The following is a 116,899-nucleotide window of genomic DNA, read 5'->3' as shown; positions in this document are numbered from 1 at the left end:
GCAATGACTGAGACATTTCTGCTTTGAGAAATTAAATTTAGTTTGCGTTAGTTCTTGCCCAAGAACCAGCATTGCCATCGTACAATGCCAACCTCCTAAGAAGTTCAAAAATATTTTGTGTTTACTTAATTAATCCTGAGACCATTTTTCTAGTTTCACACATTAACAGTGCAACACATTAATTCAGATGAATTGTTATGATTGGCTGTGACCTGCTGTATCTTTGGAAGTAATCTTATATATACTAATAAACCAACAATGGCTGTCTGTCTGTGCGCTTCAAGAAGGATCTTATAGAGAGATGATTTATACATCATCACACGGGTCTTGAACATGGGAGTGACATGGGCATATTTGTTTTTGGGTATCTCCTATCATTTATGAGTTATGAACTAAAATGTATTTCAGTTTTGCGTTTTTCGCTGCAGTTACACCTGGCGATCGCCGAATCTAAGTGGTGCCATGGCATTTTGCAGTTACACCTGGTGGCTGCGCCAGCTGACCGTGGCGCTGTGGCATCCTGTGTCACAGAACACGCACGTAGCCAAGAGGCAGGAACAAAATAAAGAACGAAGCTAAGCCGCGGCAACAACAACAACATTAAATTTTTAAAGCGCCTTTCACATCTGGAGGACATCCCAGTGATTATAAGTTATACATTTAGATGTATCATTATAAAGATGCCTAAATGAAAATCAAACCTTTGAAGAATAAGTGAAAATGCTAAACAAAAGAGAAGGCCAATTAAATGAAACTGAAGAACAACAGCACGGCTGTACTTCAACGCTGAAACGACTGCACAGCACGCCAAAATGAGTTGCCCACTCAAAGAACAGCATGGCCAAAATGAGTCCTCCCAGATGAGTATAGATAAAGATGAAATGTCTGTTTGTGTCTGCGTGTCAATCTGCATTCCACATTGGATTTTTGGTTGCAAACATAGCTTGTAGATGATAAACAAGTAGACTGCATTCTCTGCGTGCTATGGTAGCAAAGGCATACATCAATCAAAGTGGCAGGTTTTCAGCTCTTATGCTTTCACACAGCTATAATAGGACATATCAAAGCTGTTTATCAAATGTAAATATGCAAAATATATGTGCATGGTAGAGTCAATTAAACCATTTCAGTTTCATTCACCCTAAAAACCTACCTCTACTATATTTATTGTTGCCTTCCACTTCTCCCTGTCCTTTCTCCATTGCTCAGTTTCTGGTCTGTCTTAAACGAGACTCAGACATTATCCGACACAAAGGACACCATGTATAAAAATGCAAGTTGTCTCAGTTCACAGTCAAATGACACGAGTCCTCCATATATTTTTGTTGAACAGCTTTGATTGTCCCCTTCCCCATTGTCAAAATAAAATCCTGCTTCATTAATTGTACGTGCAACAATACTTTGTAACAGATAATTGCAGCAGGCTCAAATCTTTTGAATTTGTAGAGAAGCATTCAGAGGTGAGTGTTGCTTAATTCAGGAAATAAATTGTGGACATTAGATAAAGGTTATCAATTGGAAAAAATATTTCTTAAGAAAACATGATTGAAATGTGAAACAACGTGTCATTTTAAAAATAAACATCTGATTTTTGTAAAAAAAATATTGGGAATGGTGAAACAAAAAAAAATCAGAATGCAAGATTTTCTCTAAACTGATGAGGCTGAGACCATAACATTCTAAAGCAAAATTAGACAAACATTGAAGCTGAATTCAAAAACCTGCAGGGAGAACATAGAGAATTGGGATTGGAGTAGTTGCCTAATACCCTTTTGGGTTTATTTAGCCGAAACGCCTTCTCATGTTAGTTTCATTATTTTCTGCATTTTACAAAATTCTATCAACGTCTCAAGGGCTTATTATTGTTATGAAAGCCTTTCTTCAATACCTCCTGGTCTAACAATTTGACCATTACAGTATGATATAGTGTCGGCTATCAATAGCTCCATCTCTTTCGGAAAATGGTATTGTATTAGTGATGGGCAAAAGCAATGAAAATGGATCTAGATTTATATAACATAGATGAAAGTAAATTAAAAAAAAATACAATATGTGAGAATTGGTGTAAATTGCCACGACTGATAGCAAAAGGCTTTTTGAAACAACATGTTTAGAACGTTTTGAAATATTCAATTCCAGAATTGCAGTTTGAAATTGATGATGTTCCTACAAATTATCCAAAGTGGCTCTGCTTCCAACTGTGTTCTGAGTGCACTGCTGTCTGGATTTTCTCAGAGAAATAGAAAGACAAAATAAATCTATTATAATACTGTAGAAGAAGACCGGGCTCTAAGCAGCAGCAATTTCTATCTGAATTTGTTGGTTAAGGAAGCTGGCTTTTCATTATCACATTATTTGTTGCTCTGTTCTCCTAGAGTAGAAGTATGAGAACATTAGCAAATGAGCAGTTTGTGTTTGAGGCTGACTCTCTGATACAATATTGGGGAGCACTGCATTGTCAGAATTGCCATCCTTCAGATGAGACATTAAACTGAGGTCCTGTCTGCCTGTATGGGTGGACAATAAAGGACCATGGCATTATTCAAAAAGAGAGAAGGGAGTCTCTCCTGATGTCCTGGCCAACAATTCCCCAGATAAATTGGCCACTTACTTAATTACTGATTACAGTCTCCAAATTAGATGCTGTGTTTGCTCCACAATGACCTCTGCCTTGAGACATTGTGATATTATAGGTGCTATATCAAATGCAAGCATTATTATTCACTTTCAGAGAAAGAATTTCAGCGTTAATGACTGGCTGATTTAGAAAAACTGCAAATGAATTTTACACTGGCAAATGAAATCCAGCAACAGGCTGAAGAACAGGCTATTGTACTAAAAGACCCTGGACTCATTTAAGAAACCACTCAATGCTGCAATGGAAGGACGATACGTGGGTATTCTGAAGAAGGATGAGATCAAATGGGACCTGGGCTTCATTTGATTCCTGTGATGTGTAACTAGGGAGACTGAATTTAGGAAGCACATTACATCAAGACTTATTGATCTTCCCACGCCACACTACCTAGGATAGCATATCATACTTCCCTAAAGTCTTTCAGATGGCTAAATACAGTATCAACCGATAAACACCTTCCTGAGCACCATTAATTGATGCTCACATTGGGGCATCACCAGTCAGCAAATTCTAGCAATAGATTCTTAATATCCGAACTAGTTTGTTCTTGACATAAAACCTGCTTTTGCTTTAGTCATTTTTGTTTTTATTTTAACGTTTTAAAATAAAACGTTAGCCCAGTCTCATCTGCACAAGATTTCTTTCCACTTAAGGTTTCTGGATGTTTCGAATAACTGAGCATTTTGTAGGTCAATTCTCCAGTGTTGGTATTCTGTGGGAGAAAGAGTTTGCCCTTGAAATTGTCAGTACATGATGTATTGCTTTAGATTTCTAGCTCCTTCTGTTGTGATGCAGCCAATAGAAAAAGGACTTTTATATCATGTGGTCTATGTTATTAAGTCTCTCTCTTTGGTGATGCTTAGTTTACGTAATAATAATAAAAAAATCTTGCATTTGATATAGGGCCTTATCATTTCATTAAGACATCTCAAAGTGCTTCACAGAATATACTGTAAAGTGTATTGACTGCATATTTTATGGGCAAAACGCGGCAGCCAATTAACTACCTTAAATATATAGCAATTAACTACAAGGAAATGTAATGCCAATCTCTACTTTCAGGGACATTGCAAATCTAGGCAATATTTTGCTTACTGAAAATTGACATGTGCACTAAGATTTTTCTCCTCCTCCCAACCCACCCCCCCCAACCCCGCCGCCCCTTGCAATTATCCCATTGAGTCATGTATCCAAAAGAAAGTCCAGCTTTGCTATTCAGATGAAAAACTGAAAAAATTACAAAAGACAGTGCAATTACCTCTAGGAATTGAACATTAATTGACGCAGTACATATCGATAATTGGAGACTATTTCATCAAATAGAGGAAAGCATATGTAAATATCAGAAAAAGTGATTTAGTAAATGAACGAAAGCTTTGTTGGGTTTGCGACCTGTTGTGACTAAAATTAGAACTGCAACTGAAGTTCCCAGTAACTACCTTTATATTGCATTATACAACATGTAGAACCGATAACAGTTCTAAGTGCTAACTGAGGAAAGCTGTATGGTGCTCTTATAGAATCCATAGAGATTTAATAATAATAATCCTTGCACTTGATATAGCACTTTATCACGCCTTTGAGATGCCTCAAAGCGCTTCACAGAATATACTGTAAAATGAATGTACTGTATATTTTGTGGGTGAAATGCCACAGCCAATGTCCCATAAACAGTTGTGGATTGAGTGACCAAATTATTATTATTTATTTTAAGTGATCCGCTAGTCGATTTAACAACCGAGTCCTGTAGCTCAGTGGTTAGAGCACTCGCTTTGCAAGTGAGAGACCTGAGTTCAATTCCAGGCAGAGGGCGAAACCTTGGGCAAGTTTCCTTACTCCACACAGAGCCTAATAATAATCCCTCCAAAACCCCAAAACAATAATAAATTGGTCATTTTCAATCGACGACTATTTGTGGGACATTGCTGTGCGCAATTGGCTGCCGCGTTCGCCCACAAATACAGTCAATTCACTTTACAGTGTGTTCTGTGAAGCGCTTTGGGACGTCCTCCCGACGTGGAAAAGCCCTATATCAAATGCAAGGATTATTATTATTATTATTAACCGGGTTCCTACTTACCGCTAGGTACACAGAGGTGTGTGGAATAAGGAAACTTGCCCAAGGTTTCACCCTGCTGGGAATCGAACCCAGGTCTCTCGCTTGTGAGGCAAGTGCTCTAACCACTGAGCTACAGGACTTCATAATATGGAGGATATGAAATTATGAAATGTCAGAATGTAACTCCATGTTTCATCTTTATGCATGAAAGTAAGGGATATCAGTACTGAGGAATAAACACTATTTATGTACAGTCATGTACAATCTGATATGTTTGTGGTCCACTAAGGTAAGGTAGTAATTCTTGGATTTGGTACAGTGCTTTATCATGTCAAAACTTCTCAAAGTGTATCACAGAGTTTTATCTGTAGTGTTTAGGGACTGTCTATCTGCAGACAGATGCAGACTTCAATTTGCACCTCCTAAGGCTTGTCAGCTCTCTGTAAATGGGGTCATATTTAAGGGTGTTTATGAACAAGTTATTTTATTCCCACAAGGACTTAATTTTCCCCTTTTTATCAAGAATGTAATATTGGAAAATGCATTCATACAGTTTGCATTAATTTTAAAATTGAGGTTTCTTAAAAACATTTTGTCCTGCTGGGAATCAAACTCAGCTCCTCTCGCTTGAGGACCACTGAGCTACAGAACTCCATGGAAGTCAGTCATTTGGCCCATCGTGTCTGTGCTCGCCCTTTTAAGAGCAATCATTTCAGTTCCATTTACCTGCCCTTTCCCCTCTCATACCCTTACTCCTTTTGGGTATCTATCTCGCCCCCTTTGAAAGCTAAAATGGATTCTGTCTGTTAACTTTTCTGTGCATGAAAAAAAACCTCCTAATCTCCCGATTCGTTGATTTGCTAACTCTTAAATTGAATCCTTTCAGTCACTAACTCACTGATCAGTGGAAATAATTTCTCCTTATTGACTCAATCAAAACTCTGTGATGTCTATCCTTTTATGAGTTGCGCATTCTGAAGTTCATTATATAATCTAGCAATATAGTAAATGACGAAAGCTGATACACTGATGTGAGACTACTGTAGAATGTCCCGAAAATAGATTGTAGATACTGTGTTATCAACCTGAGTACCTGTTTGCAAACCACTGACTGCAAATTCTGAATCTCAAGGTATCTGCCAGTCAAATCTGCCACCTGGTGTTCAGTTTTATCATTCTCAGCCAGGTTCCTGTAACTGGATCTGTGTATAATAAAATAATTATAAATGCAATTGATCCAGTAGTTTCTTACATTAAAAATGTCAGAGCAAAAATACTGGTCTACTTTGAAGGGTAGTAAGCACTGGGACTGCTAATCTACCAATAATGGATGCTATAAATTTAGCACATTCCACAGAATGAACAGCCACAACAACCACAAAATTACATTTATAGAGCGCCTTTCACATCAAGAGGACATTCCAAAGCGCTGGACAGTTAGGTGTCGGGGCCCGAGCATGGGGGAGGGGTGGTGTAGGGGTGAGGGAAGGCAGAGAGGTGGGAGGGAGACCAAAGGCACGGTCGAAGAGAAGGGTCTTGAGACCGAACTTGAAGGATGCGAGGGAGGAAGCGAGGTGAAGGGGCCATGGGATGGAGTTCGAGTGTGGGGGCAGAGAGGCTGAAGCCCGGCCACCAATGGTAGGGCAGGTCGGGCGGATATTGCAGCTCTTAGGACATTGCAGAGCCTATTCCAAAGTACCTCTGTAATCAACACTATTGATATACATTTATATTCAGTTTATGTATGTCATAAATAAGATTCATTTTATACCTGCTTTCATTAATCTTTGACACTCCAGTTTTATATATTTTAAATCAATTCCTTCAAACCATAAGATTCATTTGTTCCTCCAAGCTATTCCTCGATGTGTGTTTCAGCATCATTTTTATAACAAAAATGTTAAAGGCCACTGTTAATTCATATTTTAAAGGTGGTTCTGATAGACTCCCTCTTTAAATTAGTAAATATCTGAAGGTGATTAGTTTGTGGCACAGAAGGCTATTTCAGCACAACAGACAGCAATACAATTTAAACTTATACTGTGCATTTCACTTTGGGAATTTGTCTTAAAGTCTCTGACATTGCTGGCTGGACATCCAAGCTGATGGAAGCTGAAAGGTCTGTGAGGGGAATGATAAGCAAAAGCGGAGTCAACAAGGTTAAGTGGTGGGATAGGCCTTGAATTAGAGGGAGAGAATGAGCGGGTTTCGATTTGCCTACATGCAATTGTATTATACGGCAGTTGCAGTATCGGGCCATACAATGGTTTTGCAAATCCATTGCGTTATGTGAACAATCCTGGAATATCACTTGAGCTTTTGAACTCATTCCCACACTTCCTCAGGTTCTCATTAACTATAACTGGACTGCACATTATTATTCATTTTGCTGTAGACGGAGCTCTGAACTACGATTAAAATCACTAACTGTCAGGGATTTGTTATTCAGACTTTCCCTGGGCATTCTGTTAAAAAAAATGTTCGATTTGCACTCCCCCAACTGTTTGTCGGTAGCTATAATAAAATAATAATAATCCTTGCATTTGATATAGCGCTTTTCACCTCTTCTCGACGTCTCAAAGCGCTTCACAGAATAGACTGTAAAGTGAATTGACCGTATATTTGTGGGCGAAACACGGCAGCCAGTTGCGCACAGCAGTGTCCCACAAACAGTAGTGGATTGAAAATGACCAATTTATTATTGTTTCATTTTTGGAGGGATTATTATTAGGCGTGTGGAGTATACCTATATCAATTTGGAATCAGGACTTAAAACATTACCATATTCTACTTATGTATTACGGTATGTAAACATACATATATAAAATGTTGCTTTAATATAACCAATCTTACTGCTGAAAATCTTGAGACTCATTCCCACACTTGCTTTGAATCTTTAAAGATAATCTTAGCTGCATGTTATTTATGGGTTACAGCTCCCTTTATAAAGTAATTGTGGTGCGTTACTGAGTGTGCCCAAATGTCATACAGTGGCATATTAGTATTATATTTGAGAATCCCTTTATGGATTGTAAGTATATTATTGGTGAAAACACCACTTTAAAACAACTAAGTGATTGAGCTCAATTGTGTCAATATATCCAGAAATGAAAAGGGATTTATTAGAAGCTGGCAATAGATGAGAATAGAATCTGCCACTGCCAACTTCCAACACAGTGGACAATGTTTATAAACACCTCTACAATGGACTTCCTCCTTGTCTATTACAATTTCAAAGAATATTTGAGAAAAGAAAGCCTCTGAAAAATCAATTCAGCTCTCTAAATTCAAAACGTTAAATGCATGAACAAATGTGCTGCAGCAAACTGGAAGCCATTTCATCTCCCAAGATCTTGGTTCAGAATGTAACCAAGAGAATTGAATATCAAAGTACTGCAGAGGATCCCAAGCTAAATTACATTTGAGCAGTTTAAACCTGGGTGCAATAGACACAAGTCCCTTCTGTACTTACATGACATGAATTACAACACTAATATACCAATCATAGTTCATCAGCCTGACTCAGTTGGTAGCACTCTCACCTCCAAGTCAGAAGGTTGTGGGCCCCATAAGGAGCTTGAACTGACATAGTCTAAACTGACATTCCAATGAGGTGCTGGGGGTAAGTTATATTGACTGAGGTGCATCCTTCAGATGAGATGTTAAACCGAGGTACAATCTGCCTGTTCAGGTGGACACATTAAAGATCCCATGGCACTATTCAAAAAGAGAAGGGAGTTTCTCCCTGTGTCCAACCCAAACAAAATTGGTCACTCACTCCATGGCTGATTGCTGTGAACAAATTGGCAGCGAGTTCATCTACAAAATACAACCTTCCAATGTGACAGGTGCTACTTCAAATTACAGAATTATTTTTATATAATTATCAAACGAGGTTTGGATGAAGAATTCTTAGACAATCTTATCCTTTGAGAATCCCCAACCTGCGTGGCAATCTTTTTGCACACAAAGTCGCAAGCAGCTATGAGGTGAATGACTGGTTAATTTGGTCATAAAACTAGCGTTCCATTTCTTGCCAAATTGGTTGCATCCAGTCTATAGCAGTTCTTTGTTGTCCAGTATAAAGAAGATTGAAACAATTTAATTTTTGATGTTTATTGAATTTAGAGAAATGCTTCAGAGAGGGTTCAGTTCTTCCACTTATCAAGGAAACCAGAGCCAGATAAGGACTCTACAGATAAATAGTTTACAGTTGGCAATGCTGTCTCCCCGTTTCCTTCCACCTGTACTGGTGTGAGTCTTCATGTCGGATTTTCACGGGGTCGAGTGACAATGTTCCACCACAATGGGGGCAGATCCTCTTCCCTCCGAGCTGGGGGTAGGGCCTCACTCTTTGGGTTATCGGCTATCTCTTTTTGGAGCTGCAACACCTATACAACAGAGGAAATTAATCAAAAGTTCCAGATATCCAATAACCAGACCCCATAAAAAGACATTCTACTTTAGACCACAAACACAAATATACATGCACACAAACACAGATTTTACCCCAATCAAAATAGCCTCTGAAATGAGAGACATTCATAGATGTATTGTGCCATATACCAGAGTAACACAGTCTAATCCCTCACACTGTGCACACCAGGGAGAACATTTCTGAATGGGGAGAACTCGATTCTTCGACTCCAGTGCACCTTCTAGCAGCTCGCTAAGAAGGCACTGGTGACAGTCCGGAAATAAGGTGGACACAGGTCTCTGACCTGGTGGAGAAAACAGCAGTCCTGAAAACACTCTTATCAGATTTCAGTAGCAATGCCCAAGTATTTGAGAGACAGCAAAAATTGGATGTTGCTTTACTGTGATCAAATAGCTCACACTGCAGTGTGATCAGAATGTACTACCACAACAACAACAACAAGATTCCATTTATAGAGCGCCTTTCACGTCGGGAGGATGTCCCAAAGCGCTGGACGGTTGGGTCAGGACCCGAGCAGGGGGGAAATGGTCAGGGTGAAGGGAGGGAAGGGAGGGGTCGAGGAGGGGTTAGAGAGTTGAGAGGGGAGCTGAAGGTTCGGTCAAAGAGAAAGGTCTTGAGACCGGCCTTGAAGGAGGAGAGGGAGGAAGCGGCGAAGGCACTGGGGGATAGAGTTCCAGAGCCTCGGGGCTAAGAGGCTGAAGGCCCGGCCGCCGATGGTAGGGCGGTTGGGGCGGGGGATGTGCAGCAGACCGGAGCCAGAGGAACAGAGGGTACGGGCAGGTAGGTAGGGGGATAGTAGATCAGAGAGGTAGGAGGGAGCAAGGCCGTGAATGGCCTTGTAGGTGAGGATGAGGATCTTGAATTCGATCCTCTGGGGATGGGGAGCCAGTGGAGGCGAGCGAGGGTGGGAGTGATGTGGTCCCGAAGCCTGGTGCGGGACAGTACACGAGCTGCAGAGTTCTGAATGACCTGCAGCTTGTGGAGGGAGGTGGCGGGAAGGCCGGCGAGGAGAGAGTTCCCATAGTCCAGCCTTGAGGTGATAAAAGCGTGGACCAGAGTTTCAGCAGCGTGAGGGGTGAGGTAGTGCCGTAGTCTGGCGATGTTCCGGAGGTGATGGAAGGCGGTGCCAGTTGTGGTGCGGATGTGAGGGAGAAAGGACAGCTCAGGGTCGAACAAAACGCCGAGGTTCCTGACTGGCTTTGAGAGGTGGAGAGTGCAGCCTTGGATGCTGATGCTGTCAGCGCCTGAGGTGCGGAGGTGCTGACGAGAGCCAATCAGGAGGGCCTCAGTTTTACGCACATTGAGCTGAAGAAAGTTGTCTTTCGTCCAGGACTCGATGTCGGACAGGCAGCTGTCAGGACATCGGTGGTCGTGGAGTTGAGAGTAGAAGAGGAAAGGTAGAGTTGGGTATCATCCGCATACATGTGGAAGTTAACTCCATGTCTGCGGATGATGTCACCAAGGGGGAGCATATAGAGGGTGAAGAGGAGGGGATCGAGGACAGAGCCCTGAGGGACACTGCATCACATCAAAATCAGGCAATCAAAGAAACAGAAATTTTGCTGTTGGTAAAGGTACATCAGGTACGAAAGCATCGTCAAAAATGTTTATTTAAAAGGGGCAGGATATGTGGCAAGTATTAGCTTAAGTGAAACAAAAAAGTCACAAAGCAGATTTTAAAAGCTATCCCTGAATAACATGTATAAGTTGTGGATGTTTATTTACATGAACTTAAGTGCTGGTAGAATTACATGAAACTACTGCAGTCTTTGAGGTTAGCAATGCATTGGATTTTGGTGCTCAATGTGCCAACATGTAATGTCTGAAGACCATTTTTTAATAAATTCTGCAAATTAATAGAAAAGTACTTCATGTAACTAGGTCAATCACTTTGTGACACCGTAACATAGAAGTCATACATAGAACAATGCAATAAGTGCGTCTGTACCTCTCTGTCCCAGCTCTGGAGACGCAACTGTTTCCACTGCTCTCGCTTGGCAAAGTAATCGGGATACATCGCCTTCTCAGATGGATGCCAGTAATCCAGATATGCCTCAGGAACCTATCCACAATTGAAAATATTAATTAAACTTTTTTTAAAAAAAGACAGAAACATAAGTCTATTATACATTGAGCCATATTCAATGTTTTGGCACACATTAATTAGATACATCTGGCATGTTAAATGCAATGCAATGTACACATTGATTGGAAATCAAACCCTACAGGTAGGAATTGTAACAGGTAGGAATTTATCTCTCAGATGTACTAATATATTTCTGGATCACAGGCTGAGATTTCTCCTAACAAAAACAGAAGTCACTGGGAACACTACACAAAATACTGTAGATGCTGGAAATCTGAAAAGGTTTTTCTGTTTCTGTTTTCAGATTTCCAGCATCCGCAGTATTTTGTGTTTTGAGATTTCTCCTACCTTCATTGTATTTACTCATAAAACTAAAATAGAGAAAAAATATTCAAAGCATAATGATCATTTTCATTAATGAATAACCTCAATACTGTATACTGTATTACTTGCCCATGCAATTATGGCATTCCAGTATAAGAACAGTTTTTTATATACATGTTTTGGAAAAACTGTTCACAAAATAAAAAAGGCGGATTACTTTTAAAAATGTTAAAAACAGAGGCATATTGCATAAACCACAAAATGAATGTTAATTACATAATCACACCTCCTTCAAAATCCATACACCTTCATACATTAAATTTGAAATATTAATTCTCGCTAGCAATGAATTTCACTGGTCACCTTATAGCATTCATATCTCTCATAGGATGTGCCTCCAGGGGCCTCAGGAAAAATGTAGGGCTGAGGATGTTGGTTAGTCCAGAATTCCTCCTCACCAGCTTTTAACAGCTTGGTGGCCTTCACCATGTTCTTTTCATCTTTGTTTTCGTCAAACCTTGATCGCAGCAGGCAGGCGTAAAAACGGTATTTGTCTCTAATTAGGAGAAAATGTTCCAATTATCATAAAATGTAAAAGAATGTAAAAGTCATAACTTTAATAAAAAAATTACTTATTCACAGTTCGCATCAACTACATAAGCAGCATTATCAGAACCTTAAATTGAAAAAGGCAGTGGGAAAACATAATCTATCTATCTTCTTCTATCTATCTTCTTCTATTGATATATGCATATGTTATATATAATTATAATAATAAAATGACAATGTCTCTGTGCTTCAAGAAGGATCTCAATAACCGATTGACGTAGAAACAAGATTTATACCTCATCAGAAAGATCTTGCACCTGGGAGTGACACGAGCATATTTGTTTTCAGGTACCTTCTATTGTTCAGGAGTTATTTTCAGTTTTGCGTTTTTCGCTGCAGTTACACCTGGTGGTCGCCGAGTCAAAGTGGCACAGGTGTATTGTGCATCACAGAGCAACTATGTATGTATGCATATACTGCAGTTACACCTGGTGTGGCATCCTGTGTCACAGAGCACGTACGTAGCCAAGCGACAGGAACAAAATAAACACAGACGAAGCTAAGCTGCGGCAACACAAACTTACATTTTTAAAGCGCCAAATCCTCAATGAGTCCCCTCCCAGATGAATATAAAGATGAATTTTCTGTCTGTGTGGTCAATCTACATTCCATATTGGATCCTTTGGTTGCAAACGTAGCTGCACAGGTACAGCTCGTTGAATATATTGGAGAGATTGAATAGACGTGTTCAAAATTATGAGGGGTTTTGATAGAGTAGATAGGCAGAAACTGTTTCCACTGGCAGGTGGATCGGTAACCAGGGGACATAGATTCAAGATAATTGGCAAAAGAACCAAAGGGGAGACGAGGAGAATTTTTAAAATATATTCACAGAGAGTTGTTACCCATTGGAATGCACTGCCTGAAAGGGATGGTGGAAACAGATTCAATAACAACTTTCAAAAGAGAATTGAATAGTGGAAAAATTTGCAAGCACATGTGGAAAGAGAGGGGGAGTGGGACTGATTGGGTAGCTCTTCCAAAGAGCCAGCACAGGCATGATGGTCTGGTGAAGCTGATTTTCCACAGTTGGTCTAGTAGTTCTCCAAATAAAGTACCGTTAATATCATCAAATATTTCCCCACCTAAAGAATCCAGACTAGGAACTCTTACTGAACCAGTCATGACAGACACTATTTCCTTAATATCTGACAAAAAGTAAAAGAGCAACTGTAGGAACAGCATCTTCAGAACTTTAAATTGAACCAGAAAAAGGTACGGGCATTTTCATGTAAAATATGACACATGCCTGAATCCACAAAATTGACTGTGAAGTGGTATCCGAGGTCTCTAAAGCAAGCATAATAGAATTTGAAAGGGAATTGGCCAAATATTTGAGGAAATTAGCATGGGAAATGGATCAGCCGGCAAATCTGGTGGAGGAGGCGTCACTAACAACAACAAATGGTGAGCCAAATGATCTCTTTCTGTGCTGTGATTTCCATAATAGCTGCCAACAAGAAAACTGCCTGGACCAATTTCATTTGGGGAACAGTTGGCCAGAATACCAGGAGAAACTCTTCCCTTTTTGAACAATGCCATGGGATCTTTAATGTGCGTAGGAAGAGAGAATCGTATCCCTAGGACGGCACCTCCAACAATGCAGTGCTCCTCCCAGCACTGCACTGGAGTGTCAACCTCGATGGAGTTTGAACCCACACAATCTTCTGAACCAACTGAGCAAAGCTGACATCTGAGGCTTGAAATTCCACATAGTCTTTTTGACTTAAAATTTAAGCTAGCTCAGATATGAGGAAAATTCTTCAATTCAATCTTCACTTGGAAACCAGTTACTTTTAACCAATGCAGAAAAGCTGCTTCCTATTCAAGAATGTGCCACAATTCTGCAGTATTACAGGACTCTCCAGCTCTTCCCTATACAGGATGCAGACTATCCAGAACTCTGAACCTTATGTCCTCTCCATGAGCCTGACACCCCCATGCTCACTTGGCTGTTTGTGGGATATGGTGTGTGCGCAATTAGCTGCTGCTTTTCGCCCACAAAATATACAGTCAATTCACTTTACAGTATATTCTGTGAAGTGCTTTGAGACGTCTTGAAATGCGATAAGGCATTTTATTAAATGCAAGGATTATTATTATTATTAACATCCACCTGAACAGGCAGATGGGACCTCCGTTTAATGTCTCATCCATAGGGCGATACTTCAGATAAAGCAGCGCTCTCCCAGCACTGCACTGGAGCGTCAGAGGTGGGCTGGACCTGTGGTGTGCTGTAGCTCTGTGGTTACAGCACTCACCTTGCAAGCGGGAGACCTGGGTTTGATTCCCGGGAGGGCAAAATGTTGGGCAAGTTTCCTTACTCCGCATACCTGTTTACCAGCAGTAAGTAGGAACCCGATTGTTAGTCGATTGGCTGATCGCGTTTCCGAGGGATAATTGCTTCAAAAGTAATAATAATAATAATAAATTGGTCACTCAATTAAGTTGGGAACACACCCCAAGGCACTGGACAGTAAAGGGTTTGCACCAGAGCGGGGGCGGGGGACAAGAGGGCTGTGGGGGGGGAGAGGTGCCCAGTGGCACAAGTATCAGACATAGAAAGATGCCGAGACGGTTACTTGAGAAATGTTGTTGGTGAAGGCAGTTTGAGATCCCCAGTGCCTGAGCTCAGCTGATTCTCTCTGTATTCTGTGACCCCCTGAGCCAGGCTGACACCTGGGGGGTTACACACATGTACAACTATCAATGACATCCAATAACATTCAATAACATTCAAAGACATTTAAAACACAAAATGACAGCAGCACATTCCCCCCCTCCCCAACAACCCCCTCCCCCCGACACGGCCACAGAGAGCGGAAGGTCACCTGTAAATGCACCAGGACTCCAGGTGCCGCAGCGCCCTCTTGTAAAGGCGGAGGACTTTCTGCTGGTGAGTCAGGTACGCCGCCATGGCCTGATCCCCTGTCCGCCCGCTTCACCTTCCCACTGAACCACGGGAAGCCGGAGGACCGCGGCTGCGAACAGCATGATGGGTAGTCGGGAGGACCAGCGGCTCCGAGTCCTCCTCCCCGCACAACCTTACCCAGACCCGCCACAGGGGGCGCTGTGACACACAAAACGCTCGCGCTGCCAACAGCGCCACCTGCGGCGGGACGCGGAAGCACACTTTAGTAAAGAAAATCCTTACGTTTGGTCATAGCGCCTTTCACGTCTGGAGGACGTCCCAAAGCGCTTCACAGCATTTATTATGAAGTGTAGTGACTGTGTGTTTGTAAACGAATGTGGCAGCCATGTGCGCACACCAATGTCCCATAAACCACCGTGAAACAAGTTTGATCGGGGGAATGTCGGCCACACCTGTAGAAGCTGCCTTCTCTTTCCAAAAAGTTTCACATCCACCTGAACAAACAGATGGAGCCACAGGTTAACATTGTGTCCAAAGGACAACACCTTCACCCCAGCACCGCAGTGCTCGTCTAGACTGTCGCCTCAAAGTCAGGCTTGAACCCACAATTTTCTAATTCAGAGGTGAGAATGCTACCACCGATACCTCTTTCTGTCCCTGCTTTCCTAAAGATGCTCATTCATTTTAGGCTTGAGTTATAAGTTTACAGTATGCTTACAATAAGCGCTCTGATATGCCACCAATGTAAAGGGCATTATATAAACGCAAGTAGTTATAATAATTGTTGCATTTTGATAATACTGCCTTATCATGCCTTCGTGATTTGTCAGTGAGCTTCACAGGATTTTATTATGAAGTGTAGCGTAGGTAAACACGGCAGCCATAGCTATTAATGAGGCAAGTGGATGAAAAAGCTAACAATAAAATTATTTGATTGTATTGTATTTCCAATTTAATGGCTTTAGAGGAATTAATTGAGCTTGTGGTGAAGTATTCAAGCTTTACTGATCGACAATTCAATTTCAAGAAAAAAAATGAATTGAATTTTTTTAAAACCCAACAAAGAGAAATAAATAGAGGCAACTATTCATCTATGTTGTGATTGTCTTAACATTTAATACAGTATATTACAATAGTGAATTCATAGCAACATTATTTATGTGGAAAAAAATTCTGTTCAAAGGGGATACTGCATTGTATTGGCAAATACAAAAATACAATGGCAAATCTTAATTTTATTTATGAAAAGAGATCTAGAATGATGCAGCACATGTACAAAGCAGATTAAGTATAATTCAACAGTCACCAGTAAATATCTTTAGTCTAGCAAACATCAGTTAACTATGATTGAATCACAACTATGATCACAAACTATGATTGAAATATAATTGTAATAACTCTCACAGTCACTTGTATTATGGACATCTAATATAAAATTATCATCAAAAAGTTGAGTTTATTTTAAATGCAATAAAGGTTTAAATAAATTGTAATTACATTTATGCTTAACTACAGTTGAAATAATAAAGATCTCACATACTTACTGAAGATTTCATAATTGAGTTAACTATACAATTCTTTAATTACTTATTTAGTATTTGTTCTTTAACAATAGTCTTCACACCAACAAAAAATAGTGAACCTGTTATTAGAAAAATAAACTGACATTCTGAATTATTTACCCATATGACCCTTTCTTCAAATATCCCAATTTTCGGATCCTGTATAGTGTGTGCTATAGCTTGAATGTAATGCTTGTTTGAGAAATGGAAGGCGAACTCTAGATTGAATTATATAGTTCTCTTTTGAAGCCAAAAATGTGCATCACAATAAGGCCTTTCATGTTGGAAAGAAGTTTCAAAGCACTTCACATAACTGAAGGAAAAAATGCAGGGTGGGGTGAGGGTGAATGGTGGCCAAAAGTGTAATTGAAGAGAGGAAATTAGGGGATGATAAACTGAGGGAAAGGCAATGTAGAGGGACTTTGGGAAGAAGTTCCAGAGAGTGGGGGAGAATGGCTGAAAGCCTGCTCAGAACTACCGGAATACAGCAGTGGATTACATGAAAAGGCTGGAAGGAGAGGCAGCTGAACAATTCCAGTTGATTTTGGGGAATTCCATCACCTCCTCACATATAGAGTTTGAGGTGAGGATGAAGGGTGGACAGGGGATGTGGTTAGTGGTAGCAAAGAAAAGCCTTGGGATGTCTTTGGCTTCCCGGATAATTTTGGAGCAGAAGGTTGATTTCGCTAATGTGAAGATGCAATGGTAGACTTTGACTTGGTGCAGCTAGATCTGGCGATGGACTGTGAGGCCAGATTTGAGCCACGTGCATTCAGTAACTTTGAATTCAGGGAGCAGAGGTGGTTGTTGTACCAGGGGACCTGCAGGGATAAGATTCAATTCGAAATGCGAGTGGAGCAAAAATATTGAGTTTGGCAACATGGGTGTTGTGCAATGGGTTGACAGAAGAGGTAAGATCAAGGCAGGCAGAGGGCCAGGAGTTCGGAGGACTCGCCATTTATAATAATAATAATAATAATAATAATAATCCTTGCATTTGATATAGCGCTTTTCACGTCGGGAGGACGTCCCAAAGCGCTTCACAGAACACACTGTAAAGTGAATTGACTGTATATTTTTTGTGGGCGAACGCGGCAGCCAATTGCGCACAGCAATGTCCTACAAACAGTCATAGATTGAAAATGACCAATTTATTATTGTTTTTTGGAGGGATTATTATTAGGCGTGTGGAGTAAGGAAACTTGCCCAAGGTTTCGCTCTGCCTGGAATTGAACTCAGGTCTCTCACTTGCAAAGCGAGTGCTCTAACCACTGAGCTACAGGACTCTAATTTATAAGGGAGTAGCGCGTATCTTTTTTGCATTAAACTTCCTCGCTCAAGTGCAAGAAGCAGACCAGAGCTGCCAAGCAGAGAATTACCAAATGGTTACTCCCAATAGTTGTGGAATTGTTGACATTACAAAGATCTGTGGAACAGCAGTATGTTAACATCCGCGTTAATCCAAAGTTTGTTTTGGAGTTTTCACACATTCCTGTACATGACTTGCTTATACTTGTGAAGATATGGATCAATCCTAACCATGAGAAAGAAGAAATTGATTAATTAGTGCATTATCACAGGTATGGATTTCATAGGGATATAATATACAATGAAATATTGAAAGTATTTCTTCGACACATTGCTGGCCTCCGTCCATATCTCACAACCAACACAGCTGAAACGCTCGTCCACACCTTTGTCAGTTCCCGGCTGGACTATTCCAATGCCCTCCTCGCTCATCTCCCCAGCTCAACCATACACAAAATCCAATTAATTTAAGGTTAATAGAACATGCATCAGGCTGTGAGAAATCTGTAGGTACCGTAATACAATTTCTCCATGCTTGCAGAACATTTAGGATCTCATCTATGAGACTCATAAAATTATAGAAAAATGAGGCAATTCAGCCCTCAAGCTTATTCCACTTGTTTAATTAAATCATAGCAGAACTTTCCCATGTTTCCCAGATTTCTTAATACCTTTACTTCCCAAGTATCTATTATTCTCCCTTGTAAGCATTCCAATTAATTCTACATCTGTGATCTTTTGGGGATAGTGTAGTACACAATTTCACAAGGTGTATGTGTGAAGAAAGGTTTCTTGATCGCACCTCTAACCAATTTAATCTAATTCTAGGATCATGCCTATTTAGTTTGCATCCCGCTACCAGATGGAAGAGTCATGCACTATCTAGCTTGTCAGCTTCCTTCATTATTTGAAACTAGCTGTATCCATTCCAGCTACGCTCGCAACCAAAAGATCCAATATTGAATGTAGATTTCAGTGATACCACTCACAAACCTTTTAACAAGCCATAAACACTATCTGTACACTTTAAGCAAAACTGCCATACATGTGCAATGAGCTTGTTCGGGTCACAGCTCATGAAAGATAGAAGATCCTATCAAAGGGTCATAGCTCATGAACGATACAAGATTTTATCAAAGTTATGCTAACTGAAGGAGTTTAGTGTGTGATCTGGCAGGTCCTCAAGTTATTGCAATCCAGCTGGGCTACTCCTTGTTCTTTAGTTTCATTTAATCGTCCTTCTTTCTTTTGTCTGGTATTTTTTATTTGTACTTGAAAGGCTTGATGTTCGCTTAGGCATCTTTATCTTATTCCTGCCGCTTAGCTTAGTTTAAGTGCATGCATGTTGTGTGCACGTTCGTGCTCTGTGATGCACGATGCCACAGCACCACTGGGAGTCGGTGCCGCCACCAGGTGTAATTGCAGCGCCCAACTCAAAACTGCCATACGTGTGTCTAAAATATGCCAATGACACTCCCAAATGCAAGGCCTTTCAGATGAGGTATAAATCATGTTTCTACGTCAATCGGGTATTGAGATCTTGGGTGACACAGACAGATGGTTATTTTATTAGTAATGGAAGAAGATAGAAGAAGATAGATAGAAGAAGATACTTCAATCAGATGGCCTTATTACAGTTGCAATGACACAATACTAAAAAAAAGTGTGCAATAGTGGCTAAGGGTAACTACTCTCATCGAATAGAATCAAAGATTGTTACATCCCATCAAGTTTGTGCTGGTGTTTTTCTCCATCTGAGCTATCTAATCTAATCTCTTGCTCATTTTGGACACTCAACCATTCGCTTCCACTTGGCAACTGCTCTGGCCAACCCATTTGAAATGGGAAATGGAGTAAGGAATTGCAAATGTGAACCTTTAATGAATGTTGTAAGATCATGTTCAAGGTTTATAAACTAGAAACAAACAGACACAAAGCAACAAAGCTGAAAGCAACTTTGTTGCTACCAAGCAACCTTAAATAATCAGAGTGAGTGATAGTACTAGACAATGAGCAGGACTAATTTCATACCACCAAGGAATGGTTGGATGAAGTCTTAATTCTCCCAGTTCTTGATGCTCAACAACAAAGCTTCTGAGTGGAGATGAGAAGTGAACAACAACAACTTGCATTTATATAGTGCCTTTCGTACGTTTAGTGTCTTGGAGCACTTTGAAGCTGTCTCCTTGACTGGGAGGGAAACAAGTACAATTGAGAAATAAAGAGTAACTGAGGAGAAAATAAAATATTCATGCCCATTAGAATCCAAAAGGTTAACAATGGAGCTTTTCAATTTTTAGTCATTTCAAATGCATATGACAAACATAGAAAGGAATATAATAACAGATACACACTCAAATATTGCAATGATGGTTTGAAGGTCGCATTTAAAATTAAATAGAATTAACTTACCAAAACTAGCAGTAACAATTGTTGCCTGACACTGTTTTTGAAAAGAAGAACATGAGATAGTCTTGAGGCAGTCTTTATTATCTGACTGTCCAAAGCATTCATAGCAAGTCAACGAAGAGACTATAAATAGATAAAAACATTTTCATGCTAAAAGTAACTTTCCTTCATTGTTCTGTGGTGTAGTAATAATAAGACATCTCAAAGCGCTTCACAGAACATGCTGTAAAGTGAATCGACCATATATTTGTGGGCGAAACGCGGCAGTGTCCCACAAACAGTCATGGATTGAAAATGACCAATTTGTTATTGTTTTGTTTTGGAGGGATTATCATTAGGCGTGTGGAGTAAGGAAACTTGCCCAAGGTTTCGCCCTCTCCCTGGAATTGAACTCAGGTGTCTCCTTTGCAAAGCGAGTACTCTAAGCACTGAGCTACAGGTCTCCACGGTTGCATCTAGGAGCGCTTACAATGGTGGAGTTTGATGCCGAGCCGAGGAGAAAGAGGAGGTGATCACAGACACAGTTAAAGAGGAAAGTCTTTAGGGGTGATCTGAAGATAGGCAAAGGCAAGGCAAAGAGATTGAGGAGGGGGAGTTTCAGAGGGTTGGGTATAATAGCTGAAAGCAAAGAGATGTGCAGAAGGCCCAAGCTAACCGATCAAAGTGCAGGTGAGGATATTGTTTTGAATCACTTGGACTTTGTGAATGGTAGAGCTGAGGAGACCAGTGAGGAGTCCAAGGTGACAAAAACATGGATGAGGGTTTCAGCAGAGTTGGGTGTGAGGTGAGGGGAATGTGGCAAAGGTGACGTAAAGCAGTGTCTGATAGAAGTATTAAAACAATTGATTTTAACTTTTTCGTTAATTCTGGCTAGTCAGTGAGGGTCACTCATTTAATTTGGAATTTTCAATACAACTACTGAAAAAAATATATTACCATATTAAAGCTACTCAAAACATTCAGATAGCTGCACTAATTTCACATTAACACTAACCTATTACAATTAAACGCACACTTCAAAATAAACAAAGTGCTTTCCAATATTGACCTTTTTTTGGGTAGAGATGCAATGATAGAACTAAATCAGTGTTTATTAATACACAGCAAAGCCTGTGGGAAAAAAACATTTTGCCCCCAAATTGGTGTTTTCCTTAAGAGAAATAGGGCCAATAAAATCATAGTTAACCAAGTATAAAAAAGGAATGGGTTAAAAACATTCAACTAGTAAATAACAAAATTAGTGGCATTTAATTCTCTCTATAACTCAATTAACTATTTCATAGATGACTGGTATCCTCCGGGCTGATTACTCTCCTTTTTTGCTTATGTATCTTTTAAAGTCATCCTAAGTTAAAAAAAATTAAATAAAATTCTACTAAACATTGCTAGTAATATTAGAATGAATTAATGGATCATTGATGTCACTCAATCCTTCAGCGAAGTAAGGGAGGGAGTCAACAAAACACCAGGCATTTATTTGGCACCCTTCATATTCACCTCTTGGAGTGTTTCATGGTAGTGGGGTTAGACAGAGAGCAAGGGAGAAGGGAACAGGGAAGTGACCAGAGATGCGGTTGAAGAGGTAAGTTTTAAGACAGATAGAGAGAGGCTAAGACGGTGGGATAGAGGTGGGGAGTTACAGAGGTTAGGGGTGTAGTGACTGAAGGCTCAGTGGTGGGCATGTGTATATCAGGGCAGTTTTAATTGAGTAGAAGGGATGCGCAGGAGAATGGGATATGAGAAGGTACTGTAATAGAAATAGGGAGATGTGAGGGCATGACAAGGATTTATATAAGGTTGAGGACCTAGAAGTCAAGTGGTCTGAAAGCCACTTAGAAATGTTACATAGATTATAAATGTTATTATGATTATTATAGGGAACAGAAGGCTGTTCAGCCCCTCGAGCCTGAACCTCCATTCTATTAGATATTGACTGATCTGTACCTCAACTCCACTTATCCGCCTTTACTCCATAACCGCTTAAGAACCAAAAATACGTAAAACTATTTTCCTGTTGCCTCACAGACGCTTATCTTAAATCTTCAGTACACAGCGCATCCCTCTCCAACCAACCTGCCGCCTCAGTTGAGTAACCCTTCGGCTACCAATAATTTTTTTTTAAAAATCTGATTTTTTTTTCTTTATACTTTTTCTTACCTTGTCCTAGACATGTGATAGCGACAAGTGCGGCCAAGAGGGTCATGTTAGTGAGTGTGGAGCAGCACAGCAGTGTAGGTTTGGGGTGAGTGGGGGGGGCAGCGCGGTTGTGCTTTATAGTTGACTGCAGTGTTTGGTTGTAGTCTGTTGCTCGGCAACAGCTTCGTTGATTCAACCAAAGCCTCGACGGTTTGCCGACGGTCGGGGCGAGTCCTGACGTATCTGCCGGATGCGGCGCGCGCTCACCAGCCTCCACCGCCCATTGGTCTAGACCGGTGCCGCTCACTCATTCGTCCCGCCCCCTTTCCCACCGCCCCCTCGGAACGCGGCGCCGGGTTTGAATCTGACCGTTATGGGCGGGGCGGCCTCGCGCGCCAGCCTCGTGTCTCGGTGGCTGATAACGCGCAGGGACACCGGCCCGCGGGCACGGCCTCTCCGCCATGCCGGTCAAGGTGAGGTTTGGTGGATGTGCACGGGGAGGGTTTTTTTGTTTTAAAAAATATTGTCACGCGAGTCAAAAGGTTGTGGGTTCAAGCCTCAGGCTGGGACTATGCGCTGATATAGTCTCAGGTGAAGCTGCCGCGCCTTGTGGGGGGTTCTGTACCAAAGGACCATCCTTATGGTAAATGATAATCCCCACATCCTTTCGCCGACAAAATACACAGTCACTCCACTTTGCAGTGAAATGCTTTGAGACGCCTCAACAACATGAATATGGCGCTGCATCAAATACAAGGATTATTATTATTACTTGATGTAGCGCCTTTCACGTCGGGAGGATGTCTCGGAGTGCTTCACGGGAACCGCCGTTGAAGTGCGGTGGCTCTGTGGGTGAGTTTTCTTTTGTGTGTGTATTGGCTGCCATGTTGGCCGCCATTACGCTCTGCAGCAGTGGTGCCCAACCACTTTGGTTGGCCGACAAGATATAATGTTTCTGGATTGAATATTTCTTGATTCACAGTGTAAATCTATTGCTGGTTTTGTTATTTCTTTGATTATTTTGTAGGCCAACCAAAAAGGTTGGCCGCCACTGCTTGACTACAGTAAAATCCTGTGAGGTGCTTTCCCAACATGTTGATAATGCGATATCAAATGCAAGGATTATTATTTAAAGGAAAGGCATCAACCCCCTTTTTTGCAGGTTCATCCCAACGAGATTTAAGATGTCAACTATGTGGAGTCTTGAACATGTTTGGATTTATGGATGGCTTTATGCAAGATTGGGTCATTTTGGGGCAACATGGAGTGCAGTAGGTTGGAGGAGAGGGAATAAACCTCACTACTTTCAAATTTGTCAGTATCCAAGCCAACTGGATTAATTGTATGACCTCAATGTGGGTGCACACTTAGGCAGCATTGACCATTTTAGAGTTGGCCTTGAAATGGTGTTGACGACTTCAAACAAAAAGTATGACTTTAGGAGAGCAAAGTATTGGCAAGAACTCAATTGAGGGTGTTATTACGTCGCTAAACCTCAGTTAAGTACAGGTCCACTTGCAGAAATGTGGACTTTTGGTATACCGGAAGCCTGGTTCTTCAGGCGATGATTCGCTGGATTCCTGGGCTAAAAAAGGGCCACCTTCTGGGTCAACAGGTCAGAGCTCACCTCTGACATCTCTTTCTGTACGTTGAACTTTACACAGGAAACCCCACGAACATAGCTTCCATGCATGCAGAAAGCACTGCTGAAGTCACTTCACAAAGGAAGTGATAATAATACTATAAATAATCTTTGACTTTGATATAGTGCTTGAGACATCTCAAAGCGCTTCACAGAATATACTGTAAAGTGAATTGACGTATTTGTGGGCGAAACGCAGCAGCCATTTGCGCACAGCAGTGTCCCACAAACAGTCGTGGATTGAGTGACCAAATTATTCTTTTTTTTCTTTTTTTTTTCTTGAGAGATTATTATCAGGCGTGTGGAGTAACGAAACTTGTCCAAGGTTTTGCCCTGCCGGGATTTGAACTCAGGTCTCTCGCTTGCGAGGCAAGTGCTTTAACCACTGAGCTACAGGACTCCAGCAACTCTTGATATTAGCAACTCTTTCTGTGGATTTGGACAATGTGCAGGAAGTTACATCAGTGCTGACCTGATGACTTGGAAAGTGGTCATTTTCTAGACATACTTTGCTGTCTGAGTTTATGGAAACAAATCACTGCATCATGTAGGGTTGCCCCAGGTTTAAAATAATTTGAGAAACCTAAATCTGTTGACAAAAAGCTATCTTCACTGATCATGGTAAGATTTCCAGTGCTTCATCTCTGATGGGTGAATTCTCTAGTTGAAGATAAATGTGAAATCTTCACAGCCTGATTCAGTGTGCAGTTTGAGTCAGAGTCATAAGGCTGTGGGTTTGAGCCCCACATTGGGACTTGGAATGACCCACAAGCTGACATTCCAATGCAACAACAACAACTAATTACATTTGTATAGTGCCTTTCATGTCAGGAGGACGGCCCAAGGCGCTGGATAGTCGGGAATATGCACCTGAGATCAGGAGGGGTGGGGAGGGTAGGGGTAGAAGGGTGACTGAAGGCATGGTCGAAGAGGAGGGTCTTGAGATGGGTCTTAAATGAGGCAAGGGAGGGGGCGAGGCAGAGGATCTGTGGGATGGAGTTCCAGAGGGTCGGAGCAGAGAGGCTGAAGGCTAAGGGTGGGATGGGCAAGTTGGGGACCGTGAAGCAGGACGGAGCCTGCTGAGCGAGGGAGGGGATAGGTTGGTAGGGGGTTAGGAAGTTCACAGAGGTAGGGAGGAGCAAGGTTGTCGAAGAGGAGGATCTAGGAATGCATTCCTGGTGTGTGTTGTATTATTGGTGATGCCATCCTTCAGGTGAGACGTTAAACCGAGAACCAGTCTGCCTGTTCAGGTAGACATTAATGATCCCATGGCACTATTCAAAAAGAGAAGTGGGGGGTTTCCCAAATCCCCCAAATAAAATTGGTCACTTACTCCATGGCTGTTTGTGGGACACTGCTATGTGCAAATTATCTACCACGTTTGGTCCACTAAGTACATAGTGAATCCAGTATATCTTGTGAAGCACTTTGAGACGTCTTGACAAGGTCATATCAGATTATTAAGGTCTGTCTCAAAACATACTTTTTTGACTGTGTTTTCAGTCATCTTTCTGCTCTCCACCCCTTCGATTCTCACCCCTAGCTCAGGTGCCCAACCAGCATTGTTGAACTTTGAGATGTCCTCCCGACATGAAAGGCGCAATAAAAATGTAAATTGTATTTTATAATGATAGTGCATTTACACACTTGACAATTCCTAACCAAACTCACTCCAGAGCCTAAATCAAAGAACGTGGTGTTGGTCAGCTGCAGATAAACTAGACTTTCTCATCTTGGCATTCACTAGCATTTGCCCTGCCAATATCCTATAAGGCTGCACAATGGCCAGTTCTACCTACTTCTACAGTACTTGGCCTACCTTCTAGATTTCCCCAGTGAAGCTCAATGATTCAGTTTCCCAATAGATCCAAGCAAGCTGCCAGCATATAAACATTAAAAGTAGCATTATATTGTCATAAGTAACCTCAAATCCCTTTATAATCCTTTTATTTAATATAATTGATTTATTATATAACTATACTGTGTATAAACTACCTAAATAAGATGAATGTTATTAAAATACTAATATAATAAAAATTCCTTGCATTTGATACAGACTCTTTTCAGATTGTCAAAATGTGTTAGAGTGCTTCACCAGATTTACTGTAAAGAGTTGTAGTTATGTATTTGTAGGCATATGTGGCAGCCAATTTGTGCAGAGCAATGTTGTACAAATAGCCCTGAAGTGAATGACCAATTCTATCTCGGGGATTATTGGCCAGGACACCGGAAGGAACTCCCTTCAGTTTTCAAATAAAAAATCTTTGATTGCACCTAAACGGGCAGATTTAACATCTTATCCAAAAGATGGCCATAGACAATGCAGCGCTCTCCCACCACTGCACTTGAATAACACCCCAGACTATGAGCCCAACGTCTTCACGTTGAATACAAAACCTTCTGATGCAGAGACGAAAGTGGTATCAACTGAGCCAGGCTGATACCTCGACTAAAATTGTGGAAGCATTATCAGTCTTTTAATGTCCCACTGGCCATGGCTTCATGTGTATATTTTGGGGGTTAGAAAGGTAAAAGTTTATCTGGAATGCTGGTGCATAACGTACAATCGGTCAGGACCATAACATTTAATATGTCTTATGTGAAGTCCGAGTTGCAGGCAAACTATAGAAGTCATAGAAAATCCGATTTAATCAATAATCTACAATGCGGATGTGTGATTTAATACAGCCAGTATGTAAGTATGCAGTGACGGGTTAAGACTACTTTTCACAAGATCCAATGCAATCGGTGGTAAGGGCGCATCAATGGGTAAGGACTTAATTTCCATGACATGTTTCAAGGCCTCCAGTAAGCGTGGGACTAATGGAGGTTAGGGGAGCAGCGTTACAAGTTAGATTTCTTCATACTACTTGTATTACTTAAGATCTAATTGGTTTTGATAGGAAACTCAACGGGACTTGGGTGAATATATGACTTAGGCGATTATACAATTTATAAAGATAAGACTTGTGCAAGTTTTATTGTCGTGTATCCTGCAGTTTCTTCTTTATGGAAAATAATACAATAGCAAAAGGAAAATGATGCAGATCAGAGTAGGTTGTGAAGTATGTTATGCAGGAATATGGTCATTTATATTTTTGCAGGAACACCTACTAGATCACTTTAAAATTTGAAATCTTGTTTTTAAAGGATGCTTTTCCAAAAAGAGTGCAAAATGAATCCTTTCTCTCTAAGAAACTACCCAATCAAGCAAGATTGTCTTATGAAAGTATGCAGAAGTTAGAGAGACATACAGACAGCATTATAATACGTAAGTAAAACTCCAATGAGAACAGATTCTTACTCTTTAGAGTAGTTATCTAATTGCAACAACAACTTGCGCTTATATAGCGCCCTCCATGCTGGATAATGTCTCAGAATGCTTAACAGTGGCGGGGTGAGGGGGGAGATGGCCTTAAGTATGGTTGAACAGAAAGGTCTTTAGGCGGAACTTGAAAGAGGGGAGAGAGGGGGCAAGGTGAAGGGATTGAAGGATAGTGTTCCGGAGTTTTGGGGTGTAGTGACTGAAAGCACGACCCTGGAGGGTGGAGCGGAGGGTGCGAGGGACAAGCAGGAGGCCAGTGCCAGTCGAGCGGAGCGCCGGGTGGTGGATTGGGGAGTGAGGAGGTTGGAGAGGTAAGGAGGTGCCAGGAAGTGAATGGATTTGAACATGTGTGAGGATATTAAAGTCCGTTTGGTGATGGAGAACAAGTGGAGCCTGGTCAGAATTGGTGAGATGTGGATATAGAGTTTAGTTTAGTCAGTATGCGGGCGGCAGAGTTTTGAATGAGCTGGATCTTGTGAATGGTGGAGCTGGGGAGACTAGCGAGGAGTGCGTTGACGTAATCCTAGCGAGAGGTAACAAACGTATGTGCGAGGGTTTCGGCTGCATTTGGGGTAAGGTATGGTCGGAGGCGGGCAATATGATGGAGGTGGAGGAAAGCGATCCTAGTCAGGGACCGGATATGGGGGAGGAAGGACAGTTGGGGGTCGAACTGGATGCTTAGGTTGCACACTAGTTTTGTGAGTCTGATGGGGAGCCCAGGGAGGTTGAGGAGTTTAGATCAAGTTATGTAGGAGTTGAACCATGCGAGTGCGGTCCCACTAAGACAGATGAGGGAGGAGGGCCGATGGAGGAGGATGGTTTGGTAGACTGTGTCGAACGCAGCAGAGAGATCCAGGAGGATGAGGAGGCAGAGGGAGCCCTGGTCACAGGTAGAGAGAATGTTGTTTGTGACTTTGACAAGTGCTGTCTCTGTGCTGTGGGCAGGGCGAAAACCAGACTGCAGGGGTTCAAGGAGAGAGTGGAGGGAGAGGTGTGTCCCGAAGTTGATTTGCAACAATGCGTTTCAGGACTTTGGCAAGGAAGGGTAGGCTGGAGATGGGACGGTAGTGTGCGAGATTAGAGGGATCGAGGGTGGGTTTTTTGAGGAGGGGTGTGATGACAGCAGTTTTCAGTGGGAGTGGAACAGAGCTTGAGGAGAGAGAATGGTTGACTGTGTCAGCCAGCAGTGGGGAGAGAAGAGGGAGTTGAGTGACCATCAACTGCTAATAATTCAATTACCAGTGAATTATGTAGTTCATATCTTTCTCAGTTTTCCAGAATGTGTCTGAAAAAAATGAATTATTTTTAGTTTCAGATGTGTAAATGTATCTATATTGAGGTTTTTAACTGGATTCCTTTATATGGAATTGACTGAGAGATATTGAATATGATTCTTTAATAAGGAAATCAGAAGTATATCATATTAACTTGTGTCAACTGTGCTCTGATTCAATCACCTTTGGAGCATAGTCTCTTCTCCTTGGGACTGAGGTACATGGGGTCTACCTGGAGCTGAACTGGCTCCAATTTGGCAATGGAATGTTAGAATCAAGCCATCCCTCTGTGGTGGTTATGGTAGTCCGATTCCTGAGTCAGGCGGATTCGCAATACACCAGGGCCCTACTGATAACAGATCAGCCAGCCTGGCTCATCTGTAGGACTTGGAAGGGAAGATCAGTTATTGGAGATAGGGATTCTTTCCTCTCAGCTCCTGTTAACTCTGTAAGCCAAAGTCCTAACAGGTAGGATGGTCCTAAGTAGATCCCACTCTTCCCTATAGCCTGTTTTGGATGGGCCACTTCACCAGTACTAAAATATGCACGTATGTTTTTTGATTTTTTAATTTTGTGGTCCAGGGAGAAATCTGATTTTAAAATAAATGACCATATAAGCCTACCAAGTCACCCTTCTCTAAGGACACCTTGGTTGCTGCAACCCACCTGCAGCAGATTTATTCATCTGTAGAGAAGGCAGAAGAGATTAAGGCATGAGATCCTGGAATCTCCTATTCTAGCTTCAACATATTCAAGTATATTTTCAAAATGCAGGATACATTAATAACAACAACAACAAATTGCATTTGTATAGTGTGTTTCACGTCGGGGGATGTTCCAAGGCACTGTACAGTGATGGTTCGCACCCAAGCTGGGAGTTGGAGGGGGAAGGGTCTTGAAGGCATGGTCAAAGAGGAGGGTCTTGAGAGGGGTCTTGAAGGAGGCGAGCTGGGGGCTCCAGGATGGAGTTCCAAACTGTAGGGGCGGAAAGGCTGAAGGCAGAACGAAACATGGCACGGATGTTTCTTGCATGCAAAACAACATAGTTATGCCAATTATCAAGCAATAACAACAATCAGGACTGAAATTGTTCACCATGTTTAAATGGTAGTGTGTATGGCTTGAGTCTTGCAACTCTTCAATATAATACAATACTAGTTTACATTGATATTCTAACTTATTTTTCCTACAGCTCCTGAATCTATATCTGTAATATATTTAGGATTTCAATGGAGTACAATTGGTGATACGCAAAACTTTGATGTAGACCAATTAACTGAACGGGATGAAGAGGTGGCTTTACTCAATGAAGCCTTAGCAAAGCATTTTCTTAGCGTTTCAAGTCTTGATCGTCAAAAAGGACAGGTATGATAAATAAAAAAACAAAATTAGTTATGATAGTTGCTTAATTGGTAATCAGTTGTCGAATTAAAAATATTCATCATAGATTCTATTAACACTTCAATTTAAGAACACTTTTTTACTGTAATGATTTTAAATATTATCTATAAAGATATTCATATCAATGCTCTAAATATGCTTTTGTTTCCATGCTTTATGCTTTGCAGTTGCTCCCTAAATGCACCCTCTAGAGGCAAATGTTTTATATAGCCTATAATGCATAATTTCTATTCAGTAGAATCAAAGAATGTTACAGCATAAAAATAATCTGTAAACTCATCAAGCTAATATTTTTCAACATGATTCACTTACAACCCTCCCGCCCATCTGTCCTGCCACGCCCACCCATTTTTCTCACAAATGCTTCTAATACTCTGTCTACTATCCCTATTTTAGGCCTGATAATGTGTAGCAAACCCTAAATGTTTAGAAAGGAAAGAGCAGAAAATGGCCCAGATGCCATCCAGTTCGTTCCGAAAAGAATTCTCCTCTCCCAATCCACCTTCCACCTCTAAGTATCGAGAGATTATCCCTTCAAGAGTAGCCTGAATTCCACCAGGCAACTTTTGTAAGAGACTCAATACTAATCTTACTCTAGTTCCTTTTCTACTGAATTCTATTTCTCTTTGTCAGTGATGGTAATACATTTTGTAATTTGTCTATTTGATTCAATAATGTTTTTGTAGGTAAATCTGGAACTAGTAGATACTTTATTAAAAAAGGGAGCCCAAATCAACATGAGAGATGGCCTTGGACAGACATTGCTACATGAGGTATGATTCATTAAAAAAAATTACTGGGAAGATGCGGTAAATTAAGTTGTCCGCTTTAAATCCATTCCTTGGTGCTGAAGAATGTGCATTCTCTGGAGTTTCATACCCAGAGAGAAAGAAGATACTTCGAACACATCTGTGCCTGAATGCTAGACATTTGTATCTAGCAAATTTGACTCAATCCTCTCATCTGTTCATGAAATCACAGTGAGTAATTTGTTATGTAATATCTCTGTGCACACTATTGTAGGTTTTCTCTTTCCTCCATTCAGCCACATATGTTTGTATAATCTTAGGCTCAATGAACAGAAAATCTTTTGGTGAGGCACTGGTTCCATGAATAAAATAATAATAGTCTTTACATTTGGTATAATGCCTTTCACATTGGGAAGACATCCTAAAGTGCTTCACAAGATATTCTGTAAAGTGCATTGACTGTGTTTTGTGGACCACACTAAAAGACTACATACAGATTTTGTCACTGCGACAAAGGGTCACTATTTGAGTCCTAGAGGCAGTACAGAGGATAGTAGAGAGGATAATCTCCACTGTCAGGGATACACTATAAGGTGCAGCTGGGCAAACTACATGTTTTATATAGCCTATAATGCATAATTTCTATTCAGCAATTCAGCTTGAAAAGTGTCATCTCAGGGGAGATTTAATAGAGGTTTATAAAATGCCAAATATGATTGAGAATGTAAAGCCAGAACAATATCAAAACAACAGAAAAGAGCATAAGTTTAGATTTGTAAAGGGCAATTTCATAATATATATCAGAAAGTACTTATTTATACATTGGGTAATTAATGGCTGGGAGGGTGGTTGAGGACAGAATCCTGGAAACATTTGAGAAATGCCCTGATCCTATAAAGGGAAGAGGTAGGATGGGTATTCTGAGGAAGGATGTAATCAAATGGATTGAAGATCCTTGTTCACCCATACCTCTTGGGAACAATGATGCAAAAAGTATCTCTAAATTGTGGACAATGATACATTTTAATTCCACAAGTGCTGAGTGCATCTACTGTACAGACCTCTCTCGAGCAAGTTAGATGCACTGCTCAGCAATAAGATCAACTCAGTAATGTTGTTAAATGTAAGTTTGTACCAGGAGGTTTTAAACGTATTTCTATTATGATTTACAAGAGTATCTGGAGGATAAATTAATTTAATGTCAAAAATAGTAATGAGGCTTAGTTAAGTAAACCCCAGTTCCTAATAATTTGGTATCGTAGGCTTTGGGTGCTATTACATTTGAATGTAATTCAGTGCAGAAAACTATTGGTAATTGTGCTAAAAGTGGCATTTCCACCAAATGAATTATACTGCTATAAGTAGTAAATACACTTGGAATGTCTCAAACGGGATGAATTTTAGCCATGTAATCTAATCAATACTTTATTTGTGTTTCATATACTTTACAGGCTGCACGGATTTGGCATGTTGATGTGGCAAGCTTTTTAATAAAACAAGGAGCTGACGTAAATCATGCGGATACATATGGTCGAACTCCACTGCATGTTGCTGCAATCTTGAACTACACTGAATTCATTGAAGTTCTGTTAAATAATAATGGTAAAGATGTTTGACAGCTTATTAATGAGTGATTACAATACAAATTTTACATTAGACTGAAACCCGGCTAGCTGGAATAATGTGAGTAGAGGAGTCTGGAGGTGAAATTTACGACTAAGTGTATTTACAATGTTGGTACCAGCTTTTTTCAGCTCTGGTTTTGTTCAGTGATTTAAAAAATTCCAGAAAATGCCAGCACCGGAATTGCAATTGTTTGAATCCCGCGAGCAGAAGATAGTGAAAAGCTACCCTCTTCTCACAGGATTAAAACTGAGTCAAAGTTGATATCCCTGGCCACTAGGAGAGTGGACGGGAGTCAACATGTGCATGGGCCCGTGGACCCAGTACCGCTTGGTACGAATTCCAGATACCTGAAGTCTGATAAACTGGCGGTTTACTGTTTATTTGCTCTATAACAAAGGCAGAAATATACATTAGACGTGAATTTATGCTGTAGTAGCACAAAAATATTGACACGCTAAATTATTAAACACCATGTAAGCCAATAATTTGCTACCTCATATTCTTGAATCTTTTGCCATTTGGGGTACAAAACGGAGCCACATGTCTCCAAAGTGTGAGCATATGTTGAATTGGAATTCATTGTCTATTATTCAATTTGAGACCAATATTTGCAAAGGCAAATAGTTAATAGGGTAAGTTATCTAGACTTAAGACTAAAGAATTACCCGTCTGGGCTGGTGTCAATATTGGACATGTCTGGTGCTCTATAACAGACCTATGAAGGCATCCTAGGGGTGAGTAGGGTTCATTGTGCTGCATTGATGTCTGTCCCAAGATGCTGAAATAGAGATTTCTTAACGTGGAGAGGAGTCCTGAACAGATCAAAGGCTTTAATAAACCATTTCATTGGGAGAAAATGAACTCTGCATAGGGAATGACAAAGGTCTTATAGATCAATGCCAGGAGCCACCATTTAATCTAGGGGCTGATTTTTAAGAAAAACAGCTTGCATTTATATAGTGGCCTTCACGCGGGGTAGAGTTCCAGAGCGTTTGAGAGTGGCAGAGCCCGACACCGAGCCAGTGGGAGAGGAGAGGAGGAGATGACCATAAACATGATCAAAAAGGAAGGTCTTTAGAGAGGATCTGAATGTGGGAGGGAGGGGGCAAGGCGGAGGGATCAAGGGAGAGAGTTCCAGAGTTGGGGCTTAGTGGCCGAAGGCATGACCTCCAATGGTGGAGCGGCGAAGATGAGGGATGAATGGAACGCTGGAGCCAGCTGAGCAGACGCAGCCGGTGGCGGAGTGTGGGTTAAGTAGGTTGGAAGGTGCCAGGGCATGGAGGAATGTGAAAATGAGTGAGAAGATTTTGAAATCGATCAGTTTGGTAATTGGGAGCCAGTGGAGCCTGGCAAGGGCAGGTGCGATGGGGGTAGGAAGTTTTTTGCGGGTGAGTATCCGAGTGGAGGAGTTTTGGATTAATTCCATTTTGTGTATGGTGGATCTGAGGAGACCAGCGAGAAGGGCATTGGAGTCGTCCAGCCGGGAAGTGACGAAGGCATGGACAAGGGTTTCGGCTGTGTTGGTTGTGAGATATGGATGGAGGCGGGCAATGTGACGGAGGTGAAAAAATGTGGTCTTCGTCAGGGAACGGATGTGGGGTAGAAAAGAAAACTGGTGATTGAACCTGGTGCCTAAGTTGCGACTGGTTTGGTGAGTCTGAGGGAGAGCACGGGGAGGCCAGTTGAGGAGTTCAGACTTGGAGGAGAGAAGACGTTGATGGAAGCCAAGAAGTATGGCTTCCATCTTGTCGACATTCAGCTGCAAGAAATTTGCACACATCCAGGCCCTGATGTCCATTAAACAAGCAAACAGGACATGAGCGGACTGGGAGTCAGAGCTGGAGGAGTAGAAGTAGATTTGGGTATCACCTGCAAACATGTGGAAGTTGGAGCCTTCTTGTATCCCGCAGGTGACCAGGCGGGGGTGGGAGAAAAAACCATTTCCTGATACGTATCGTTGGCGGTTTGTTAAGTAGGACTCGAACCATGCGAATGTGGTCCCACAAAGGTGGATGAGGGTGGAGAGGCGATGGAGAAGGATGGTGCGATCGACTGTGTTGAATGCGGCAGAAAGGTCCCAGAGAACGAGGAGGCAGAGGGAGCCCTGGTCACAGAGAGAGAATATGTCATTTGTTACTTTGATGAGTACTGTCTCTGGGCTGTGGGCAGGGTGAAAACATGACTGGAGGGGATCAAGTTGTGAGTGGAGGAGGGGTGGGAGCGAAGTTGATTTGCAATGATACGTTCCAAAACTTTAGCCAGGAAGGGCAGGTTTGAGACGAGTCTGAAGTTTGTGAGGTTGGAGAGATGGAGGGTAGGTTTATTTAAGGCATGATGACAGTGTTTTTGAGGGGGAGTGGGACAGAGCCTGAGGAGAGGGACTGGTTGATTGTGTCAGCCAGCAGTGGGCAGAGAAGGGGGAGTTGAATGACCAGAAGCTGGTTGGGGAGTGGGTTGAGGCAGCAGGTGGTGTGTTTCATATAAGTGATGGCAGGGGAAAGAGAGGAGGAAGAGATGTGGGCAAAGGAGTGTTAAGGTTGGGGTCATGATAGGAGCCGTGGTAGGAGGAGAGGGTGATGAAGGAGTAATGGAGGGGGTGGAGGCAGCCAGGCGGATGTTATCTATCTTGGTGATTAAGAAGTCCAGGACCTCTTCGGACTTAGCACCAGAAGTGAGGTTCGAGGGTACTTGCGAGGCAACGTGGAGAAGGCATTGGATAGTGGAGAACAGGATTTTGGCGTTGTTTTTGACCTTGAGAATGACCATTCGAATGAGAACGATCATTCGAAAATGAGAAATTTTGGGAATGACAAAACAACAACAAAGTTACATTTGTAAAGCGCCTTTCACGTCAGGAGGGCGGCCCAAGGTGCTGAACAGTCGGGGATCAGGACCCAAGCGTGGTGGGCAGGGTTGGGATGAGGGAAGGCAGAATGGGTTTGAGAGCAGCTAAAGGCACGGTCAAAAAGGAGGGTCTTGAGTCATGCCTTGAAGGAGGCAAGAGAGGGAGCAAGGTGAAGGGATTGTGGGACGGAGTTCCAAAGAGTGGGGGCAGAGGCTGAAAACCCGGCCGCCGATGACACTGGGAGAAAAGTTTATTTTGCTATTTAAATGTAATTTGTTGGCAGTGGTTGTTGTACAAAAGAGCAAAATGGTTTTGGCTTGAGACTCAGAGTGGGGCAAGATGTGAAGATGCTCGAGCCACAGTTGCCGGTGAACTATAAGGCCGGTTTTGTGCCACCTACGCTCGAGTAACCGGGTTTGGGATTTGAGGAGCGCAGATGACTGTTGTCCCAGGGGGAACGGGTAGGCTTGGAGATGGACCTAGTTTTCAGGTGGCAAGTGAATTGAATGCTGAATAAGATTCTGTTTGAGGCATGTACACTGTCATTAGCATAAAAATCTGTGGCAGAGGTCTGCTGTATCACCAGTGGTGGTATAAGTGGGAAATTCAGATGATCCAGAACAATCTTAGAGCCTGGCTCACTTGGTAGCACTCTCACCTCTGGGTCAGAAGATTGTGGGTTTAAGCCCAATTTGGGGGCTTTGAACTCACATCGTCTAGGCTGACACTTCAATGTAGTTCTGGGGTGGGGGGTGGTGCATTTTGGAGGCGCTGTCCTTTGGATGAGATGTTAAACCAAGGTCCTGCCTGTTCAAGTGGACGGCAAAGATCCAATGGTACTATTTGAAAATAGAAGAAAACTTTCTCACAGTGTCATGGCCAAATAAAAAAAAGGTCAGGAATATTTGTGAAACATTGCTATGTGCAAGTTGGCTGCTGTTTTGGTCTACAAAATACAGTTGCTACCATTTACATTATATCATTTGAGATGCCCTCCTAGTTTGAAAGATGCTATATCAATGAAAGGATTTTTAAAAAATATCTTTGTATTTAAGTACTCTTTTATATTATATTATATTTTTATTCTGTGGAGTCCTGCAGCTCAGTGGTTAGAGCACTCGCTTTGCAAGCGAGAGACCTTAGTTCAATTTCAGGCAGGGCGAAACCTTGGGCAAGTTTCCTTACTCCACACGCCTAATAATAATCCCTCCAAAACCAAAAACAATAATAAATTGGTCATTTTCAATCCACGACTGTTTGTGGGACATTGCTGTGCACAATTGGCTGCCGCGTTCACCCACAAATATACAGTCAATTCACTTTACAGTGTGTTCTGTGAAGCGCTTTGGGACGTCCTCCCAACGTGAAAAGCGCTATATCAAATGCAAGGATTATTATTATTATTATTATATGGAACTTGTCTTTAGGGGAAAGCATGTGGAGTCAAGTCTATGATGGAATAAGTTTTGCAAATACAATGTAGGAATATACCGTTTATAGAAATTTTGTAAAGTACATTGAGACATGTTCAGTGTTACAGACACCATATCAAATGCAAAGATTATAATTATCAATCCTCAGAATACCTTTAAGGAGCTACCACAGATTCCTTGATTCTTTATGTTGCTATTGTGGACTTGAATGAATAAGTGCATCAAGCTACTTTTTGCTTAAAATATTAAAAAGGCCCTGCAAGTCTACTATATTATTTTATGCCTTTGCAATGTTTGAAATTGAATGGAGCACCATCTTTGAGTAATAGTTATGAGCAACATGACTTCTAGTGATAATATTGTGTAATTGGTTTAGATATATTATCCTCCCAATGTGAAAGATGCTATTCAAATGCAATTTTTGGTGGTGGTTGTTGTGGAAAGGCTACACTCACATGGTTCCTGTCTACATTCGTTTATTTTTAGCAAATATTGAGGCAAAGACTAATGAAGAAGAGCAAACCCCATTCCATTATGCAGCTAGGTATGATGCATTGAGGTCTCTTCACTGTTTATATAAACATGGTGCGAACATTCAGGTTGAAGATTACAGAAAGAGAACTCCTTTGCATTTGGCAGCACTTTATGGTAGGTGTCGAGATGAAATTCCCTAAATGCTGATATGATATTGTCAGAGGTAAATTTCAAGGGTGAGTTTAGCACAATTCACATCAGTCAGATATAGAACTGCAATGGAAAAAAAACTGAGAGAATGTGATTATAGTATCTATCAGGAGTCCTGTAGCTCAGTGGTTACAGCACTCGACTCGCAAGCGAGATCTGGGTTCGATTCCTGGCAAGGCAAGTTTCCTTATTCCATACGCCTCTGTTTACCGAGCAGTAAGAAGGAATCCAGTTTTTAGTCGATTGGCTGATCGCTTTTTCAGGGGTAATAATTCGTTCAAAAAATAATAATAAATTGGTCACTCAATCCACGACTGTGGGACACTGCTGTGCGCAATTTGGCTGTTGCGTTTTGCCCACAAATATACAGTCAATTCACTTTACAGTATATTCTGTGAAGACTTTGAGCCATCTAGAAGACGCGAAAAGCGCTGTATCAAATGCAAGGATCATTATTATTATCAGCATGTCAGTGTATCAATATAAGGCTAGCAAAACAAAAACTGACATTTGCAGTTTTGATCTTAATTTGACAGCCTTTTTCTGGAATTCTTTTTGAGAAGAGAGGAAGCCAGCTTTCCAAAGTTTCCACTATTTTAGTGGAGAAATCCACTGCACTGCAGGAAATGAAAGTGCTTATTCTAATCTTTAGTCTGCTGGAAGTTTGTTAGATTTCCGGTCACTTTAATTGTTCCTTTTGTGCATTGTTTTTCATCCTCTGAGTAAAATGACCAAAGAATCTGCTGAGGTTTCCTTTAAATGACACAGCAAGATGAAAAACTATGGTGACCATGTCAGGATATCAATCAGACATGAAAATAAGATTTGCTGCTAGAATATGTGAAGAATGTTTTGATTTAAAAAAAGAACTCTTTACTGGTTAGGTAATCTTGTTCTAGCAAACAGTACAAGCACAATATGCTTTTCACCACTAAAACTATCATTACCAGATGTGATATATGTTGACTGGTTAAGGAATATTTCAAAATAACATACCTTTTTGATCTCAAAATAGTTTTTTGAAATCTTGCATGTTTGCTTTAGGTCGAAGTGAAGCAGCAAGGCTACTATTACAACTTGGTTGTCGAGCTGCTGTAACAGATGGTACTGGTGAAAGTTGCTTGAATATGTTGGTGTCCAGGATACCTCCTGTGGTGAGATATTTACTAAAACTCTTTAGATTAACTGAAAATCTTTTAAAAATTTAGAATTCTACTTGGTACATTAATTTGAACCATTAATTTGTTTTCTGGAGATGAGTAAGAGATTTGTACCACTCCCAGTGGCTTCAACAAACACAAATTAGGTTTCTAACAATTTCCTTTCAATTCTGACAATTTTCCTTTGTTTCATCTTTAATGTCTTTGATCATGCTAGATTATCTTAAACTGTAAGCAAGTAAGAATTGCTCTAAATTGCGACAATCTTAACAATTTTATTTCTGAGCAGTGCAAGTTTAAAATACATAGCTTTCTGGAGATTATTTAAATCATTTAAGATGGATGAAAGAAGTTGTATAGTACCCAAACTGTTTTGGCCCTAATCACCCTCCCTAACAGTTATGAACCTCTTAAAAATATGGGACCCTCCAATCTTTTTTTTCACTCTTATCTTTCTCCGTTGTTCATTTTAGCGCCAGTTCCTTAGAAGTGCATTTATTATGGAACTATATGAATAAATTCTTCGAAACAAAACTCTAAGGGCACTGTAGGAAGAATGGAACATAGAGGGAAAGATAAGCTACAGTAATACTGCCATCTCTAGGTTCAATAATGCTCTATTTTAAGATGTAGGTATGTTTAAGATGGATGTCGTATTTTCATTTTCAAGTACATTTTTAAGAAGATGTAATCTACATTTTATGTTGCAATTTAGAACCATAGAAATTTATAGGACAGAAGAAAGCCATTTAGTCCATCGTATCTGTGCAGATTCATTTAAAGAGCAATCATTTCAGTCCCATTTATCTGCCTTTTCCTCGTATTTGTATTTTTCTGGTCATCTGGGTGTCTGACACATGCGGAAACCCATCATCATCCTAACAGCATCCAAATCAGGCAAAAAGTTTCATGTATGACACCTACACATGTATACAGACATTTCCATTTATGTATTGGAATGCACGCTCTCTCTCTGGATGTGCCCTGCTTACCTAATCCTGGAGAGTATTAGGCATAGGTTGGCAAGGCTCAAAGCTTGGAGACCATAGGGTTTGAATTGATGCATTGCTGGAGTCTAATCAGCTAAAACTACATAGCTTGTCATTGAATGTATTGTCTAGCAACCTGGGCTTGTCCAAAATGGACAGTTTCATTAAATGAATAATACCAATGAATGCTTGTTGCTTCATCCAGATGTTTATGTGAACATAGACAAGGTGTTAAAAGCACTTTCTGGCAAGCTTCTCACTGCTTTTTCAGCTAGAACCACTCTACCCATTTGGGTTTTGGTTTCCAGGGTTAACAGGAGCTGAGTGGGAAGAATCCCTGCCCTCAGTGTCCGACCGGTCTGCCTGTCCCAAGTCCTACTGTTGAGCCAGGCTCACTACTGTTGTCTCTGCCTACAGTTACCTTCTCCCTGCTCCCCACCCTGGCCTCCACCTATCTCTCCCTTCACACTTTGCCCCACTAACAATAGAAATCATTAACCCCTCTTTGTCCATTGCAGCATTCACACCCCCTTAAAAAGCCTAACCCTAACCATCAAAAAGGTTTCCCTTGACCCATCTGTTCTCTAACATCTCCAACCTTCCTATCCAAGGTCCTGGAACAAGTTGTTGCTTCCCAGCTCACTATTTTCTCTCCCACCACTCCCTGTATGAATCACTCCAATCTGGTTTCTGTGCTGCCCACAGTATAGAGACGGCCTTAGTGGAAACCACAAATGACATTCTGTCCATCTGTGACAAAGGTTCTCTGCCTCTGTGTTCTTCTCGATCTCTCTGCAGCCTTCAACACTGTTAACCACTTTATTCTTCTCCAGTGCTGCTCCTCTCAGCTTTTATCCTTGCCTGGTTTCACTCTTACTTTTCTTATCATCTCCACTTTGTATCCACTAACGGCTTTCCTTCCACCATCAAATGCGGCACTCTTCAAGGCTCTGTACTTGGTCCTCTCCTCTTTAATATTTATTTGCTCCCACTCGGTGATATCATCCACAGGAATGGGCTTAACTTCCATATGGTACGCGGATGACACCCAACTCTATCTCTCTTCCTCCACCCTTGACTCCAGGACCATTGCTGTCCTGACAGACTGCCTGTCAGTCATCAAGTCCTGGATGAGTCCCTCCTTCTTAGCTCCCATCAGCAACTACTCACCTCAGGTACTGACAGCATCACTATTCATGGATTCACTCTCCACCAGTACGGAACTTTGGTGTCTTGTTCAACCCTCAACTGTCCCTTAAACTCCACATCTGTGCCATAACTTGTTCAGTCTTCCCCCATCTCTACAACATTGGCTACCTCAGCCACTACTTCTCCCCCATGCTGCAAGACCCTTATTCATGTTTTCATCACGTCCAGGCTTGACTACACTAACTCCCTACTCGCTGAACTTCATAACAATGAGTTGCATTTATATAGCACCCTTCACGCAGGGTAGCGTCTTGGAGGGCTTAACAGTGGCAGAACCTGATGCCGAGCTGTAGAGACGGAGGAGCTGCCAGTAAGAACAGTTGAAGAGGAAAGTCTTCAGGAGTGATCTGAAAAGGGGAAGGAGGAGGGAAGACAGAGCGATTGAGGGGTAGAGTTCCAAAGTTTCGGGGATGTAGTGGCTGAAAGCATGGCCGTCGATAATGGAGTGGAAGAGACAAAGAAAAAACAGGAGGCCGGAGCCAGCCAATCAGAAACAGCTTGTGGAGGAGTGGGGCAGTAAGCAGGTTGTAAAGGTTGGGAAGTGCCAGGGCGTGTAGGGATTTGTAGACTCTTCCCTCCACAAGCTGCAGCTTATTTAGAACTGTGAAGCTTGTGCCCTCTTCTGCACCAGGCTTGACTTCAGATGATCACCTCCATCCTTAGCTGGCTCCACTCCTTTCCATTCCCAGAGGATCGAGTTTAAGACCCCCGTCCTCACTTTTAAAGCCTTCCACTGTCTTGCTCCTACTTCTGCGACCTACTAAAACCATACCAACCTGCTCGCTCCCTCCACTTGGTAGATACTGGCCTGCTCCATGTTCCCCACCCTGCCCACCCCACCATGGGCTGTTGGGTTTTCAGACTTTCTGCTCCCACCCTTAGAATTTCATCCCAGAGTCCCTTCACCTCATCGCCTTCAAGGCCTGTCTCAAGACCTTCCTTTTTGACCGTGCCTTTGGTCATCTTCCAACCCCATCCCTCTTGCCCTCCATCCCTCTTGATTCCAATCCCAAACAAACCCTTGAAAACACTAGTAAAGAAAAGGCGCTATATAAATGTAATTTGTTGTTGTTGAATATCATCAGCAGTGCCTTGGAGTGCTGCGGACCCGCCTGGCTCAAACCAAGCTACCAAAACCGCCACAGATGATTGATTCATTTGATTTTGACATTGTTACCAAGCATGTCACCTTGGAGCTGAACAGGCCTTAAGATGACATGCTTTTGAATTTTGAATTTGTATTCAAACATAAATAAACGGAAACGTTTTTTTTAAAACATTCTAACTATCGTGTAATATACAAAGTCTGAAATTGTGATCATTATAATTGCCGTAACATTTTGATGATTTGCATTAACTTTTTTTTGAAAGGCGTGTTTAATCTATATGTTAATATTTTTAAATGTCACTCTTCAGGGATTTGAGGCTCTAAATCAGTTTCATGCTACTGATGATACAAACAGAATGCACTTATATTATCTGAAACATTTGGAGCCTTTTGTGACTCAAGGTGGGTTTCATTTTAAATAGAATTTACTTTATGAATATGTTCAATAAGACCCAGCATATTGTACAATATTCTAAGTTCTTTTATTTGTGGCTTGTTCCATAGCTTTTCCATCTGTTTCTGAAGCTTTCTGTGAAGCAAAGATAATTTCGAGCTATTAGTTTCTCTAACCAAAATTGATTGGAAATAAGAAAATGAAAATGCTAGTAAGCTGAGACTGCTATCTTTTGGACAACTATTTTCCAGCGCCTCTTACTCTGAGTGATCCATACTATTGCAGCATGTAAGGAACATATTTAGTTCTGCCTCATTCAAACAAAACATACATCTTAGTATTGCTGCAGTTAAATTTAGCTTTACAATTATTTAGAAATGTTTACATACATTTCATAAATGACAATAACAGATTCCTGGAATTATATCATTAACAACTAACCAATGATATCTAAGAAAAATCAAAAGAAACTGAGCAATGCTGTGTTCATTTTCTTTTCAAACTGACATCAAACTGAATTTTGTTTATGTACCTTAGAAGAGATAGTATTTGACAATACAATAACAAAACAACCTTGCATTTGGCTCATGGGAGAAATTAGTATTTTAGTTTCTTGAAAGAGAATTGGAGATGGCCTTGAGGGTGTCCGAGACATACCTGTGTGGGACAGTTCAGGGCCAATTCGAGTCTTGAGCCTCAGGACACGTGGGATCGGTTATTGTTGAAGTCGCGATGAAAATGGCACCACAGTGAAGTATCATGCCTGCAGATTTTGTACCCATTTGTACCCTGTTTGCCTAATACCTTCATAGTTCATAATAAATATTCAACACTCAGAGTTATGTGTGTGAGGTTTTTTTTGTTATTTTTGCCTTTAACCTGTATCAGAGGCTAATTTATGCCCTGTCATTTACGCTGTGGAGATAGCTGGACTTCCATCACGATTATTTTTCTCTCAGAATCTGCAGCCTGTATATTGCTTGACAAATATGAAGTAATTGAGGGTTCATGAAGTCTGTTTTGATAGTTTTCAGAATGCTATTTGACTCACTGTCAGTTTAAGGTTTTGTTCTGACTTATCTTGGGGCCTCCAAGTTGCATGTGTTGGAAGAAGGAAACTGAATTTCCAAGATGTGTAGGATTAAGGCACCACTATTTGGGGCAATAAAATGAGTTGGTTGTGATGTGAAATGGTTACAGACCATATATTACAGCTTTCCACAGTAGGTGTGACGATTCAGAAAAAAATTATTCTAAAAATGCTTGGTGCACCTTCTAAGGAAGGTGTCAGGTGCACTTTTTTGTAACGGCCTGATCAGCTGTTTTTATTAACCCTAATCTTGCCAGTTTGTGCAGTCGAGTTGAATATGAAGGAATTTAATCCTCACTTATTATCGAAGGCAGATCTATCAGAGTAGTTGGTTTCGTTCTGGAGGTTGTTTGGCTCCTCTGGTTTGCTGAGTCCATAGGATGGGTACACACACGGAAGGAACATTTGGTGTAATGGGGAAACTACTGTTTTGAAGGGGGAATTTCCATTATGTTTAGGACTCTCCTAGATGTAATGTTAGATAAATATTTGCTGGTAATTGGTCTCTGAGTTTGAACTGCCTTATTTAGGCTCCTGCTCAAGTCATAATCTGTAATTAATTTCTGATAAACAAGTAATAATCCTTACACTTAGTATAGTGCCTTTCACATCAGGAGGATGTTGCAAAACGCTTCACGGGATATACTGTAAAGTGGTGTAGAATGGATGATGCATTTGCAATAGCACTGAGTTATAAGTCCTGTGTTGGAGTAGATACCAGAGGTAAGGTGAAGCACAAGTGTGGAGGCATTTGAAGTAATAATCCTTGGATTTGTTATAGTGCCTTATCACATTGTTGAGACGTCTTAAAGCCCTTCACAGAATTTATTGTACAGTGGATTGACTGTATCTTGTGGGTGATATGCGGCAGCTAATTGCACATAGCAGTATCCCACAAACAATTGTGGATTGAGTGATCACNTTTTTTTAAGGTATTATTACTCCCAGAAAGCGATCCCCCAATTTACTAATAACCAGGTTCCTACTTACTGCTAGGTAAACAGGCTTGTGTAGTAAACTTGCCTAATGTTTTGCCCCTTCTGGGAATTGTACCTGGCTCCTCTCGTTTGCGAGGCAAGTGCTAACCTTTATGCAACGGGACTCTAAAAGTTAAAATGAAGATCTGGAAATTGATCCGGTGGGAAATAGGGAGGCAGCATAACGTTGTGCAGACGAGGACGATGGCTTTTCAGAGTCTAGTGGGAATGGATATAGGCTACATAGTTCTGGATGAGCTGGGAAGTTTGGTGGTGAAAGCATTGGAGAAAAATATCTGGAGATGAAGAAGGTGTGAATGAAAGTAAGCTGTGTTAGGGGGCGTGAGGTAGGGGTCCTTGAGCTGGATTGAGTATACCTGGTGAAGTTAGTAGTCACAAGCAGACATAAAAAGAAGCACAAAGTGATGGTGGTAATACAGGTGGAATCAAAAAAATGCACTGAAGGTGGAGGATGGTGGAAAGACTGGAGAAGGATGGACTGGTCAACAGTGTTGAAGTCTGTGGAGGGGTCAAGTAGTCACAGACCAAGAGGTGTCTTTGACAAGTCAATGGGCAAATAGCTGGTGGGGAGGGGATTGCACTACATAACAAATATTTTGCACAAATACTAATGAACTGAACACAATTCATTAAGTATATACACTGATATTTAATACTTTCATTTTTACCTACAGAGGCAAAGGGCTCGTCAAAGACCGTGGTAAGTATTTGAAAATATACTCTTATGTTTTAAGCATGTCACTTTTTTGGAAAAACTTTTCAGTGATGTACATAGTTAAAGGTGCATTCTCACAACAACAACTTGCATTTATATAGCATCCTTCATATGGGATAGCATCCTGGAGCGCTTGTCAGTGGTGGAGTCTGACCCGAGCCAGGGATAGAGGGAGTTGGGAGGTGACCATAAGCACGATCAAAGAGGAAGGTCTTTAGGCAGGATTCAAAAGTGGGGAGGGAAGGGGCAAATAATCACAAATGTATCTGTAATTAAATAGTATTAAATAAATGAAATAGTGTCCAGGAACATTTCATTATTCCAAGGCTGCTACCTATTCCTGGGTTCTGAGGGTTCTGAAATCATTAACCACCTGTGGCCGTAAATTGTGAAATCAGGAATGCCACCTTAAAATGCCCATATTTCTCTCCCCGCCACCCACCCCCCCCCCCCTTCCCATGGTGGTTGTATATATAAAAAATCTTTGTCCTGAACATGCCATGTCCCTCCTCTTCAGCACTTTTGGGATCTCTGGTCTTTCGGTAGGATTTTCCAGAAATGGAAAAGATGCATTTTACAATACTTCAAGAAATTATTGTGGTTCACCCCATATAGATCTTAGAATACTTACCTGCTTTTCAGATCCAAGTTTGTGATCACTGGAGCTTATTCTGTTTCATGTGCTTCAGGTAGCAAATTCATTGCTGTAGTTTAAATATTATTCCAAAAAGTACTGAACAGATTTTTTGGGGGGGGTCAGCTGGGTGCTTGGTACATGCAGAAATCCTTAAGCATGGGGATGGGTTCTCTTGTCAGACACCCGGCTGACAAAAAACAATTCTCTGTTCAGTACTTATGTTTGCTAGATTTTGGGGATATGTTGAGGGAAAGATCCGACGCATGTACATGTAGGGTTAGGGAAATCAGTGAACAATAGGCTGGCATTGGATGGGAAGATTTGTGAGAAACAAATAGAGCCACTGTATGTACAATACTATAATGACATCATGACTGCCGATGACATTTTTTGGTTAGAACTTTATTATTGTATCTTCTCTGTGATGTCCTAATATCTATATTGTTTTCAGCTCCATGTTGGGGTCAATTAGTGAAGTTAACAGCTTTCAATGATGAGTAATGCATCAAAAGGTGCACCAACAATTGTTAAATCTATGTAGCTACAAAATCTGTTACCACAATTTTTTCATATCTTTGTATTTTTGTTTCCACGAATTCTTGTGAAAATTATAGAATAATTAAATTTATTGTTTCAATAGCTTGAGCTGATAGTATATTACCGAATGTTTAGCATGTTACAACATCCTGTAGTTCAACGGTTGATAGATGTCAAGTGGAACAAATATGGATTGTAAGTATATACAGTATTTCTTTGTGTTGATCTTGTTTCTTTCATTATATATACATAGATTATATGTTAAGTAAATTTAGGATATTGTAACCTTTATATCCTCATAAATGGTTTCATTTTCATATCTTTGAAGTTTGTAAATGGGGAGGGATTGCCTCTTAACCTAAAATCTGGAGACCTACAATTTTGTTATATGGGAACAATGCTTAAATGCTGGCTCCAGGATTTAAAGACAATGTTACTGTGGCTTCCCCGATATCCAAAATCCTTTTTTTTCAGTGCTTGAATAGGAGTGAACCATTTGTGTAAGTCAGCAGGGGGTGGGGTGGGGGGGGGTCTGTTTTTTGCACACTCAGACTTCGGGCTGCAAAGTGCAATGTGTTTGGCAACGTTGGAATGGAGTCAAATTGAGTGTTTGTTTAAAGCTTTTACTTAATACTTTTAAAGTCTGTGAATGTACATATTTACAAATCTAAATTTACAAGGCTCATATAGCATTTAGAATTAAAAGCTTATTTTAAATTGGAAAAGGAGCTGATGTGATTGCTGATATATTTCCATCCTTATTCTGTTGAGACTGAAGAACAATTTCCTGGTGGTTTATTGTCAGACTGCATTAGTCTGTGCTTAATCGTTTACACCTAAGTAATCAGACAGTAAGGTCAGAGGAGCGAAGCTGGATGCAGCTGAGATTTATTGTCACTGGGAAAGAGGCTACTGAGGTCATTTGATTGGAATATACCAGACAATTGTAAATTGATGACATATGGCACAGAGAAACTTCAATATTTTACTTGTACTTTTCAATTCATTTTCAGCTTTGGAGCATGTATACTATTGCTGCTCAAAGTTTTCTTCATCATCCCTTGGACTATCTTTATGACAATAATAGATTGGGACAAGAAATATATTTACAACTTCCCTCAGGTAAAATACAAGTGCAGACGACTTATTTGCATTCAGTCCTGGGGAAGAGATCGTTTTAACGGGTCTCCTGCTCAGCACGCAAGCACTGCATTATATCATGTATTAGCCTGTGGATAAGTCTCTCCTTGATGGTTTTCACATTGGATTTTGAGTTGACTGTTTTCACAAGAAACTTTTACTCTCGTTAGTCAATGTTGGGTTTTACCCAATTTTTGAGTGCTGCTCAAGAGAGTTTGACTCAAGTTTTTTTTACACATTCAGCTCTTCAGGTAGAAAATGCTTAAACTTTAATTCTTGTCTTATGGGTCTATTTAAAGTTGATACTGTTTAGTAATAATCCTTTCAAAAAATATTTTTTTAAAAATAGTAATTTGGTCAACCAATCCCCGACAGTTTGTGGGACACTACTGTGCACAATTGACTGCAGCGTTTCGCCCACTAAACAACATGCACTGTCTATCTACTTTACAGTATATTTTGTGAAACTCTGAGACGTTGCGAAGACATGATAAAGTGTGATATCAAATGCAAGGATTAATATTATTGTTAAGCCCACTGAGACATCTCGAAGACTATAAGGTGCTATATCAAATATCAAATGCATTTGATTATTACGAAATCACCAGTTTGCTTGGATTCTCAAAGAGTATTATATGCTTAACATGGTAATATCATTGAACAAACCATCAATTGAGTCAATTAATTGGGAATGTAAGGGGGTTCAATGGCTTCACATCGCTCTGTATATTGGAACCGTTAAATGATTACTCCACCAGTGCTATAAGTCACAGTTGGTGAGTGCTTTACCAACGTAATTAGAATGAAACTAATATTTAAAAGTGGCAAATCTGATTGAACATTCCAGAAAAATGAACTGGTCGTATGGTGAAGGCTACAAATCTATTTAGAAAATGTGATGAAATATTGTCACATCTGAATTGGAAAAATAGGATCATATAAATATGTGAAGCAATCTTCATTTTTGGCATTCTGTGGATATAGTACTATAATTCTTATAGTATTGTTCTCCTCAGGAAAAAAATCATGACAGATGATTCCACTTTAATGTTTTGACACCGGTTGCATCATCGAATAGAAACACATCACCAGCTATTTATTCCAAACATTACAAATTTGTAATCTTGCCTCGATAAATACTAACTGCCTTAGATAATTAAATTCTTGCGTGGAAATTAAAAAGTTGATCTTTTGGGCAATTATTTAATATATTGACTTTACTTAATAATAATAACAATTTTAAAATTCAATAATCTTGATAAATTCGTTGAGTATGAGGTTACTGTTCATCCATACCTACTTTGGTGTTTTTTTCCATTATTCTCTGTCCATTTTCCTTTAGATCAGCTGATAATCCTCCCTCTCTTTACTGCTCCTTTCTCCCAAGCTGGCCTTCCCTCTCACTATTCCTTTCAATTATATGCACAGGAACCAGACTCCACCTTAGATATTATCATGACCTCGTAGAATAGAGAGATACTACTTGTTCCCCAAATCCTAATCCAAACTTTCTGGTCCCACTTTTCTGGTTGCATGGCTGGCTGCAGCTATGCCTTTGTGGAAATAAAATATCTGCCAGTAGAAAATCAGTGAAAATAATTCTTTAATGTAGCAAGTCTCATGCAGTGTATGACATGCATACAAGTACCCAATTTATGCCTCCCACCTTAGATCATGATACTACAGTTAAACTCTGATAATTCGACCCTGGGATAGGTCGTCAACCTCATGTAACTAGTCACTTACTCAATGTCCTGGCTATTCAAATACTTTTGAGATACTGTACTTTGGATAGTTAGTCAACTCTGAAAAGTAGTCATTTGATCTATTTCCCTTGGGGTGACAAGTTATCAGAGCTTCACTCTGGCCTTAACTGAATGCGTATAGATATCTTTCTTAGAAAATTGATTCGCAAAAAATGATTGGGATGTAGTTGATTGGACCCTTTATGTGAGTATAAATGTAGCAATTGTTTGTCTTGATATTTAGGACTGGTGGAGAGTTCTACTCATCGTTCTTTGCATTGTTCAACTCCTTCTATTTGTTGAAGCTGAATTTGTAAATCTCATTAATGTAAAAACAAAACATAAGGTATGGAAGAAGAATGAAAAAAAGAAAATTCTTAAGGATAAAACATACTGTCATCCTTCTTGGCCTATGGTAAGAATTGTTTCTGTTGGATCTATAATAATTCAAGTTTGGAAAATGGGGCAGTTCCACACCCATTTAAGGCATTGATTTATTATTTTGTGACTGCCTTCCAACTTGTCCTTCTTTCCTGTGTGTGACAACGATCTGATGGGATGGATAAGAATGGGAATTTACTGTGTGAGATGGCACCAATAAGATCCTGCATTGTATTACTGCTCAACTCTGCAGCACACTCCAAAACACAACAGGCATCTTTTTCAAAGTGTTACAGATTTTGTACGAATACACAGTTGAAAGGTGTAACACCAGAATTCTACTTAAGCGCATTGTCAATGCTAAAGCATGGGTGAGTGCAATATGGGTATTTAAATTTTGTTCCCTTCTTGTTTCCTTCAAATGCGTGATCCAAACTAAGAATTTCCTGTATGAAAAATCAAAGGTGCAAACTCAAATTCTGTTATGGAAAAGAAATGTGAGAAATTCATTGTATTAGAAATAAATTAATTTATTTTATAAGATGCCATGGATGTAAAAGTTGAAGATCAAATTGAATCTAAAGGAAAACAAGTATGAAAATGACAAAACTGATATTAAAATATTACGGTCTTGCTCCCCCGTACCTCTGAGACCTCCCAACCCTCTACCATCCTGCTCGCTCCCTCCGCTCAGTGGGCTCCGGCCTGCTTCATGTCCCCTGCCTCGCGCGCCCCACTATTGACAGGCGGGCCTTCCGCCACTCTGCCCCACCCTCTGGAACTCTACCCCGTAGTCCCTCTGCCTCGCCCCCTCCCTTGCCACCTTCGAGACCTATCTCAAGACCCTCCTCTTCAACCGTGCTTTCGATTTCCCTGCTTCTCCCCCCGCCCTCCACTCTCCCCTACTCCGACCCCCAGTTTGGGTCCATAACTCTGTCTGTCCAGCGCCTTGGGAGGTGCTCCCAACGTGAAAGGCGCCATACAAATGTAATTCTGTTGTTGTTGTGGTTGTTGTAAAATAAAAAAGAAAATGGCAGTTTATGCAGGGGATTGAGGAAAGAGGTTAAAATGACGATTAGGATAGCAAGATGGAATTCAAGACATAGTGACTGAAAGCACAGCCCCAATGGAGCGGAGGGATCAAGGCACATGCAGAAGACTGGAGCTCGCTGAGAGAAGGGGGGAGGTAGAGGAGTGAGGTGTAAGAGGGTCGGAGAGGTAGAGAGATGCCAGGGCATGAAGTGATTTGGATGTGAGTGTGAAGATCTTGAAATCGGAGCCAGTAGAGCCTGGCAAGAACTGGAATGATGCAGAGTTTAGTATGTGTGAAGAATAAAGAGAACAAAGCACCAGGTCCAGGTGGACCGCCCCCAAGGAGTCCTGTAATTTAGTGGTTAGAGCACTCGCCTCACAAGCGAAAGGACCTGGGTTCAATTCCTAGGCAGGGCGAAAACTTAGCCAAGTTTCCTTACTCCACACGTCTGTTTACCTAGCAGTAAGTAGGAACCCGGTTGATAGTCAATTGACGGATCACTTTTCTGAGAGTAATACTCCCTCCCAAAAATAATAATACTTTGATCACTCAATCCATGACTGTTTGTGCGACACTGCTGTGCGCAATTGGCGGCCACGTTTCACCCACAAAATATACAGTCAATTCACTTTACAGTATATTCTGTAAAGTGCTTTAAGGCGTCTTGAAGACGTGATAAGGAGCTATATCAAATTCAAGGATTATTATTAAAGAAACTAGGGAAATAGCTCAGACTATTTATATGCATAAATATATAAAATAGGAACAAATTGTGCCAGGGAAGTAGAATGTGGCAAATGTAATTCCCATTTTTAAGAAAGAAGATTGAGCCAATTCAGGAAACTACTGGCTTTTTAGCTTAACGTTTGTGGTGGGAAAGGTATTTTGGAGTGTATAATAAAGGATAAAATAGCTAAGCATCTCGAAAAGGAAAGTATAATTAAAAGCAGCCAACATGGATTTATGAATGGAAGATCAAAATTGCTTAGTTTTATCATTTTTTTTGTAGAAGAGCCAGATTAAGTAGATAAAAGAAATGCAGTGGATGTGGTGTATATGGACTTCCGGGAAGGCTTTTGATGAAGTGCTGCATTAGAGACTCGTGGCTAAAATCAGTGCATGTGGAGTCAGGGAGAAGTAGCAGGGTTTGTTAGGGTGGTGCAGGATTACTTTCACCCTAAATTTAATCCATGCTGTATTTCATCACGGTATGATTTAACAGTTGGACTGGATTCAAAAGGTTGGAAAATGTTTGGTTTGTAACATTACATTCCTCCTGAAAATGACTGAAGATGATCTGGAAGGATGAAAGGTTAGCACAAGAGGGACTCTTTCAAGTGGAGACATAGGGAATGGAATACATTTGTTTAATAATCATTGCATTGTAATTAATTTATAAAACATTTTGTGAATACTCAGAATTCAGCATTGTGATCTCTATATTTAGCTTTATATTTGATTTTATGACTGTTCCGCATATGTAACATCAAATCCACAAAATAAATATCTATTTACATAATAACATATTCTTATACTAGGAGGCAGCTTTTGTGGAAAAGGAACTGAGTGATTTGAAAAATATGAAACCACAGTATTACACAGATTATTGGTGAGTAAAATGTCTTCAATCCCTATAGTTATTGCCAAATTAAGAAATTATTGGTTAAACTATCTGTCTTTTATATAAATGGATCAATGTCCTTAGACTTTATTAACCCATTTGAATAGTAAAGCGATTATATTTCAGTTTTAATATTTTTTAGGTTCATCTATGCCTGCCTGATTATTATTCTGCTCCTGGTGGTCACAGCTGCACACTTTGCAGATATAATAGCAGGGAGCAATAGGGTGTTCTCGCGACTTCATCTCCAGGTTGTAGCAATTACACTTCCTGTTCTTTGGTTTTGGAACATCAAAAATTTCAGGCCTTTCAGGTGAGTAGTATTACTACAGAATTATAATAATAATCCTTACATGTGATATAGCATCTATTTATTTGAATGTACATCTATTTCATTGTGTATAAAATTGGAACACCAGAGTTGGACATGAATGTAGCTCCCAAATTGAATAGCTTTTAGATGTATTGAGAAATACAGCTGGTAGTCTTAAACATTCAGCAGCAGGGCAAAGGAAGAGTAGTCTAAAACAATTGTGATAACAAAAATTGCTCTTGGCTTAATGGTTCTTGCCTGATTATGTACACAGAATGTATTTTACAACAAAATTTAGGATCAAATATTGTTATTTGCTGGTTTAATCGATCTGAGCTACAGATGCCCTACAACAAATGTTCTTTATTGTCTAATTTATAATCTCAGTAATTCAAAACCTATTGAATAATTTCACAAAGATTTCATTCTTTCTCCCTACAGGACTATTGGACCATTTATAGTCCTAATTGGCAATGTTATCCCAATCTTCTTTAAATTCATATTCATCTGTATTCAATTCTTTATACCATTTGGATTTTCCTTCTATCTGATCTTTGGAGGTACAACATATAGCTAACTTTCTGAAATATTTAATATTATCTGTCTAAAGGAGTTGTTATATTACATAATGTTGCATTGCAGACTCTAATGTTAGGATTAGATGATGAGTTCCTGAAGAACACAACGTGTATAATCTGAAACCCTGGGGATTATGCATTGTTTTCCATTTGCCTTTGTGAATTTGGCAAGGACAAATTAAATTGGAACACTAACAAGGCAATCAAAATGCCAAATGTTTCATGGATGTCGTGGTGGTGGATTATTTTGGCCTCCCACACCACATTGTTCTCAGTTGTAACTGCTGTGAAGCTGGACTTGTGGATTACTGCCAGTTGGTGGGATACTGGCCTTTTTTCTAAATAAAATAACTCAAAGTAGCCAGTGTCACATTAAAGAGCAGCCGTGAAGGTCCAGTCTTTATGTAGATTACCATTACAAACAGTACAGGGAAAGTGTACCTCTAAATACATCCAGGGAACATTCAACAAGAACAACAACAACTTGGAGTTATATAGTGCCCTCCACGCAGAGCGCTTAACAGTAGTGGAGCCTGACTCTGAGCCTGGGAGAGTGGGGAGATGGCTGTAAGCACGGTTGAAGAGGAAAGTTTTCAGGTGAGACTTGAAAGAGGGGGTGGGGGGCAAGGCGGAGGGATTGAGGAAGAATATTCCAGAGTTTTGGGGTATAGTAGCTGAAAGCGCGACCTTCGATAGTGGGGTGGAGGGTCCGAGGAATGAACAGGAGGCCGGTGCCAGTGGAGTGGAGGCACCGGATGGTGGATTGGGGAGTGAGGAGGCCGGAGAGGTAGGGAGATGCCAGAGAGTGAATGGATTTGAACATGAGTGTGAGGATTTTGAATTCGATCCATTCAGTCATGGGGAGCCAGTGGAGCCTGGCCAGAACTGGTGAGATGTGGGTACGGAGTTTGGTCCGGGTCAGTATGCGGGCGGCAGAGTTTTGAAAGAAGGTGGATCTTGTGAGTGGGGAGACTGGCGAGAAGTGTGTTGGAGTAATCCAAGTGGGAGGTGACAAACGCATGCACAAGGGTTTCGGCTGCATTTGGGGTAAGGTACGGTTTGGAGGCAGGCAATGTGGTGGAGGTGGGAGAAGGCAGTCCTGGTCAGGGACCGGATATTGGGGGAGGATGAACAGCTGGGGTTCAAACTGGATGCCTTGGTTGCTCACAGATTCGGTGAGTCTGAGGGAGAGCCCAGGGAGGTTGAGGAGTTTAGATCCACAGGAGTGAAGGTGTTGACGGGAGCCAAGGAGTATGGCTCCTTGGCTGCTTGATATTTATCACATTCAATGTGATAAGTATCAAATGTATCACTAAACCGATCCAAATGTATGTTCACTGTTGAAAGTTTATAACGATCTGTTACCTTTTTCTTATACTTTTGTGTCATTAAGAATCCTAATATTAGAAAAATTGTATTACTTTGAAGGAACAGACAATGTACCTGAAATGAAGACCGTATCAGATACTCTAATCACTATGTTTCGTATGTGGGTTTTCCGTGACTACAAAGTTGATAGTTTCTATGGGATGAATCCATTGATGACGTATATACTTGTAGGAACATTCGTTGGACTAGAATCAATTGTTGCTATAAATCTCCTTATAGCCATGTTGAATGATGCATTTTCAGGGTAAGTTAAATTAACTGTTCAACTCCTTATCTAATATACGGTTACTAAGGTGGAATAATAATTTGTTCTGCCTTTCTATACACGTATAAATTGTCATACTATTGGGTAAAAATCATCTGGGAGCATAAGATTTGTCCTTGAGGCCTCAGGATTACCCCCTCCTCTGATGGATTTGGATTGATCATTGATGGATTTGGAACCATGAATCCAATGAAGTTATTTGAAGAGGTGACTATCTAGTTGAGCCTAGATGTGATGAATGCGTAGATGAGGGTTTTGGTAGCCTGAGGGTTGAGGCAGTGGCAGAGCCAGGCGATGTTGCGGAGGTTGGGGAAGGCTGAATAGGTCATGACACAGACATGGAATAGAAAAGACAGTTATAATAATAATCCTTGCATTTGATATAGCGCTTTTCACGTTGGGAGGACGTCCCAAAGCGCTTCACAGAACACACTGTAAAGTGAATTGACTGTATATTTGTGGGCGAATGCGGCAGCCAATTGCGCACAGCAATGTCCCACAAACAGTCGTAGATTGAAAATGACCAATTTATTATTGTTTTTGGTTTTGGAGGGATTATTATTAGGCGTGTGGAGTAAGGAAACTTGCCCAAGGTTTCGCCCTGCCTGGAATTGAACTCGGGTCTCTCGCTTGCAAAGCGAGTGCTCTAACTACTGAGCTACAGGACTCCACGTTGAGAGTCAAATAAGACGCCAAGGTTCCAGACTGGCTCAGTGAGATGGAGTGTGCATCCATAGATAATAAGATGCTAACCTGCCATAAATTATTGTAATACGTAATGTTTTTTTCCAGCTCTGCAGGTGACTTAACAGAGACTTTATATATGCAAAGGGCAATTGTCCTGCTTCAGCTAAAGAAACTACCATTTTTTGCTGGAAAGGCTGAAACGTTGCAAAGTATTCATCAAATGCCTGGCCCGTTTGTAGAACCTTTTAACACTGATACTGGGATACTGGAACAGCAAGATGATATAAAGAATGCTATATTTGAAATAAAAGTGAGTACAATGTGGAACCCAATAACAACAAAACAAATTACATTTGTATCGCGTCTTTCACATCAGGAGGACCCAGCATTAATTGGGACTGACTATTGCAGATATTAAAACACTGCATAACAGGTTACTGGATGAAATACACTACAATGTACCAACAAAACATTCCAGCAGGAGTCTCCATTATAAAATGGTGGCTTGGGTCCACAAAGCTAGTCTCTACATTTAAAAAAGGCCACAACAATGGACAGGAAATTGATATGGAGTTTTCCACATTATTTTATTGAAGTTCAAAATTCACATACAAAGCCGCACCCCACATCTGCGATCTCCTCAAACCCTGCCAATCCACTTGCTCTCTCTGCTTGGTGGACACTGGCCTGCTTCACGTAGGTTTCACTGTTCCAAACAAAAAACAAAACTGAAAATCTATCTTAAAGCAGGGCTGTAAAATGAAGGAATATTATTTAAATGTGTAAGTTGAACAAAAACTGGGGAAGAATCATAAGATTGGTTCAAATTAAGAAGGCCCTTCATTTTATTTGATCTCATCCATTAGATTGCCCAACCTTCTATCTTTGAATCATAGCATCAAGATGTTTTTTTTAATAAATGTTAACGAGACCAGTGTCCAGGCCTCAACTACTTTGCTGTCTCAATCACATTTAAAATATTATACATACATAATAAGGCCCTCTCTGAGATGTCTCAAGACTGAAACCAATGGTAATTTACCATTATCTAAAACTTGCAAACCAAAATTTGGTGGCATTATTTTCGCAAAGTGAGGCATTATAGTCTTATGATTAAGTATTTAAGTTCAAGTATTTAAATTGTATTATAATTCTTACTCATGGGAAAAGAACTGGCACAGAGAATGTACTATGTGTATAGTAAAAGAAGGAAGGAAGAATTACATGGGTAAAAACTTGAGCTTGTAGCATCACAACTATCTTCAAAATTCTTCTTTGTGATTTTTCTTGTGTCAATCAATGTGGCATTTGATGAATAAGAACACGTTCCAAGTTAAGCACAATTGTCATCTACCCACAGAACATTTTATCTACAACATGTCTAACATTCTCCTAGCAAAACAAATTATTTTTCCTGAGGGAAGGACATTGAATATATTCTGATTACGAATAGCATATTTCATTGTATTTCATATTCTAGACCACATTGGAAGAATTTTTACAGAAAATCCAAAATGATGAACATAGCATATTTCTACAAAAGGTGGAAGTGCAGTTTGGAGAGGAGGAAGTAATAGGAAAAAGATCAACAGCGATGAGGTAATGTTGAATTAATCAGAGCTCATGGATGGTAGAACTATGGAGATTGGTGAGGAGTGCATTTGAAAAGTCTAGGCAGAAGGTAACAAAAGTGTGAATGAAGGTTTTAGTGGCATTTGGTGTGAAATGAGTGGAGGTTGGCAATGGGACAGAGGTGGAGAAATATGAGAACAAAGCATTGGACAGTTAAGATCCTCTTTCATTTTCTCTTGTCACTGAAAACTCTCAACCAAGCTGATCCAACCTTTTGTCTGCCAAGGGCCAGATGCCCTATTTGAAAAATGTCTGCAGGCGCCATAAGCGATATTTTTGTGTTTCCCTTCCAGAAACATAATATTTACCTTACGCCTTTTTTTGTAAACATCAGAAGGTCGTCTCAAAATGAACAACATTGCCAGCTGGGCACCTGAGCTGGTGGTGGGAGCCGAGGGAAGTGGGAATGGGAGAAAAGATGACTGAAAGCTTGGTCAAATAGTTAGGTCTTGATGTGCATTGAAAGAGGAAAGAGAGGGAGTGAGTCAGAGGAATGGAGTTTCAGAGAGCAGGTGCAAAATGGCGATGGTGGTGCAGATGGACTGGAGGGACATGAAATAAGCTGGTGTTTGCTTGGCAAAGGGAACAGCTGGGTCGAGAGTGGGGGGGGGGGGGGGTAAATGAAGGACGTAGAGGACCCCACAACAGCCAAGGGAGGCTCTGATCGTCTATCCAGACAGTGAGCCACCAAACACTGCCCTCACTTCTCTCTCTCTCTGCTTATTTCTCTCTCTTCCCTTTTCTCTCTCTGTTTGTTTCTCTCTCTTCCCCTCTCTCTCATGCTCTCTTCTATATAAATTTATCATATGGACTGCATGCAAAAGTGCTGGCTGACATTCGTGCCCTGTTGTAATTCAAGTTGGTATTTTATTGACCCTACCTACCATTTTTTAACAGTAACAGTAGTCTTGTCTGCTTAGGATGACAGTTTCATATTTTTGAGTATTTTTCTGAATCCAGTGTATGTAGAAACTGTACTGAGCTGTTAAAGGGCCACTGAAAAATTAATTTATGTTAAATTGTGTGATCATAGAATTATACAGCACAGAAATAGGCCATTTGGCCCATCGTGTCTGTGCCGGCTCGTTGAAAAGAGCTATCCAAATCAATCCCACTCCCCCACTCTCTCCCCATGGCCCTGCAGACTTGTCCTCCCCAAATATTTATCTGCTTCTCTTTTAAAAGCTGTTATTGAATTGGCTTCCCAACACTTTCAGGTAATGCATTCCAGATCCGAACAACTCGCTGTGTGTATATAAAAAAATTTCTCCGCACCTCCCCTCTGTTTCTTTTAACAACTATTTTAAATCGGTGTCCTGGGGTTACCAACCCACCCGCCAGTGGAAATAGTTTCTCCTTGTTCACCCTATCGAATCGCCTCAAAACTTTATTTAAAAAAAACAGCTTTATCTACCTGTGCTGCCACCTTCAAAGATTTACTTAAATGAACCCCCAGGTCTCTGTTCCTTCACTCCCTTTAAGATTGTACCATCAGCTTATATTGTCTCGCATTCTTCCTCCCAAAATGCATCACTTTGCATTCCTCCGCATTAAATTTCATCTGCCACGTGTCTGCCCATTTTACCAGTCTGTCTATGTGCATTTGCAGTCTGCTACTATCCTCCTCACTGTTTACTACTTTTCCAGCTTAGTATCATCTGCAAACTTGGAAATTGTACTCCCTGTACCAAGTCCAGATCATTTATATCGATCAAAAACTCTATCCAGTCAGAAAAACGACTTTCTGTCTCCCAGCCAGTTCTGTATCCATGCTGCCACTGTCCCTTTAACACCATGGGCTGCTATTTTACTTTCAATTCTCTTATGTGGCAAATTTATCAAATTTTTTTGAAAATCCATATAAACTACATCAACTGCATTACCTTCATCTCTATGTTACTTCATCAAAAAATATTTTTCTAAGTGAAAATTTATTTTGGCCTGGATTATAGTCTGCAGAAATTTCCCCACTACTGACGTTAGGCTGACTGGCCTGTAGTTCCCAAGTTTATTCTTCTGCCCCTTTTGTACATTTGCAACCCTCTAGTCCTCTGGCACCACCCCGGTGTCCAAGGATGATTTCAAGATTGTTGCCAGAGCATCCGTTATTTGCATCCTTACTTCCCTCAGTAACCTGGGATGCAAAGTACTCATTCAGTATGTCAGCCATGCCCTCTGCTTCCACAAGAAGATTTCCTCTTTGGACCCACCCTACCTTTGAGTAACCTTTTATTCTTTATATGCTTACAAAATATATTAGGGTTCCCATTTATGTCACCCACTAATCTTTTCTCATACAATCTCTTTGTCCCTTTTATTTTGTTTTTCAGTTCTCTGTACTTTCTATATTCTATTTGATTAACTTCTGTATTTTGGACCTGACATTTATCATAAACCTCCTTTTTCTGTTTTATTTTAATCCCAATTTCCTCAGTCATCCAGGGAGGTTTGATGCCCTACCTTTCCCTTTTGTGGGAATGTATTTGTTCTGTCCCCGAACTATCTTCTCCTTGAAGGCTTTCCATTCCTTGTTACCTGTTTTACCTACCAATCTTTCTTTCCAGTCTACCTTGGCTAGATGCCTTTTTAACTCACTGAAATTAGCCCTCTTCCAATTGCGTATCTTCACCTTTGATTGCTCCTGGTCCCTTTCCATAAGTACCCTAAACCTAATGATGTTGTGGTCACTGTTGTCCAGATGCTCTCCTACTGAAACCTGCTGCACTTGGCCCACTTCATTCTCCAGAACTAGATCCAGCACTGCTTCCTTCCGTTGGGCTGAAAACATACTGATCCAGAAAGTTATCCTGCACACATTTCAGGAATCCTTCCCCCTCCTTGCCCTTTACACTGGTTATTTTGCCAGTCTATGTTAGGATAATTGAAGTCCCCCGTATCACTCCTCTATTGGCTTTGCATCTTTCTGAAATCTGCTTGCAGATTTGCTCAACTATCTCCTTTCTACTATTTGGTGGTCTATAACATACACCTAAGAGAGGAACAGCTCCTTTTCTGCTCCTTAACTCTAACCAAATAGATTCTGTTTTTGGACCTTCTAGCACATTGTCCCTTTCCAGGGCCGTAACCATGTCTTTAATCAATATTGCTACTAACTCTCCTTTATTATTCCTTCCCTATCCCTCCTAAGTACATTGTAGCCAGGAATATTCAGCTCCCATTCCTGCCCTTGTTTGAGCCAGGTCTCCATTATTACCACTACATCATAACCCCTAGTGGTAACTTGAGCCTGCAGCTCACCAATCTCATTTGTCACACTCTGTGCATTTACAGACGTGTACTCCAATGCCGACTTAGTCTGTTCTGCATTTCTCACCCATCTAATCCCTCCCTTTTCTGAACTACTCCTGATTACATTGCTATTTGTCTCTACCAGCTCTCTATGTAACGTGTTTATCCTCTCTACTGCTACATGGCTGATTCCCTTTCCCCTCACAATCAGTTTAAAACCTTCCCACTAGTTAATCTCCCTGTGAGGACATTGTTCCCAGCCCCGATTAGGTGTAACCCATCCACCTTGTAATAATAATAATACTTGCATTTGATATAGCTCTTTTCACGTCTTCTTGACGTCTCAAAGTAGAGGTTCCACCTGCCCCAGAACTGGTCCCAATGATCCAGGAACCTGAAGCCCTCCTTTCTGCACCATTTCTCCAGCCATGCATTCATGTGTTTGATTCTGCTGTTTTGATACTCACTTGCACGAGACACTGGGAGTAATCCAATCTCTGGATTACTCCCAGTGTCTCGTGCAAGTGAGTATCAAAAGCTCTTTAGCTTTTTCCCTAGTTTTCTATACTCTCCCTGTAGGATCTCAGCCCTTTCTTTCCTCCATGTCATGGATTCCAACATGGACCACGACTTCTAGATGTTTCCCTTCCCCCTGTAGAACATTTTGCACCCATTCCATGATGTCTTCAACCCTGGCTCCAGGGAGGCAACATAATATGCAAGAGTCATGTCCTTGGTTGCAGAAACACCTGTCTACTCCTTCACCATTGTGTCCCCAATGACAATTGTATTGACACTGTTCGCTGTGTCCCCCTGTGCATCCATTTGCTTTTGACTCCCCTCCCCAGAGGTGTCATCACCCGGACCGGTATTCAGTGCAGAGAACCAGTTTGTGAGTGCCACACTCTCAGGGGATTTCTGCGCTGCCCATCCCCTCTTCCTACCATTGCAGGTGGTCACCCACTCACTCTCCTTCTGGACCCTCTGTTGCTGTGGGGTGACCACCTCCTGAAACATTCAATCCGTGAACTCTTCAGCCTCCCATATGCTATGTAGTGACACCAGCCTCTCCTCGAGCTCAGAAACTTTAAGCTCAAGCAGACAGAGGCACTTGTCTGTCCAGGGCACGCAAAACATCCTGGAGTTCCCACATGCCACACATTGTGCATGCAACCAGTCTCAGCTGCCCTGCCATATTCCCAGACATGTTTTATATTATTTTAATATAATATAAATACTTTTTTTTTTACAAATTCTGCAACTCTTTCTCACTAAAATCCTTAACAGAATTCTCACACTACTAGGCTCTCTGCTAAAGTGAGGCACTCTTCTTTATGTAGGACTCAAAACAAAAACACCCAGTTTTGACTGGTCAACAGATTTTTTTAATCCCCATCATCTGCCTATGATTAACTGCTAATTGACTTTGCCTGCTTACATATAAGGTTGCCTCTAACTCAAAGTAGATTTCCCACTCTTCTGCTGAATGAAAGAGTTCTCTCTTGCTCTCTGGTATCTCTCTTGCTCTCTGGCATCTCTCTTGCTCTCTGGCATCTCTCTTGCTCTCTGGCATCTCTCTTGCTCTCTGGCATCTCTCTTGCTCTCTGGCATCTCTCTTGCTCTCTGGCATCTCTCTTGCTCTCTGGCATCTCTCTTGCTCTCTGGTATCTCTCTTGCTCTCTGGCATCTCTCTTGCTCTCTGGCATCTCTCTTGCTCTCTGGTATCTCTCTGGTATCTTCTTGCTGAAGAATCCCCACTCTCACCAAATTCCTTAATAGAATTATCAATCTGTTCCACGTCACTCAGTTCCTCCTCACGCTGCCGGGCTCTCTGCTCAAGTGATGTGAGAATGTAGAAATCCTTTTGCCAATTATATGGTAATTAACATCCATGTCATGACTCGTTCTGCCTTCCCCCACCTCTGCAACATCACCACTGCTTCTTCCCTCAGACCGCTGAAACTCTCGTCCATGCATTCGTTACATCTAGGCTCAACTATGCCAACTCCCTGCTTGTCGGCCTTCCCAACTCTTCCCTCCACAAGTTGCAGATCATCCAGAACTCTGCAACTCGTGTCTTCTCCCGCACCAAGCTCCGTGACCCTATCACCTCCATCCTCACTCGGCTCTACTAGCTCCCCATCCCCTAGAGGATAGAATTCAAAGTTCTCACTTTCAAGGCCCTCCAAGGCCTTGCTCCTCCCTATCTATGTGACTTTCTAACTCCATATAGACCTCTCTGCTCAGTGGGCTCCAGCCTGCTCCACGTCCCCTGCCCAGCCTACCCCACCATCAGTGGTCGGTCCTTCAGCCTCTCTGCCCTAACCCTTTGGAACTGCATCCCACAGTCCATTCACCTCGCTCTCTCCCTTGCCTCCTTCAAGGCTCATCTCAAGACCCTCTTCTTTGACAGTACCTTCGGTCACCCTCCTATTTCCCTGCTCTCCACCACTCCTGATCCCAACTCCCAGCTCAGGTTCAAATCCCTGACTATCCAGCACCTTGGAATGTTCTCCCAATGTGAAAGGTGCTATACAAATGTAATTTATTGGTGTTCTTTCAGTATGGAAATGATGGCGTCAATTCGTAAAGATGTGGGAAATTTACAGAAAGTTGTTACAATGCTGCACAGACAACAGAATCACAGTTATAATCATCTAAAGAATACCATCAAGATGCTGAATACATTATTGGAAAAGGAATTACATTCTGATTCTAAGAAAGGTACTAAAAAATGTTTTAAATGTTTTAACTTTGGGTTTAAAAACATCAATAAACTTCTAGTGTAATAAAACATAATTTAATCATAATCACAAAATTAATTATTGCCTTGTGATTTAAGAAGCTATATTATCAAGGTGTACAGTGGATTGGTGTTTAAAATTCTTGTGTTGTATAGTACATGTGTAAATTTATTCCTCTCCAGTTTATAATTTTGTATCTACCAATGCGGGAAGTCCTGAGGGAGCAGGTCAAAATCGAAAGATGGATTAACCCATTACTCTCTTGCACTTCTATGTGCAACAAGTTGCACAACACTAACAGAAATTTGAGAAGAAGAGGTCTACCTATACCCATGATAAAACTACACAGCATTGGCAATTTTAAAGGAAAGAGAAATACATGGGGAATTTTTTTTTACCACTCTTTCGAATGATATGTTAATTCGAGATCCTGTCTGCCTGTTCAGGTAGACGTTCCCATGACACTGTTCGAAAAAGAGAAGGTGGTTCTCCTGGTGCCTTCCCAATAAACCCCAAATAAAAAAAAATTGGTCATTTGTTTCATGCGCACAATTGGCTGCTGCGTTTTGCCCCCAAAAATATACAGTCAATTCACCTTACAGTATATTCCGTGAATCACTTTGAGACGTCTTAAAGACGTGATAAGGCACTAAACCAAATGTAGGTATTATTATGGCTGTTTCTGGAACATTGCTGTGTGCAATTGTACTGCCGTGTTTGCCTACAAATACAGTCACTCCATTTTATAGTAATTCCTGTGAAGTGCTTTTGAGACATCCTTTCGACTTGATAAGGTGCTATATACCAAATGCAAGGATTATTATTATTACAAAAACAATGAATGTGACCAAATATATTCCAGATTACACCATTTCAGACGAAACAACTGAAACTGTTAATTTCAATTCACGTGTGTTCTCGTTCCTTGACTCTGTAACGAGTAGATTGAGTCAAAGGTAAGTGATGTTTCCGTTGCAAGAATATAATGGGTAAAGTATGCGACATTTCACAACAACAAATTACATTTATATAGCGCTTTCACACAAGATCCTGAAATTTCATTACTTATGTTTACATTTTCATTAAGTGATTGCTTATTCAGGCACAACTTGCTGTACTGATCCCAGCTGCCACAGGCCTCCATCTTCATGTCTGAAGCTTCATCTAATCTGTGTTTACTGAGTCAGATCTTTGGTTACAAAGTTACAGCCGAGTCCAGTGGAACACTTTCCGATTTTAAATTGGAAACATTTTCTATTAGCGCAGCAACTTCTGGCTTCTGTATCGTGAATTTTTCAAGTTTAACATATCAATATGAGAAATATTGTATGATTTTTGTCAACCATAACATTGGATAAAAATGACCATTTAACAAAAATAAAGAACAGTGGGCAATTTAATACTCCGCATCATGGGTAACATCATAGAATTATAGCTGTCCTGAGCTGTCCTTTCTCCCCCACATCTGCGCCACAACTGGCACCGCCTTCCACCACCTCCGGAACATCGCCAGACTATGGCACTACCTCACCCCTCACGCTGCTGAAACTCTGGTCCACGCCTTTATCAGCTCAAGGCTGGACTATGGGAACCCTCTCCTCGCCGGCCTTCCCGCCACCTCCCTCCACAAGCTGCAGGTCATTCAGAACTCTGCAGCTCGTGTACTGTCCCGAACCAGGCTTCGCGACCACATCACTCCCACCCTCGCTCGCCTCCACTGGCTCCCCATCCCCCAGAGGATCGAATTCAAGATCCTCATCCTCACCTACAAGGCCATTCACGGCCTTGCTCCCTCCTACCTCTCCGACCTACTATCCCCCTACTTATCTGCCTGTACCCTCCATTCCTCCGGCTCCGGTCTGCTCCACATCCCCCGCCCCAACCGCCCTACCATCGGTGCCGGGCCTTCAGCCTCCCAGCCCCTAGGCTCTGGAACTCTATCCCCCAGTGCCTTCGCCTTGCTTCCTCCCTTTCCTCCTTCAAGGCCGGTCTCAAGACCTTTCTCTTTGACCGTGCCTTCAGCTCCCCTCTCAACTCTCTAACCCCTCCTCGACACCTCCCTTCCCTTCCCTCCCCCTGACCATTTCCCCCCTGCTCGGGTCCCGACCCAACTGTCCAGCGCCTTGGGACGTCCTCCCGACGTGAAAGGCGCTCTATAAATGCAATCTTGTTGTTGTATACAGCCCAGAAGGAGACCATTCAGCCCATCGTATCTGTGCCGGCTCGTTGAAAAGCGCTATCGAATTTATTCCCACCCCCCCGCTCTCTCCCCATAGCCCTGCAAACTCATCCCCAAATAATTATCTACTCTCTTAAAAATTGTTATCGAATCGGCTTCCACCACCCTTTCAGGCATTACATTCCAGATCCAAACAATTAGCTGTTTGTAAAAAAAATATTAAAAAACGTCTCCTCACTTCTCCTTTGTTTCTTTTAACAACTATCTTAAATCGATGTCCTCGTTTACTGACCCACCCGCCAGTAGAAACAGTTTACCCTATTGAATCCTCTCATAATTTTGAAAACTTCTATCAAGTCTCCTCTTAACCTTCTCTGCTCCAAGGAGAATAATCCTAGCTTCTCTAGCCTCTCTTGAAAACTGAAGTCCCTCATTCCTGGTACCATCCTGGTAAATCTCCTTTGCACCCTCTCCAATGCTTTGACATCCTTCCTAAAGTGTGGTGCCCACAACTGAACACAGTACTCCAGCTGAGGCCGAACCAGTGTTTTGTAAAGGTTCATCATAACTTCCTGACTTTTGTATTCTATGCCCCTATTTATAAAGCCTAATATCCCGTGTCATTTTTTAACCGGTTTATCTACCGGTCCTGCCACCTTCAAAGATTTATTTATATGAACCCCCAGGTCTCTCTGTTCCTTCGCCCCTTTAAGATTGTACCATCAGCTTATATTGTCTCTCATTCTTCCTCCCAAAATGCATCACTTTGTATTTCTCCGCATTTTATCAGTCTGTCTATGTGCATTTGCAGTCTGCTACTATCCTCCTCACTGTTTACTACTTTTCCAGCTTAGTATCATCTGCAAACGTGAAAAATGTACTCCCTGTACCCAAGTCCAGGTCATTTATATAGATCAAAAACCGAGGTCCCAATACTCACTCCTGGAAACAGCACTGCACACTTCCCTCCAGTCAGAAAAACAACCGTTCACCACCACTTTCTGCTTTCTGTCCCCCAGTCAGTTCTGTATCCATGCTGCCACTGTCCCTTTAATACCGTGGGCTTCTATTTTACTTACAAGTCTCTTACGTGGCAATTTATCAAACGCCTTTTGAAAATCCATATAAACTACATCAACTGCACTACCTTCATCCATCCTCTCCGTTACTTCATCAAAAATCTCTGTCAGGTTTGTTAGACATGATTTGCCTGTAACAAATCCATGTTGGCTGTCATTTATTAACCCATATTTTTCTAAGTGAAAATTTACTTTGACCAGGATTATAGTCTCCAGAAATTTTCCCACTACTGAGGTTAAGCTGACTGGCCTGTAGTTCCCAGATTTATCCTTCTGCCCCTTTCCATGTAGGGAGAAACATTTGCAACCCTCCAGTCTTCTGGCACCACCCCGATGTCCAAGAAGGTTTGAAAGATTGTGGCCCGAGCCTCCGTTATTTGCACCCTTCCCTCAGTAACCTAGGATGCATCCCGTCCGAACTGGGTGACTTATCTACCTTGAGCACCGGAAACCTTTTTAATACCTCCTCTTGGTTTATTTTTATTTAATTTCTCTACCCTCTCCTCGGATACTGTGGGAATGACTGCATCCTCTTTTGTGAAGACAAATGCAAAGTACTCATTCAGTATGTCAGCCATGCCCTCTGCTTCCACAAGAAGATTTCCTCTTTGGCCCCACCCCACCTTTGAGTAACCTTTTATTCTTTATATGCTTATAAAATACCTTAGGGTTCCCTTTGATGTTACCATAACATAGTATTCCTTGAGCTGATTTTGGATTAACTTTGTTCCTAATTTACATATACCTACTATCTATTTTCAGAAGACATGGAAAAGAAAGTGAAGAATCAGTTACACCGAGTAAAGTATAATGGAAAGGACGAATGTATTTGATATTGTAATATTTTTGATTCTGTCATTTGAAAGATGTAACTCCCATAATTACATTTTCGTTGTATAGATAGAAGCCAAACTATGAGAAAATGTAGTTTCCTTCATTTTTAAGTCAGTCGTTTCTGGAAGAGACTGTATTGTTTATGTACTTGTAACTCTGGCCTACATTAAGCTCACCTAGTCCCTGGGTTTACAGAGCTAGGGTCTAGAGAAAGCAGCAGAGGACCAACAGTACAGAAATTGGGTCCTATCAATATCAATCCTTGTGTCAAACATTACTTTGTGTTTATCATATCATGTGGGAAGCAGACGATCTAGAAAAACATTTACTTTTGGGATAGTACAACATTACAGCCTGTTTTCCCCTCTTTTTTGTGTAAATATTGCAGTAAAATATAGAAAATGTTTGAAAACTGATACATTATCACATTGCATCAGTGTAATGACATGTAAACAAATGTGGATGACTGTTAATACTTTATTAACATTTTTATACTATGGGACTTTTACAATGTACTCTGGGCAGCTTTTGCATTTAAAAAGTTAAATAAATTAATACAACATCAAATTCAATCATTTTGAACATTATGGTTTGATAACATTATTTAATCTTGAATTGTTAATGTGGAGTCTTGGTGAAAGTGGTGAGGTGGAATTGTATATAGAGCTCCTATGAGCTGTGCTAATTTCCAACAGGAGTTTTCTCCTCCTCACTGCATTCTCAGGATATTGAAATCAAGACTCATCCATCGATAGGCCTCCAAACTACGCAAGGTGAATCACTGCTCTTTTCATCACAGAAATGCCTGTACAGTGGGATTGAGTGATCACAATTTGTCCTGCAGCTCAATTCTTGAGACCACATAGAGAATATGTTTTCAGGAACAAGTCGATGGGCACTATAAACTGTTGTGAATTTGTTGGGCTCAAATTCCCTCTAGCTCACAAAACTGTCCCTTTTATAGAACTCAATAAACTATTCCCCAATTTGGAGATGTGTAGAGTTTTGAAGTTTTTTTTCTTATGAAATCACTACTTTATCCATCTTTTGTGTAGAACTGGAAGTAACAAGTCTTTGTTAAAGGAACTAGGCCTAAAGGGGAGGGGGCCTCGAACTGACTCACTGCCAATGTTTAACATCAACAATAGTCACTTGAGTAGGGGATTGGAGAGCAACCAGCACCTGTGAAACCCCACCCCAACAAGAGGAGGCCAGCCCACAAGAAAAAAGCCTAGTGCCAATGGGGAGAAAGTTAGAAAAGTAATGGGACACACTGATCAGGTCAGGCAGCATCTATGGAGAAAAGAAAGTGAGTCAACGTTTCAGATCCGCAATCTTTTATCAGAACAGGTGAAAGTGGTGTTCTGACGAAGGGTCGTGGACCCGAAACGTAGACTGACTTTTCTTTCTCAATAATGCTGCCTGACCTGCTGAGTGTTCCCAGCGACTTCTGTTTTTGTTTCAGATTTCCAGCATCTGCAGTATTTTGTGTTTTATTGGAATTATTTAAAATTATTTATTTTAATGCTTTGTTTGAAATACAATGTGCAAGTATTTTAAGACTATGCATTGTAGAAAGAATACATTGATTACCAAAACCTCCCAGTGAAGAACAGAATGTACTATAGCTGTGTCAGTTTTTATTTGTGTTTGCAGTTCAACAAACCTCTACATTTATCTTCACCATTTTTAAATGTGTTTTTGAGATGAGGAAAGTGTTGCCTTGGTAATCTTTTTATTCATGGTGCTTCAGATAACTGAAGGCATTAAGGATAGAGAAAGTAAATATTGCCTCTTTGTGTTGCTATGGTAGATATTGTACTAAAGAGAAAGCAAATATTGCCTCTTTGTGTTATGGTAAATATCGTACTAAAGGACATGCTGAACCTTCCAGGCCCCAGGTACACTAACTCTGCCTGTTAATGCCTCTTTTGTATTGAGAGAAAATTTACATCACTTTCTGACTGCAGATTTTGAATGTTATTCAGTTATATTCAGTTATGGCCATCAAAATGGATAAAACAATTTATTGCGATTTTCTTTAGCCAGTGAAATAGAAATCACATTGATGAGATTCATCAAAACCTTCACCTTTATTCACTAATAGTAAATAAAATGCCAAAGATAATCAATTAAGTTTTAACAAGTGAGAAATTTGTAACTGGTACACTTTTAAAACTGTGAAATGTTTGGCAATCCTTGATCACTGTCAGTAACACTTTCCCTACCACAATGACTGCAACATATGCAGAATATAAAATACATTCCAGTAATTCTCAAGATGAGGTTGCATGATAATCAGAATTATTGTATGAAAATATTCTCTGGCTCCCTGATGGTCTAGTGGGTAATGGTACTAAGCTGTAAAGTTTGAATCCTTGATCTACTGAGTTATTTGATCTCAGCCAAGGCAGCAGCAATCCAACACTTGGAATCCACCTTAATTGCCCTGCAGAGAGGTAAGAAGCTGCTGCTTAAGCTCCGTACCTCCAACTGGTGGAAGCATCATTCAGTGGGAAGGGGTGTGTGTCAGAGCTGTGGGCAGGAAGATGGTGGCAATGGTCTCAGGGTGTTCCTGGTACCTGCCATCCACCTAGTGAGGGTTCAAACCCCACTTGTCAAATGTTAAATGACCAACTGGTGACTATCCTCCTGGGGGGTAGGGAGGGGACAGTTAGGGTCTCCTTGGTGCTGAACTGGCGCCAGGGTGACATGTTTGGCAATGGAATGTCAGAATTGAGCCGGCCCTCTGCAATCTCAGTAGTCCAGTTCCTGAGCCAAATGGGTCCGCAGTATTCCAGGCCACTGCTGATGACAGCACAGCCAGCCTAGCTCATTGGCGGGACTTGGAAGGGCTGACAAGTCACTGGGAGCAGTGACTCTTCCCACTCAGCTTCTATTAACCCTGCAAGCCAAAGCCCTAACTTGTAGGATGGTCTTAGCTGGATAAGCAATGGGAAAGCTTGCAAAAAAAATCCAAACCTTGGCTCTTGCCAACGTGTGCCTAATACTTTCCAGAATTTGATAAACGGGATGCATCCTTCCAGGGAGGATATTCTTAAGCATGGTGATGTGTTTCTGCATGTTTCTGGAGAATGGTTGGGCAGAACACCAGGAGAAACTCACATCAAGTTAGTGTTGTGCTATTTTCAGATGAAATGTGAAACTAATCTATCTGTTCAGGGGGGTGTTAAAGATCCCATGACCCTATTTAGAAAGAGATAGAATTTTTCCATGATGTAACTTTCTAAGGAGTATAGGAGAGGTTCAGGTGATGCCTTTGAGTTGATATAATCTCATCCTTCCAGAATGCCAACCCTACTGCCTTTTTTTAATACAGCAAAATGCTGTTTCCAAATAACTCTTGATTCAGTCACCCTTCCATTTTAGTAATTCCAATCCTAAATATGCCCGTCAAAACTTTAAACATGCTGCCTCGAGTATCTGAAAATATTCTACTTTTACTTTCTCCTGTTTTATTCTGGAAAGGCTGGCATGATTAGATCGAATTGAACCAAGTACTTTTATCTGGACAACAATCCTTCATATTATTGTTCATTCATCTCATGACCATTTGGGACCTCATGCCTCTACAATCTCCTGTGAACCATCACCTGCCTGAACACTAGTTTGCTTCACATCCCCCAAACACTCCGCCCCATCACTGAGTCTGTGAATCAGCAATTCTGCTCCTGGTCTTTGGAAATACACCCACTTCGCTCCCTCCTACCTTCCACTTTTAGAGTATAAGAGTAGGGAAGTCTTGCTGCAACTGTATAGGGCCCCGGATGAGACCACACCTGGAATACTGTGCAGTTTTGATCTCCTTATTTAAGGAAGGATGTACTTGCCTTGGAGGGGGTGCAGCGTAGATTTACTAGGATAGTACCAGGGATGAAGGGGATGAGTTACGAGGATAGGCTGACCAATTTGCGCCTATATTCTCTGGAATATAGAAGAATTAGAGAGGATCTTACAGAAACCTATAAGATCATCAAAGGGCATGATAGAGTAGATAGTGGGAGATTGTTTCCCCTGGTTGGAGAAACTAAAACCAGGGGTCACAACCTTAAAATCAGAGACCAGCCCTTTCACACTGAGTTGAGGACGAACTTCTTCACTCAAAGGGTGGTGAATGTATGGAACTCGCTACCCCAAAGGGCTGTTGGCTCAGTCCTTCGACATATTCAAGACTGAGATAGATAGATTTCTTATTGCAAAAGGAATTAAGGGATATGGGGATAAGGTAGTGTCAGGTTATTAGCTGGAGTTAGACTAGAAGATCAGCCATGATTGAATAGCGGGGCAGGCTCGAAGGGCTAAATGGCCTATTCCTGCTCCTACATGTTATGTTATGTTCCAAACTTGCCATAGGTCTGCTCTTTATCTGCGCTTCTGACCACTTTTCCCCAACTCAGCTCTGCAGGTCTCCAAGTCAGTTAGCATAAAGCACTTTGTGACACATTCTATCCTTAATTTTACATTTGGTATAGTGCCTCACACATCAGAGGATGTCCCAAAGTGCTTCACAGAATACAAGGTAAAGTGCCAGCTACTGTATTTTGTGGGCGGATTCGGCAGCAATTTGCACGCAGCAATATCCCACAAACAGCCATGAAGTGAGTGACCAACTTTATTTGTGGGATTCTTGATCAGGAGAAAGTCTTTATTTTCAAATAGTGCCAGGGAATCTTTAACATCCATCCGAACAGGCAAATGGGGACTTGATTTAACATCTCATCTGAAGGACGGGACCTCCAACAATGCACCCCCCGCGTGACTATTAGAGTGTCAGCTTAGACTATATGATTCCAAGTCTCCATGTGGGGCTTGAATCCATAATCTTTAGACTCAGGTGAGAGTGCTACCAACTGAGCCAGACTGACATATATCTTATCGGCAATTGATCTTTTTCCCCAATGCACTGGAGTATTCTTCCGAATTCCACCCCCCCATTCCCGCTCATTTTCCATAACCCATCTAAAGCCCTATATTTTTGAAAGCAGCTTGGACCATCTCCCCCTCTCGCCCAATCTGGCTCCCATTCTGTTTTTGTAAAACTCTTTGAGATACTCTCTCTACTTGAAAGGTGCTAAATTAGTGCAAATTGTTGTTTAACCTGCTTGTGGTGGGGAATTGTGAAATTGGCTATCTTTACTTGAGAAGTGAGGATTTGGGGCATATGGAAAACAGCCTTGTGTGGTTAGATACAGATGAGTAATTTAGAGCTCACATATTAATACAATATACCACATAATACAAAGTTCAGTAAACAATTTTATTTCTAGATTAACTCATTACATTAATATACTCTAAGGTTTAAACGGAGAAATTAAATTCTTGCAAAAAGCATTTTCTCAGCAACTCCCTCAGATATTTGCTCTTTCCCTTCGCACTGTGATTCAATCAGTCCGCTAGCAGCCTTTGCTTTGCGGGTTTTGCAGTTATGCAATGTTGACATTCCTCTGTTGCCCTGTGGTCGTTGATGTCTTGTCTGCAAACAGAAGATAAATTGTGCAGAGTTGAGAGAAGTTATTTGATAGCCACCTCATCATCAAACCTGGCCATCAACACAAGCACTATGAAAAATCACCTCACAGCATCTATACATTCTTGACTCATATCAAATGTAGATTTATTTTTNAAAAAAGCTCAGTGCCAATCAATATGATTCAAACTTCAAGAATGGACAGGGAAGTATTGTGTTCAATTTTGAGAGCCCAACTTTCGGAAGGACATACTAGCCTTGGGGATCCAGGAACAATTTATACCTGTGATAAAGAAGCTTAACTCAACCATCCGCTGGTTTTATTGCTAAGAGCTGAGAAAGTAAGTAGAGCCAAAGAGAGATAGGGAAGCAAAAAGATCTGTGAATTCAGATTTCACAAGACTCTAAATGTTGCTCTAACACAGGCAAATAGGCCATGAAGGTTGCAAATGAAGTCATAGGCTTTATGTCCAGAACAGTAGTGTGAAAGTAAGAAAGTATAATGTTTAATGTAAATGAAAACCTTGGTTAGACCACATTTGAAGTACTGTGTGCCATTCTGGTTGTCATTCTACAGTTTTGCATTGATACATTTCAGAACACCCAGAATTTGGTAAATTCTTAAATACCATCTTAATTTTTAAATTGTTTTTTGTAAATTCTGCAGAAAACTTGATTAATAACACTAAATTCAATCATTAGCCAATCCAACATTCCATGCTGTGGAATGCTAAATAAACAGAGTAAATCCCAGGTGGAATTTCACGCTTGTACTGATGAACCTAAGGGAAAAATATTGGGTCAGATTATGACTACTGTTATTACTAATTATTTTTAAAATGCTTTGGGTTGATGCTTTACTACTAGGCTGTATATGAGCCATGTGGATTTATTTTGTGTTGACCACCTTGCCTGGTGCTTGTGGTGAATTGAAACATTTAAGTCAACCTTGCCCTCTGTTGGCATAACATGGCATTTAACACACTCCCTGTCCAAACCTAGATTTCCAGGGGCTTTTTTGCTCTTTTAAAACAGGGATTTGAGTCCCTCTGATTATGTTTAATATAATAAATCACTTTTTTAAAATTGTTAATAGGAAGTGTTAAATGTGAGATATGTTTACAAATGTAAAGCAAAGCAAGGTACCTCTGTGTCGCCTTATTCTTCTTTCGGGATTTCTTATTTAAAGCAGCTATCAATGCAGAGTTCTTTGTCTCTAACCTTCAGTTGAAACAAATGGATATTTTATTAAACTTTACATTTTTCAGTCACTTTTTCAATCAAAGCACTCGTAAGTAATCTGAGGTATTCCTGTATGTGAAAGGTACTATAAAATGCAAACTGTTGTTTTCCTAATCCTGAGCCCTTCATAAATCAGTCTTAATTTTGACTTGGTTAGCTGCTCATTCAGTCAATAGAATAAACTCTGCTTGGATTGCACGCTATACTGCATTTCAGAGTGATAAGCAGCAAATGTTGTTCAGAGCTGATATGGATGGGCAATTTCACTGCTCCCAAACACTAAAAAAGGCCAAATTTCAGGTCATTGCACAGTAATGGTAATGTCAACCTGATGACCTGGAACCTGGTGGGCATTTTGAAGCTCTGATGGAGCCGGCTGTCTTTCTGCATGCACGTGCAGTGAATTCGGAGGCACCGACCAGCAATTGCACCAGATTACGGTATTGATTGGGATTTTATGGACTATTATAAGAGTGCTCCGCAGTATTTGAAAATTAAGTAATAAGTTCTGATTTCCCCTTTTTAAAATTCCTTGAGTTCTGACTATTAAATTCAGTTTGTCCCAACTTTTTAAAGTCCAGGATCGCTCTGTGGAATACATTGGGGGATGTCATTGCTATGTTAATATCAAGCCTGAACAGAATAACTTCTATTTTTCTTTATTTCTTTTGTTAAGCATAGTATTACGGTTACCTCATAATCTGCAAATGAAACATCTCGAGTCTCTGGTCAGCAAACTGGATTATTTTATTCAACCCATCAATCTGTTTAAAAACAAAAGCACATTTATCAATGAACAGGTATTAGATAGCTCAACAAAATTCTCCTCCTTTAAAAGGGAATGAGATAAGCAAGTAGAGAAGAAGAGTACAAGAATCATACAGCACAGAAGGAGGCCATTCAGCCCATTCTGTCTGCGCCGGCTCTTTGAAAAGAGCTATCCAAATCAATCCCACTCCCCTGACTCTCCCCCCATAGCCCTGCAAACTTGTCCTCCCCAAATAATTATCTACTTCTTTATCTACTTCTCTTAAACAACAAGATTCCATTTATAGAGCGCATTTCACATCCCAAGGCGTCCCAATAAAAGTTGTTATTGAATCAGTTTCCACCACCCTTTTAAGCAATGCATTTCAGATCTAAACAACTCTCTGTGTGAAAAAATTTCTCCTCACCTCCCCCCTTTTAACAACTATTTGAAATCGGTGTCCTCAGGTTACTGACTCACCTGCCAGTGGAAATAGTTTCTCAACTATTGAGGGTACTAGAGGGTAACGGAAACAGCAGGTAATTGGAACTAGGAACTTTGTTGGAAAAGCAAATAGACACTAATATAATGGGGGAAATTGGCTTCTACTGTGTGATAGACGTCCATGGTTCTAGGCAAGGCGCTCTGGGAAGCTACCTCTCGTGAAGAGCGATATATAAATGCAAGTTATTGTTATGGTTCTAAGGATGGAAAACTGCAATTTGTCTCGTATGAACATCCAGTCATCTATCTAAAGTTATCTTTGCATTTAGTCTTGGGTTGTCTAAGGTGCATGGAGAGTAATTCAACCCTTAATGATGCTTCATGTCTGAATGTGACCCTCTTCTGAAATGTACTGTACCTCGGATTATTTGCTACTGTTCTTTTTTAAAAGCAGAGAGAGAGGAGAATAAATCACTTTGACAGGTGACCTATAAACAGTAGAAAATACTCTGGGAAAATATGTGTGCTACAGTACTTGGTAGATAGAGAACAACATAATTTGTTGAACAAGGAAAACCCCAACCGGTTTTGCAGCTGGAAAAGATGACCATTGTTGAGTCAGTTTTCTTGAAGACAAATGAAGGAGAACTAACTATTATAATAGTTAGGATGTTAATTTCATGTTTTTGTTGCAGCAGCTTGCTTTCTTCATCCATACCTTAGAGGTATCTGAGTCCACAGCAATCATTTCACATTTGGTCAGTGTTCTGCTGTAGAGATTTGCCAGATGGAAATGTGGAAGGGGAGGAGACTTCCATGAAAACTCATTGAGGGAACTGTTCATGTACATTTTCCCTTCAGTAAACTTACTGACTATTGACGGTAAGCAGTTATAATGAGAAATCCTATTATATCTTAAATACACATGCCAAAAGGCCAGTAAATATACTGTAAACAATAGTAATCCACTGCTGTTGTCAGTTCCTTCAGCGGGGTTTTAATGCAACGGAAATGACATCAGAGGTGCTTCCTCGGTGCAATACATAGGAAGTGAGCACTGATCTGATAACCTGGAAGTCAGCAGGTTTCCGGGTGGGAAGCTGGAAGCACCTGGCTGTGCAATACTCAGAGGCACTCTGACAGGGTGTAATGTGCTACATACCTTGTTTTTGAATTCATCCAAATGTTCATGAAGCTCTACATTTTCTGCTGTAAGCAACTTAAACTCCTGAGATTTCTTCACTGTGTCTGCCTTTAAATTGAATAGAATTCCCTGCTTTATTATATATATTATATATAATATATAATAAATAGCAACAATTTACAACAACACTTTATATAGCATCTTTATGTGGGAGGCCATCTCAGAAGGCCATGCTTCATACAGCTGATTGTGCATCTGATTTGGGAGAGCTGAAGATGACGGGATGGCAGGGATGGGGAGAGGGAAAGGAAGATGACTGAAAGCGCAGAAAGAGATGGGTCTTAAGGTGGGCTTCATAAGGAGGGAGGGGGTGGGTTGTGGTGGAGGGACTCTGGGATGGAGTTCCAGAGAGCGGGCACAAAATGGCTGATAGTCTGTCCACTGATGGTGAGGCAGATCTGGTAGGGGCATGAAGCAGGCCTACGTTAGCTGAGCTAGGCGAGTGACCAGGTAAGTCGAGTTGCAGGAGGTCACAGAAGTTGGATGGAAGGAGACCATGGAGGGATTTAAATGTGAACTCAGTCCACTCTTGACTCTAGTCAGAAGGTTGCGGGGACTTCAAACCATACAATCTATACTCAAAGGCTACAGTCTAGGCTGACTGCATTCGTTGAGTACCAACGGCATTGTTGAAGATATTGTTTTTTGGATGAGACTCTGGTCTTTTGAGTTCAATATTAAAGATTAGTGCTCCATTCAAAAAGAAAAGGAATGTTTCTCCTGACATCCCAACAGTGGGGCGAGCGTGGCGGGGGACATGAAACAGGCTGGGGCCTGCTGAGTGTAGGGAGCGAGCAGGATGGTAGGGGAATTAGCAGGTGGGACCGGTAGGAGGGCGCAAGATCATGGATGGATTTGAAGATGAGGACCGGGATCTTGAACTATATCTTCTGAGTGATGGGAAGTCAGTGGAGTTGGGCGAGGATGGGGGTGATAGGGTCAGGGAGTCTTGTGCGAGAGAGGACACCGACTGCAGAGTTCTGGATGATCTGTAGCCTATGGAGGGAGGAGTTGGGGAGGCTGATAATCAAAGAGTTTGCATAGTTAAACCTCGATGTAATGAAAACGTTTATGAGGGTTTTGGCAGCCTGTGGAGTGAGACAATGGCCGATGTTGCAGAGGTGGGGAAGGCAGAGTGGGTCATCTCACAGATGTGGGGTAGAAAGGATAGTTCAGGGTCAAACAAGACCCCAGGTTCTGGACTGGCTTAGCAAGGTGGAGTGTGCATCCATGGATGGTGATGCTGTCAGCGCCTGAGTGGAGGAGGCGCTTACAGGAGCCGATCAGGAGGGCCTTGGTCTTGTTGATATTCAGCTGTAGAAAGTTAGCTCTTATTCAGATCTTGATGTCTGACAAACATTCTGTCAGGATAGCAGTGGTCCTGGAGTCAAGGGTGGAGGCAGAGAGGTAGAGTTGGGTGTCATCCGCATACATGTGGAAGCTGACCTCATGTCTTCGGATGATGTCACCAAGAGGGAGCATGTAGATATTGAAGAGGAGGGGACCAAGGACAGAGCCCTGAGGAGCGCTGCACGAGATGGCGGAGGCTAGAGGAGAAACCGTGTGTGGAGATGAAGTGGAAGCGGTGTGAGAGGTACGAACTGAACCAGTCAAGGACAGAGCTGTGAAGGTTCTGGTGAGAGGAGAGGCAGTGACTGAGGATAGATTGGTTGACGGTGTCGAAGGCAGCAGAGAGGTTGAGGAGGCAGAGGGAGCCCTGGTTGCAGATGCACAGAACGTCATTTGTCACTTTGACCAGGGCTGTTTCTGTGCTGTGGGCGGCACAGAAATCTGATTGGAGGGGTTTGTGAAGGGAGTCGCAGGAGAGGAAGGAGCGAAGCTGGGAAGCAACGACTCGTTCCAGGACCTTGGAGAGGAAATGGAGGTTGGAGATGGGGTGGTAATTTGAGAGTAGAGATGGGTCCAGGGAGGGTTTTTTAAGGATAGGAGTGATAACGGCCATTTGTAATGGGGTGGGAACAGTACCAGTGGACAAGGAGACATTTATGATGTCTGTGAGTAGAGGGGCAAGAGGTGGAGCTGGGAGGAAAAGAGATGAATAAGGATGGGGTAATAGAATAAATCAATAGCAAAAGCAAATAGTTTTTGTTAATTATTCTTCTGTGCTAGTGCAAGATATCGAAAAACAGAATATTTATATATTTATATTCTGCTTTAAAAATCAAACTGACTTGTATGCAAGAATTGAACTATTTTCCTTCAACTTCAACTAAAAATGGCTGTAAAGCTTATTTTTCAGTTGGTATCACAGGATTATATCTAAATGACAGGTTTGTGTTAGGAAGTATTTTATGCCTAATGTAATAGGATTGTTAGAGGAGAACTGAAGAGGCTCTGGGAAACACATAAATCATCCTTTGGACAAATGCCACAGATGCAAACAAGCCCAGAGTGAGCCTGACACTAATGTATGTTCTTACCTGGTGACTGTGCTCCTGTTTTCGTTTACTCAATTTAGCAGTTTGTATCTGAAGGTTATCTTCAGTAAGTCTACTACCTACCACGGAGCCTGGTTCTTGTGTTTTCACCTCCTGTAAAACAGGCACCGATTTATTCATTTTATTTTAATTGAGGAAATAGGTAAAATTATTATGCCGTTCCTCCACACAAGACATCCATAGCCAATTTCAATCTTTATTGCTTTCTCAATCTTCTATAAAGGCACCTTTTATAATATATATATACAACATGTGGGCTCCGAATAGTTTGGGTGCGGTTGGCTGTACATTGTTGTACATTGTTCTACACAGAGAACACATGTGGTAGGAAACATTTTTTAGAGACATTGAGGTCTTGGCATTGGGGTTGCACTATATGATTTTTGTTATGATTTTATGATTTGTTATGTTTTGATTTGCCCACAAAATACAGTCACTCCACTTTACAGTATATTCTGTGAAGCCTTTTGAAACATCTCAATGGCGTAAAAAAGCGCTATATCAAATGCAAGGATTATTATTATTATGGTTTGCCATTCATTGCTTCTTTTCTGCTTTCCTGCTACATGTATTTATTTGTTGCTGTCAGATGAAGGCTGTGTGATCTGCAAATCAGAAATCCAATCACACAGGCCCAGCCTCATGGACTTTGCTATTGGAAGTGAGGTGAGGTGGTGGGTGGGTGTTTGTCACATGCACGTCTGTGTATATTCAATGCTCTAAATATTGAATGCACACTTAAATTTACAGCATTGTCATTGAAGATGAAAGATCTCTTCAGAAGCTTCTGTAGAAATGTAGGTGGCTCTCAGATTCTCTGGGGCAGTAGTAGGACCAGCTTGCTGTTTCTTATCCTACTGCTACTTTAACCTGCTTTTGCAGGCAGACACCAAATGGCTTATGCTGGATGATATTCTGTTTCGATCGAGGTTTAAGTATTGTGCTGAAATCACGAATATAGTAAATTGATCACATTCGAACATTTTGAATTACCTGACCCTCAATCATTCCTTCCAATGAAGAAAGCAGCAGGTCAACTTTGGAGAGCAGCTGAGAAGTCCTCTGGACACAGGTAGAATTGGCCAAGTCTGTTTTCTCAGAGCCTCCATCGGTAGGTAAGTCAGAGTGCACCAGCTCCAAATCCTAGACAGGAATTTTGAATCTAAATAATTATATTATAGGACGAACCAATAGAAGTAAATAATATTGATGAAAGAATGTTTTCAGCTGACCTTGTCTTCAACACCACCAGGTACTTTCTTGTCCAGGCCGAGGCTCTCTTGCTTTGGTACAGATTCTTCACTATCCGTATCTGAAAATAAAAATCAGAACATTTTAGTGATCTGGATTTCCCAACAGCATGAGATTTCATACTGGTATCAATTGGATCCAGTTAGTCTTTAAAAAGTACACAATCTTAGCACAGACCTAAATCCTTCCACAAGACATCTTTGTGAAAGCTCAAATTATATACAATTACTTAGAATATAGTAATCCTTCAATTGGATATGGGCCTCTTTCGTTGGGCGGACATTTTATAGTGCTTCACAGGATATCGTGTAAAGTGCAGTGAGTATGTACTTTGTAGGTGAATGAAGATACAGCACAGAAACAAGCCATTCAATCCAACTAGACCATGCTGCTCTTCAAACTCTGCACAGGCCTCCATTCCTCTCTCCTATATGCTCTACTCCCTTCTCCCTCATACATGCATCAAATTTGCTCTTAAATGCATTGATATATAACTTAATGTGTATCATAAAAAAAAGTAAGGCTCATTCATTATTTGCTTTGTAAGTCAATAAGATCAGTGCATATTTTGGAATAGCCCTGTTGCAATGCTCAATAAAGGGTCTTGTTTATTTCTATCTAATCTCCATCCAGAACTCCGAGATGCTCTCCAGTATTAAAAGCACTATGTAAATACAAGTTTTGCTATTGCTGTATTGGCATATCTAATAAATGAATGCTAAATTTCAGTAGAATCCTATTTTTATGACATTACTTTCTGAGATTGTTATATAATATTAGTAATCCTTGCATTTGTAATAGGGCCTTTCATGTCAAGAAAAGCCACTATATCAAACCACCCTCAATCATAAAATATCTTCTCAATGCATTCTTTCTGATGATATTCATGATTGCACAGTGATTATTATTTCAGAAGTTTGTAATTTGTGTACTGACACTGCTGACTTCAACAGTCCAGCATAAAGCTAGAGCTAAGTGACAAAACGTCATGTTACAGGTGCACAAAACGCACATGCATTTTGCACCTGCAAAAAAATCTTCATACAAAGTCACTGCCACTAAAAATAAATGATTTTAACAACTCCCTTAGCTGCTACATAAATACTCAAAATAAAAATTATGCTGCAATTGTGTGATTCTTAAATTAAATATTGGTGCTAATGACAATATCAATCGCAGTAAGTGTATTTCTGTCTGTGTTTGTCTGTGCAAATATAAATATGAAACACTGCAGTGTGCTGACTTTCAATGAATTCTTCATTCCTGTCCTTACCACAACTACTGGCATTGAAATCTGTGATCCCCTTTTCTTCTTTGACATCCTTATTGTCTACTTCTTCCTGAATTTAAAAGGAAACAAAGATTTGTCCTGAGGAAATTAATTGTTTTGCCAAGTTTCTTTCTGTCCTTGTCAAAATGAACAGAACAAAACTGCAGAATATCATCAAATTTTACAGCACACAATATTGTCCATTCACTAGTTTTCTTCTGCTTGAGATTTCCATGATCCCACCATTTGCCAACTGAGAAATGGATCCACTTAATTTGCAAAATTCTGTTACCAATCAAATTAATTCACAGTGCAGATATCTCACTCAATGATTTGATGTATTAGCTCCCTCTGTTAACTATTTCACAACTGGAGACAAATATTAGACACAAACGTAAACCAACTGAGCACCCACAGAGCAAGAATACTCAATATGGTAAGCAGGGCATTACAGAAAATACAGTTGTACTGAAAATGTTTTTGTTAAATTGTTTAGTTTATACAAATTGTCATTTTGTACACAGAACTACTTCATTGCATGGGCAGTTGCTAAGAGTTGCTAGTTTGTGAAAAGCCCTGCCAGGAGCAGTGGTTGAGGCAGATTCCACAGATTTCAAGAGAAAATCAGGTAACTATCTAAAAAGAAGCAATTTGCAGGACTATGGGGAAATGGTAGGCAGATGGGATTAATTGGATTGCTGTTTCAAGATATGGTGAGCCGAATGTTCTGTATTTTGGTCTAATGGTTCAAAATTTTCTTTATCCAGAAGATAATTAAGAATTATACCAAGTTGCAGCAAGGATGGTTGAGGCCAGAACTCATTTAAAAAATCCTGTAGCATAGTTAGAGCACTCGCCTCACAAGTGAGAGGACATGGGTTCAACTACCAGGCAAGTTTCCTTACTCTACAAGTCTCTGTTTACTTGTAGGTAAGTAGGAACCCAGTTGTTAGTCAATTGGTGGATCGCTTTCTGGGTGTAATAATCCCTTCAAAAAAGAAAAATAATAAATAAAATAGTAATTTGGTCACTCAGTCCACGACTAGGATGATTGTTCTGGAGGGATGAGATCCGATGGCTAAAGAGCCTTTTTCATTGAACCAATGTGCGATCTTTATTGTGCACAATGATCCATTCTAAAGGGTTCTAGATTGCAGGAGTCTTAAAATGAGTTGCAACTAGTGAATTCTGGATAAGTCATGGTCAACTCTCTGTAACTGCTCTCACTCTTTAAAGTCAGAAATCAAAACTAAAATCACCGTCTAAGAATCACAGTCTTTCAAAAAACAGAGAGTTTCAAAATATCAAAACATTTTGATTTTATTGGTACCAAAGTCCACCTTTGTGACAATCCATGAAGGAAATTACCTGTGATATCTCTGAACCTGTGTTGATGGTTTCAAATTCATCTGTTACTTCATCCCTCGTGTTGCTATTTGACCCAATGTCCGGCTGACAAATGTTTTCTAGCTGATATAGGCTGCAGGCACCCTCCTCGGATTCAAAATTATCCATATCCTGGCTTTGTTTCTGACTCTCTTCATTTCCTACTCTCAACTGTTCACAAGTGCCTGCAAAATAGTATTTCAGAAACTGCATCTGTTAGAAAGAAACCTTTTGTTGATAGTCTGACTAAAATAAAGTCTTAGTCTTCATGAGGACTCTTTGCCCCCACACCGAGAAGAAGGAAATCAACTTTGGATCAGATAATCTAGTAATGACAACAATAGTAACACATAACCTAAATGTCAATGCTTCATCTCTGGGTATGTTATTGCTAAATTCAGATACCTTACAATTTGTTTATCAATCACATATAGAGTTCCATGCTCCTGCTCACATCAGAAACTCTTATAGAATACAATTATTTAAATCATTTTCTCAACACATTGAGAATACGAAGAGATGACCACAACCTCAGCTTCATTCATAAAGCCCTTTTGAGAAATGCTTTCAAACAGATCCTGGTTGCAGATTCAGGTACCCACAACTTAACACTTCACAGGCAATCTGCACTGTCCAGAGCTTGAACATAAGTGAGAAAGAAAGCAAACTTAAGGTCAGGCTGTAAGATGTAAAGGGACTGAGGTGACAGAAGGGTACATAACATTAAATTCATGCCTAGTATTATTCACAAACTATTATACTTTTTAATGTCTGTTCCCTCAACAGTCAATGTCGGTGCCCAAGCGGAATTCCAGAATATCACGAATATGGAGAGCTTCAAAATATCGACATTTTATTATTACTCCAAGCCTACCTTTGTGTGCGTCCACCAAGGTCTGAACACAAATGTTTAAAAATAAATTGAATTCAAATCTAAATCCACAAGATAAATTCTGCCATTTGAAAATATCAATGAGGAATATCCATTTAGCCAATCTGAACCACAGATCAATATATGATCCACAGATCATGTATGATTTGCTTTATGTTGCATTCTACCCAAGACATTTAATCTACTGAGAAAGGTTTCTAACCATTTCCTTCTCACCAAGTAAATCCACTGAGATTCTAGAAATGTATATCTATGACAGTGCCAAGCATGAAAATTCAGCATTAATGCACTACTATGAAAGTCTCACCTTTGGCAGTGCAAGTGTTCACCTCATTGTGGTTGTTTTGTTCAGCAATGGAACCACAAAACATTCCACCCATCCTACTGCTGTCACTCAAGGACCCTGAAGACTTGCTACATGTAAAATTAAATATTTGATTAATGACAGCAAGGCAATCTTGGACCTGCAGATGTTTATTATTACTGTAACAACAAATGCTGAAAATCCCCCCTAGACATTGCATTGAAGTTATGCTCCAAAGGGTCTGTGCCTCACTGCTTTCCCTAACTGCTCTTAATCACACAGCCAGGAACAAGGTTGGATTAGCACAGCTCAGCACCATTATTATAAAAGAATTATGCTGTTTTAAAATCAGATTACTGCTGAAAACTTTCCAAAAATACACTACCAGCCAATATGAATCTAATAGTAAATGAGGGGCACGTCTTCGAGACGTCTCAAAGCTCTTCACCGAATATACTGTAAAGTAAATTGACTGTTTATTTTGTGGGCAAAACACTGCAGCCAATCGTGCACAGCAGTGTCCCACAAACAATCAGGCTAAATTATAGTGACTAAATTATTTTTTTAAGATTATTCTTTAAATTTTTTTTAATGGAATTATTACCCCCAGAAAGTGATCCACCAATCGACTAACAACTGGGTTCCTACTTACTGCTAGGTAAACAGTGGCGTGTAGAGTAAGGAAACTTGCCCTGCCCGGGAAATTGAACCCAGATTCTCGCGATTGTGAGGCGAGTGCTCGAACCACTACACGACAGGATTCAATTATGGAGCTGTCTCTTACACCCACAACTGATTCCATGATGTCAATGCACTTACTGCCTCGCAAAGAATGGGCCTAACAATCAGAGTCTACAGACAGTCATTTACAGTCTAATCACACTCTTCTATTTCAGAATTGGGAGCAATCTGTTGGTTCAGATTTGTTTAACAAAAGCTTTAATAACAATGCAAATTATTTTGCCTTAATGTTTATTATGCATTTTTTACATCAACGGATAAGCTGTAGAGAGAACCATGATACAAAAAGCCTCAGAAATATATTAATACCATAAGCCTTCAAAATTAACTACAGATATTCCTAGTCTTGTTAAATGATTTGTTAAATATCTCATCAACCATAAATATGTGACAAAAATGCTTTAGACGAGATGGTCAGCTTAATAAATAGGATAATACCTCTCTTTATGCGCTAACTTTTTGGTGCGTTTCTTGTTTAAAGCTGCTAACAAAGCAGAGTTTTTCTTCTCTAACCTTCAAAATAAAACAAATATTCATTACAATTTGTATATTCAGCAACATTTAAAAATGTTTTTCACCCAAACCAATCTTGTGACACCAGACAACTCCCTTTAACCAAAAAATAATTTACGAGTAACCAGCTGCTCATATCTGCAATGTTGGTTTCCGACATACTGTATCTTATATGCAAGGATTATCATCTAATATGCACTGTCTCACACAATTCATCAACTGCTTATTGCTATAAACTTGCCAATTAATTGTAGTTTATTTCCAGGAGATCATTACTCACAGAAATCATGCCATTAATTCCATCAAATCCTGTTGCATTAAATAGAAAAATGTGCTGTAAGCAGTGGGTGTCTTCCAGAAAATATTAACTATCTTTTGTCATAAGAGCAGTAATGTGCTCAATCATCTTTCATCAGCCATTAGCAGTGCCCTGGAGTACTGTGGACCTGCCTGGCTCAGAAATGGACTGCTGAGACCACAACGTATGGTTGGTTTGATTCCGACATTCTGTTGCCAAACATGTAACATTGGAGGCAGTATAGCTCAGCTGCAAGGAGATCCCGCCTACCTTACCCGCTGCCTCACCCCACCAACCCAAATCACTGCGGAGATGTGTTATATGTTACCTCAGAATCTGCAAATTATTTAACTGGAGTCTCTGATCAGCAAACTGAATTATTTTGTTGAAATTGTCAACCTGTTGAAAGAATGAAGTTAAGGTGGGGAGTTTAATTAACTTCCTGACACTCTATCCACAAGTGCATAATAGCAATAAGTTACTGGGATGAAATCACAACAGTCAATGTCATAATTATTGCAGGGATAATTATTGACTGGTCAATAAGTGTGGTCTCAAACATGTCTAATTATCAACAGATTTGAGAGTTAATGCCACCCACCCGCTAAACTCAACTAATAATTTGGTCCAAAGCAATTTGGTCTCTAATGGGTTTTGCCACCCATGATTAGGACCTTCCAATCCTACTGCATTCAATACACAGGAGCCTCGGTATAATATGGTCAGTGCCCAAGGTCTGGGTCAACAGGTCGCTGTTGATGTCACTTGCTGCATGTCGCACACATTTTCAAGAATCCCTGCTGTTGTAACTTCTTCTGTGGTGCTAAACATTAGCAATAGTTCCTGGCAGAGGTTTGGTTCACACTTGGAAAACACAAACCTATACAAGATACTCTCTTCATTTGTCTTACAAACTATTTTAATTATTGAAAGGCACACAAGGGCAGTCGGCTTCTACAAGTCACCTGAGTTCCCAGAAAAAACCCCGGAAATGCTTGTGAGGACGAACGGCCTGGATGGTTCTCTAGGCACGACGTGCAGGTGTAATGGGGCTCAGTCATGTCATCAGTGAGCCTGACAACCCTGAAAGTGTTGATAAGAAGCTGCACTACAAGGCGTCCTGTTATAACGTGGGACTCATTTTAACCATCCCAACTGCTGTGTTCTAGAGAGGCTGGACTGTAAAATGAAATGGTGCAAATAAAATAGCTTCCCCAGCCTTTGATTTATTCTACTCTGTTTCAATTAGGTGTAAAAACACAAAATAAATAGGGTGTTCATAGAATTATACAGCACAGAAGGAGGCCATTTGGCCCATCGTGTCTGTGCCGGCATGAATGTTAATGAATTTAATGAATTTGTTAATGGAGACAGGAATATGTTTTTATTCAAAAATACAATATTATTCATATATTGAATATCAAAATCCTTTTTACACTGGACTAAAAGTGAATCCCTCAAAAAGTGGAACCCTAAATACAGGGGAATTTTAAAATATATATAATATTGTATATAGTTAATAACAGTAGATCAATAAAGAATAAAAAAAAGTTTAATACCTTGCATGTTAGCTCTTTCACACATTTGTGAAGTTTCACATTTTCAGATGCAATTGTCTTACAAGTCTCCTTCTTTTTCGCTATACGTTTTTGCACTGTTTCTTTCTGAAGTTTGAATTGTAATGATACTTATTATTGAGATGAACATGAAAACCGCAGAGCAGGAATACAGGAGGGAAAGAAAAGCGAGAGAATGGAGGAATGGAGCACTGATTCATCTAAAGACAATTCAAACAAATTCCTCAGTCAAGGGCAACAGATTATGCAAGTCACCCAGGAAGGAACAAAGTAAAAAGTAGATGCTGGGATTAATCAAAACCAAACTTTTCTGAGAACTAAAGGTTGAATTCTTCAAAGGGCAAAAGTTCATTAAGGGACCCAACTAAATCCAATGATCAGAATTGTTTTCAGCTTTAACTTAAACCCTTAAAGAAGTGCAAAAGCATCATAATACTGCAGGCAGAAACACTGCGATGCAAGCAAATGAAGGCACATTTCCGTAGCAGGGTAGTTGTAGCTGGAGAAATAATGGGAAAGTTTCCTAGACAGCTCTTTCAAGCTATGGAGTTTTAGTTGGTTAAACTCCAGCAGTACCATGATGTACACTCTGGGGTCCCCAAGCCTTGGCTTTTGCCAATCTGCACCTAACACTCTCCGGGATTTGGTGAGCAGGGTGTGCCCCTCCAGGAAGAGAGTATTACATTTCATTCCTGACAGAGGGAATTTTCCATGTGTACATGTGTAGGTAGCATGCACATGTGGAACTTTGGAGTTTTATATATGTATGGATATTCTTAAGAATGATGATAGGTTTTCACACGTGTCGGAGACATCGGCTGATCATAAATCCCAAGGAGGAAATGGGGACCAAACCCATATAAGGCGAACCAATTGTGGTGCTGATTCATCTCCCAAAACTCGTTACTAAACTTTGGCACAGGTAGAGTTCCCACTTCTGGATGTGAAAGGATTTTTAAAAAAGGAGAAAATAACTAACAAAGGGAAACCTTTTAAAACTAAAATGTAGTCCTGCTTCTTTAATATGTTTGCTTACCTTGCTATTATGGGAAGTTGCAAAGTTGCTTAATATATCTCTCATACACAATTCACTTTCTTTGCATTTCTGAAAAACAAATATATCAGTGTGAAACATTTTCTTATCTCATATTCTTTGCTTCACGCAGGGTTGCATCACGGAGCGCTTAAAAGTGGCAGAGCTTGGCACCGGAAAAAACACAAGGTACATATTAGACAAGGGATATGTGTGTGCAAGGTATTACTACAAAGTAACAGTTACTATACTCTACAGAAAATCCCATGAATGGCTTTGAGATGTCCTTCTGACGTGAAAGGTGCTATATCAAATTTAGGCATTATTATATAAAGGCTGCATGAATTTGTAGAACTGAAGGCATCATTAACCTTTTAAAGCCTATTACCTCTGTCTCCCTCCCATCACCTCCTAGCTCACACTCTTTTTAGGCTCTCACTGAGTCCATGACATCAATTCTTGCATGTTGTATGCAAGTGTGTACAGCTTAATGGCACTTTCTGTGTACTGTGCATGCATGCTATTTACAAGAAGCACTATTGACAGCACTTCACAAAGGAAATAAAGTTAACAGCCTTTCATGTGCATAGGAAGTGTTTTAAGTGGTGACCTGACACCTGTTATAACACAGTGTTTAATTGTTTTTACTCACGATCGTGACACTGTGTTAAAACAGGGTTGTCCTATTGGAGTGAAAACAATTGGGAATTGAAACATAATAATTACTAGGCCACAGAATATAAAATTGTAATCAAGATGCTATTTATGAATACATCCCACATCAACAGATCAGGATTACTTTTTGTCTGAGAATGTGTTTGAAACAATCTTTGTTTGCTAAATGCTCATTGAAAGCAAAGATTAATTCACCTGCTGTTTTAAACACCTTCTCTTCGTGTTTATTCCATGTGCTTTTTCTTTTGAATCCCTAACTTTTTCATCGCCAGTGTCACCACCTGAACAGACGGTGGTAGAGTAGTCATTGGATTCCTGGAACAGAGCAACATTATACACCATGATCCTTATGTTCACATGACATTCGTGAGAGAATACAGAGAATTTTCAGGTTCAACAATGAAAAACTGCTCAAAGAAAGCCTTGGAAGTTACATTTAGTGCTCCTGTCTTCCAGTCCAAATTAAATTACATAAGGAACAATTACTTCTATGGTAGTATCTTTCTTTGAACCCTGTCAACCACACCCCACAACTTTGTAAATACAACTCCCATCTCCATTTATTGCTTGAACTACATGACAGCTCACACCATATTTCATGTCTTAACTGTTAGCCAATGGGGTCTAATGTGCAATATTTGTTAAAGGATTTCTCAATAAGGAATCCTGACAACCTGTAGGAACTAAACTCCAGCGGTCAATCTGAAATCAGTCCATATTTGCATGACTTGATTCTGTATAGTTATTCCATCCCTTCCCCTCTCCTTTTCTCCCAGCTCCACCTCCTTGCCTCTCTACTCACAGACATCATAAACCTCTCCCTGTCGACTGGTGCTGTTCCCACCCCTTTAAAAACAGCTGTCATTACTGCTTAAAAAACCCTCCCTGGACCCATCTCTGCTCTCAAACTACCTCCCCATCTCCAACCTCCCTTTCCTCTCCAAGATCCTGGAATGAGTTGTTACTTCCCAGCTTCGCTCCTTCCTCTCCTGCCACTTCCTTCACAAATCCCTCCAATCGAGTTTCCGTGTCTCCCACAGCACAGAAACAGCCCTGGCCAACGTGACAAATGATATTCTGTCCATCTGCAACCAGGGCTCCCTCTGCCTCCTCATCCTCCTTGACCTCTTTGCTTCCTTCGACACAGTCGACCACTCAATCTTCATCCACTGCCTCTCCTCTCACCTCAACCTTCATGGCTCTGTCCTTGACTGGTTCAGATCGTACCTCTCACACCGCCTCCACTTCATCTCCACAAATGGTTTCTCCTCTAGCCCCCGCCATCTTGTGTGGCGTTCCTCAGGGCTCTGTCCTTGGTCCCTCCTCTTCAATGTCTATATGTTCCCTCTTGGTGACATCATCCGCAGACATGGGGGTCAACTTCCACATGTATGCGGATGACACCAAACTGTACATCTCTGCCTCGACCCTTGACTCCAGGACCACTGCTGTCCTGACAGAATGTCTGTCAGACATCAAGTCCTGGATGAGAGCTAACTTTCTTCAGTTGAACGTCAACAAGACCGAGGCTCTCCTGATTGGCTCCCGTCAGCGCCTCCTCACCTCAGACGCTGACAGCATCACCATCCATGGATGCACACTCCACCTTACTAAGCCAGTCCAGAACCTTGGCAGCTTGTTTGACCCTCAACTATCCTTCCCACCACACATCTGTGCTATGACCTGCTCTGCCTTCCTCGATCTCCGCAACATCACCCGGCTCTGCTATTGTCTTAACGCAGACCGCTGAAACCCTCGTATACCCATTCATTACATCCAGGCTTGACTATGGAAACTTCTTGCTTGTCGGCCTCCCAACGTCTCCCTCCACAGGCTGCAGATCAACCAGAACTCTACAGCCCATGTCCTCTCCTATACCAGGCTCCGTGACCCTATCACCCCCATCCTCGCGCGACTCCACTGACTTGCCATCACACAAAGGATACAGTTCAAGATCCTGGTCCTCATCTTCAAAGCCCTCCATGGACTTGCTCCCCCCTACCTCTGTGACCTCCTAACCTCCTACCATCCTGCCCTCTCCCTCCGCTCAGGGGGCTCTGGCCTGCTTCACGTCCCCGCCTCACTCACCCCACTATTGGCAGGGGGGCCTTCAGCCACTCTGTCCCCACCCTCTGGAACTCTATCCTGCAGTCCCTCCACCTTGTCCCCTCCCTTGCCTCCTTCAAAACCCATCTCAAGACCCTCCTCTTTGACTGTGCTTTCGATCTCCCTGCTTTCCACCCCTGCCCTCCATCCTCCTCAATCCTGCCCCCCAGCTTGCATCCAAAGACTGCGATGCGCCTTGGGATGTCCTCCCGATGTGAAAGGTGTTACACAAATGTAATTTTGTTGTTGTTGTTATGATTGTTTTTGTACGTTATAATGAACTCTATTTTATTGGCACAGATACTATTGGCACTAATGTTCGACAGAGTCAAGTTCACCTCAGCAAATGGGCATATGGATTTCTGTCATATGGCTTTGACCTCAATAAAATATGACATATTATTTACATTTTTTCCCTCTTTCTTTCATTCACTCTCTTTCATCCTTACTTCTAAGTGCATATCACAGTTTCTCGGCAGCTTTCATCTTTTCAATGCTCTTATCTTTGACTGGATCAGATCAGATTGCTAGATCTGAACCATCAGAACATAGGGAAACTGTTACACCGGGCAAAGTGGCTTTACATATATTAATGTACATGATTGACAACTACTGTATATATTTATATACATGTTATCCCCTCCGTGAGTATCAGCAGCCAAGGTACAATGGTATTGGGGACAAATCTATAAAGTAAGACTTTATGCTCCATGTCTCCCGCCTGATCCGCTGTTCCATCGGTGGCCGGGTTGTCAACCTCTCTGCCCCCACACTCTGGAACTCCATCCCACGGTCCCTTCGCCTCGCTTCCTCCCTTGCCTCCTTCAAGGCCGGTCTCAAGACCCTTCTCTTCGACTGTGCCTTTGGTCTCCCTCCTACCTCTCTGCCTTCCCTCACCTCTACACCAACCCTCCCCCATGCTCGGGCCCGACACCTGATTGTTCAGCGTTTTGGGATGTCCTCCCAACTTGAAAGGCGCTCTATAAATGTAACTTTGTTGTTGTTGATGATTTTTGACAAGCTACACAAAAAATAATGAGTCTAAAAAAATGATGGAGCTCACATCAATACTTTTGTCACAAGTACTCCAGTACCACTACTTTTAGCTTTCATCTTTCTCATTTTGCCCATAAAATATACAGTCAATTCATTTTACAATACATTCTGTAAAGCACTTTGAGACATCTCGAGGACATGATAAGGTGCTATATCAAACGCAAGGTTTATTATTACATTACATACTGTACATAAAGAGAGGTGTCCAGCTCTGTGACCAATTAACCACCGTATAGGCATTATTGTAACTCTGATCTGACTTACCTGAGAAACCATTAAGCCTTCCATTGAAGTGAGGATTGTGTTAATTTTGGACAACATACGGCTGGTTCTCCTGGCACAAGTGGTGGTGGCAAAATCCCCTTTTTCCGAAGGTCCTTTCCTTGATAAATCAGACTGCAGAATCTTTATATCCTAAATGGAAATTGTGAAATGAACTATTTTAAAAAAAGTATCCCAAAGCTTCATATAAGTAATACAACTTATAAGGAACAGAACAATTTCATATATCTGATCAGGTTTATTGGCTATTTTTGAATATTGTAAGGCACAATATTTCTTGTGGTTTTAGCCTTAAGATCATTGCCTTAAAATTTGGTTGTGTTTAGTGACAAACCAGCCACCATCAGTTGGCTTTCAATAAACGATGGATGAAACATGCCTTACATGGGGAAATACTTGCAGTACTTTAATGGGATGCTTGGGTGATATGCATTAATTCATTATACAAATATCTTGTCAACAATCATAACCTATTATTTACCAGAATAATGTTCTCCAGCATGTTCATATTTTCTTTCATTTCTTTATCTTTTCTTCTTGAAATATCTTTCAATCCAGTTATTTCAGTACTCAGTGTCTGCACTATCATGTTAGTTTGTCTTTCCTAAGCAAACAAAAGACAGAGGAAGAGAAGAAACAGAAAGGTTGTCTGTACCTTACAGATAATTTACTTTAATACAAATATTATACATACTGCTTTCAGTTTTCTCTCTCTTATAACTTTTATTGTATAATACATCTCGTCCTCGTGTTTCTGTCGGAAAATATATGTGCAAAGATATTTTATTTGGGGAATTTGAAGAAAAGCTCATGTTAGACCTACCAATGTTGACTTACTTGGAATGAGACTCATTTCAGTATACAGATGTATTTCATTCTTATGGATGTCAGCCTGGCTCTCGCCTCTAATTCAGGAGGTTGTGGGTTCAAGCCCCACATTGAGACTTTGAATTTATAGTGGAGGCTGACACTCCACTGCAGTGCAGTGCTAAGCGATGTGGTGTCAGAGGTGCCATCCTTTGGATGAAACGTAACACCGAGATCCTGTTTGCTTGTTTAGCATTATTTGAAGGAGAAAGAAATTTCTTTTGGTGTCCTAGCCAATAATCCACCCCAGATAAAATTGGTCATTGACTTTATCGCTGTATGTGGGACATTGGTATGTGCAAATTAGCAACTGCATTTGCTGACAAATGGCCACTACACTTTAAAGTCAATGTGTGAAGTACTTTAAAACATTTCAATTAAATTATAAGGTGCTATATCAAAAGCAAGGCTTATTAATATTTTGTGCTGCATTGTTGGAGGTGTCATCCTTTGGATGAGATGTTAAACCAAGAGCGTATTTGTCTGTTCAAGTGGACCTTAAAGAAGAAGGGGATGGGGTGGGCAAGAAAAGGGTCAATGTTCAGCTGTTGGTACAAAATAAAAACAACTACATATCCTTTCCTTGTGGTAATTGCATTTGCCTATACAGGAGGACATTAATGATTCCGTAGCACTATTCAAAAAAAGGGAGTTTCTCTTTATGTCCTGACTAACAATCCCCCAAATAAAATTGGTCATTCACTTCATGTATATTCGTGGAACATTTCTATGTGAAAATTGGCTGCGTTCACTCGTCACTACATTTTACAGTATATCCTGTAAAGTGCCTTGAGATGTCCTGCCGATGTGAAAGGCATTATGCCAAATTAAGGATTATTAATAATAATTATTAACAATTAATAATAATAATAAAATTACAGATATGCCAGATACAAATTGCTACTTACTTGGCATTTTGGCCAATTCTTAAATTCAACCTTAATTTTGCAGTTGGTTTTCCATAACTTCTTTTTAAACTATATAAACGCTTTAAAGATAAGACTGAATTCAATTTAACAAACTGTAGACCCTCTAAAATGCTATGTAAATAAAGTAAATCCTGGGTGGAATTTCTCCTTCTGGTGTCTATTCCAAGAAATAAATCTAGCTACTTTCTTTGGTACTTTAAAGTTATACCAGTCCTTTGTCAAAATGCTCACTCGTGTGTTAAAGATATACTGTCTAAGCAAAAACAAATGCCAGAGGTAGAGGATTGAAAAAGAAGATCTAGACTATAGTAAACCCCAAATTCTTTCTCAGCGTTATGTCCTTAAGGCAATTTTCCATGTCAGATACAGTTAATTGTATTTTATGCATTTAAAATTTAAAATTATGCAGTTCATGCATTTATGTAAGAACCTACTTTTTCTCGATGTTCTGTCATCATTTGTTTGAACTGCTTCTTCCATTTACTGGCACCTAACTCTGCAGTTTTCTTGCTTTTGATCTCCTCCTCTGTTACCTGTTGAAGCCGCTGGTTCTCATATTTAACTTCCTCAATTTGCTGCTTTAAGTTCTGTGCGTCAATGTACTCTTGTTCAGACCTCACCCGAAGGATTTCAATCTCATCAGAAAGCGTGGTGTAATTTTTGTCAATCTTCTCCAGCTCTGCAATCCTGGCTTCCTCTTTGCTTTTATAATTATCCTTAAAAGATGAAAATAACACAAGATAAACACTGTTAAGGTTTAAGCTTGATCAACATAATTTTCTCCTTAAAGAAATGTGTAACACATAAAAACCCAGTCGAGTCTAGAGAATGATGTCCTGGTAAATGTGGGCTTATTATGGGATTCCACATTAGCTTGACCTATTTTTTGAAGAGATGGGAAGAAAATTTGCAGAACAGTGCAGTTCATCACAGTAAACTGTATGTGACCTAAGATCCATTATTCATGTATAGGTTTTAATAATGAATGCTGACAGGCAGTTTGACCAAGTCCAGTCTAGTCCACGTCCAACTATACTATAGAGTCACGCACCTTCCAACAATGGTCTTTGGTTAGTGACTTGGGGAGGAATCCTGGCTGACTTAACTCCCTCTAACCTAATTTGTTGGGTGAAACTACATACTGCCTTGGGTGAGAAAATCTAACTCAACACTGAGTGGGTTTTGAACCTGAAACCTTTTGATCTGTATGGCTCAGTGCTGTACCAGCTCAATGTCTTTACCCACTCACTAGTCACTCAGGGGATCTTCGGATTTCATTCTCTTTGCAAGGGTACGACTCCCAATGCCACCTTGCAATAAACATTCTCAGTCACAGTGAGGATGAATACATTTTTCTTCTTGATTTTCAGGAAGGAATGAACCAAACCCCTAACATTTGGAGTCCTGTAGCTCAGTGGTTTGAGCACTCGCTTTGCAAGCGAGAGACCTGAGTTCAATTCCAGACAGGGCGATACCTTGGGCAAGTTTCCTTACTCCACACAGAGCCTAATAATAATCCCTCCAAAACCAAAAACAATAATAAATTGGTCATTTTCAATCTACGACTGTTTGTGGGACATTGCTGTGCGCAATTGGCTGCCGCGTTCACCCACAAATATACAATCAATTCACTTTACAGTGTGTTCTGTGAAGCGCTTTGGGACGTCCTCCCGATGTGAAAAGCGCTATATCAAATGCAAGGATTATTATTATTATTATAACATGCGCATTTACATTAGATTTACTTGGAGGCAAAATGTTGTTAAGCATTTTATACATTGATGTATTTCATAATACCAATCCTTGCATTATTATCTCATTGAGTCATCTCAAAGTGCGTCACAGAATATACTATAAAGTGAATTGGCTGTATATTTTTTGGGTGAAAATAAACAAGACTTGGTCAAACTGCCTGTCAGCATTCATACATTGACACCCATATATATGTACTGCATGTGCTGGAAAACCTGTGTTTGTTTGTGTGGCATTGTGTATAGGAGATCTGGAGAAATGTATTGGCTGTAAGGAGGTGGAAACAAGGGAATGGGGAGTTTCCATCCTAGGCTCAGCAGTTCAGGAGAGATGGGCTCTGGTCTTTATACTCTTCAGCCTCTCTGTTATGCGGTTGTTATTAAGACTTTTCTCATGTTGGTTGGGCTGATATCCAGGAAGAAGGTTCAGATGGTCTGGAATTGCCATAGTTCATGTCACTGCCATGGCCTGACCTCCTTTCCAAGTTGAAGTACTCTACTCCCACCGGTCCTTCATTCTTAAAACAAATTCATGAAGCTATTGCATGAAATTTACCTTCAATGACTGATATTTCTGTTCCACTTTCCTTTTTTCCATTTTGATTCCCGCTAGGCTCACAAGTGCCACCTCAACTTTTTTCTCCAGCTTTGCTACGAGGGTTACCATTTCCTCATTTTCTGTCGCTGTGTGGTTTAAGTGAGTTTGCAGCTCCATGCACTGGTTTGCTAAACTCTTGTTCTCATGAACTACCGAATGGTGATGCTCTTGCATTTGACTATAATCGGCATTCAGCTTCTCAATCTGTAAGTGGAGTTTTCTATTTGCATTTTCGATCTCTCGAAGCTCCTGCTGGATTTTTAACAATCTTGCTTTAACTGACTCTGCGGTGTCTTCAATTGTGCCTTTGGCTAGCATGATCCTCTGGTTATATTCTTGCAACTCTTTGGTGGCGCTCTCCAAGTTTTTTAAAGTTATGACCAACTGCTCTCTTGCTGACAGATGTTTTACTACGATTCCTGTTTCACTGACTGTAGCAACAGTCACACGTTCAAGATTAGTGACCAGATTTTGAAGAACTTTGTTTTGTAACTTGTTGATTTTTTCTGTAGTTGTTGGTTTCTCTTCTACTGGCTCACTTCCTTCCACTGATCTGATATTTTGAATTTTCGGCATCTTCTCAGCATGAGTTTGCTCACTGAAGCCACGCTCTAGCCCCATTGTGTAGCACACTTCAGGCTGATCACCGGTCCTTTCGTATTGCGGCTTCTCAATCGATTCCTTTAATGTGCTCCTCCTGTGCTTTGCCATGGATTTTGCCTCAGCTTCACACCCACTGCTCACAGAAGATTCCTCCCTTGGAAATATTGGAAGACTCCCAGAATCATCTTCACTGACTTCATCATCTTGGTATTCTTCTACCTTTTTTAAAAAAAAACAACTTAGGAACCTCAATAAATGTTTTTTTCTTCAACTTTTCACCCCTCTTAAGTATCTATGGGCTAAGCCCCATTTCACTTCCCAGAGCTATAAAATAATGGAGACGGTGAATGATGTATCTGAGTGGTTGTTGGTGAATACTTGTAGTAACCATAGCAACAGGAAGGATCTTAGTCGGATTGTGCTGGGCTGTGATGGTCTTCACTGTTGCAATAACATGGCCACGCACACAGCTTAGGCTCGTGACTGAAGCATATCACTAGGGCAAAGGGTTACCAAGGCTGGTCAAACAATCAACACGAGAGGAGGATGGGAGTGCAAAATTACCATTTGGATATATTTCTTAATAAACATGGATATCTTATAGCATTGTACACTCACAGGAAACACTAACTATATTGATTTTGCAAAATGATTGTAACTCTTATGTCTGTCATACTTTAAGATAAATCATTCATTATCCACAATATTGCTGCAGGGTGATTGATGAATCAAAATCAAATTTGAATTAACTCCTTACTTCATTTTTAGGCATGTGGCACCATATCTGAAGCAGTTTATTTCGGAGTCCCTCGGTTAGCAGTTGATTTGTGTGCATCACTGCTTTGACATGGTTAAGGTGCTTGGACATTGTATCATGCTGCTCCTTCACCTGTGAAGTTTCATAAGTCAACGCACTGAGCCCTTGGAGCCCTTTCTTTGCCTCACCTTGTTTGGGGTTGTTTTTTTTCTGCAAAACAATTTTTTTCCAATGTCCAATACTAAAGTCAAGCTGTAAGCTAACCTTAACAATTACAAATTTGAAACTGCTTAACAGTGGGAAATGTATAGTGAGGTTTGCAGCTCAATTGTAGGGTTGTAAAGTGCAATTTCAGGACAGACATCAGGGAATATTTCTTTACGCAGAGGATTATTAGTGACTGGAACAGGTTACCAGGAAGGGTTGTTGAAGCCAGGACACATTTAAAAAACAGTGTGATGCTATGATAGGAAGATGTTAGGATGCGAAGTTTGGAAGGATGCGATCGTATGGGTTGTAGGATCTTCTTCATCCAAACTAATCTTGTGATCTTGTGACTTCTTCAAACTTTACCTCAGGGATTTTTATCCAGCCCAGGCTAATCCTTTCTCTACTGACAGGGTCCTGCATTTGGACAGTCTTAACTCCATTCCTAATGGGCAACGGTTCATAACACAAAATGCCAATAACTCAGCACTAATTAATACTCAATTGATTATCTCACTCAAACCTCCAAGGGTTGGCTGGAGTGGACAATGGGAAATTTGCCTTAGTGCTGTACAAGATGCTCTTCTGAGATTGGGGCTTAAAGACATTATTGGGACAGATTAGAGGGAGCTTTACTCTCTGGTATACTTCACTTGAGGGTGCTTTACATGGATTTACATAGAATATAGAGTAGGGAAACAGACCATTCAGCCCAGTTAGTCTCCCTTGTTGTTTATACTCCACATGAGTCTCCATCCACTCCTTATTCCCTCTTATACCCTATTCATTCCCTTCTCCCTCGTGTTTCTCTTTAGAGCTGATACTGAGTGACAAGAGTGGAAACGGGTTCTGCTCCCCAGCTAGGACAACCCCGATGTCATGGGCTGAGAACAAAATTCATCAAAACAATAGAAATCTAAAGAAATCACATGCTCGGCTTCATCAAGTCGCACTGTGTAAAAATCACTTTGACTGTTTTGATGCTTTGCCATTACTCTATTACAATGAACAAAGGACACACAATAAAATAAAACAGAAGCACTTGATCAACTTTGTCTTCTACTGTGTGCAAGTCATGTTTTTGCCCCTCATCAAAAAGCAAGTACAGCATGTCAAAAGCAAGTATAGAATGAAATTCAGAGCTGAAGTTACACACGGACCCTCTACCATCCCCAATTCAAGCCCAACTACAGCAACAAAATACTCTGTGGTACTCTAAAGTTAAAGCCCTTCATGCTGTTTTATCTTCTGCAGGAACCATAGGGCAAAAACACAAAATATCTCTGCTCAGTTATAGCCTGAGCTTACTGTCAGCCTATCACCTGACATGACAATTATCCACTCAGAAACAGAATTCCAACATTAGTCTGTGGCATGTGTCTAACCTGTTCCAGTTTTTCATCTGGCTTGTGATGCACTTCCTAGATATTCAGAAACACAAACCATTCAGTGAATTCCCCAAACATTCAAAACAATTAAATATTAAATTACTTTAGATTCTCTAACTTTGCATCAATTGTTCACTATTCATTAATTGGACTGCATGAACTGCAATAATACAATAATCCACAAAGTGATTTACGTTATCCTCTTCTATACAGTGCACATGTTATAATTATGATAACAATTCTGCATTTGATATAACACCTTTCTCGTCGGAAGGACATCTCAAAGCTTCACAACTACTGCAAAGTATTGTGACTACATATTTCACAGGCGAACATGGCAGACAATTTGTGTACAGCAATGTCTTCCAAACAGCCATGGAGTAAATGACCAATTTTATTTAGGGGATTGTTGGACAGAACACCGAGAGAAACTCCGCTTTTTATTCCCCTTGGGCGAGCAAGCAAGATGACAGTGAAATGTTTTGAACTTAAGAAGAGAAACAAAAGGAATATTTTGCTCAAATCTGGGGTGGGGGGTGGGGGACGAGGTCAGTTCCAATGGTCAGTTTTTAGAGAAGCACTCCACAGGAAAGCAGTATAGTTCTAGTACTTTGCCACTGTATTTCATACAAAAATGCATCCAAAGTCAGAATGAACATAGGGTTTCCCAGGCAAAAATTCAGTTTACATTCAAACACTCCTCATGTGGCCGTAAGGTGACAGTAATGTCACAGCTTTGCTGAGCAGCTCTTTTCTCAATGTCTAATTATTATTTGGTGTATTGTGGGGTTGGAAAAGGCAGCTAATATACCAGTGTGTGAAGGCCAGAAGAATTCTCACAACATAAACAGCGTTTTCTATAGGGAGATCCCTGCAAACTCACACCAACCTGCAAGATCTCAGCATCGAGCCAGGACCACATTGCAAGTTGTGAGCGATTTAAGGAGGATTCCCAGAAGAAAACACAGTTTATGACGTGAGCATTACACTGTTCAACCCAACTGTGGAGCGAAGAGAGTGTGGATTGTTAAACTAGTGATCTGCAATAAAAGTATGAATTAACAGCCTTCTGTGTGTTTCCTCTTTCCTCCTTTCTCAGCCCAGGCTTCTGATCTCCGGTCTTCTCTGTTCCAGAGCTTTATCTGCTGTTTCAACTCTCCATAAGATTATTCAAAACTCTGCAGCTCGTGTTGTCTCCCACACCAGGCTCTGAGAGCCAATCATCCCCACTCTTGCTTGGCTTCACTGGCTCCCCATCCCGCAGAGAATCAAGTACAAAACCTTTCTTCTCACTTTCAAAGGTCCACAGTCTTGCTCTCCCCACCTCTCTGACTTCCTAACCCCATATCAGCCTATCCGCTCCGTCCGCTCGCCGGACACCGGCCTGCTTCAGGTCCCCAGCACTTCCTGCTCCACCAAATGGCAGTCAGGCATTCAGCATCTCTGCTCCCACACTCTGTAACTCTATCCCACAATCACTCCACCTCACCTTCTCTCTTGTCTCCTTCAAGTCCCGTCTAAAGAGCTTCCTCTTCGATCGTCCCTTTGACCATCCTCCCATCCCCATCCTCCTCTGACCTCTATCCCTCCTGACCCCAACTCCCAGCTTGGGTCCAAAATCCACTGATTATCCAGCACCCTGGGACGTCTTTCCAACGTGAAGGGCACTAAACAAGTGTAATTTGTTGTTGTTGCTTCTGCACTGCTTTTGTGAGGAATCGGTAAGTCAGTGCTACTGAAGCAAAGCTTAATATTAATAATAATCCTTGAACTTAATATAGAACCTCTCATATCAGGTTCCTAATGGATGACTTGGAATATAACTAATTGAGGCATGAAACCTGGTTGTCTATCTGTTCTCTCAGTCACAGGAGGTTTGTGGACTAGAAAGACAGGTTACTGGAGGGACAACAAAATGATTTTTACCCACACAAAGCTAATTTATATGAATCCTATTAAGATTACGATAGAGTTATCTTAAAGAACAATATCCATAAGAGCTTCTCTAATTATTTGCATTTCCTGAGACCAAAACTGAACTGAAAGATACATGAAGATTTTTTTTTATCCTCCACCATCTGAAGTACATAGCAGCTTTAAAAGGTTCCAGTGGTCTTGGTCAGTCTTTGAGATTTCTCAATGGGTGATGTTTCACATCAGTAATTCACCACAAAGCCTTCAACATGTCTATAGTTTCCAACTCAGTATTGTTCATTATATAAATCTGGAATCCACTCCATCTCCAGCACTGAGGTAAGTTTATTACATTATAAGAGTACACTGCATTATCCCTCCAGCAGGTGGCAGTGGTTTCTTACAATAAATAAAATAATCCTTCCATTTGATATACTGCATCACCTTTTATGTCAGGAGGATGTCTCAAAGCATGTCGCAAGATATAATGTGAAGTGTAGTGACTGAAAACTCTATGCAAACTTTCCATGAGATTCAAATATGTTATGCAAATGCTCTTGGCCTGTCATTGAGATATCCTCATACTGTGGAGGTGACACCTTGCGTTGTTGCTGAGGCAGGTGAATGTTAGATAACCACAAAGCAATATGTAACTGTGCTGGTTGAAGTGATTGGTACTTCGATATTGATACTGAGGGAGGTAAAGGTGGGGTCTAACATCACAGCTCTGTTCAACAACCGCATAGCATTATATAGTAATAATCCTTGCATTTGATTTAGCGCCTTATCACATATTCGAGACGTCTCAAAACACTTCACAGAATATACTGTGAAATGGATTGAGTTTGTATTTTGTGGGTGATTTGGTTATGCAGAATCACCTGGTGACACATCAGCATCATATAATATAGCATTTGTTTAGTACTGCAAGCTTTAAAAACTGTAAATTCCAAGCAATATCTTCATCTACCTCATCTCCAGTACCTCTGGCTGCCTGTTTATTTGAGCTAGTGTTTTCTTCCTTTACTATAGATTCATCAGTATCAGTATCTGGGAATAAGAAGAAAATATGCTTCAAATATTTCTAATTTCACAATGGGACAATGTTTGATCATGGCAAGTTAACTGCAGACCCAGTGGTCTTCAACACAACAGGGCTTCTTTAGAAACCCTAGAGACATTATTCAATTTTCATGATAGAATAAATAGCATGAGTGAACTTTTTATTCAGTGCTCATCATGGGATTTCTTACTTTTGCCATCTCCACTATACGGTGCTTCAGTATAAAGCAGGTCAGTTTACCGTGAGATTGCACAATGGACCCGTGGTATAATAAAAGTATGATACACTTCCAGCTTCTGGTGCTGACTGGCCATGTTCTTGTGCATACGAATATTCTCTGGAATTAGGTAAGCAGGATGTGTTCCTCCGGGAGACAGTGTGCATTCCATTCTAGTAAATGCAAATTTCCACGTATAGGTGAAATGCATGAAACTCTCAGCTTGGTTTGGATACTCTCATGCATGGTGATGAACTTCTGCACGTGACAGACACCTGGCTGACTAATTAATGCACAAAGGTATATGTGGACATATGTGCAGGTTTGGTTGTGTGGGATGCATGCCGTACACTGTAAAAGGACTTTAATAGTGTTATATGTCATGATCAGACTCCTGTCCAGTAGTTTTGCACTTTCACACTTTTAACATATTGCTGTGAGGTGCTTTATAAACAGTTTGAAACAGCTTTACACTCACTTACATTGTACATTGTACTCCCATACGTACATGACGTTATTTGAAGAGAATCAATATAAAAGGTTATGGAAAGGGAACGAGGATTTGGGATTACATCAGTTGCTTTCAGTGGAATTGCTAGCACAGCATAGAGTTGATGGGCTGAATGGCTTCCACTACTGTTGTAACCGTTTGATTCTATGGTTTGCCCACTGAGCCTTGGATTATTGCAGTGTATTGTAGTGCTAGCAATTCCACTGAAAGCAACTGATGTAATCCCAAATCCTCGTTTAATGTAGTTTATTGTAGTGTAGTGTATCTTATTGCAGTGTAGTGTATTGTAGTAGTGTATTGCAGTGTAGTGTATTGCAGTGTAGTGTGCCCTGATACAAACATGATATCCCATTGATCTTACCACAGGAAAAAGTCTCTGATAACAGTGAAAGATCCAGACTTTGTGAAAATTCTTCCAATACATTGAAGCTGATATTGCTGTCACAACCTGCAGTCCTCTTTTCTACTTCGTTGCTTTTAATTTGAATTTCATCCTAGGCAGAAGGCCAAGCACATAAGTGTGACAGTATGTATGTACAAACAATGCATCAAACCAAAATATACTAATACACAAACAGGCTGGAAGTCAAGGGATTTTGAAACATAACTTATATTTGATGAGCTTTGTTGTCAATTAGCCACAGCTTCACTTTGGCTGGAAACATTCAGTGATCAATAATCACACTCAAATCTTTTTTCTTCTCAACTTACTTCATTGGGTGCAATTGTTGCTATTTCCTACACCAATGTGTTTTACTTTTGATTTAACTATATTAAAATCTGTTATTCCTTAGAGCTAGGCTGATCAGTCAATTGGTCCACATCTTGAATGTATTTATTTCACTTATGTCTATCAACATTTGGTATCATCAATACCTTTTATATTAAATAAATACTTAAAGAAGATAAACCATAATTTTATGGCTGAGTTTGACTTGCGTCTATATATTTTATATCCGGCTTCATGGCAATGTCCAGGATTATATCAGTACCTGAGATATTTCTGATGTTGTGCTGAGAGTTTCAAATTCAAATGACAGTTCATCTTTCTGGTTGCTGACTGAACTCGTATCTGGCTGAGAAATGCTGTCAAATTGATACTGGCTGCAGACACCCTCTTCTGATTCCACATTATCCACATCTGTGCTCCATTTCTGAACCTTCTGATCATTCATTCCCAATTGCTGAAAAATTTCTATAAAACATTTATGTATGTTTTAAAAATTGGCAGTACAACAACAACAACTTGGATTTATATAGCACCCTCCACGCCGGACGGTGTCTCAGAGCGCTTCACAATAATGGATCCCGGGGCCGAGCCAGGGGGAGGGGAAGAAGGTGACCAAAGACACGTTCGAAAAGAAAGCAGTAAGCAGCAATTCACAAGTACTTGCTCAATAAAATTCATCTATTGCTGTATTTTACGTTGAAGTATATTACCACAATTATTTAATATTTGATTTTTGTACAATTGTGGATATTCTTGGAGTTTCTTGATTTTTATTCTCATTATCAAGGTAGTTCTAATACTCTCTATCCGCTTCCAACATTTGGATTTTAACTGAGACTTATGGGTTGCAAATCCTCCCCTTTGTTACTTAGAAGTCTCTCAAATGAAATTAGTCTGGGCAGTCAGAACCCTCTTTCTTGTGATAATAAAAATCCTTGCATTTGCTATTGAGCCTTCCATGTCAGGGGAACACCTCAAACTACTTCACCGGATTTACTGTAAAGTGTAGTGACTGTATTTTGTAGTTAAACATGGCCTATTTTCGCACTGCAATGTTCCACAAACAGCCATGAAGTGAATGACATTGCTGTCCTCTTTGGTGCAACAACAGTTGTTGGGGAGTTTCAAAGCTAAATAATTCATCAGCAATCCAGTGAAATAAACACAAGATAAACAAATTATTTAACAAGCAGCAACATACAATTATCAAATCCGGATCATCAGCAAATACTCTAATAATAATCACTTATGCAACCTCAGTTCCACACCCCAAAAACAATCTGTCCATTTCTTTCTCCAACTCAAAGTCAACAGAACTGAAGCTATCCTGCTTGGCTTCTATCAGTGCATCCTCACTTCACTTTATCAACCTCTCTCCAGTTGCTCACTCCAGACATCAAGTCATCCAGAACCTTAGTGTTTTATGCGACCCTCACCTTTAAATCATTAATCTGGACTCTAATCAATAATACTTTCCTCTATCTCCGCAAAATTGTCCAAGTCTTGTTCTACCCTCATCCAAGCCTTTGTCACCTCCAGACTCAACTTTTCTTTGGGAGGCTGGTCTCCCCAGCTGCACTTTCCACATGCTCCAGACCATCCAGAACTCCATAGTCTGCATCCTCTCCTGCACGAGGCTCCACAAGCTCACCTCCCCCAAATTTGCCCAGCTGCACTGGCCTCCTATTCTCCAGCGAATCAACTTTAAGATCCTCGACCCCACCTTCAAATGGCTCCATGGTCTTATCCAAATCTACAACCACAAATTATATTTATGTAGCGCCTTTCACATTGGAAGGATATCCCAAGGCGTTGGAACAGTTAACGGTTTGCACCCGAGCTGGATGTTGGAATCAAAAGGGTTAGCGACCACGGGGATTGAGGCACCCCCATTCCCCCTACCTGAATCTAACTCTGTGATCTCCTGTAACCCTATTCCCCTGCCATTCCACTTGCTTCTCCAACTCTGGCCTGCTTCATGGCCATTCTGCCCAGCAATTGGCAGGCAAACATTCAACCATTGTGACCCCTTCTCTAGAATCTAATTCCTTTACCCTATTGTGGAATGTCTCTTCCTTTTCAGACTAGTCGATCCATTTGCTGTCAGGTTTCAATCAGCATTTTGCTAAGAAAGAGAACACTGACACATTGTGCCATGCGATGGTAAAATGTGACTTTGGATACTCAACCCCTCTCATTGCTGAGATCTTATCTCAGCCGTGTCACTGGGTTTCACTGTGTTCAGATCGAGAAGGCAAAGAGATGGAAACCTTTTCCAAAACCACTTCTAAGAAGCTTCAAGCCGATGAGTTATAAAAGCCTATGTTGTCTACCCCATCTTTCTAGCAATAAGAATGGGTCCACAAAGTTCAATTTTTTTAATTTCAATTTATGGAGCAATCAGTGGAAGTTGTGAAGTAAAAAATAAGAAGATTCATCACCAAAACTCCTGAGAAATCTTACCTTCGGCGAAACCAATATTCATCTCAGGTTGGGTATTTTGTTCTCGAAAGGAGCTGTGAGTCATTATAGGCAAATTATTGTTGGAGGTATGATAGCTTTGAAAACTATTATAAAGATGAAGAGGAGATATTGAAAAGATCATTTAACTTATTGGACAACATGCGATACATTGAAACTAACACAGATTTATAAGCTATAAACTGTACATCAATTAAATTTTAAATGATATCTGTGTATACTTTTAAAATCAATCAAGACTAGTAGGAATACAATATTATATTTGAGAGAGAGTTCAAGTGAGAGTGTGTGGGCATTTTTGTATTGAGTTCAAGTGAGAAAGAGCAAAACAATTGGAACAAATTTCATGTACTGTCATTGTCCAATTTGCTTCTCTCGAATGATGTCTCGCCCAACCAGTCATAAACCATCATTGCAGAAGTACCTTCATTCCTGGAGGATGGTGTTTCAAAGGTAATAAAAGTGAAGGAAAAATAGACTAATATCATCTGGTAACATACAAGCAATGCGACGTTTTAGTGGTGGCACACAAAGTGATTAACTTAAAGATGATCTCTCCCCCGCACCGCAGCCTTCCCAGTTAACCACTCACCGTCGTTGACCTTTTATATTTTTAATTCGGGAGGGGTCCATGAAGGAAAAGTGGTGCCAATCCTTGCTATCCATCAATGTTTATTTACACTGCCGTCCCCTGTCCGCCAGCATCACGTCACACCTCCCACATGTGAGCTTACACAAACACCTCCGTGACCTCACTGCCCCAGTCTGTGACCTCACTGCCCCAGTCTGTGACCTCACTGCCCCGAGTCTGTGACCTCACTGCCCCAGTCTGTGACCTCACTGCCCCGAGTCTGTGACCTCACTGCCCCCAGTCTGTGACCTCACTGCCCCCAGTCTGTGACCTCACTGCCCCCAGTCTGTGACCTCACTGCCCCAGTCTGTGACCTCACTGCCCCCAGTCTGTGACCTCACTGCCCCCAATTGTTGTGCATTCATCTCTCTGTGACATCACAGTGGACGTGGAGTCCTGTAGCTGAGTGGTTAGAGCACTCGCTTTGCAAGTGAGAGACCTGAGTTCAATTCCAGGCAGAGGGCGAAACCTTGGGCAAGTTTCCTTACTCCACACTCCTAATAATAATCCCTCCAAAACCAAAAACAATAATAAATTGGTCATTTTCAATCCACGACTGTTTGTGGGACATTGCTGCGCGCAATTGGCTGCCGCGTTCGCCCACAAATATACAGTCAATTCACTTTACAGTGTGTTCTGTGAAGCGCTTTGGGACGTCCCCCGACGTGAAAAGCGCTATATCAAATGCAAGGATTATTATTATTATTATTATTATTATCATACGGATCGGAGTTTGCCTGGTACCATTGTGACATCATGTTAAAGAGAGACTTCTAATACCCAGGCAACATACAAGAGTCAGCAACAACAACAACAAGATTACATTTGTATAGCGCCTTTCACGTCGGGAGGCCGTCCCAAGGCGCTGGACAGTGTACAGCATTTAAGACCCGAGCTGGGGTCAGGGAAGGAGAAGGGAGGGGAGGGGAAGGGGGTTGGCCGATGGCATGGTCGAAGAGGAGGGTTTTGAGATGGTATCTGAAGGGGGGCTAAGGAGGGGGCGAGGTGGAGTGTATCAATAATAATAATAATAATCGAGAGTGTATTAATTTAAGATAGTTATTAATATAATAATCCTTGCATTTGATGTAGCGCCTTATCATGTCTTCAAGACGCCTGAAAGAGCTTCACAGAATTTGCTGTAAAGTATATTTTGGGGGCAAAATGCAGCAGCCAATTGCACGCAGCCGGGTCTCACAGAGTCGTGGATTTAGTGACCAAATTTTATTTATTTTGAAGGAATTATTACCCCCGTAAAAGTGATTGATTGACAGCTGGGTTCCTACTTGCTATTGTAAGGAAACTTGCCCAACATTTCGCCCTGCTGGGACTCAATCCCAATTCACTCGCTTGCGAGGCGAGTGCTCTAACCACTGAGCTGCAGGATTCCAAATGAGCAGATGAGGAGGTTAGGCGACATTTTTCATATACGGTGGTGATTGAGTGCTTAGGATATGGAATGTCGTGGCAGGAGAGGTGGTTGAAGAAAAATCCATATTGGCCTTAAAGAGGGAAGACAAATGCTTTAGAAAGAGTCAGGGACAGGAGTTTGGGGAATGAGCAGGTTAGTGGGACTGAAAGGATTGCCTTGAGAAAGCGGCACAGACACAATGGGCCAAATAGCCTTCTTCTGTGCAATAAATTTCTATGGCGTTGTGTTAATTTCTATTTACTGGTATACTATTGTGTGAATTTCCAGTCAATCAGAGGGGATTTGGGGGCAGAGGGCAGAGTTGCCTGAAATTAAAATACGTTTGTAGCCCAACATACACCAAACACTGGCCCAACAGTATGTGTTCCTCCTGTGGGTAGCAGAGTGGCCAATTTAGGTCAGTGCTTCTGAAACTCTATAAGAAAAGTCTTCAAAGTAAAAAAGAAGCATCACGATTTTGCAGATTTAAACTAAAAATGTCTTAAAAGGTTAGGCACCAGCCCAAAGCTGATTTTGTTTCACGCACAATACAACAGAACACCGCCCAATTGGGCGTGAACCCGCGCAACCTGGACACATTGGGGGAGGGTTGAGAGCGCAGTGACGTAGGGTGAGGCCCCGCCTGGCGGGGTGACGTAGGGTGAGGCCCCGCCTGGCGGGGTGACGTAGGGTGAGGCTCCGCCTGGCGGGGTGACGTAGGGTGAGGCCCCGCCTGGCGGGGTGACGTAGGGTGAGGGGACGGGGCAGAGCAGAGCGGCCATGATGTCGCGTGGTGTCCTCGCAGAGCAGCGCGAGCCCGAGCCCGAGCCCGGACAGTTTGAGGATGTGGAGAGCGACAAGTGAGTGAGAGAGTGATATACCATACAGTGTATATATATATATAGACAGGGGGAGAGTGATATACCATACAGTGTATATATATATATAGACAGGGGGAGAGTGATATACCATACAGTGTATATATATATATATAGACAGAGAGAGTGATATACCATACAGTGTATATATATATATATATATATAGACAGAGAGAGTGATATACCATACAGTATATATATATATATATATATAGACAGAGAGAGTGATATACCATACAGTGTATATATATATATATATATATAGACAGAGAGAGTGATATACCATACAGTGTGTATATATATATATATATATAGACAGAGAGAGTGATATACCATACAGTGTATATATATATATATATATATAGACAGAGAGAGTGATATACCATACAGTGTATATATATATATATATATAGACAGAGAGAGTGATATACCATACCGTGTATATATATAGACAGGGAGAGAGAGTGATATACAATACAGTGTATATATATATATAGACAGGGAGAGAGAGTGATATACCATACAGTGTGTGTGTATATATATATATATAGACAGGGAGAGAGAGAGTGATATACCATACAGTGTATATATATAGACAGGGAGAGAGAGTGATATACCATACAGTGTATATATATATATATATAGACAGGGAGAGAGAGTGATATACCATACAGTGTATATATATATATAGACAGGGAGAGAGAGTGATATACCATACAGCGTATATATATATATATAGACAGGGAGAGAGAGTGATATACCATACAGCGTACATATATATATATATATATAGACAGGGAGAGAGAGTGATATACCATACAGTGTATATATATATATAGACAGGGAGAGAGAGTGATATACCATACAGCGTATATATATATATAGACAGGGAGAGAGGGTGATATACCATACAGCGTACATATATATATATATATATAGACAGGGAGAGAGTGATATACCATACAGTGTACATATATATATATATATAGACAGGGAGAGAGGGTGATATACAATACAGTGTACATATATATATAGACAGGGAGAGAGAGTGATATACCATACAGTGTATATATATAGACAGGGAGAGAGAGTGATATACCATACAGTGTATATATATATATAGACAGGGAGAGAGAGTGATATGCCATACAGTGTATATATATATATATAGACAGGGAGAGAGAGGGTGATATACAATACAGTGTGTATATATATATATATAGACAGGGAGAGAGAGTGATATACCATACAGTGTATATATATATAGACAGGGAGAGAGAGTGATATACCATACAGCGTACATATATATATATAGACAGGGAGAGAGTGATATACCATACAGCGTACATATATATATAGACAGGGAGAGAGAGTGATATACCATACAGTGTATATATATAGACAGGGAGAGAGGGTGATATACAATACAGTGTACATATATATATAGACAGGGAGAGAGAGTGATATACCATACGGCGTACATATATATATATATATAGACAAGGATAGAGTGATATACCATACAGCGTACATATATATATATATATATATATATAGACAGGGAGAGTGATGTACAATACAGTGTACATATATATATAGACAGGGAGAGAGAGTGATATACAGTACAGTGTATATATATATAGACAGGGAGCGAGTGATATACAATACAGTGTACATATATATATATATATATATATACAGGGAGAGAGAGTGATATACAATGCAGTATATATATAGACAGAGAGAGAGTGATATACAATACAGTATATATATATAGACAGGGAGAGAGAGTGATATACAATACAGTGTATATATAGACAGGGAGAGAGTGATATACAATACAGTGTATATATACATATAGACGGAGAGAGTGATATACAATACAGTGTATATATAGACAGGGAGAGAGTGATATACAATACAGTGTATATATATATATAGACGGAGAGAGTGTAATATATAATACAGTGTATATATATATAAACAGGGAGAGAGAGTGATATACAATATAGTGTGTGTGTATATATATATATAGACGGAGAGAGAGTGTAATATATAATACAGTATATATATAAACAGGGCGAGAGAGAGTGATATACAGTACAGTGTATATATATATATATAGACAGGGAGAGAGAGAATACAGAGCTCCTTTGGTGACTGAATCGTCGTATCTCGTGTCACAGACGTGCCAGAGCTCAGGCAAAAGGCAAATGTTTGGAGAATCATTTTACTTATTCAGCTTCTCCCTTGTGACCAACATTTACACAATTCTGTCTGTGTATCTGTGTGTCTGTCTGTCTGTCTGTCTGTGTCAGTCTGTCTGTCTGTGTCTATGTGACTTTGTGTGTCTCTATGTGTGTCTCTGTCTATGTCTGTCTGGGTGTCTGTCTATGTGACTTTGTGTGTCTGTGCCCGTGTCTGTACCTGCCTGTCTGTCTGGGTGTCTCTCTGTCTGTCTGTGTGTCTCAATGTGTGTCTGTGTCTCTGTCTCTGCGTGTCTGTCTGTGTCAGTCTGTCTGTCTGTGTCTGTCTACTTGTTAATTCTGTAGTAAAAGAAAACTTACAAGCTTATAACCCTTAAGTTGAGGGTATCTAAAGCACTTCATAAATGTTTCCTGTTTTTATAGATAAATAGGACATCATGGACATAATAATAATTCATCCATTGTGTGTATATATAGTGTATATATACCTTATTTTTAATATATATATACAGTATATATAATGTACATTACATTATGTCTCAAAGTGCATCACAGGTCATTTCACCTCTGAGATGCCGAGAAGGCAGCAGGTTACCATGCTGCTTCTGTCTGCTCTGTATTAATCACCGGGAAGTACCTTTGAACTTCTGTTTTCCCCTTACTGTCTGAATAACATCAAACCCTATTCACTGAGAAAACAGTGAGCATCCATGTCATAGTTGTGGAGCATGTTGTTACTATTCAACATTAAATTTGGAAGTTTTAATTTTCCTGACCTTCCTTCACCCCTTAATGTTTGAGTTTTGCTCATTTGATCTACTTGTCTTGCATTAATGTCCAGTGATTAGAAGGCAATGAAATAATAAGCCCCGAATAGCAAAACAGGTGATTAATAAGCTTTGTATAGCCAGGAGCAACTTTAAGGAGCTGCCCCCTCCTCCCTCTCGCTGCAGACTCCAGTTGTTTTTTGCTATAATGTTATGTTAATACTTGGAATTGTTAGTGTTGGTTCTGTAATTTTTTTGAAAAATAAACTTTATTCAATAAAGTCACAATTTGTTTGATCACTGAAACATAATACAGTTCTGTCATTAGTTTAATTTTTTTTGTTTTTAATCACAGTAGCTGTCCTGAACAAACTGAGGCAGTGAGAACGACGGAGAAAGAAATAAAAAATCTGCAGCTGAATTATCCAGATGATGAGGAAGCAGATATTGAAAGTGATGAAGATGAAGCCTGGGACTGGGATCAGTGCAGTGGAGACCTTACCAAACGCTACGCTGCTGTCAGGAGAAACAACCAGCAGGTAATGCAAATCATTCTGGCTTCAGTTTGTATTGCATTAAATTATTATCTTGTTTACCGTAGAAAACTGAAGGAATACTGGGCAAAAAAATGCCTAGATGAAACTATACTGGTCACGCGTATACTGAAATCAGATGATTCTGTTCTCACTTGCCACATTAAACATTATAATCTTAGAGGTTAAACTAAAGGTACTGTCTTATACCCAACCTCAAGTAGTGAAGTAAAATTGCAGTGTAAGATGGACTGTTTCACAAACCTAAATAATTTATGCATTTTTTTTCCGAGTGCCCCTTTTGTGTAAATGCACAATTTCAGCTTTTATTTGACAGACATTTGATCTAGGTACAATATGGTATATACGTTCCTGTATTTTAGCTTCCTGGTATAGGAGGGATGGAGGGTTGCATGGAGTATAAACACCGACACTGACAATTGGGCCAAATAGCCTATTTCCACGTTGTTTCATTTTATTGGCAACCTAACATCACAACTGAAATCTATTCTGCTATTTTTGTCACTTTAGGCAAACAGACAGAATCCTTCCAATCCAACAAAGATGTCCACTCCAAATGACAAAGCTCTTGGAAAGTTTCAACATAAAATTAATCTTGGTAAGTTTATTATGAAACTCTCATGATTAAGCAGCATCATCAGAATATTAAAATAAATGGCATGTACACTTTAACAAAATGGAAACATTGCATGTAGGCTGCATATTACTAATTTAAATTATTGCTGCTTCAACATTCGCATTCTATCTAAATGGTTATTTTATAGATTTTATTTAAACCTTCACTATTCTGATATGTTCACTTAATGTTCCAAATCAATGACTTGAAGTTTTCAAATGCATGCTTTGTTGTTGAGATCCTCCAATAAAACTCAATCTAATTTGGATTTTCCAATGAAAACAAAATTTACAATGTTAAATTATTGTTTCAACAATAGCCAAACTTATACAGGAAGTAGGAATATTTGCAAAGTGTTTTTTGTGGAGGACAACATTGGCCTTGTCAGTGATGTCTCCCAGAGTTGAATATTCCACCAGTGTTCATTGTGTAGACATTACTTGTCAAGAATGGAGCTATCAGAACATGCGGTGGTACCCAACTCAAGAAATAGTGGACGAGAACAAAGTTGATCTGAAAGAGCACAAGGCCAATTACAGTTAATACTGTCAGACTCTAGGAGCAGGTTACTTTCCCAGCTATTCAGCTGGCGAATGGTACATGATTTATTTGGTGGGGGACCAGGGGAAGAACGGGGGGTTATAGAACTATGGTACCACTGTCAAAAATTACAGATCCTAATTATAATGAATACAGTTGTCAAATATAAAGATTACTTTGTGATTATTTAACTTTCTTTTTGATTTATGTTCTCAGATAAGCTACATTTTGCTGATTCTGTGATAAGCAGAGTAACTGAAAAGTCAAGACAGAAGCATGCAGAAATGTAAGTAAAACCTGCAACAAAGCAAATTTAAAATTGGTTGATAAAAATGTGTCAAATCTAAATCAAAATGTGCTTGTGCCTTATAGTTTTATTATACTTGGGAGGTTGGTTATGATTGCAGGATACAATATATTTGGACTGGTTTAAAGCCCTTCATAAAATTGTATGTTTCTGCATTATTTTTAGGTATCGAGTTAAGGATAAGTCTGACCGAGCTACTGTGGAGCAGGTAATCAGAGCTGCTTACTAAGTGCAGCGAAACTGTACCTTGCCTGAAGGGTGCTATATAAATGCAAGTTGTTGTTGTTGATGATGATGTTGATGGATTTGCCTACAGAAACATGATGGCACATTTTGCTTATTAAATTGTAATGCTGCTTTTAATCAGGAAGAGATTGATAAAGGAAAATGTTAACTTGTCTTGATCAGTCCACCCTTGGCGTGCCCTCTGCAATATATAAAGATGTAAGCAATGCTGTACTACAAAGCTGAAGTTTTACTATTAATTCTTAGGTATTAGATCCAAGAACTCGAATGATTCTGTTTAAAATGCTAAGCAGAGGCGTGGTCTCGGAAATCAATGGATGTATCAGCACAGGAAAAGAGGTCGGTGAGAATTTTGGTCTAATTTGTGTAAGAGTGGCGAGTACCACTACGTTTAATAATCCTTGCATTTGATATAGCGCTTTTTACGTCTTCTAGACGTCTCAAAGCGCTTCACAAAATAGACTGTAAAGTGAATTGACTATATATTTGTGGGTGAAATGCGGCAGCCAATTGCGCACAACAGTGTCCCACAAACAGTCGTGGATTGAAGCGACCAATTTATTATTCTTTTTTTCTTGAGGGATTATTATTAGGCATGTGGAGTATTTGCCCAAGGTTTCACCCTGCCAGGAATCGAACCCAGGTCTCTGTAAATATGCACCACAGATGTATGCCATATATCTAGATTGCTAACTTGGATTAGATTAGGTAAAATTCTAGTCACTTGCAATAATGACAAATAGTGCTCTTCCTCCTATATTTTAAATTTTGATTGTTTTATGAAAATAATCAAAAAAGGTCTTGCCATTTAACAAGGGAAAATGCATATAGTAGGATACTATTGAATTTGACATAATGCTGAAAATATGTTTCTTTTCCTTTACCTTCCTTGTAAATGTTACCAAAATATTCCCAATGAATGTTTACTTAAAAGAATAGGGTTCTTCATTATAACCTTTTAAGCCCATTTAACCCTTGTTCTTCTGTTTCTTCAAGCCTTGTAAAATGTTGTTTATTTTTCTAATAGGCAAATGTATATCATGCAACGACAAGTCGTGGAGAGAGCAGAGCAATAAAGATTTATAAAACCTCTATCTTAATGTTCAAAGATCGTGATAAATATGTCAGTGGTGAATTTAGGTGAGAGTTTTGCAAGTGTTTTGTTTTAAATTTGTATATTTTCTTAACGTGATTGAAACAGGAAACAGAGTATTCAGTCATGTATAAGTGTACATATATTAAAAGCATTAATACTACTAATAATATGAATAATAATAAGGTCTCTGGCATTTTATTTGTGAAAATAAATTAGACTGTCACTGGATAGTTTTAAGTGATGAATGATGTGGAAATCTTTTAAAATGTAAATCATGTTTTAGTTACAACAATGGGATTTGTTAGATCCTTTTTTTAAAAAAAATTGCTGATTTTGTTGAAGAAAACTAATAATAACTGTTTTGCAGATTTCGTCGTGGATATTGTAAAGGCAATCCAAGAAAAATGGTCAGAACGTGGGCAGAGAAAGAGATGCGAAATTTGATCAGGTACCAAAAAAAAGTTTGGAGGGGTGGGGGTCTGATTGACTATATTTCTTGATGGAATTCCTCAACAAGAATTAACAGTCACTTTATAGTATATTATAGTATGTATAAAGTATATATAATAATACTATATATATTACTATATATGTTACTATGATATATATTAGAGTATATATACCATATAAATATAGTATATGTAAAGAATATATAGTATAGTATATATAAAGAATCACTTTATAGTATATTCTGTGAAGCACTTTGAGATATCCCAATGATGTGATAAGGCACTGTATCAAATGGAAGGATTATTATTATTATTTCTCATACCTTTGTTATAGTGAGGATTTAATGTTTTTTTTAATGTTTTTTTTAAATGCAGGTTACAAACAGCAGAAATCCCATGTCCAGAACCAATCATGCTTAGGAGTCATGTTCTTGTTATGGGTTTTATTGGTAAAGATGATATGTGAGTATTTTTTATCTAAAACTATTAAATTGTTCAATTCAAAGTTTCGGATGAGACAGAAAAAAGAATCCTTAAGAGGGTTAGAAGAAGCATTTGTTAGAAGCATTTCCCTCGCACAGTATTTTAGAGGAGTTGAAGAATATAAGAGATAAATATACTTCAGTACATCATTCTGATTTGGTAGCATAATTATGGACTCAAGTTGTGCGTATCCCACTGAGTTCAATGTGTCCCTTTATATAGACATCTAGTAAGGAATGTGAAACCCTAAGTTAAGGTGTTCATTAATGTACAATTTTTTTTGTTTTTTAGTATGCATGAAGAGGGTTACTCTAAAGTACTCTCCTAGAATTTCCCTTTCCTCTAAATATCATGATTTTCTCTTTTAGAAAACTATAAATCTATTTAATCTCTTTTTGATGTTCACTGATTTATGTATAATCTATGTACTTTCTTAATCTTTTAAATTTAATTCTAATTGAAGATAATTTAAGAATTTTTGAATTGGCAATAAGCTCAAATCAGTGATTTGTGCATCAAATGACCTATGTGTGTTGTGTGTGACAGTCTTTTAGAAACAGGTAAAACACTGTTTATAAAATAAATCTATTTATTATCAATAGC

At 40.4% G+C, this 116,899-nt stretch overlaps 7 protein-coding genes and 1 non-coding gene across 9 annotated transcripts in view; 3 read left to right on the top strand and 5 right to left on the bottom strand.

The window, feature by feature from the left end:
• Window positions 1-4,765: 4,765 nt before the first annotated feature.
• On the bottom strand, window positions 4,766-4,837 carry trnav-cac. Its single transcript has one exon. It is a non-coding gene; the product is annotated as a tRNA-Val (tRNA).
• A 3,960-nt stretch (window positions 4,838-8,797) lies between these two features.
• On the bottom strand, window positions 8,798-15,147 carry ndufb9 (NADH:ubiquinone oxidoreductase subunit B9). Its single transcript, XM_007903427.2, has 4 exons — window positions 14,986-15,147; window positions 11,909-12,101; window positions 11,084-11,197; window positions 8,798-9,088 (listed from the first exon to the last, which is right to left on the bottom strand). Exons 1-4 carry the CDS (start codon window positions 15,069-15,071, stop codon window positions 8,960-8,962), a joined length of 522 nt encoding a protein of 173 aa, XP_007901618.1. The 5' UTR covers window positions 15,072-15,147; the 3' UTR covers window positions 8,798-8,959.
• Window positions 15,148-17,869: 2,722 nt separating this feature from the next.
• LOC103185085 (lymphocyte antigen 6E-like) lies at window positions 17,870-22,544 on the bottom strand. Its single transcript, XM_007903428.2, has 3 exons — window positions 22,463-22,544; window positions 20,309-20,428; window positions 17,870-18,122 (listed from the first exon to the last, which is right to left on the bottom strand). Exons 1-3 carry the CDS (start codon window positions 22,506-22,508, stop codon window positions 17,911-17,913), a joined length of 378 nt encoding a protein of 125 aa, XP_007901619.1. The 5' UTR covers window positions 22,509-22,544; the 3' UTR covers window positions 17,870-17,910.
• A 4,799-nt stretch (window positions 22,545-27,343) lies between these two features.
• LOC103185108 (palmitoyltransferase ZDHHC17) lies at window positions 27,344-52,494 on the top strand. The gene is made up of 11 exons (XM_007903464.1): window positions 27,344-27,354; window positions 29,875-30,047; window positions 30,770-30,856; window positions 32,284-32,434; window positions 37,223-37,384; window positions 38,465-38,574; window positions 45,043-45,068; window positions 47,271-47,379; window positions 49,387-49,557; window positions 52,095-52,165; window positions 52,320-52,494. Exons 3-11 carry the CDS (start codon window positions 30,821-30,823, stop codon window positions 52,492-52,494), a joined length of 1,011 nt encoding a protein of 336 aa, XP_007901655.1. The 5' UTR covers window positions 27,344-27,354; window positions 29,875-30,047; window positions 30,770-30,820.
• Window positions 52,495-54,546: 2,052 nt separating this feature from the next.
• On the top strand, window positions 54,547-68,007 carry LOC103185107. Its single transcript, XM_007903463.2, has 6 exons — window positions 54,547-54,701; window positions 55,515-55,719; window positions 56,890-57,008; window positions 62,854-63,014; window positions 63,897-63,990; window positions 67,055-68,007. The coding sequence occupies exons 1-6, from the start codon at window positions 54,547-54,549 to the stop codon at window positions 67,101-67,103; spliced, it is 783 nt and encodes a 260-aa protein (XP_007901654.2). The 3' UTR covers window positions 67,104-68,007.
• A 4,511-nt stretch (window positions 68,008-72,518) lies between these two features.
• Window positions 72,519-78,831, bottom strand: LOC103185106. Its single transcript, XM_007903462.2, has 5 exons — window positions 78,694-78,831; window positions 76,211-76,300; window positions 74,550-74,620; window positions 73,761-73,835; window positions 72,519-72,620 (listed from the first exon to the last, which is right to left on the bottom strand). Exons 1-5 carry the CDS (start codon window positions 78,829-78,831, stop codon window positions 72,533-72,535), a joined length of 462 nt encoding a protein of 153 aa, XP_007901653.2. The 3' UTR covers window positions 72,519-72,532.
• Window positions 78,832-81,131: 2,300 nt separating this feature from the next.
• LOC121852918 lies at window positions 81,132-86,427 on the bottom strand. The gene is made up of 6 exons (XM_042346995.1): window positions 86,332-86,427; window positions 85,695-85,765; window positions 84,994-85,068; window positions 83,818-83,924; window positions 82,601-82,803; window positions 81,132-81,302 (listed from the first exon to the last, which is right to left on the bottom strand). Exons 1-6 carry the CDS (start codon window positions 86,425-86,427, stop codon window positions 81,132-81,134), a joined length of 723 nt encoding a protein of 240 aa, XP_042202929.1.
• Window positions 86,428-108,843: 22,416 nt separating this feature from the next.
• The window catches only part of riok1 (RIO kinase 1 (yeast)), a 14,777-nt gene continuing 6,721 nt past the window's right edge, over window positions 108,844-116,899 (top strand). The window contains exons 1-9 of one of the 2 annotated variants that reach the window (XM_007903426.2): window positions 108,844-109,013; window positions 112,364-112,544; window positions 113,070-113,157; window positions 113,932-114,001; window positions 114,188-114,230; window positions 114,515-114,607; window positions 115,296-115,408; window positions 115,732-115,812; window positions 116,189-116,275. In XM_007903426.2, the coding sequence (XP_007901617.2) occupies window positions 108,934-109,013; window positions 112,364-112,544; window positions 113,070-113,157; window positions 113,932-114,001; window positions 114,188-114,230; window positions 114,515-114,607; window positions 115,296-115,408; window positions 115,732-115,812; window positions 116,189-116,275 (836 nt within the window). In that variant the 5' untranslated portion in view covers window positions 108,844-108,933. 2 annotated transcript variants of the gene reach the window in all.

Source organism: Callorhinchus milii, unplaced genomic scaffold (genome assembly GCF_018977255.1).
Source record: "Callorhinchus milii isolate IMCB2004 unplaced genomic scaffold, IMCB_Cmil_1.0 Scaffold2, whole genome shotgun sequence".
NCBI classification, from domain to species: Eukaryota; Metazoa; Chordata; class Chondrichthyes; order Chimaeriformes; family Callorhinchidae; genus Callorhinchus; species Callorhinchus milii.
This window is presented reverse-complemented; position numbering and strand designations above follow the sequence as displayed.

Excerpts from the sequence above, each read along its gene's own strand:
- LOC103185107 (XM_007903463.2), top strand. The coding sequence starts at position 54,547 with ATGTTTCGTATGTGGGTTTTCCGTGACTACAAAGTTGATAGTTTCTAT. Across the intron at positions 55,720-56,889 it reads ATGCTATATTTGAAATAAAA|ACCACATTGGAAGAATTTTT; the intron begins GTGAGTACAATG and ends TTCATATTCTAG. Across the intron at positions 63,991-67,054 it reads ACGAGTAGATTGAGTCAAAG|AAGACATGGAAAAGAAAGTG; the intron begins GTAAGTGATGTT and ends ATCTATTTTCAG.
- LOC121852918 (XM_042346995.1), bottom strand. The coding sequence starts at position 86,427 with ATGACTGAGCCCCATTACACCTGCACGTCGTGCCTAGAGAACCATCCA. Across the intron at positions 85,766-86,331 it reads GGTTTTTTCTGGGAACTCAG|GTTGACAATTTCAACAAAAT; the intron begins GTGACTTGTAGA and ends TTCTTTCAACAG. Across the intron at positions 81,303-82,600 it reads CAGGTTCAGAGATATCACAG|GAAGAAGTAGACAATAAGGA; the intron begins GTAATTTCCTTC and ends TTTTAAATTCAG.
- LOC103185106 (XM_007903462.2), bottom strand. The coding sequence starts at position 78,831 with ATGAATAAATCGGTGCCTGTTTTACAGGAGGTGAAAACACAAGAACCA. Across the intron at positions 73,836-74,549 it reads TTTCATTTGCAGATTATGAG|GTTAGAGACAAAGAACTCTG; the intron begins GTAACCGTAATA and ends TTTCAACTGAAG. Across the intron at positions 72,621-73,760 it reads AAGAATAAGGCGACACAGAG|ACAAGACATCAACGACCACA; the intron begins GTACCTTGCTTT and ends TTCTGTTTGCAG.
- ndufb9 (XM_007903427.2), bottom strand. The coding sequence starts at position 15,071 with ATGGCGGCGTACCTGACTCACCAGCAGAAAGTCCTCCGCCTTTACAAG. Across the intron at positions 12,102-14,985 it reads GAGTCCTGGTGCATTTACAG|AGACAAATACCGTTTTTACG; the intron begins GTGACCTTCCGC and ends TCTCCTAATTAG. Across the intron at positions 11,198-11,908 it reads AGAGATATGAATGCTATAAG|GTTCCTGAGGCATATCTGGA; the intron begins GTGACCAGTGAA and ends AATTGTGGATAG.
- LOC103185108 (XM_007903464.1), top strand. The coding sequence starts at position 30,821 with ATGAGAGATGGCCTTGGACAGACATTGCTACATGAG. Across the intron at positions 32,435-37,222 it reads AGTTCTGTTAAATAATAATG|CAAATATTGAGGCAAAGACT; the intron begins GTAAAGATGTTT and ends GTTTATTTTTAG. Across the intron at positions 38,575-45,042 it reads TGTCCAGGATACCTCCTGTG|AGGCAAAGGGCTCGTCAAAG; the intron begins GTGAGATATTTA and ends TTTTACCTACAG.
- LOC103185085 (XM_007903428.2), bottom strand. The coding sequence starts at position 22,508 with ATGACCCTCTTGGCCGCACTTGTCGCTATCACATGTCTAGGACAAG. Across the intron at positions 20,429-22,462 it reads TATCACATGTCTAGGACAAG|TCTCTTCGTTGACTTGCTAT; the intron begins GTAAGAAAAAGT and ends ATCTATTTATAG. Across the intron at positions 18,123-20,308 it reads AATTGTTACTGCTAGTTTTG|GATTGATCCATATCTTCACA; the intron begins GTAAGTTAATTC and ends TCTCATGGTTAG.